The sequence below is a fragment of the Schistocerca serialis genome, chromosome 7, assembly GCF_023864345.2.
Source record: "Schistocerca serialis cubense isolate TAMUIC-IGC-003099 chromosome 7, iqSchSeri2.2, whole genome shotgun sequence".
In the NCBI taxonomy this organism is placed as follows: domain Eukaryota; kingdom Metazoa; phylum Arthropoda; class Insecta; order Orthoptera; family Acrididae; genus Schistocerca; species Schistocerca serialis.
This window is the reverse complement of record NC_064644.1, coordinates 278,461,701-278,605,879: the sequence shown is the minus strand read 5'-3', so window position 1 is coordinate 278,605,879 and position 144,179 is coordinate 278,461,701. Positions and strand designations below refer to the sequence as shown.

At 42.3% G+C, this 144,179-nt stretch overlaps 1 protein-coding gene across 1 annotated transcript; it reads right to left on the bottom strand.

Annotated features, from left to right (window-relative positions):
• Window positions 1–57,878: 57,878 nt before the first annotated feature.
• On the bottom strand, window positions 57,879–135,889 carry LOC126413017 (uncharacterized). Its single transcript, XM_050082910.1, has 3 exons — window positions 135,811–135,889; window positions 99,458–99,896; window positions 57,879–58,224 (listed from the first exon to the last, which is right to left on the bottom strand). The coding sequence occupies exons 1-3, from the start codon at window positions 135,887–135,889 to the stop codon at window positions 57,879–57,881; spliced, it is 864 nt and encodes a 287-aa protein (XP_049938867.1).
• Window positions 135,890–144,179: the final 8,290 nt, after the last annotated feature.

The following is a 144,179-nucleotide window of genomic DNA, read 5'->3' as shown; positions in this document are numbered from 1 at the left end:
TGGCCCACAGCATCCAAACTGAAAATTGTACAGCCCATAACTGGCAATCTTTTCTTTTGGGAAAGACATCAAATTTGTTAACGACGCTTTATTTTGCGATTTACACTTTTCGAAAGGTTTAGCAAATATGATACAAGATTTATTGCTTTCTGCTGCGTTTTAAGGCATTCCTTTGCATGTTAGTGAGACATATGAATAGAGGAGAAGTAAAATGACTTGGAATACATTATATCATCACTATGTCAATGTCGGCATTACAAATGATACAACAGAATAAACATGATTTTTGACTTATGTTAAAACAGTCCATCTTGTTACTGTTCAGTAATCTTTGACATGCGATATAATAGGCTCATGTGAGAACAGAAATGGAAAGCATTTTCTCTTTCATTCTAGTGTCACTTTAGGGCCACCAAATTGTAGCTGGTCAAGATACAGAAGTGAGGCCCAGTTTAGAAACACGTATTTGTTGTAGGTACTGAAGACATTTGTTGGATAGATACTTGCTTTCTTATTACCTTTTCGTAATGTTATTGCTCCTCTCTTCTCTGTCATTATCTGGTGCTTGTGACAGATTGCACTGCTGCGACAACAGACGTCTTGGATGGCTAGGAAGAAGTTATTAGCGATGGTGTCCTTACATACTAAGTTCTTTACTTACCGCGTCAAATCAAGATAAAATTCCAAACTTTCGACGATTACCTCCATCATAGTTCCGGGGGCTAGGTCTGACTGTCATGAAACTGGAGAGGCTTCCACTTTTCTACCCAGAGGAACGCGTCACATTGGTTGTACACCGTCACGACGACAACAAGGAAATAGCGCGTACAGAGGCGGCACCCTCTACGTACATAGATTTCGTTGGCGCTCTCTAGGTAGCGTTTCTTGCAGTACCATACCTCTCATCAAGCTGTAAACTGCGAGAAGCCTTCGTATGTGCCCTTTCTTCATTAAGGGCAAACTTCCATGCATTTCTGAGTGCACAGCCGGTATCTCTATTGAAGTCGTTTTCACGTACTCTACCTCCATTTGCTTACTTGGTCAAAGACTCCCTATAGTTCGATGCGTCAGCAAGTACTCCCGTTTGTTAAAGAAAAACCTTACACTTGTATAACACGACGTGTTCGCCTAGTGCTGAAGTGAGCACAATAGTCCTCGCAGTTGCCTCGACTTTACAAACACGTTCACGTATCCATACAACATTTGCTCTCCCAGCTTCAACTTATTCACTCTCCAACACAATGAGATCCGTCCCGATGTTCATCTTTGCTACCAGCTCTAACTCTTCGCCAGCCCTTCCCTGTTCATCAGAGCTCTTCTTTCCCTTCCCCTCGCCATCCATCGCCATCTCTTTACTCTTGTTACCACAACCCTACCAACACAAGATATTCCTCGTCACCCTATGTCTTTCCCACCACCTGTCTTCCCATTATCCACCACAAACCTACCTCCATCTCTATAGCTTTCCTAACAGAATCATATCTTTTTCAGCCACACCCCTAAACCATACGGGACATATTTTCTCGTCCCGACATACTTCCCTCCCAGTGGATATCCTTCAGATTTTAAGTGGAAGTGTAGTGCCTCAGGGCTTTTTCTTCGAAGAATTGCACCATTGTATGGTAATTTTTAAAACGCATATATTTTCATATTTAGCTGTCCGTCTTTAGTTTGAAAAAGAAAACAATAATTTTGTGATTTGTTCTCATATTTGTTATACATGGTGTTACAAAAAGGTACGGCCAAACTTTCAGGAAACATTCCTCACACACAAATAAATAAAAGATGTTATTTGGGCATGTGTCCGGAAACGCTTAATTTCCATCTTAGAGCTCATTTTAGTTTCGTCAGTATGTACTGTACTTCCTCGATTCACCGCCAGTTGGCCCAATTGAAGGAAGGTAATGTTGACTTCGGTGCTTGTGTTGACATGCGACTCATTGCTCTACAGTACTAGCATTAAGCACATCAGTACGTAGCATCAACAGGTTAGTGTTCATCACGAACGTGGTTTTGCAGTCAGTGCAATGTTTACAAATGCGGAATTGGCAGATGCCCATTTGATGTATGGATTAGCACGGGGCAATAGCCGTGGCGCGGTACGTTTGTATCGAGACAGATTTCCAGAACGAAGGTGTCTCGACAGGAAGGCGTTCGAAGCAATTGATCGGCGTCTTAGGGAGCACGAATCATTCCAGCCTGTGACTCGCGACTGGAGAAGACCTAGAACGACGAGGACACCTGCAATGGACGAGGCAATTCTTCGTGCAGTAGACGATAGCCCTAATGTCAGCGTCAGAGAAGTTGCTGCTGTACAAGGTAACGTTGACCACGTCACTGTATGGAGAGTGCTACGGGAGAACCAGTTGTTTCCGTATCATGTACAGCGTGTGCAGAGCTGATTGGCCTCCACGGGTAACCTTTTTGGTTCATCCAACAATGTGTGCTGTGTGTTTCCATTCCATGATTAATGTGATTTGAAGAGAAGTAATAAAATGAGCTCTAACATAGAAAGTAAGCGTTTCCGGACACATGTTCACATAACATATTTTCTTTCTTTGTGTGTGAGGAATGTTTCCTGAAAGTTTGGCGGTACCTTTTTGTAACACCATATATATATATATATATATATATATATATATATATATATATATATATATATATATATATATGAAATCTAGCGCTGGTTTTTCCAGATACTTGTACTGATTGTGAGGCTGATGCTCAACGTAACGATCAGTAACAGTTACTATGGGCTGGTCCACATAAGTCTTTCCGTACTCCCAAGGAATCTAATAAATTACCGGCATTCTCAAGGAGAGAATATCTTTATCGGGTGGCAATATTTCTGCAGTTTTCCTGGATGGCCAGGAGACTGGTCTAATTCTTTTCCTTTTAAGGACGCTATCTAATTGTTGAACCACAGAATGGATACCTCTTGCGTAGTTTGAACGGCGTCATATCTTTGTTTCTTCGACAGCATTGATCTAATATCACGGACGGAATACGCCTTCCTTCTGAATACCGTTAGCAGATTGTTAACCTCGAAGCCATTATGGTTCTTGTCTGAAATAATCACTGCTCTGCTGAGTTCAGAATAGTTTTCTTCTGCGCTGGTTGGTGAAAGCTATGCCCTCTGAGATACAGACTTGTAGCGTCGTTTTTCTGTAGACAGAAAGGCCGAGTCCATCAGACTTCCGCTTCGCCAACACATCTAGGGAACGTAACTACCGCCTCTCTCCATCTCAACTATAACTCTTGTGTTAGGATGTGTACTACACAAACGGTGAACGAACTGGTGCGGCGCCTCACTGCCTTTCATCTCGGATACATCTGCTTAAGTGCCGGTACGGCGTTTGCTTGTTTCATGCTGCATCATCGTTATTTACCGAGTTTTGACATTTACATTTTCTTTTATTTATTTTTTTTTTTTGTTCATTCTACTGTAAGATTATTTCACCAAGAAAATTTAAAAATACTGTTCTAAATATGAATATGAAAGAATGAGAAAAGTATCTTAACTATGTGATCAAAAGAATCCGGACACCTGGCTGAAAATGACTTGCAAGCACGTGGCGCCCTACATCGGCCATGCTGCAATTTAATATTGTGTTGTCAAACCCTTAGCATTGATGACAGCTTCCACTTTCGCAGACATACGTTCAATCAGGTGCTGGAAGGCTTCTTGGCGAGTGACAGCCCATTCTTCACGGAGTGCTGCACTGAGGAGAGGTATCGATGTTGGTCGGTGAGGCCTGGCACGAAGTCGGCATTACAAAACATCCCAGAGGTGTTCTATAGGATTCAGGTGAGGACTCTGTGGAGGCCAGTCCATTACAGGGATGTTATTGTCGTGTAACCACTCCGCCATGGACCGTGCATTATGAACACAGGCTATATCGTCTTGAAAGATGCAATCGCCATCCCCGAATTGCTCTTCAACAGTGGGAAGCACGAAGGTGCTTAAAACATCAGTGTAGGCCTGTGCTGTGATATTGGCACACAGAACAACCAGTGGTGCAAGCCCCCTCCATGAAAAACACGACCACACCATAACACCACCGCCTCCCAATTTTACTGTTGCCACTACACACGCTGACAGATACCGTTCACCGGGCATTCGCCGTACCCACACCCTACCATCGCGTCGTCACATTGTGTACCGTAATTCCTCACTCCACACAAAATTTTTCCACTGTTCAATTATCCAATGTCTACGCTCCTTACACCTACCGCTGCGTCGTTTGACATTTACCTGCGTGATGCGTGGCTTATGAGCAGGGCTTATGAGCAGCCGCTCGACCATGATATCCAAGTTTTCTCATCTCTCGCCTAACTGTTATAGTACTTGCAGTGGAGTCTGATGCAGTTTTTAATTCCTGTGTGACGATCTGGATAGATGTCTTCCTATTACGCATTACAACCCTCTTCAACTGTCGACTGTCTCTGTCAGCCAACAGACGAGGTAGGCCTGTACGTTTTTGTGCTGTACGTGTCCCTTAACGCTTCCACTTCACTATGACGCCGGAAACAGTGGACGTGCGTATTTTTAGGAGTGTGTAAATCTCGCGTACAGACGTATGACACAAGTGACGCCTAATCACCTGAACACGTTCGAAGTCCGTGAGTTCCGCGGAGCGCCCCATTCTGCTCTCTCACGATGTCTAACGACTACTGAGATAGCTGTTATGGAGTACTTGGCCGTAGCTGCAGCACAATGTACGTAATATAAAAAATAAACATGTTTTTAGGGGTGTCCGAATACTTTTTATCACATAGTGTATGTTTACTGAGTACATATATACGGTGTTTCGGACAAGGGGTATTTCACTGTAAATTACAAAATAATAAATGAGGGGAATATTTATTTAGACAGGAAGATGTAAGAAATATGACTTTTCTGCAGAAATATAACTTTTCTGCAGAGCTATAAATATTGTTTATCTAATAATTTTCAAGAGAGTAATACCAACGATTTAAAATTTTTATCTTTTTATTATCTCCTTGTATAATGTGCCTGGCATAATGAAAATAACTGTGGACAGTTCTGTTTAAATCAAATGCTTGGGCGCCTTTGTTAGGAAGCTGGAAGGGTTCAGAGTTTCAGTGGTGGATGCAACACGCTGGACGTGGCTGGATGTGTTCAGATGGACTTTAAGGTGGCGGAGTGTTCACTGTCGAGAGATGTTTAGATAAGTGCCCATTATCCTGAATGCACAATTCTTAGCGCCTTCTAAACGCATTGCAAACAAAATGAAAAACTGATGTGTCACTGAGCCACAAGCTTCTGTGATGCACTGTTTAAAGTCATGATCGGTCTGAATGTACAATATATCGTCACACCAGCACACAAGGCACATCTGAATGCACAAACAAACGGGGTCTTATCTGACACGCGAGACCTACGAGAAAGACGGGCTGTGGCTCGTACGTCATAGCACGTGAAACGGCAGGTCTTACTCGAGTGCCAGAAGCCATCTCCAGCGGACAGCGAGCAGCTACTTCAGACGAGTTTAATAATTCTTCACTGTGCATTTAAATGCAAGCAAGCTCTCGACAGCACACGACAAAAGTAAGACCTTTAGTAGGTACCTACGCAGTTAAAAGTTAATTTCCCGTGGGCCCTGTACGGAGCCGAGCTTCGCGAAGTGTGGCGGGCAAGCTGACTTGTGACGTCACAAGTTCGTTGCGGGGCCCATATATATCGCTGGCCCCGCTAACACACTTCTGACGTGGTATATGTTGCTGATGCTCGGCAAATGGCGACACGACTCTAATGAAAGGAGATATACTGCTCGAAGAGCTCCATCGGCCATTATTACTGCTGAACAAAGACTCTGAGTAGGAAGTTTGAATTGGCGAGGCAGTATTAGATCGAGACCAGAAAGTAGTGTCTTCTTAGCTGCACCACACCACTATACTCACGCCAGCTTACGAGAAGTTGCTGCCGTCACTGGTATCAGCTTTACGTTTGTGTGGAGAATAGTGCACAGTCACAAGCTTCGCCTGCACCACTTGTCACTGACCGAGGAACTGCACGGAAACGATTTTAATTGGAGACCTAATGTGAGATTCAAAACTGTTCAGGCGTACATATTGTTCCACAAAATTTCGGGCGAACTGCCGGATGTTTGCAACTTCATGCCACAATATTTGGGTGCAGAGTCTTCTGGCCATCTTCAGATGATACTGGCGAAAACTCCCTGAGCTCTGGCATTTAAGGACTCTCCGGCACATGCGTGGTGGATTCACTTGGCGTTGCGCGTGCGCTACTTGAGCACGTTCGATTCTGCAGCGCCGCGCGCCCTCCGTGGTGAAAACTCGTCGCATCGATATCAATTCCATTGTCTTCCCGCGGTTCCATCACAGAACTACGCCGGCTACGGAGGACACGAAGTTTTTCGACGATTGGACTCCATGCCGAATTCAACTCCTTGACAGACAGCCGTATTTCTACGGATTTGTTAATAATAGAACTCCAGAAGTTAGACGTGTGGGCCACAATTTTTGTCTCATTGTAATTCATGACATGACCAGTGGAAATACAGTGTTCGGCGATGGCAGACTTGCAAGGTTGAAGAAGGCGAGTAAGCCGCTAATGTTCTACAATGCGATCCTGGGCAGTACGCGTCGTTTGCCCTATATAAGATTTTCCGCTTTCACACGGAATCCTGTAAACGATGGGTGTTTTGAAGACATTGATTCACCGAGCGCACGTCATCTCTGACATCGATAGTTTGCAAACGGAACTAGAGCACCTGCAGACTGTATTTCTGAATAATAGGTATTCGTCTCAGCAAGTGGAGAGAGTGCTGCAGACCTGTAAACGACGGAGTAAAGAAGAGGAAGAGACCTTTAAAACGACTGCTTATTTTACATATATTGGTAATATTTCAGAGCAAATAGGCAGAATACTAAGAAAACATAAAGTGAAAGCAATCTGTAGCCCTCCTGCCAAAATTTCGTCACTGTTAGGATCTTTCAAAGACGATCTAGAGCTGCCTACGTATATCTCGCGAAGAGACCTTGATGATAAAATCAGAGAGATTAGAGCCCACACAGAGGCATACCGACAATCCTTCTTTCCACGAACAATACGAGACTGGAATAGAAGAGAGAACCGATAGAGGTACTCAAGGTACCCTCCGCCACACACCGTCAGGTGGCTTGCGGAGTATGGATGTAGATGTAGATACACCTGAAGATGGTTAGAAGACTCTGCGCCGATATATTGTGGTGGGAAGTTGCAAACATCTGGCAGTGTGCCTGAAATTTTGTGGAATGGAGAGCTACTTTCCGCAAACGGGTCATTAATAATTTCACTCTCTACGTGTTACGACGTGGTATGTCCCCTGATGAGTCTATGTTCACAAATTATAGTGCAGTGAACCATTATAATATGCGTAACAGTGGAGCGGAAAATCGTGGATCGGCCCGTCAAGTCGATTGCGATATTACGGGGTCAGAAAAGTAATGTCGTTTCCGTTCTTATCGATATTCGTTTGTTGTTTGTTGTTTATCAGCTCATTGTGCGTTTGAACGTCGTGCCAAAGACATTTTATGGCTAGAACGACGTGGTTACAATTAAAATACTAAATCTTAAAAACATTTTTTGCAACTTATTGTGAAAGGGCCAGAAGTACTTACCGGCGTCGTATGCTTTTTGAGTTTCGCATGGGTAGAACGCAGTAGTTGCTACCAGAAAGATATGTGGCTCTTATCCAAGTGTACTGGACATTCGTAGATGCCTGAGGTGGTTTCCTAACCTTAGTTTCTATAATTTTTATCAGGTAAGTCAACAACTTTAGGCAGTGACGTGCTAACGGAAGCAAATTAGTGTCAGACAATCTAGGATCTGTCAAACACTCTTGACCAACCTTGGTCGACTATTCAAGAACATTTGCACCATACTAATGAAGACAAACAAAGCAAGACGCAGAAGCGGTTTTTGATCGCTTGATCACTGGGGATGAAAAATCGATGCCTTATGATAATCCAAAAGGCAAAACGTCGTAGCTCTCTCCGAAGGAATCGCCTCACAGTAAAGGTAAGGCAGATTTACACCCCAAAAGAGAGCTTTAGAACGTTTTATGGAGTATTCGCGGGGTTGTTCATTTTGAACTGCTGAAACCTGAACAAAGTGTGACCCCAGACGTTTATTGCAAACAGTGTGATCAAGTAAATCAATCTTCAATCGAAGAACGCCCGACGATTGTCAACAAAAATGGTTCAAATGGCTCTGAGCGCTATGGGACTTAACATCTGAGGTCATCAGTCCCCCTAGAACGTAGAACTACTTAAACCTAACTAGCCTAAGGACATCACACAGATCCATGCCCGAGGCAGGATTCGAACCTGTGACCTTAGCAGTCGCGTGGTTCCGGATTGAAGCGCCTTGTCAACAGGTGTTATTCTGCAAAACGATATTACAAGACAGCACTGCACAAGATGAACTCCGGAAAAAATTGATGAATTGAGGGTGGGAGAAATTGCCTCGCACTGTATTATCGCCCTATATTGCGGCATCGGATTATTCCGATCGCTATAATATTTTCTAACTGAAAAAATTGTGAAAATGTGGCTGATGTCCAAAATGGCATCTCCAGTTATTTTACTCAAAAAACCATGTGACTTTTATCGATCCGGCATTGAAAATTTTCACATTAAATGGCAGGAAATTGTTGATAACGACTGGGACTAAACAATTAATTGAAAATAAAAACTTGTTAACAGTTTATCTTTCTGAATTTAATGTAAGAATTCGACATTAATTTCGTTCCCTCTTATAGTCGTATAATGTCGTCGATTAACATGCGCTGTGGAATCTTTGGAGATAACATCGGGCCACGTAGCTTTGCATGTCTTCTGACAGGTGGGATGTAGCGAGCCTTCATCGTCGATAGTTTAGGTCCTCTGCTGGAAAATGTAAGTCGAAACTTTGGAGATCGAATGTTGATACATCACGATGGTATCCCAACCTATTCTGCGCATTTTCTGTGCAAGAACTGAACAACAGACTTCCAGAGAGATCGTATCTAACAACAGTGTCTCCGAATGGTCCTCACGATTGCCCGACTTGACACCAGCGGCTCCTTTTTGTGTCGATCTCTAAACACGCACAGACCCTAGATATGTACGAACTCCGCCGTCGAGGAAGCTTGTCGCTCTGTACTCTGGTAAATTTACAGGTGGTGCACAGGTCGTTTAGAACCCATTGAGTCGTTAATTGAGGAAATTGATCACTGATTCGAACACCATACTTAAGTGAACACCCCGCCACCAAAACATACAAATGAACTTACCCAATTATGAACAGAATTTTTGGGAGTAAAATCGTCTAGGTCCCTTAATATAATTTCCTATTTAGTACGCCTTTTAAGGAGCTGCTACCATCAGATCGAAACTTAGAATATCCAAAACAAGGTTCAGCGTCAGTATGAAAGGCTGTGCATAATCAGATCGTCAGTTGCCTTACCTCTCAGTTAAGGCTTCAACGAGGTGCAGCTTTTGACACCGAAACTGAATCTTGTTTTGCAAGTTCTAAGTTTCGATCTGATGATGGCAGCAGCCGGAACTGGGCAGTAAATAAAGAAATTTATTAAGCGATCTCAGCATTTTCGGTCACTACGTATTCACAGTGATCGTGGACTCATACAAGAGATTTGCTTCCTTTATTAATATGTACGTCCTGTTGCGCTCACCCATAAAACCTTGAGCATCTCTAACACCCTACATAAAATTGGTAGAAATTTGTTTGCAACTAATCTGAACACATCTTGTTTCAGTACATCAGATGAGTAGCCAAAAGAAACATGTTCTGTTTAAAAAATTATAATTCCTTGCTAGAACCCTGAGGAAAATAACACATTTACTATGCTTACAACTCCGCACAGGCTGCTATGCTTCTTATGTCCGTCTCTCTAAATAAGCATTCCTTTCACTTACTGTTTTGTAAGTTACAGAGAAATTCCCTTATTTGAAAAACCCTGCATGTATTTTTCTAAGCACCACTACATATAAGCAGCAATGGTTCATTTTCTGGAAGGACGGCACATCAGTTAACATATCCGTATAGTCATGCAAGTCAGCCGACGGAAATCGGAAATCACTTGTAATGATCACTTGTAATGACAGCGACTGTAGGAGGTTTACCTCTACGGAATGGAGCTCACCGCTTGGAAAAAGCTCACTGGTCGTGGAGGGAATATTTACTCGAAATTATAGAGTGCGAATGACAATGACTGACGTTTAAGCGTCAGGTGAACGCTTTCCATCCACACGACGCGCTGCTAGTGGCATTGACGATGGCGGCTGACCTCCGGCAGTGTACGTAGCTACCTAATCCATACTCCTCGTTGCTACTGCTGCTTGTGCCAATCATTGAGGTTCATTCAACCTGTTCGATATGCTCGGCACAGTGTCCGAGAGAGTTTTACAGAAGCGTCTCCACGCTGGGTTGCATTGAGATGCATATTTGTCGATGTGCATGCAGCGCCATACCATGAAGCCACTGGGAAATTCTCTGTATTCTTACCACTTGCTTATTTCTTGTGAGCCTGCGAATATCGAGACCTGAGTCATCGTGTCTCAGAGACAATGTTTCCGCAAACACTCCGGCTCATTCACAATAATCTGCAGTATTTATTCTCATTTCTACGGATTTCCATCGAGTTCAAGAATTTGATAACTGATGTTGCCAAGGGATGTTCTATTCGAAGTAAAGTGCCATTCACTTGTCAATAGTATACAGTAAAGATTAATAGCTAACATGAAACAGAACGATACACACAGGAAAATAATAAATGCATGCACAGCACTTTGGTCTAATATCTCACGACTCAAACACATTCAGTCCACTAATATTGGCATGAAAGCAGACGAAACTTGAGCAGTTATTGGGAAAAGATTATGCATCACATGAGCAGTTCTTATACTGTTGTTAGTTCTGAGAGAAAGCACAAAAAAAAAAGAAACAGAACCCTTCTAGCACTGATAGACACGGTAAAGCACTACATTACTGTAGGGTGGAATAACGTTGATGATGAAGTTCTCAGTCAGATGAGTGACATAAAATAGCGACATTAAGTAAGATAGAATAACGTAAATGGAAATTTAATGTTAAGAAGAATATGACTCAAGGTTGTTAATAAAATTATTGTGTTCAAATGGCTCTGAGCACTATGGGACTTAAGTTCTGAGGTCATCAGTCCCCTAGAACTTAGAACTACTTAAACCTAACTAACCTAAGGACAACACACACATCCATGCCCGAGGCAGGATTCGAACCTGCGACCGTAGCGGTGGCACGGTTCCAGACTGTAGCGCCTAGAACTGCTCGGCCACACAGTCCGGCTATAATTATTGTGTAAATAGATATTTCAGTTTACTGTAAATATTGTTGTGTCGGCTTCTGTGGGTGGCAGCACCGACAAGGACAAGGAAGCAGAGAAGTTGAGATTGCTGGCAGCAAGAATCTAAAATGATCTGTATGTTAAGCACTGATATTAATATAACACTTTTTTCTACAAAAAAGGGAACCATTACTTGTGCCTCCTACATGCAAATACATTGACAATCTATTTCCACTCACAGAACGCTGTTCACTCAGTAATGATGTTCTCGAGGTCCGCGACCGAACTGGACCGACCAGCAAAGGGCGACTAGTTAAATCAGCGTTGTCAGGAAAGCTGCTCTCTTATCTTCCTAGGGGTGTGGCGCTGCCCGCTGCTACCATTGCCGCCAGGGTCAGCGCCATCTTGATGCCGTTTCGCAGTGCTGCGCTGGTCGGTGTGCAGTCGATGCTTTAGGACTGTACAAATATGGCACAAGATCATTTTAAAGCATGAATCTAAGGAGAGAAATATTGGAGAACAAAGAATCTCTGGGCGGCTTTGAGAAAGAGTATGAACCGATAAATAGAGGGAACATTGAAATTAAAAGAAGATATGCACTAAAGACACGCAAATAAGTGAGGCACAAATTGAGAGCGGCAGAGAAAAGAAAAGATAGTGACGAATGGTCAAAGTTTTCGATTGTGGAATAAATAACAGCTGTGCTAACTGTAAAGTAAAATTACATAGCTTAGTAAAAGCAAGAACAATATTAGAAGCAAGGAAACAGAGGCAAAAAATATTTATTTACCAAACAGCTTAGAATTTGGCACCTACGCACAGTGAATCGATTGCTATATTCCTGTTAGTAAGAGTATGGAGTGGAGGATTATTTGGAAAAGGAAAATGCGTCTTGGATAAACCATAGAAGATTAATCTAGAAATGTAAACGTAGAAGGCTGGAAAGTTCTAAACAATTCTCGGAAGAGGTCAATGAAAGTTTGCTGTGGCGGCGTCAGTTAGTAAAATGGATAGTGTGTACAGCATGAGACTTGGTTAATTTAAAGGGACAGGAAAGTGTTAAAACGTGAAGGGCGTTCAGGGGGTAACGAAATGAGGTAAAGAATTTATCATTTAACGAAGTAACCGGTAACCGTTGTAAATGCTACCCAAAATCATAAAATTTTCTTTGTGTTTATTTTTTCTGTTATTACTGTTTATTGACCCTGTTAAAAACATACAACAGTCACACCTGTATTTATAAATAGGAGTACAGAGCCTGACATTAGAAGGGACAAAATAAAGAGAGAGTAAGTTTATTTATAAAAAAATGGCTCTGAGCACTATGGGACTTAACATCTGTGGTCATCAGTCCCCTAGAACTTAGAACTACTTAAACCTAACTAACCTAAGGACATCACACACATCCATGCCCGAGGCAGGATTCGAACCTGCGACCGTAGCAGTCGCGCGGTTCCGGACTGAGCACCTAGAACCGCTAGACCACCGCGGCCGGCGTTCATTTATAATTTGTACTGAAACAAGATGGCAGTTACAAGTGTAAGAGGACATGAAAGGAAGCCAGTATTTAAGAAGGGACTGAGACAGATTTATAGCCTGTCCCAGTGTAATTAAATATGTACAATAGACAAGCAGTACAGGCAACCAACAATAAAAATGGAAATGGAATTGCATTTTAGGAAGAAGAAATAAAAATTTGAAAGTCTGGCGGTTGCATTTAAATTTTGGTGTAGACAAAAAAGAAAGATTACACTAACTAATGGACAGGAAAGGCAACAGAGTCTGTAGTATGAACATTAACTAATAAAAGAACGGTAGTCATGTGCAGCCAAATGAAATCATGCGACTTTGAGGAACTAAACGGAAAATGACACACTCACCGGACTGGGCGAGTTTTATCGCTGGGCAGCAAGACAACTGGCGATGGCAGAATAAGAGCGGATATGAAATGACGACTGATGCCAGTAAGATAAGTTTTTCTGCAAAAATAGAAGTACAGCCATCAAAGAAAGTTAAGCATATAACTCGTCCTCGTATCTTGACTATATTTTTTGATAATACCGAATAATACCCAAAGTAACCTATTATGAAGTGACAAAGGCACGTTAATTTAAAAAAAAGTTTCAGTGTCCCACAACATAAAAAACGTAAAATGGTGTGTTCAGTGCAGTGTTCCAATAATTTGTTTTCTCCAGGAACACTCAGGTACTCTTGAATATGAAGGGGGCATGCTCCGTACAAACGTATTGCAAGCCGCTTGAGAAATATTGTCCCACTCCTCAACGACAGCATTCCTCTGATCTTCAATCGCTAATGGAGCATGTTGAAGACCAGGAATCGCTCTTTTGAGCAAGCTCCATGCGTGCTCTTTGCAATTCATATACGGTGAGCTTGTTGGCCAACCCATCTTTTGGATCCCACGGCCTGTAAGACACTGACAAACACTGAAAGCATGATGAGGTCTGACGTTAGCATCCTGAAGAGTGAACCCATCCCCTACAGTCTCTACAAAACCATTGGCTATGGGTTAGAGGATGTTGTTTTCATACACTGCCGCAATCATTGCCTTCGGTTGCAACGAGTGGTGTGTGGCGACCATACATGATATCTGCCCAGAATACGACTGAGCCACCCGATTGTTGGTGGCGCTCCACAGTCATTGTGGGATGACTGCATTCCCGTGTTCGTATCCAAATGCGAACAGAGTTGGCATGAGAGAACAAGCCCACTCGCACTTTGTATGTGAACAGCGTTTTGGTCCAGTGGTCTCATGTCTAATGTTCATGTGCTCTAGTCCATCGTACATGAACACTCCAGTGATGTGGGTGGAGTGGTGGAGTCTTGACAGGTCTTCACTGTAGAACCCCCCATCATGAAGTCTGTTGTGCACAGTCTGGGTATTTACGATAACCCCTGTAGCTTCTCGAAGCTCGTGGTGCAGAGTAGTGGCTGCCTTAGTAGGAGGACTCAGTGCAGATATTGTTACATATCAGTTTGATAGTTTTCATATCTCTGATTCACCCCTATCTGCAGTAATTGTTCAAACGTCCACACAACTTCCAGCCGGCCTGTGTGGCCGAGTGGTTCTAGGCGCTTCAGTCTGGAACCGCGTAGTTCTAAGTTCTAGGGGACTGATGACCTCAGATGTTAAGTCCCACACTCCTCAGAGCCATTAGAACACAACTTCCATCCCCGATTTGTTTTTACAGGTAAAACCCAGGAGAATTTGAAGTACATGTCAATGACCATTAAAAAAATAACTGAAACCATTACTTGCCTCTGAAAATTTTCTCACATCTAGCTGCCTCAAATCATCCAAATCTCGAATTATAATGTTCCTGCATGAGAATGTTTTCCGTGTCGGTGTGTGGAGTTATGAAACTACCTTCTCCATAATTAGTACTGAATATTTCTCGAAGCTCTGAAATAGCTGTTTTCATTTTTTTCATGTGAGCCATCTTCCCTTTGACAGTTGATGGCATGAGATCTCATCACCATTGCATTACTTTGTTTAAGTAGCCATAATACACATACTGCAGAGGCCAACTGTTCATTCTTATATGATGAAGGTTGATATTTCCAGCACGATGTCCGCCAGCTAACATTGCTTTACTTATATTTTGGTGTTTCCTGCTGTTTGGGCCTTTTATTCATAAATTGAGGATGTTGTCTTTTCTGTGTTTATTAGTCACATGTAATGTTTCAGCAAATGTTTCTATCCTTTCGCAAAATATGCGTCAGGTTTTGAAGTATTTGAGAAGGTTAGATCCACTAAACCATGTGTTCTCTCAAAGTTTTGGTTCACAACCAGTACTGAATGCTTGGTTCAACTTATTGGTTGCACACCCAGCATATACAGTTCTTCCATGTTGACTCCATATGTTCCACTAACTCACTAAGTCTGTGAAGGTTGCTGGATTTGAATAGGATATCGTTCTTCTCTTTTGCCTCCATCTATCTTAGTAGGTGTGTGCAAGAGCTGCTTAAGACTTCGAATTACAGTCTTCAGTGTCTCTGAAAGAATGATCTAGTTCCAACTATCCTAATTTCAGCAGTCTTAATTTCCGTTGAGTAGGCTTCCAAAACTGATAACTTTGCATTTTGTCAACATGCTCTTGTGTAATAAACAAGCTCAACTTACGTGCTCTTGTGAACTCATCCACCGACTTTTCTATCAAATTTCTAAATTTTTTTCATTGTCACCTATCTTAGCATTTAATATTCTGACTGTCATGAAAGTGTCTCTCACATTCCGAATATTTCCAGTATGCAACATCTGTTCAGTTTTGCAAACCTTTGCAGTTATGGTATGCATGCGGGACAAAATGGCTCAACTGCTGCTCTCTTCTCAAACATTTATATTCATGAGTCTATCCATAATCAGCACAAGCAAGCTAGAAATATTTTTAAGACTTTTTTGTTTGTTTTAAGTTCCATATTACGATATTGCCATTTTGGTCGAGAGTTTCATCATCTGAATAACTATATTACACCTTTCAGTACTATAACTTCACATAGCAACCCTCGCAGACTGGGATTTCTGAAGTGTGTTGAACATTTGCATTTCCTTAGTACAATTTTAAAGACTTTCATTCACAGGCTCTGTTTTGAATAAACATGCAAATGTATAATTGGCCTGTGCTTCACCCTCTCAGATTAAATGCACGAGAGTGAATGCATTACATGCATGACAATTCGTCCAAGGTTAACAATATTCTGGCAGAGTTCCATATTGTTACGCTGTTTTTTAAAAAGAAGCTCTTGGAAGTTTCGTCTGTATTCCAAGTAATTCAGTTTTCCTTTTTTCAGCAGTAGTCAATATTGTGTGTGATGGCAGCAATCTCTGCATGTGGCTATAAATTATCTGAAGGTCAGGTCTGTTCCTTTGCTTCCAATGAATCCCATCGGCATGTGTTAGCAATAAAAGAATAAAATTCTTCTTGATGCAGTTTGATAGACAAACAATTATTGATCGTAAATTATCGAGAATGAGTGTTCCATCCTTCATCTTCTTCGTCTGGTTTTCAGCAATATTGCGAGATCAGTCAGTTACAACGATTTCCTTATTATGGGCTTGTTTTGATCACTCAACCATTGTGATGTTTATTCATTTAGGCTAACACACAAAAAATTTTATAGATAAGAATGCACAATAACGTACTTCTTACGCTTTTTAATTATGAAATCTTACATATAGTTCCAGGCATGTACATGTTTAGATGTGTATACAGTGTTGTGCCTACATCTTGCATTGCTGGTCCATACAATCTCCCACGTAGTGATGCACAGTATCACAAAGTTGAGCATTGGGTTATTACTATGTATGTGCAGTTCAGTGTGCTGGCTCCACCAAATTAGTTTGAATTTTCTTGTAGAGTCTGTACACATGTGGCTGCCAGCTTAGCTGTTTATCTAAAGCATGCTGGATAGCGTAAGTGGCAAATTTTTAATTTTTACTTGCCTACTCCTACAGACAGATGCTACATCTCGTTTTGTTAAAAATCTTAGCCATTTGTAGAAAATCACCTGCAGAGAATGTATAATCATCTAATATTACAAACAGAGTTTGAGTATTTGTGCTGAAGTTGGCAGCAATTTTCAAAGAAATATCACACAGAAGACACCTCTCATCCAGAAATATTATGACTTTTGTGTCACTATACCGAGGATTTTCGAAAGTGAACAATGCATTAAACTCCAATGTAACATCATTTCTGCACTAATGTGTTTGTATAACTGTGGTTTAAACTGTATGTTGAGTAAAAATCCATTATTCTCACATCAGCTGGTTGTGATGGTTCTGCCTCACCTGCAGGATAACATACCAAATATGTGTTGTACATGTATTTACGTCCACATTTTCTACTGCCAGCATCATCGTCAGTATTTGCTGATACTGAACTCCACTGCGTGTTTGGGACTTATACAACTGGGAAAACGCATTTTTAGCTATTGTTTATATATAGCATTCACCAATGTATGTGCAATTTAAAAAACTCAGAAAGTATATAGCTATGACATCTCTGCTTTTGGGTGTAAAGTTAACATACATTCTTGAAAAAATGCGCAGTTATTGAAGTCATTTGGAGTTATGAGCATTATTGGGCTATTCTGTTTTGTATTACTTCTGCAATTACTTTATTGATAGAGATACAATGACTGAACATCATCATAAACTTTTAAATCTAATTTAAAAAAAAATGACAGGATATAATACGTGAAATAAAATAATTTTGTAAGAAACATAATTATTTTCTTATGTATATTTTTAAACAATTATCTGAAAATAGTTATTATCCACAGCGATATTTCGCATATAATTCTCTTTTTATATGTCATAAATTTATACTCTACGGTGTTTTGCTGTATAGAAACGACCATAAACTTTAGTATTCCATCTGTAAATTCAGCTTATACGTAGTTAATAGCTCTGAGTGTAATATAGCTCAATTTGGTACTTCATGAATTCATGATTTATACACTTATCTAGTTGATCCACATATAGACTATAATCACATAAATAGCTCACAAAATCGTTCAATATTGCTTTGACATACAGTTGCCATTTGCTCAGATGAACTGTCACAAACTCACTGTATGCAGCATCTAAATTCACACCACTCAAGTGTTGTAAAAAATTGCAGTGCAAAGAGTTTCCAGATGTTACCATCAGTGGTGGAGCTCTGTACATGTTGATGATGGAGGCCTTGTTGGTAAGGATGTATATGTGTGGAGGGGAAAGAAATGGGTCAGAATCTGACACAGTCTTTCTCTTAATGTAATCTGTCATGTTAAACAGACGGTTCCACTGTGTCCATGTACAAATACACCACCCTTTAGGAACACATTGAACATTATTGCGCTAAATTATTAAGTTTTGCTGTCACTACTCAGTGCTAAGCCTACATTAACACATTTACATCATGTAACAGTCACCTGACGGATAGTGATGATCAGTATCCTGAATACACTTAACTGTGGATCAGAGGGTGGTAGTGCAGACGATGGGAACTCAAACCATTGTGTGTTCTGATAACTTAGTTGCAGTTTAACTAGCAGTGGTACAGATAACAGAATCTATGATAGTTTTGGCCTTGCTCTCTTATAACAGCTACTGCTGATTTGTCCTCCATAGCATTAGTGTGGTTTTGCACTGACAGAAATAACAACAAATGAAAAACACATATACATATGGAATAGTAATTCTAACAATAATAATAATAATAATAATAATAATGAGCTATGACAGAGAGAGGAATGGATTAATACATGCATTCAATTGTGCAAGTTAGTTTTTCCTGTATGCAGGTAATGGTAGGTCTCTGCTAATGCTTCATCATGATCAGTCTTTCACTACGGGATACAGACCACAAGTGAGGAATTTCTTTGATGACCTACATGTTATGGGTTAGTGGTGGGGTAGGTGACGCGTGTGTCACAGAAATTAGAGCAAATATTTTTTGTAGGGATGAAGGAAAAATCTTGGTCATTATTATATGACAATTCATGGAGGTAAAGACCTTGAATGACTGCGCTTTATTGTATCGTCAGGGAGACGATCTTATGTGGACTCATACAACATTTTATGTACCTCTCAGTTTGTTACCCTTTTGACCTTCCACCATCTTGCATCAATTATGACTGGTTATTCTGCGATAATGTTGACCTCATTATGTCCATCATCTAGGAAACAAAATCTGACAATCTTGTGACCTGAACCAGTACCCCCAAACAATAGGATAATGTCCCATCTCTCATTGCTGAATTGCTCCCACGTATACATTACCCAATTTGCCCCGAAGGGAGAGGGAAAAGGAGGGAAATTCGGTAACAATGGAGGATGCACCATTTCCTTATTAATTCCAATACTTATGTGGCCTTCTATCTTAAATGTCTAGTGAATATAAACATGCTGAAGTGCTTGTCAGAATGGTTAATAATCACTGAACTATACTTACTACCTTATTTGTCTAAGAAAAAGTTTCTTGCAGCTGCACCTATTATGGCAAACTGATTAAACTAGGTACATATATTTGAAAAGATTTTTGACTCGAGAGATATGCCAAAAGTATGAAGATTAATTTGAATTTTTTGGTATTTTACTGAGATGCATTTCCAAAACATTATTTTGGAGGTTCATATATCGGAATGAGCTATCAGCTACATGTGGATGAAGAATACACATTTTCACTACCTGGTAGTAAGCATAGGGGATATGAATATTGGAAATATTTTACTTCAAGTATAACTCTTAGCACAGGAAGCAATGTTTCACCAATTTTGGTTGAGTTCGTACATAAATATCGTCTATGATTGTGTGGACAGTGAGCAAAATCAATCGATGAATATAGCTTCTGATAGTAGTTATAGAAATGAATTTTCGTTTTCTAAAATATTCTATCTTAAATGAGGTGAACAGGTAAACATTCATATCATTAACGAAATATAGTCAAAAAGTATTGAATATCATAAGTGTATTGGAACAGAACAACACAATTTTAATACATATGTGTGTGACAATTTTGATGTAATGACCTCAGAATCTTTGAACACAGCACACTCACTGGTAAACGTTATTGTGACACTGTACTCGTTCCCTCGTACGTCTCTTCAGTGGTGCATTCAGCAATGGCTCCATTCTTAAGGACGACAATGCGCCACTGTATCGAACACTACAAGTAGGGCAGCTCTTGGTATGATGATGATGTTTGGTTTGTGGGGCACTCAACTGCGGGGTCATCAGCGTCAGTACAAAGTCCCAATTTTTACACAGTCCCATTATTTTCACAGTCCAGTCGAGCCACTGTCACGAATGATGATGAAATTATGAGGACAACCCAAACACCCAGTCCCCAGGCTGAGAAAATTCCCAACACGGCCGGAAATCGAACCGGGGACCCAGTGATCCAAAGCAAGCCTCTTGACGACAAGCTGCGGACAGCTCTTAGTATGAAAGGCTATTCAGTGAATGGGTTGGCCTGCTTTCCTCCCCAATTTAAATCGCATCGACCACATGTGGGATGCACTGGGGATATATACGAGCGCAGTTCAATAAGTAATGCAACACATTTTTTTTTCTCGGCCAATTTTGGTTGAAAAAACCGGAAATTTCTTGTGGAATATTTTCAAACATTTCCGCTTCGTCTCGTATAGTTTCATTGACTTCCGACATGTGGCAGCGCTGTACGCAGCTGTTAAAATGGCGTCTGTAACGGATGTGCGTTGCAAACAACGGGCAGTGATCGAGTTTCTTTTGGCGGAAAACCAGGGCATCTCAGATATTCATAGGCGCTTGCAGAATGTCTACGGTGATCTGGCAGTGGGCAAAAGCACGGTGAGTCGTTGGGCAAAGCGTGTGTCATCATCGCCGCAAGTTCAAGCAAGACTGTCTGATCTCCCGCGTGCGGGCCGGCCGTGCACAGCTGTGACTCCTGCAATGGCGGAGCGTGCGAACACACTCGTTCGAGATGATCGACGGATCACCATCAAACAACTCAGTGCTCAACTTGACATCTCTGTTGCTAGTGCTGTCACAATTGTTCACTAGTTGGGATATTCAAAGGTTTGTTCCCGCTGGGTCCCTCGTTGTCTAACCGAACACCATAAAGAGCAAAGGAGAACCATCTGTGCGGAGTTGCTTGCTCGTCATGTGGCTGAGGGTGACAATTTCTTGTCAAAGATTGTTACAGGCGATGAAACATGGGTTCATCACTTCGAACCTGAAACAAAACGGCAATCAATGGAGTGGCGCCACACCCACTCCCCTACCAAGAAAAAGTTTAAAGCCATACCCTCAGCCGGTAAAGTCATGGTTACAGTCTTCTGGGACGCTGAAGGGGTTATTCTGTTCGATGTCCTTCCCCATGGTCAAACGATCAACTCTGAAGTGTATTGTGCTACTCTTCAGAAATTGAAGAAACGACTTCAGCTTGTTCGTAGGCACAGAAATCTGAACGAACTTCTCCTTCTTCATGACAACGCAAGACCTCACACAAGTCTTCGCACCCGAGAGGAGCTCACAAAACTTGAGTGGACTGTTCTTCCTCATGCACCCTACAGCCCCGATCTCGCACCATCGGATTTCCATATGTTTGGCCCAATGAAGGACGCAATCCGTGGGAGGCACTACGCGGATGATAAAGAAGTTATTGATGCAGTACGACCTTGGCTCCGACATCGACCAGTGGAATGGTACCGTGCAGGCATACAGGCCCTCATTTCAAGGTGGCATAAGGCCGTAGCTTTGAATGGAGATTACGTTGAAAAATAGTGTTGTGTAGCTAAAAGATTGGGGAATAACCTGGTGTATTTCAATGCTGAATAAAACAACCCCTGTTTCAGAAAAAAATGTGTTGCATTACTTATTGAACTGCCCTCGTACTACACAACGAGCGTCTAGCAGTTGTCGACAGTGCTGGAGCTATAGGAACCCCTGTCACAAGAACTTATCAGCCTCGTGGACGGCCTGGGAGCACTTTGCATAGCATGTCCTACAGTCCGTGTTGATCAAACATCCTGCTAAGAACCTCTTGTAATGTCCAGGGGCCGCCCGGGATATCCGTACAGTCTGAGGCGCCTTGCCTCGGTTCGCTCGGCTTCCCCTGTCGCAGGTTCGACTCCTTCCTCGGGCATGGGTGTGTGTGTTGTCCTTAGCGTAAATTAATTTAAAGTTAGACTAAGTAGTGCGTAAGCCTAGGGAACGATGACCTCAGCAGTTTGGTCCCATAACAGCTTACAATGAAAAAAAGGTCCAGGCGACAACTATGAGTTGCGGTGACTTCAGCGTAATTATTGTCTTCAGATAGAAGTGTCATTTCTAGTAGTCTCTTGTGTATTTCTTCCAGTTATCTTTAATTTATATATGGTTGATGTTTCAACGAGCTATATTACTTGGCACTTACACATCATGCAAGAATCACTCTCGTTCATAAGGTTTTCACACCAGTGTATAAAAAGAACCACTGAAAAACTCTGGATTGATATGAGAAACGCCCTGGAGGACTTAAATGCATCATATGAAATAAATAAAATACATTTAAGAGTCTCGGAAAACGAAACAACTGTAGCAGATTTCACTACCCATAAGCGAAAGCACTTGATAAGTTGGCCTCCAAGTGAAGGAACTGATTTAAACGGACTCTGGGACAGAAATAGGCCAATAATTTAGCCATAAACATAATTTTTATGAACTCTACAACTTCCTGTTCTGTGCAAACTATTCCTTGATGTCTTAACACACGTAACGTCATGTTCCTTCTTCTTGTCAATGTTCTCCACATCTTCCAGTCCTCACCGATTCTGCAGTGAACCGCCCCATTCCTTATCAGCCCACCCGATTTCAACACTCTTCTATAGCACTATATCTCATCATAAGTTTTTCTTTCTCTGTTTTGAAACATTCTGTAATTCTCTTCCATATAATATTGTAGTCAGATATATCCTCCTCGAATGAAGTTTGATACTAGGTCTTTTGACCAAGACTGTCCTCTTCATTTGTGAAAGTGTACTTTTTGTAAGTTCCTTGCTTCGTCCGTCATGAACTTCTTTCACTTCGTGTACGGTTCGTGGTCCTCAATCATGACGTTAAATTCATTCAGAGTCTCATTCTCCGTAACCCCTTTACATTCGTCATAATTAGGTTTACTCTCGATTGGCAGTGTGAGTTCATTACACTGTTCAATCCATGTAAGAGATCCTGCAATTTGGCCTCACTTTCACTGAGCATGCCTAAATCATCCGTGGATCTTATCATAGGTACTTTTCCCCTCGAATTTGAATTCCGATTCTGAATTTTTCTTTCACTTCCATCATTATGTCTTCGAAGTACAGATTTAACGGTAGGATTGAAAGCTGCAACCGTGTCTTACACACTTCTTATCCGAGCATTACGTTCCTGGTCTTCTATTCTTAATTTTTTGCCCTTTCATTCTTGTAAACATTATACAGTTTCCGAATCAACGCAAAGCTAACCCATGTTTTCCTCAAAATTTCCTGCTTCTTCTAACTTTTTACATTCTCGAAAGTGTTTTCTAGGTCGTCCTGTCATATGAATGTTTCTTTATTTTACTTAAGGCTTGTTTCAGTTACCAAGTGAAGCGTCTAATCTGCTCCTCTCTTGCATTTACCATCGCTGAAGCGAATTTATTCGTATCTAATAGGTTTTGCATTTTAACAATGTTAAGAAAAAAGAGATTGCTACTTATCGTAAAGACGACACGTTAAGTTGCAGACAGGCGCAACTAAAAGACACTTACACATTAGCTTTCGGCCGCAGCCTCCATCACAAAAAGAAACACACAAGCACAGACGCGTTTATTCACAGAGGCAAGCACATCTCACCCATACACGAGAGCCATCTCTGGCATTACGGTCCGGACTGTCGGAGATTGTGGTAATGTGTGTGTGAGGTATGCTTGTCTGTGTAAATGAAAACACTGTGTGGTCAAGAGTATCCGGACAACCCCCCAAAAAAAACGTTTTTCGTATTAGGTGCACTGTACTGCCACCTACTGCCATTTACTCCATATCAGCGACCTCAGTAGTCACTAGAGATTGTGAGAGACGAGAATAGGGCACTCCACGGAACTCACGAACTGCGAACGTGATCAGGTTATTGGGTGACTCTTGTGTCATACTTACGCAACCGAGATTTCCACGCTCCTCAACATCCCTAGATCCATTGTTTCCGATGTGATAGTGAAGTGGAAACGTAAAGGGACACGTACAGGACAAACGCGTACACGCCGACCTCGTATGTTAACCGACAGAGACCGCCGACAGTTGAAGATGGTCGTAATGTGTAATAGGCAGACATCTACCCAGACCATGACACAGGAATTCCAAACTGCTTCAGGATCCATTGCAAGGACTATGACAGTTAGGCCAAAGGTGAGAAAACTTGGATTACATGGTCATAAGCCACACATCAAGCCGGCAGATGCAATCGACGCCTGGCTTGGTGTAAGGAGCGTAAAATAGTTCAAATGGCTCTGAGCACTATGGGACTTAACTTCTAAGGTCATCAGTCCCCTAGAACTTATACATACTTAAACCTAACTAACTGAAGGACATCGCACACATCCATGCCCGAGGCAGGATTCGAACCTGTGACCGTAGTAATCGCGCGGTTCCAGACTGAAGCGCCTAGAAGTGCTCGGCCACCCCGGCCGGCAAGGAGGGTAAACATTGAACGATTGAACAGTGGAAAAACGTTGTGAGGAGTGAAGAATCACTGTACATATTGTAGCGATCCGATGGCAGAGTGTGAATATGGCGAATGCCTGGTGAACGTCATCTGCCAGCGTGTGTAGTGCCAACTCTAAAATTCGGCGGCGGTGATGTTATGATGTGGTGGTGTTTTTCATGGAGGTGGCTTTCACCCATTGTTGTTTTGCGTGTCACTGTCACAGCACAACCCTACATTGATGTCTTAAGCACCTTCTTGCTTCAAACTTTTGATGAACTATTCACGTATGGATTGTCCTGCGCAGAATCCTGACCTGAATCCTATAGCACACCTCTGGAATGTTTTGGAACTCCGACTTCATGCCAGTCTTCACCGAGCGACATCCATACCTCTCCGCAGTGCAGCACCCCGTGAAGAATGGGCTGCCATTGCCCAAGAAAGCTTCCAACTCCTGATTGTACGTATTCCTGCGAGATTGGAAGCGGTCATCAAGGCTAAGGATGGGCCAACACCACACTGAATTGAAGCATTACCGATGGAGGGTGCCACGAACATTTAAGTCATTTTCAGCCAGGTGTCCGGATACCTCTGATCACGAAGTGTATGTGCTCAAACAAGTGAAAGTCTACACGTTTCTTCTTCTAACTAAGGCTGTGGCCGGAAGCTAATTTTTAAGTGTCTTTTGATTGTGTCTATCTGCAACTTAACATGTCATTCTTACGGTAAGTAGCAGTGTATCTTTTCCTTATATTGCTGACTTTTCGACCTGGAGTCTCCACGGTTAGATTTTGCATTTTATTCTCCAGTCTTCTCTACCTTATTCCTTCGGTTTCAGTAAAAATAATTCTAGGTGGCCACATCAGTTTCTAGATGACACTTCATCCATGTCTTACCAAAACGAGGGCCCTGGTGATGTGTCAGCCAGTCCTCTTTCATCAAATCCCTCAGAGAGTGGTAGGCGCTTCCGGTCGGGAAGTCTGTGAGTACAGTAGAGGTTCGCAAGAGATGGCAAATCCTTCCAGAAAGCAGCAGTATTTTGGGTTCCGACAATTCACCCCGTGATTCTTAACCGCCCACATTGCTGGGCGGCTTGGTGTTTCTCCATGTCAAAAGCATCTATGCCGAGGAAAGCGGAGGATATCCGCAAAAACTTTACACCGTCCGATTTTGGTGTGTATGTGTGTGTGTGTGTGGGGGGGGGGGGGGCGAATATGTATCTGTTGAATGTCGATTCTGCAAGTTGACGCCAAATATAGTTACAAACCCATGAATCCGTATGAAATGCAACGCTAATTAGCATTTTCCTCCAGATAGCTACGTGACGTTCTGCTGTGGTAACTTCACAGTGGACTAACGACCCATGAATCACATTCACTATATCTCACAGAGACGTAGAACATTAAAATACTGGTGCATGATCTCAGCGAAAATGTTGATTATGCCGATCAATCACGTCAGTGGTTTTAAATTTTACTTGGAGTTTCCTCCATTTATATTCAATTTATATTCAAGCTGGTAAACGAACACATACACACACATTAAGCACTGAAAGATTACCCTCTGAAGTAAAATAGATTTGCACTGTTACGGGCTCCTTTCTGAAATACTATCTTTTCATGGTATGATAATGTCAAAAATCTGTCTGTGGATTGGCTCTGGCTCAGTTGGGCAATGCTGCAAATTAAACACGAACCTAAATCCTATGTCTTTATTTTATCGCTATTCAGCAGTTATAATAATGAATAATAATGAGGAGTCGCCTTAGGTACAGAATCTGCCATTATCCTCGTTTCATTAAAATATATTACTAATTCATTTCGTTCTGACTGAAAAGGATATAAAAAAGTCCGTATGAAAATTAAAACCCTTGCTTTATTCACGGAAGTTTTTCTGACGCGAGTAGATAAAATTCAGAATTGTTCACCGGAATGTCTTTCTACCATTAATCCGCTAAGCATCGAATCTTTCCCATCCCACGTTCGCAAGATTCCAGACGCTTCCCACGCACTAGCTACGTAGAGAGAATGCCGATACATCCTGGTGGTTAACTTGTTACCTCCAGTGACCATTGCAAAGGCTGTAGCAATTCTACAACAGTGAATCTCTAGCTACAGTAGCTACAGAAGTACTTAATAGCTTCAGTTACAATTTGACAGCGTCTCAATACAACAGCCTCTCACTCGTCACTGGACAAACAAATGGTATATTCACGCCAATGCTAACACAAAGTAATATTTTAATTACGATAGTAATAACGTAGATAAAAAAATAATAACACTCAACGACTACAAAATCCTCCTACATTAACTCTCTTGTGATTGCAAACTTGCACTTCGCACGTTTAAATAACCGCAAGCTCCACGTACTGTCTGTGATTAATTCATGAAGGACTTCAATCGGCCGCAATCTTATCCGAGAAAGAAACGACAAATAAATGTTTATGCTTTACAATATTCATTAAAAGTAAAACACTCATTTTGTTCTTTCGTCATTCCTGGGTGTTGCTAAAGCTAAAGGAATAAAAGTGTTGTTGCCCAAATTTTACGAAATTAGAAATCATCAACCAAAATCATATAAAATGATCGCTAACACTGCCGTTATTACACTTCCTGGGGGATTAAAACTGCTTCTCCAACCGAGACTCGAACTCAGGACCTTTTTCTTTGGGGGTCAAGTCATCTACAGACTCCGCTACTCAAGAAAGACTCAGAATCAGTCATCACAGCCTAAATTCGGCGAGTTTCTCATTTCTTACCTTCCAAACTTCACACAAGTTCTCCCCGTTAACTTGAGGACCAGCACTCCTGGAAGAAAGGGTACTCGGAGACATGGCATAGCCACAGCCCGGGGCGATGTTTCCAGAAGGAATTTTTCACTTCTCAGCGGAGTGTGCGTTTATATGAAGTTGTCTAGTTCATTAAAACTGTAAGCTGGACGGGAACCATCCACCAGGATGTGGCTAAGCCGTGACTGCGCAGTACCCTCTCTCCCAGGAGTGTTCGTCCTACAAGTTTCGCACGAGGACTTGTTGAAGTTTTAAAGTTATATGAGAAGAGATACTGGCGGAAGTAAGGCTTCTGATTGGTATAGCACTTGCCAGCAAAAGGCAAAGGTCCGCGGTTCGAATCTGGATCTGCCACCCAATTGTACTCTGCCAGGAAATTTCATGGCAGTGAAAACTTCATTCTGCTGTTCATATTGTCGGTCAATATCTGTAACTTACTAGGAAGGCGGTTAAATACATTTAATGTGCTCCAGAACCGAAGTGATCTATTTTCACTTAGCGACATTTCATGCTTTGGACTTAGGTTCCATGTAGTGAAATTCATTGGACATTTTACTTTACTACGGCCGTTCATTTTGTTTTATTTATTTCGCCTCACAAAGTCAAAGCCTTAGGGACATTTGTTACAACTGAAACAGCGGTCTTATCCTCTTTCTGTTAACATAGCAATTTACATTTAAAAATGTAATAATTATCACTTTTCTATAGATATCATAGGGAGCATGACCTGGAGGAAATGGAGCTAAATATATGATGTCGCGAGTTTCTGAAAGAGTGAGACAATATACACTATGTGACCAAAAGTATCTGGACACCTGGTTGAAAATGACTTAAAATTTCGTGGCGCCATCCATCGGTAAAACTGCAATTCATTATGGTGCTGCCTCATCCTTAGCCTTGATGACAGCTTCCACTTTAGCGGGCATTAGCTCAATCAAGTGCTGGAAGGTTTCTTCAGGAATGGCAGCCCATTCTTGACGGAGTGCTGCACTGAGGAGAGGTATCGATGTCGGTCGGTGAGGTCTGGCACGAGGTCAGCGTTCCAAAGCATTCCAGAGGTGTGCTATAGGATTCAGGTCAGGATTCTGTGCAGGCCAATCCAGTACAGGGATGTTATAGTCGTGTACCACTTCGCCATAGGCCATGCGTTATGAGCAGGTGCCATATTGTCTTGAAAGATAGAATCACCATACCTGAAATGCTCTTCAACAGTGGGAAGCAAGAAGCTGCTAAGACATCAATGTAGGCTTGTGCTGTGACAGTGACACGCAAAACAACAAGGGGTGAAAGCCACCTCCATGAAAAACACGACCACATGATAACACCACCGCCACCGAATTTTAGAGTTGGCACTACACACTCTGGCAGATAACGTTCACCGGGTATTCGCCATATCCAGACGTTGCCATCGGATCGCCAGATGGCGTACTGTGATTCGTCACTCCAGAGAACGGTTTTCCACTGTTCAATTGTGCAATGTTTACGCTCCTTACTCCAAGCGAGGCATCGTTTGGCGTTTAACGGCTTGATGTGTTGCGTATGAGCAGCCTCTCGATCATGGAATCCGACATTTCTCACCTCCCGCCTAACTGTCATAGTATCTGCAGTGGATACTGATGCAGTTTGGAATTCCTGTGTGATAGTCTGGATAGATGTCCGCCTATTACACATTACGACCCTCTTCAACAGTCGATGGTCTCTGACCGTCAAGAGACGAGGTCGGCCTGTACGCATTTGTGCTGCACGTGTCCGTTCACGTTTCCACTTCACTATGACATCGGAAACAATGGATCTAGGGATGGTTAGGAGTGTGGAAATCTCGCGTACAGACGTATGACACAAGTTACAGTCAATCACCTGACGACGTTCGAAGTCCATGAGTTACGCGGAGCGCCCCATTCTGATCTGTCAAGATGTCTAGTGACTACTGAGGTCGCTGATATGGATTACATTGCAGTAGGTGGCAGAACAATGCATCTCGTATGAAAAACATATGTTTCTTGTGGCGTCCGGATACTTTTGATCACATAGTATACCTGATTGTGGCAGAAAATGTCTTTTACTGCAGTCAGTCTGTCAGCCTGTCAAGAAGAAATGCTGGCGTGTGTTCTTAGGCTTATGAGTGCTATGATTAGTTCAGTGTTGTCATCTTGTAAAAATTTTGAGAGCTCTGTACTGACAGAATAGCTTCCTTATACAGAGTGTTACAAAAAGGTACGGCCAAACTTTCAGGAAACATTCCTCACACACAAATAAAGAAAAGATATTATGTGGACATGTGTCCTGAAACGCTTAATTTCCATGTTAGAGATCATTTTAGTTCTTCCACCTACGCTCATTGTAGGACGTTATCATGATTTCATACGGGATACTCTACCTGTGCTGCTAGAACATGTGCCTTTACAAGTACGACACAACATGTGGTTCATGCACGATGGCGCTCCTGTACATTTCAGTAGAAGTGTTCGTACGCTTCTCAACAACAAATTCCGTGACCGATAGACTGGTAGAGGCGGACCAATTCCGTGGCCTCCACGCTCTCCTGACCTCAACCGTCTTGACTTTCATTTATGGGGGCATTTGAAAGCTCTTGTCTACACAACCCCGGTACCAAATGTAGAGACTCTTCGTGCTCGTATTGTGGACGGCTGTGATACAATACGCCATTCTCCAGGGCTGCATCAGCGCATCAGGGATTCCATGCGACGGAGGGTGGATGCATGTATCCTCGCTAACGGAGGACACTTTGAACATTTCCTGTAACAAAGTGTTTGAAGTCACGCTGGTACGTTCTGTTGCTGTGTGTTTCCATTCCATGATTAATGTGATTTGAAGAGAAGTAATAAAATGAGCTCTAACATGGAAAGTAAGCGTTTCCGGACACATGTCCACATAACGTATTTTCTTTCTTTGTGTGTAAGGAATGTTTCCTGAAAGTTTGGCCGTACCTTTTTGTAACACCCTGTATAAGAAGAGATGCGTTTCTAGCGGAATCACTTCTTTTGGATAGTGTTTTATATTTGAAGTAGGTCTGATTTTAATAATCACTTTTCCGCATTACTTTACTCTCCAAGATGCACCATCGCCTGCTTGGTAAAATTTCTCCATAGCTTGTAAGTGACCACAAGTCTTGTAGCAGTATCGAATGGAACTACAAAATGAAAGCACCATAGTTTCAGCGCAAATCAAGAATGACATTATTCACCGATAAGTGGGTTCCTGTTAATTGAAGTGGTAAGTGATTTCATAATATCAAGTGTGCTGCCAAAAGGAATTAATACAGAGTCCACGTTGTTCGAAGGATCTGATGTTACTCCTCTATCTACCATCCGTTTTTGATGTCAAAGAAAGAGCATCTCAGAGGGACACGTCACACTGAAGAGAACGTGAGGAACGCGAAGAATGGCTACAGTGGCCCCAAAAAGTTGCATCTGAGCTCTCGGGAAGCACCGCGGAGGAACAATTCATCACCGTGCGACGGCGACGGCGGCGGCGGCGGCGGCGGCAGCGGCGGAAGCACTCCGCCCTGGGCCGTGCAGTTTCCGCTCTGCCCGCCGGGTCGCCCCGCGCTCCGCTGTTTCGTTTTCAATAAGAGCAGCTGTTGCAGTACGGGGGCACACTTCCGCGCCGGGAGTTCGGCCATAAATCACCGGCATTTGGAAAATTACTGTGGCCTGGCTACTCCGCCCTCCAATGGAGCTCGCTCAGAGAATAGCCCTTGGCAAGCGGCCCGCTATTGGTAGTTATTGTAACGTCTCTCTCGCCGGAACAGTTTCACGATGGGGCTGCAGCGGTGTAACAGTGGTGGAAGTCTGATTAACATCAAACTTATTTTAATTCCTAGTGTTATACCAACTAAAGTAGTCCCACACCCAGCTATGTCCAGTTTAAAATACAGATTGCCGGGACATCATCGCTGCGGTAGCCGAGCAGCATACCATTCTGGGATGTGTAGAGAACTGAGAACTGAGTTTATACTGGACTCATTAAGTAAACAATAGTAATTATTTAAACAGAAAGAAATTATAAAACACCACAGCCTTAGATTGGACTATAAAGTATAAAAGAAGTTTCCGTAGCCCGTACAGCTTCCTTACACTGTACGGATATTCATGAAAATTTGTAACTGCGAAAATAACCGTGAAAACACTTGTAAGGCTTAAAACAAAAAGCAAGGGACACAAAATGGTTCAAATGGCTCTGAGCACTACGGGACTTAACATCTGTGGTCATCAGTCCCCTAGAACTTAGAACTACTTAAACCCAGCTAACCTAAGGACATCACACGCATCCATGCCCGAGGCAGGCTTCGAGCATGCGACCGTAACGATCGCGCGGATCCAGACTGAAGCGCCTAAAACCGCTCGGCCACACTGCAAGGGACACACGCTATAGATAATTATACGGAGGTGAACTTTTCCAGCGTCATTTAGTAAGTAGTCTAAAAGTGAGCTATTTCTGCATCAAATATATATCTCACGCACCCAACATATTTAATTTCAGATCTTAGAAGTATTTTCGAAGCTGTTAAATTTCAGGACACTATGGTATAGGATTGTATATGAGGTTAGGAGGAATTATTTTATACTTTTCAGTGCGATTAAAAATGGTTTGGTAAAATTCTCCTATATTTACATAACTATGTTCTGACTTTTTAGTTTTGTGTCTGTGAATTTTGCGATGCATTTTTAACATATTGATGAGGTATTAAGAGAGACGTTTTAAATTTCAGATTGCTTCAGCGTCCTTTCACCATCTAATATCTGAAATAGGACTATGTTTTACCTACCTAGTAACAGCATATCCATCTGTTTCATTTTTATTTTCCTAAAAAATAATTAAAGTGACAGGCAAAACTGATTTGATGTTCTTTCTTTAAGATTATTATTTCCAAACCCCTGGCTTTGCCCTTGTATGGGAATGTCAAACATATTCTACGCCTTTCTTCCTGCCACCTCCCTCTCTGTCCATACCCTTCTCTCACCTCTCTCTGTTAATTTCCTCGTCCCCCAGTTACTATCCACTTTACCCCCCCCCCCCCCCCCTTTTCAATCTCCATCTCTTCTGAACTCTTCTCTCTGCTCTTAGGTGTGCCCATCCATACGTATACCCCCAGAAACGGATTCCAAAGTTACATTTACATGCTCAAGAAGTCAGTCTCTACAGGGCAGTCTAGATGTCAGGCACCAATACTTTCAGACTTCTACCCTTACTAAACGGCCTAACAAGAAAGTGGCTGTGTTGCCACATAGTTATGTGCATGTTTAAAATTTCAAGCATCTAACTCATAGGGAAGTTAGTTAAAAATCAATGGCCAAACTTGTACTAGGCGGCCAGAGAAGAAAAACATGATAAAACTGCAATACTTTTTTCATGCAAAGAGAAAATAAACACAGTTTACCTTCATTCTTAAAAAGTACAGCACCAGCAATAAATTACAGGGACAAATATTTAAAATATGAGTTCCGCGATAAATGGACACAAGGGAAGTGGAAGTGAAAGAGGGGTCTAACACAATTTGTGAAGACAGGGAAGGGAAAGTGAGGTAGCTGACTGGGAAATAAAATGAGAGTCATTCGGTGAAAGTGAGGGTATTTCTTTTCCTCTTTAAGAGGAGAACAGACGGAGAGAATCGTCTTCAATTGGACAAGGAAGTGAAAATAACCATAAAAACGATTTTATCTTTCATATTCAGCAATAATAAACAATTTCTTCTTATTTCGAAACTGTTCGCTTTACTAACGTTTGCAATGCTCGTTTGCTATTGAAGGCCGGCCAGAGTGACCGTGCGGTTCTAGGCGCTAGAGTCTGGAACCGCGAGACCGCTACGGTCGCAGGTTCGAATCCTGCCTCGGGCATGGATGTGTGTGATGTCCTTAGGTTAGTTAGGTTTAAGTAGTTCTAAGTTCTAGGGGACTGATGACCTCAGAAGTTGAGTCCCATAGTGCTCAGAGCCATTTGAACCATTTTTTGCTATTGAAGGCGCTTTGAACAAAAGATTGTATGTGGTCCACATACACTTTTATCACGGCGACAATAAGACAACGCGGAAAGAAATATTTCCCCTGGGGTTCTGGCACTCACATTGCCAGAATGCTTCCATACACATGTTACAGAGTGTTGTGACACGCCATTTTATTCTTGTTGTCAGTAGTTATGTTTCGCTTGCGTCCTTCTACCGAATTAAATTTTGATTTTACGCTTTTTATCTCTCGTTGTGATGGTTAAAACGCCAACACTGAAGAAAGTAAATACTGAAACTGAGATATATAGCAACAAATTAAAATCTGCAGCATTTACGACGGAGGCAATAGAAAATTTATTTATTCAACGTCATAAATCACCAGACAGTGCTTCAAAATTAAAACGTCTCTATACCTGACGAATTTAAACGCCATTCACGAGACGTTAACACCAGTTCATAGGAAAATGTTGACATACAAGAGCTCGAGAATTTACGAGTCAGGCTCAGGAAGATATGGGAAGACTACAATGGGAAGAAACAGTCAGGAAATGTTAGGAAGCCGTCGTCGTAGAACAAAGAATGAAATACACGATTTGTCCGAGTATTATGCGACAGAATAAGAAGATACGTGGATTATTTGCAGAAAACCAGCCAAGTTTTCCGCACAAAATTCTATCCTAAAATTTCTATAGATGAGGACACAGAGAATGGACGGTACTCAAAATAGGAGGCCTTATGGTACTGGTGCTACCGCAAAATCGACATTCGCTTAGGAAGCGCAATAGATGCGTAGAGCCTCGACCCAAACTAGCCGTAAGAACTGTATAAATGAAAATTATCTTTCCTAATGTCATGTTTATTCCTTTCACTTGTTAATGGCAGAATAAACCTCAGTCAATTTTAGGGAATGGGAAGAGACATTCACGCTATCTGTTGCTATTTTCTAGTATAGATTAGACCGAGCTGCCCTCTGAAACATGTGTGTGTGAGTGTGTGTGTGTGTGTGTGTGTGTGTGTGTGTGTGTGTGTGTGTGTGTGTGTAGATCCTCTTAAAGAGTAGTACGTAACAACACATTATTGCCAATACCAGGGAAGCCTATCAAATATCAAGAGGTAAGCCGCTACAACAAGTTCGAGAGGGTTCTACATCGACAGAGACAATCTCATATAGAGACAATCTCGTGCGACTTAAGCTTCAAATAGGATAACGTCAAACCACGCTCAACTCAAGCAGTAAATAGTTGCATTGTTATAGTGCACTCGATTACTAATTGGTTGTTCATTTTGCAAGCAGCGAAGTATCTTGTAAATTTTTACTTGCGTATTCATGCAAGTTTGAAGAAATTATCTGTACCCTGACATATACCACCAAATAGGAGACACAATTTTAAAGAATAGCGCGATCTCAGCTGAATAGTTACTGGGAGAGCAAGCTTTCGCAAAAGCGCAACAACGGGGGGAGAGCCATTTAGTAGTGACGCCTTTCTAACATTAAACGTGGACTGCGACCTGTGAGTTCCTAGTTTCACTATCTCAAAGCGTAACCATCTTAATGGATTCCGCCAATTCCAAAAAGGCCCTTAATATCAGTTGCTCATTATTACTGAACATATGGAAAATCTCTCCTACTTGACCGGTATTGATAAGAGTAAGTTGTCCATCTCTGCCGCCTGATGATCTCTGAGAAACTGTATCAGTGTCAGATGTACTTTATGACAGAAAATGACTTACGAAAGATAGATTCGAAGGGGATGCAATGCGTCCATCATACACAAACATCTATGGATTATATGAACTCGTCAAGAGTCCATCTAAAATTCTCGTATGGCTCACGGCCACATGTCAAGTTTGTGACTCCCGGTAAAAGCGAATAAATTAATAACTGAGTTCTCGAAAATTAAATTCCCATAATCTGTAAATGAAAAAGGAATCAAATCAACAATTCAGGCCTGGTTGCTGCGTTCGTCGGGCTGTATAGAACCACTGCTAATTCGAACAAATAGCCACATGTAGAATATGAAATTACGACTTGGAAAGCAGTTCCATACTAACGATTTTATTAAAACCATATAATCTAGCAAAGCTAATTTGAAACGAAACTATACACAATGCACGCAGCGATGTGCATCTCACCGTACAACACCGGAGCTGCTGCTCAACAGCTTGCTTTTTGACACTAGACAAAAGTCTGAGTAACTACCTGATATAGCGCGCACAAACACCGATGAGTCAAATGTTAGCACGCCTGCCGTAAAACCAGCCAAGAAGATTGTCTCGCGTGGTGTTAGCCGCTTGGCTGGAACAAGCGAACTACCGCCTAGCGTTCCTATTGGCTGACTCGGGTTCAAATACCTTGCGTCTCAGAAGAGATCACCAGACTCCCGCGTTAGCAAAGATGCAATGGTGGTGCGTTTTGTAGTCGACGCGTTGATCGGCAACTTGACCAAACAGGTGACACACTCAATGCATTGTACAGATTCAGGAGGAATCAACAGGCGATCATTATTATGTGGTTACCTTTCAGCATGATATTACTCGTTGCATGCAAAATGGTGGCCAATTGATAATTATTCCACATAGGTCAGAACGAGGATCTCTGTCGTAAATGGATAAAAGGACGTCTTTCGGTGCTGAGACAGTACCACGAGGTGAAAGAACATCCAACTAGAGGAACCCAGAATTGAAGATGTTCTATTTCAGGAGGGCATCGAAACCCGATATTTGTAGGAGAGAGAGCTGTCGTGGATGTGGTGCGTCATGACACAGAAAAAAAAAGACGCATCATTCTCAGGCCTGCCAGTGGATCGAAGACCTGTAGATCGGTTCAGTTGGTCGTCTCCCTTGAGATACGTGTTGGGGAACGAGAAGACAAAAGCCACCTGTTGCCATTATATAGTGAAGCTTACATTGCGCTACCCTCTGCAACACGAGTGTGTGTAATGAAACAGTTATGAGTGCGGCGAAATAAAGCAGTGTGAGCAGGGGTTTACGGTGTTTCTGACATATGAGAGAGTTAGTAGGTAGCACCAATTAGATTGCGTTACCTCCGCATATTATGTGCGCTCGATGTCTATCATACAGTAATATTTCCCTCAAGCCAGTAACATAAGTACTATGATATTCCGTCTGCTCGTACCGATTTGCGAACAGAATGCAGAATGGACGAACGTATTTCGTGGAAACAACAGTACGTAATAAGTGACCATAATTAGTGATAAATCGGACGTGAAGATAGCAGCCTTCTCTTTAGATGAGTAACCTTCGAAAATCCGAGATGATTGTTGGAGTCTGGCCGTTTGGTCTGTAGGTACATCACTATATCGAGATCAGAATTAGCTTAATAATTCTATGACAGATAGATGTTAATGATATTGATGTGCGCTTCTGTTGATCTGCTCTCTGAATCCAGTAAACAGCACTAATAAATCTTCTTTTTGTTATTACAGAGTATTCTACGCGATGTGAAAATTTCTCTATGAATATAACGTGGAATTCAGTTGAGCAGATACGCTTCATTTTATCAAATGCAGCTCCTTGTTACTACTACGTCAAGCCTGGCCTTAGAGCCAGCTCCGCCCTGTGTGTGGCGATGTATCGATAGATGTAAAACTGAAACTGTAAGAAGCATTGCAGAACGAAAAATATTCATATTCCGAGAGCTATCAGATATACATTGTTATAAAGTGTATGTCTGTTCAAAAATCGTGAAAAGAATTTTCGAAATTCTGTCGATACGTTCGCAAGGAACTGCTAAAAACGATTTTCGTCCTCACGAACGGAAAGTCCTTTGGGTTCGCTGCGACCCGAATCTAACAAATAGTCTCTTTCTCCCGAGTATTCTAGCGTCAAGCACGCAAACTAGTAAGTTACGAGAAAGATTATTTGTTATGAATAGTTGTGCTATTGTGATGTTAATAGTGAACGATCCTGTAAATGCCCAAAGAAACGGTACTCTCGAATTTCTCTCTCGGAGACACCGTGGCCCATTTCAATATACTTTTTTGTTTTATAAAAAATCGCTTCCTCGGACCCTGGGTAGCAACTGCTCCTGTCTCGTAAATATGGCCGCAGCCAGCCATTCCTCTGCGAAGGTCTCAGCCCGAACACTTTTATTCGAAGCTCTACTTGCGCCTATTCTAACTGCAAAGGGAAAAGCCTAGTTGCTCCTTCTACAGTTGTGCTCATCTACAGTGATACACATACAATCCTTAGCGTTAATAATATTTCAAAAGGGGAGTAGCCACAACTAAGGTAATTATACATAATTGATTGACAATTCAATCAGTACAAAATGTGTTTAATGACAGGCGCTGAAAGTATTAAAATATAAAGCAATGAAAAGTTCAATAGTCCGCTGTAGCTGCATTTATTTTGGCTGATCAGCGATCCACACAACTGGTTTCGTAACTTTTAAGTTTGCTTCTTCTGGTGTACATCCGCACAGAATCTTTTTAAAAATTAATGTTTCGATGATAGGGAAATATAGTTACTTCAATGAATAGACATAAACAAGGAAAAAATTATTACGTATCTAGTTACGAAGCTAGGCTTACATCACATACGCCTCACAAAGAACGGGTCTATACGTATTCAATAACCAAGTTTTGCAATTTCATACGAAAAGAAGTTTACTTACAAATGCTACGTCATGTGTTATAGGGAGTTACAAAGTGTTGCAGAGTAACAGCTGGTGTTGTTAGACAAAATTCTTAGCCCTCCACAATTGAAAATAACCATCATCAATGACGACTGTCCAGTCTAAGAAACGAAGGAATACATTTAGAAATCATAAACTGATCGCTGATTAAAAAACAATGAAACAGTGACTAAAATGAAGTAGACACAGGGACAGTCCTCATGCAACGTGGAACAGCTGGCAAAACCTGGACAGACCTATGTTAAAATAACGAAATGTCATCAGTTTGCCGATTAAAATATGTGCATGTTGGCCTATGTCAAGCGATAAACAATATCACTCGTAAATGTTATCCAGGAAAGTACTGAGTTCTGGAGTAATTGAAAAATAAAATAAAACTTAGTGATGAAAGCTAATAAAATACATCGAAAAACTATTTTATCATGTTTTGGGGCCACCAGTGATCGAAAGGAACAAGATTATTTCACGGTCAGTCTTACCGAAAGCCGACACGCTTACATGTGGTTATCACCAACATAATAACAATCATCGCTGCAGGTAGAAACATAAGCTGTAGTACAAGGCGTTCCGTTTGTTGTCGGAGTGTGTGCGGTGGTTGCCGTCCGGGTACTGACATGGTTAAGGAAATCAACTAGTGTGGGCAACGCGGGAGATAAGAGAAGCGCATTGCTGGTACTTTGCTGAGGAACCGCGGTCACCACACGAACTGTTAGACTCCGGTTGCCGTATTACATAAAAATTAAGCCTGGCTGATATTAATGTAATAACGTTACAACGCTGAAAATTTAAAAACTGATGCTTATTTCTGTATCATTCAGAGAGTATATACATTAAATGGATGTGATGACCTACCTGGGGACCGGAAGTGGGAATAAACTTGGATATTAACGTAAAAATCTGTAATAAGATAACCAACTGGTTAGCTGCTGAGACATCTTACTTTAAAAACTCAAATAACCAAAATTGGCCGATAAAGCTTGGTGCCTTAATTCCGTTTGATTGTTGAGAGTATTATCAGGGGACTGTCTTATGGAGGATATTATATATATAGCTCCTCAAGCACGTTGAAACCACCTACCCTTCTCTGTATATGTAAAATCTCCAAGTTATTGTGTAGACTTGAAATAGAATGTTAATTAACGCGTGAGTGAGATGTTACATTTCGAGCTTCCCACACTGAGATGTTCTTTTAGCGAATTTAGAAACTTCCACCAGTGTGCCCAATGTCCTTTTAAGTAGCTGAATAAGCTCCTCTTGGTACCAGAAAGACGCTCGTGAAGGGAAGCCCAGTAGACAAAAAATTTTTCGAGCCCACCCTCCACCAAGTGCAGTTCAGTTGAGGCGAGTGGCGTAAGCAAAGTCGCAAGATGTGGTTGACAAACGTAGTATAACTTCCGTTCAAAACCGTTTCCAGAATATTCTGAAACTGGGGATAGTTTTCTACAAAATATAATGAAAATATAGTGGTAATTTATCTCGTTGGCTTGACCATAGACAGAAAGATCGCATTAAGTTGGACCAACTATTATGCGAATCACTGCAATAAAAACTTTTGAAAATGTGGAAGTGGGTTGCTCAATGGTGATTCCACATAGTAGAAGCAGCATGAAAGAGAGCTCCTGAAGTTGTGATACATCTTCAATTCTGTGATGTCGTTATTGACAAAATGAATGCAGACATACTACAGGCTAAATGTTACAAGCTTCTAATGGATGAAAAGAAGTAGTAGGAATGACAAATGTGTCACAGTAGATGCCAAAAATGTAGTACATGAAGACAAAAACGTTGCCACATGCTTGACGCCAAAAATATAATAAAAAATTGGTTAAAGAATGAATTCATGGAAACACTATTCGGGCCTGCTGGTCTAGTGGCAGAGCGCATACCTGAAAACTGCCCGGCCAAAGGATGGAATTCCGGTCGGGCCACAAGGATTTTCAGTCTGCCCTTAATCTTTCAACACTCAACGAGGTGAGGAGTCATCAGAAACGACATGTGGTTCGGATTCCATGTTAAATTGTGGGTCCTCTTTCCTGGTTGTGTAAGTAGGGTAGAAAGAGAGCTCCTGAAGTTGTGAAACATCTTCAGTTCTGTGATGTCGTTATTGACAAAATGAATGCAGACATACTACAGGCTAAATGTTACAAGCTTTTAATGGATGAAAAGAAGTAGTAGGAATGACAAATGTGTCACAGTAGATGCCAAAAATGTAGCACATGAAGACAAAAACGTCGCCCCATGCTTGACGCCAAAAATATAATAAAAAATTGGTTAAAGAATGAATACATGGAAACACTATCCGGGCCTGCTGGCAACTTCCTCCATGATATCTGAACTTCGTTCGCTCGTTGTCTCGCGCAACACAGCCGAGTGACGACCAAACGCCTACAGTGCTACGAATCGCCAGCCTCTGTGGCCGAGAGGTTCTAGGCGCTTCAGTCCGGAACCGCGCGACCGCTAAGGTCGCACGTTCGAATCCTGCATCGGGCATGGATGTGTGTGATGTCCTTCGGTTAGTTAGGTTTAAGTAGTTCTAAGTTCAAGGGACTGATGACCTCAGAGGTTAAGTCCCACAGTGCTGAGAGCCATTTGAACTATTTTTTGCTATGAATCGTCCAGTGAGCGACCTTTGTTTTCTAGCTCTCTCCACCTGTACACCGAATGGACGAAACTGAAAGTGTTTTAAACAACGTATGCAATGCAGCTGGAAAAATGATTCTTGCAGTGATTCGCAAAACGTTTTCGACTTTTCTCTTGTGTCTGTCTCTGCTACAAAAAATATGGCTCAAATGGCTCTGAGCACTATGGGAGTTAACAGCTGAGGTCATCAGTCCCCTAGAACTTATAACTACTTAAACCTAACTAACCTAAGGACAACACACACATTCATGCCCGAGGCAGGATTCGAACCTGCGACCTTAGAGGTCGCGCTGTTCCCGACTGAAGCGCCTAGAACCGCTCGGCCACTACGGCCGGCCTCTGTCTACAGGCGACAATAATTTCTCGTAGTGTTTTTGCATCGTCTGAAACGCTTTTTCTCGTAATATTATCCTATTGTCTCCTACGATATGTCTTAGAGACGAGGAAACTGTAATGATATATGTTGCAGAATTATTAATACTCGAAGGCTGACGCCAAAAAATTGGAAGATGTTGGCGTCGTTTGTGGACAAAAACTGTAAGTAGGGTGTTTAGGTTTTTATGTTGGTAACGCCATGTAGCGCTCTATATGAAAATCACTGACTGTGCTGTGTGCTGTGGCTGGGTGGCATTGTTGGAATAGTCGCTATTGTAGTGTTGGGCAGACTGCACACGTTTCTGTTGGTCATGGTATATGCACAATATGTGAGAAATTGGGACTGTTAGTGTTTGTACGTGTGTTAATAACTCAGCAAGGGACTGGTTAACAGCATTGCTGGTTCTAAGGACACTTGATTTTTTTTTTTTTTTTTTTTATTTTTGTGAGTGCACAAGTGGTGGTTCATGGACTTGCTATATTGTCCGCAAGACTCTTCGATGGTGATTGTGCACCTGCACAGTCGCAACAGATAGCTGCTGGCCGTCTCTACAATGACTACAGTGGGTCTGCATCTTTGATGGACCACCAATACCATTATTTCTACAAGGACTGCAGTGGGTCTGCACCTCTGGTGGCCCACCAATACCATACTCTCTACCAGGACTACAGTGGGTCTGCTCTGTGATGACCTACTTATCTACATTCTTCAAAACTCCGACTGACTCTGCTGTGGGTCTGCACTGTTGTGACCCATTACCTGTCTGCATGTCAAGAGTCAGCATTGTCTTTCCGTTGGAAGGACAAAACTACTTCTTCAAGACAGAATGGAAATCCACTACTTCCATGTGCATTTTCTTTTACTGCTCAGACTTTGAGGGAAAAAAACCAGTGCAATTTTACTGTGACCAATGATGAGGACTGTCTTTATGGACTGTTGAGAAAATTTTAGCTTTTGACCAACATTGTATCAATAAGTGTGTGCTTTGATTTCTTTGTTATTTTAATTATGAAAAATTTCTTCAAGTCTGTAATGGCCACTGCCCACAACAATTTGTAAAATTTTTTGTGGGGAGCATGGGGGCTATGTAAGTAGGCTGTTTAGGTTTTTATGTTGGTAACGCCATGTAGCGCTCCATATGAAAATCACTGGCTGTGCTGTGTGCAGTCTGTGGCTGGGTGGCATTGTTGGAATAGTCGCTATTGTAGTGATCAGCAGCTGGATGTTAACAGCGCATAGCGTTGCGCAGTTGGAGGTGAGCCGCCAGCAGTGGTGGATGTGGGGAGAGAGATGGCGGAGTTTTGAGAGAGGATGATCTGGACGTGTGTCCATCAGAGAGAGTAAATCTGTAAGACTGGATGTCATGAACTGATAAACACTATTAAGGTAAATACATTGTTTGTCCTCTATCAAAATCTTTCATTTGCTAACTATGCCTATCAGTAGTTAGTGCCTTCAGTAGTTAGAATCTTTTATTTAGCTGGCAGTAGTGGCGCTCTCTGTATTGCAGTAGTTCGAGAAACGAAGATTTTTGTGAGGTAAGTGATTCATGAAAGTTAGGGGTTAATGTTAGTCAGGGCCATTCTTTTGTAGGGATTTTTGGAAGTCTGATTGCGTTGCGCTAAAAATATTGTGCCCAGTTTAAGCACAGTCATTTATACTTTTTCTGAGGGGACGTTTCTAAACATACAGTGTCTCGTATGGCTGTTAACTGGCTCGTTAATTGCGACACGCTACTTTTTTAAAAAAGAAAAACAAAGACATACAGATTTCGGAAAAATAATTACAGTCACCCAAACACTTGCTGTTCCCCTTCGTTTTTCAGCAATGGGGATTAATTTCAACCCATTCCTTGTTTCGAACTTACTGACAAACCCGACATTGCCCGGATATTAATTTTGCTAGTTTTCTGTTAAGAAAGAAAACAAAAAATGAACTGCGTTTGAAGTATAGAAAAAATTTCATTTCCGTGTGATACATCTGGCTGGAAGTATCGACATTCAGCGCTGTTGGAGGGTTGCGCTCATGATAGTGAGTCCTATTTTAGCAGTGCGAAGTGGAATTGAGGTGGTTCGCCCGCGGGAATGGTGCACGCTAGAAGGAAGTAGGGGCGGAGTGACGTGGCCTGGGGTCGACAGCGTGGCCGGGAGCTTCACGGGGGGAGCCGAAATGTCTGCTGGTCCGCGACAGCACGATGGACGATGCCGCACGCAGCAGTTAGTTGTGGCTCACGGAACTAGTCGACGACTGCGCTGGAAGATATTGTGCCGATGACTTTGTATTACTCTGTGAAATTATCCCTGTGCTAAAATCCTATGCTCGATCATTATTAACAGAGGGCCGCAGAGTAACTGACAGTTCAGTTCTTCAAGCTATGTTCGGAAAGGCAAACACTGTTGGACAGGTGTTATTATTCTCGGACTTCCAGTTGTTCCAACATTCCCCATTTTGATTGAGACGTGCACTGTTCTAGTTCGACACTTCTGTTAGCTGTGCCGAGCACCACCAAGTGATGAACCGGTTTTCGGTTTTATTTAAAATCATTATTCATTATGCAGGCTTTGTGCTCCCACTTTTCCTTGAAATGTGTAATCTCATATACACTCATGCTCATAAATTAAGGATAATGCTGATAAATGGTAAAACAACGCTCTGGTGTGCGATTTGCGGGTTTAAATCACCTCGGGGTATGGCCATGCGGAGCATTTGACCTGCCGTCGTCGCACGGTGGCGCTGGCAGCAGTCCATTTACGCAGAGGTGTGGCGGTGGATGTCGGAGTACGGTGCAGTGAGTAAGTGTGCAGACGTTTTCACACGTGCTAATGGTCACTGTGTGTTGGAAATGGCTCAAGGAACACATATTGATAACATGAGGGGTGGAATTCTAGAGTGACTGGAGGCCGGTCAAACACATCAGGTCGTAGCACGGGCCCTCCGTGAGCCACAAAGTGTGATCTCAAGATTATGGCAACGATTCCAGCAGACAGAAAACGTGTCCAGGCGCTACAGTACGGGACGTCCACAGCGTACAACACTATAAGAAGGCCGATATCTCACCATCAGTGGCCGCAAACGGCCATTGAATACTGCAGGTAGCCTTGCTCGGCACCTTACCGCAGACACTGCAACAGTTGTCTCCAGACACACAGTCTACAGACCACTGAACAGATATGGTTTATTCGCCCGGAGACGTGCAAGCTGCATTCCAGTGACCCATGGCCACAGGAAAGCCCGTAAAGCCTGAAGTCAAGAACACAGTACATGGTCAGTGGATCAGTGGCCACAGGTTATGTTCAGGGACGAGTCGAGGTATAGTCTGAACAGTGATTCTCGCCGGTTTTTCATCTAGTGTGAACCAAGAACCAGATACTAACCCCTTAATGTCCTAGAAAGGGACCTCTATGAAGGTCGTGGTTTGATGATGTGGGATGGGATTATGATTGGTGCACGTACACCCCTGCATGTCTTTGACAGAGGAACTGTAACAGCTCAGGTGTATCGGGACGTCATTTTGCACCAGTATGTTCCGCCTTTTCAGGGGTGCAGTGGGTCCCACCTTTCTCCTGATGGATGATAACGCACGGCCCCAACGAGCTGCCATCGTGAAGGAGTACCTTGAAACAGAAGGTATGAGGCGAATGGAGTTGCTTGCCTGTTCTCCAAACCTAAACCCCATCGAGCACGCCTGGGATGCTCTCTGTCGACGTATCGCTGCACGTCTTCAAACCCCTGCGACATTTCAGGAGCTCCGACAGGCACTGGTGCAAGAATGGGAGGCTATACCCCAGCAGCTGCTCGACCACCTGATCCAGAGTATGCTAACCCGTCGTGAGGCCTGTGTACGTGTGCATGGTCATCCCATATTGATGTCGGGGTGCCGGCCGGAGGGGCCGTGCGGTTCTAGGCTCTACAGTCTGGAGCCGAGCGACCGCTACGGTCGCAGGTTCGAATCCTGCCTCGGGCATGGATGTGTGTGATGTCCTTAGGACAGTTAGGTTTAATTAGTTCTAAGTTCTACGTGACTGATGACCTCAGAAGTTAAGTCGCATAGTGCTCAGAGCCATTGATGTCGGGGTACATGCGAAGGAAACAGTGGCGTTTTGCAGCACATGTGTTTCAGGACAGTTTTCTCAACTTATCGCCAATATCGTGGACTTACAGATCTGTGTCGTGTATGTTCCCTTTGTGCCTATGCCATTAGCACCAGTTTTGTGTAATGCCACGTTGTGTGGCACCACATTCTGCAATTATCCTTAATTTATGAGCATGAGTGTAGTTCTCTGTTTTAGAACTCAAACTGGTTGCGTATGTAATTCTTGCTGGCCATTAATTTCATTGATAGTGGCATTTGTATGGTATTTCGCTACGGCCAGTAGCGACCATTCCAACAGCAGGCACTACCCCAGTGTTTTGGATGAATGGTAACTGAATCGTTAAGTCCGGCACTGCACTTGTGGCAGTTACAAACTGCTTAAAGGTTTTGTTGAGTATAATCCACCAAGCACTGTGTTCGTAAGGTGAAACCGATGGAAGTTTCTGGTTGTCTTCTGACCGTTTTATGGCGAGTGATGGTCTACAGGCCAGTTCATTGTTGTAAAATCACATCAGATTAAATAAGGGCTAGCGTTCACCTTATTCTTTCTATATCGTGATTTTACTAGTCCCGACATCAGTTTGCTGATATTCTGCATTAGTTCTTTGTTTCGTATCTTTTCTTTTAATTATTCAAAAGGCTAGGGCCCACTTTACCTTTCACATAATGAAACTTCTTCAATATTAAAGAAGGCTAGTGCCTGGCATCTATTTGCTGATTTTTCTGTATTAATTGTTTCTGGTCACCAATCCCATTTGCCGATAACAGTGTTGGTGCGAGGCAAGGCCGCAGTACAGAGGGGGAAGTTCAAGACAGTATAGTCAACCACGTTTGGATAACCGAGGCTCTGAGGTGTCGGGTGATACACGGGACGTTTAACGCCCTGTTGTGAGGTAGAGAGAGGAGTTTCTATGAACATATTTGGTTCACATAGCTCTGTTTCGGCCATAGTTGTGCTGAATCCCTCGTAGATCTCCAAAGCGGAGAAAACGAGACGATTCGTTCTAGTAAACGTCGCTGTGAGAACTTCGAGGCCAATATTGTGCACGTTACCAAACTCTGACGAGTATATACAGCAATTTTGTCTTAGCTAGGGATACATACAGTCTTCCGCTTCACGGAAGCTTACGAAAGTTTTCGACTGGTTAAATTCAGCCAGAGGCCAGCATATCGTTACTAGGTTCACAGGTACAAGACACATCGCACGCAGCGGCCGGCCACCGCCTCCATGCTTTGGAAGGTAAGTGACGCATTGCTGAGGCTCTAAATGTTGAACTCACTAGCGTGCTTTCACTTCAAAACTACATAAATTTGGAGTAATAGCTAGAATTCCCTTGTATTCATGATAGCCACGTCATCCCGAGGTTTAAATTCGGATAAGTCATACAGGTCATAAGAAACATTGCTCACTTACAGTAGCTTAGTTTATGTTGTCAGAGTGAATATCTCTGACGGAAATTTCAGTTGCATTTTTCTCATATATTTTCGCATTGAGTTGTGTTAAATTTGATCAATATACTGATTTTGCGTTATATTTTTGATAGGGGATCTTCCTAGATTGCAATTTTTGCATCCTGAACCCGAATGTGTATCGTAATTTATGTAATAAAAAATTTATACATACATTGAATAACTGCTTGTTTGTCCTAAAACAGAAGTCCTTCTTCCTTATTGAAAAATTTGATGTTCGCCGACAACAGCTGTCCCTCTGGTGTCTAACAGTGGGTGCGTCTGTGATATCCCTGCTTGGTAGGGCTTGGGTTCACAGGCTTAATACTTTCCTTTTCAGGGCATTTCTTGCGCGCTGTGTGGCAGGGTACATACACAAAAACCAGAGCACTTCACACGTTAGAGGATATGTGGATAGTTGACCAAGTTTCGAAGTTTGCTCCCAAAATACAGGCCTTGCTGGACGATTTGTTGACTGTACAACAACGTCTTTCTGTTTTGCAATATGCAGAGGGCAGTGAAGCTAGATGTAGAGCGTGCAGGATAGCATGCGCACGGACGCCAGTTGTCCCTTTAGTAAGCTTTAGTAAGCTCATCATTAGAGATATCCGACTTCTGTCAGCCGATGAAGTGAAGACGACAGTGGAAGTCTGTTGCTTGTGCACCTGGAACATCAGCCAGCGCCTTCCGCATTGCACATAGTGAACCGCTGGCCTCTCAGCTACTGGCAGTTTTTGATCAATTCCGAGAGATTCTGAGCGAAAGATGAGAGGTAACTGTTAAAATTCAGTACGAGATTACGTTGATCAATATGGAACCATTGGGGCAAGACCTCTACTGCCTGTCGCCGCTCAAGTGCAGAGATTTAAGGAAAATTATAGATCAGTTACCTAAGCGGGGCTAATCGGGCCTTCATCATCTCCACACGCCTTTCCCATGTTGTAGTACCTAAACCTAAAGGCACGTGATTTAGGCTGGTAAATCAGAAAGTGGTCCTTGAGTTTACTCCGCTGCCAGATCTGAGTACCTCTTTTCCTTGGTTCGCTGGTGTCCGTATCTTTATGGTGCTCGAAATAAATCAATGGTACTACTAAACTCCACTCATTGAAAACTCTAAATCTTACACCGCCTTTTTCATAGACTACGATCTATTAGAGTTCAACAGAGTCCAACGGGATTGCCACTCTGTCTCGGATTTGGGATTCGGTTTTGGGCGATTTGAAGTTCAAGTGCGTACATAATTAAATGAAAGAAGTGACCGTCTATAGTCCTAGTCACAGCGAGCACCACAGGCATATAATGCAGGTTTTCGAATGGTTGCGAGGGGTGGGCTTGACTGTCAAGCCAAGTAAGGTAATCACCGACCGAGGCCATTTACAAACTTCCGCAGCTGCTGAATAAGAAGAAAATCGCTAGATTGTTAGTCATGCTTTGTTTTTTTTTTTTTTTTAATTCATCGCCAACTTCGCCCAGCTTGCCGCCCACTAGATCAGCTAAGGAAAAAACCCATGAAATTTAATTCGGGGGAACCTCAGCTAGCGGCCTTCGAGGCCTTGAAACAAACACTTTGTAATACCGTGGTTCCAGGTATACTGGATTTCAACCACCAGTTTGTAGTGCAGACGGATGCACCCATCTACAGGATCGCAGCCGTCTGGCAACAAGAACAGGGATGGGGAGACGGCCGTTAGCATATACTACGAAGGCACTGCCTGGGCCCGAACATAATTGTTCTGTGTACAAGTTGGGAGCTCTGGAGGTTTTGTTCTCTTTATAACTACTTTAACACCAGCCTTTTGCTGGATTCTGGCTAGGCCGCGTAATACCAGCCTGATAGCACCCTCAGCTGTATGGATTTCAGCCTTTCAGTTTGAGGTAGCGCACATTTGTGATATTCAGAACCTAGCTGCCGACACCCACAGTCTCATATTCGAGGAGGAAGGCGAGCTTGGGGCGGAAGGAAATCAAGAGGCATCGAATTCTGCGAAACGGGCAGAGATGCAGGGCTCCCAAGTTGCTGCAGCTGGGCCAGCATACTTAAGAACCTCGAGGAAGAACAACTCGAAGATGACACATTGAGGAGCATCCAGGAGAAATTAGAACAGGGATGCATCGGTGTCGGGCTACTCTCTAGGGAAGGGAGTGTTGTGCTTCCGCTCGAGGTATAACAGAAGGGCAATGATCTCCCTACCTAATGAGTTGATACCAGCCGTATTTAAATATTTCCATCAGTCCTTGTGCGGGGGTACCAACGGCACCTGAAAACGAAGGCTAAGATTCAGGAACACGTCACGTGGAAAGGAATGGGTGCCAAGATTATGTGGATGGTCGATATGTGCCAAGAGTGTAAGGCAGCCAAGCCCGAGACCGGACCCAAGAAGGCTTACCTTCATTCGAAACGAAAAATGCATCTTTACGTACTTACTATGAGCTCAGAACTGAACAGAGCGACGTGACGTGATCGACAGGCGTGCTAATGATTCTGCCCAACAAATCTGTACCAAGCTTCATCGGATTTTCACTGTCGTTTCCTTTTCACGACCTACCTTCACTTTCCGAGCAGCCGTCCTGTAACAGCCTTCAGCGGCAACTCTCGACACGTCGTTTAGGGAAGTTTCTGAACAGCATGCGGACTCACAGTGACAATTGTTAGCAGGTGCTAGCGCCTGGGGGACGCTGGCACCCCGCTGCCCGCGGCCGCCGCTGGAAAACCGCGCGGGGAATCCTACCCCCCACCCCCCACTCCCCACTCTTCCCCTCCTGACGCCCGCCGTATATCAGGCCTGCCGTAATTATCGCGCGCCGTAAACAATTTGCGACGGCCGCCGGCGCAGCCTTCTTGCGCGCCCCGCCGGCAACCGCAAGAAGGCGCGTAAATCGCGGGCGCGTTCGCTACAGCCGTCGTTAAAGCCGGCGCGGCGCTGCGGCATTGCGGCGCAGGCGTCACTTTTTACTGCCGCCGCTAAATATGTATCAGCCGGCAGGATACGACTCGCGGCTCGTCCTCGGACGGCGAGCAACTTGGACGCACAACTGTCTCACTGCCGCCGTATCTCAAGTGCCCTGCCCCGAGTAGATTATTGTTTTAACCCAGCGCACGCCTCCGAGGCAGGCACACGTATTTCACTCTGTGGGGTTTTATTGCGGGCGCTGAGAAAGACTTTCTTTAGAGAGCAATCACCTTCGCTGCTGAAGTTTACACGGATTTCATGATCACCGATAATTTTAAGCGTAAGTTGGTGTGTTTGTCCACGAGAACCAGAAGACGAGTGATGTGTTGCTATCATAGATTCAGGGTGCCTCCTTGCTCGCTGTTATTCGTTTTACTCGACTCCATTCTGACACTTTGAGGGTCCAATAAGTCAGATGTCACTTATAGGATTAACTGAGGTGTTTACGCTGTCGATGGTCATGTTTGTAGTGGACAGGGAGTGCAACGCCGTGCAATGCACAGACTTCTATTAAACATCATTGATAGCAAGCTTAATGCCCTCATCTGACGAATCTTGATCTTGAACTAAAATGTTATATTCTTTTATATTTATTTATATTTACTGATTTCCCATCAATTGACTAATTTAATGGTCCATGTTTTACAATACTTGTTGTGTACTTTACAAAACCCCACGTGTCTTTCAAATGGTTAGCCTGATCCAGAAAGTTAATTAAAAACTTTACACACAGTTAAGACCCTAGCTCGATTCTTGTGCATAAAGGGCTTCATTAACATAAAATTTTAATGACCTAGGCTATGGATCCTAAAGTGGAGAATTGCATGATATGAAAAATGAGGTTAATTGAAGGTGTCAACAGAAACAAGGTTTAAAGAAACACTTTCATTTAGTCTAATGAAAACAAAACATGAAATGCGTCTGACTACCTAACAGAATCAGTTAATGTTACGAAAGAGCACGGCATAGATTACACCAAGTGAATCTGCTCGATTTCAGAATTACTCAGTCTTGAGAATGTGCCCTTTAGGTGCACCTGACATTCAGAAGTGCCCCAAGTGACACAGTGACTGCTGGCCTGATGGACTGAGTAATGTATGCATCTACCCAAAACAGTGGTGGACTTGATACAGATAACTGCTGTGGTCTGACTAAATTCCGACCAAGGGTTGTCCTGAGGCCCCGGGAAAGCTAATAACGCTCACTAAAAATTATCACCATGAAGTATGGAGAGCACTGTCAGCACAACTTTCTCTCTGAAGTATGGGGCAACGGACATGGTTCCACCAATACAAACTGTTGACCTCTGACAAACTGTTAGACCCGCCCTTTTTGTCATCTCTGGACAAACTCGTCCATGCACACTCGTCTCCATTCCCAAACAAACTGACTTCTCTGGCAGATTGTACAGCATAATACGCAGCACTTCTGGAAAAATTACACATCATGTTAAAACTCCAGTAACTTTTCAGTTCGTTCCTATTTTCCAAAAAACGTTTTCCTGTTGTCAAAGCATTTTTTACAATCACGTGTTTTCACGCCCGCCAGCTAGCCTCGCATCAGACCCTCTCAGATGTAGAAAACTGCATTCGAGGCTGGGCTCTTAATTTGCCACCTTCAGGAAATCTTCTGCTGAAGACATGCAGACCCACAAAGGACACAGCCCGCAGCATACAGCTAGTTAAACGGTTGCTTCACGTCTTCTCTCGGCAAGAAAGTACTCGCTCTCTGGTCACAACTGCTCCTCAGCGCCATCGTGTTTAACCTTTTGATATTAGTAGCGCCAGACTTTCTGGACTAATCAGAGCTTCGATTTAGCACGACATATCGATCCACGATAACCTTTTAAGCAAGGTCGGCCGCGCCAAGGCTCAGACTTCATTGCCGAAAAAAGTTACTCGCACATTATCGTATGTGCAAACTTACGAAGTTAGGAGGGGTGCAGCAATGCGCCAACTCTATGGTCAAAGAGAAAAGTGTCTGGACGGGAATAGGCCACTGCTAGTGACTGTACGAAACGGGCACAAAAACGTGGTCGTATTGGGCACATCGTCAATCATAGCCCGAATCCGAGTCATCCAGGATGATGAGTGGAACGGGGTGTTGGTGCCAGCGCCGTGGAACTGTAGTGCCGAAGATTTGGAGTCCAGCGATTGTCTCAAGGAGGACGTCCACTTTTCTGTACAGTTTGCAAGCCTTACGACGAATTGTAGTCTTGAGAAGGGCTGTCTCCTCATGCAGAGTGACAATCCTAGGGGCGCGAAGACTCGACCTGAGAACTTTGTTCTGTAGGCGCTGGAGCGTCAGCATCCGGGACTTACTAATCATGGCCTATGCAGAGGATCCATACGTTAGTGAGGGTAGGGGCAACGGAAAAGTTTGGACGTCTTCTACCCCACATATTGACGTCTGACAGCCACAGCTTACCGCGAGCGCTCACTACTCAGGTGGCGAGCGAGAGTGACCGCTCGTGCCCACCGAACTGCGTCCGGATGAAAGCCGCTTTAGAACAGTGTACATTACTGAAGTTCCAGTTTCAAAGCGCTATTTACAATGAAGTCAAATTTGTACAGCTTGTTATTGACGCAAAGGGAAACGTCATGGGAAAAATATTAACGAAAAATTCATCAGCAGATGTCGCTGTAAGCGTCTGAATATGCGCATCAACAGACGCGTGGCAGACAGCTGTCCCTCAGTTGGCATCCTAGATGCCCAACGTGAAGGATCACGTGCTGCTGGTAAAGCTCTTTTACAGGTACGGTGACTATGGGCCAGTAGCCCTGCAGAACTTCCGGACGGACAAAGGGTATGAAAAAAGGCATTGGTCCAATGTCTGCTAAGGGTCTGGAGAAAATGATTATAAAATTCGAAAAGACAGATTCTTTTGAAGTGCGATGTGGCAGACGGAGGAAAACAACTGATCCAATGTCTGTCAAAGATGTAGCCAAAGCACTGCAGGAAGGGTCGAGCGGTGGAGTGCAATCATGCAGTGCACGGGCGTTGCTCCAACTTTGGACATACATGCGAGCACGGTCCATAAAATCCGGCGAAACAACCTGCACTGCTATCCGTAATAAATCACCGATGTTCAGGAGTTGCTTTCTGCTGACCGGCCAGCAAGACAAATATCCGCTCTGGAATTACTTGCTCTTAAGGAAGTGGGCAATGAATGGCCATGAAACATTCTGTGGACAGACTGAGCCGTGGTAAAAATTGCTGTTTTGAAGAGCGCACCGCAGCATGTAGCGTGAAACAGTCCCCCTTCGTTTCTGGCGGTGGCGCCGCTGTGGCGGTCGCAGCTTTGGTGTCTCCCTTTGGTGGGAAAGGGGAAAGGTTGCCTGTTCACGTGCATTTAAGGGGCGCTATGAGCTCGCCAGTCAGTCAGTCTGGGTCAGTCTCTGGTCCCCAGCTTGCTAGCCTGTATCTCGTCTGCATTTGTGAGGCAGTTGGTGTCTGTCTGTCGTCCGGAGTGCTAGTATGTCTTTCGTTCGGATCAACCTTTAAAGCCGGCAAAACGAGAGTGTTTCCATACCGCCAGTAAGAGTACTCAGCGATGGTCGCCCGCTCGGGGCTTAGTTCCTGCATTTGACTGTGGGTGTTAGGCCGCCAGTCTGCTCGAGTTTGCTCAGGCAATGGTCATTGGCGGTTGGATCGATCGGTTGGTCGGTGGCGCACTGATAGACAAGATGACTTGTCCATCTTGAGCGTCGGCGCATGTGAGGTCACGACGTGAGTCCAGTGGGCCGCGGTGTATAGCGAGGGGTAGTGGCTTCGCGGTCGACACGAGAGCAACAGGAGTCAACCCACGACGTAAGTCTGGCCGGTGCGAGCTGCGACGCCGTGAGACGGGAGACCGGCGCGCCTTCCTGCGTCCGTTGAAGCGGCTGGCAGCGGACGGTTCGGGAGAGTGATTTGGGGGTGCTGCGCCAGGTCTTCTCGAGAAATAGCAGTTTATTAGAAGTTAAGTGATTGTGTGATTCACTCTTGTTAAATTCTACTTGTTTTCTTGGTCAGTCCCTCGTCCCCAGCTTGCTCGTCTCTCTCTCGTCCGCATTTGTTGGGCAGTTAGTGTCTGTCTGTCGTTCGGAGCTGCCTTTGTCATGTTTGTCGGATTTGGCGTGTTAACGAATTTATTGCTTGGAGTGTAGCGGCCCAATATCTGAAATATGTTTTGATCTTGCCTAAGATCTTTAGAGACGGTATCTATGTACTGTAGAGCATCTTAACTTGTTTGGCCAACCATGTAGTATTTTATATAAGATTGCGTTTCATAGGATTTTTATTTAAATGATCATTTTAGTATATAAGACTTTTCTTAGAAGTTAAAATCAAGTTGCACCTTCGGTGGCAAAGTCAATATTTTAATTCTTGGTGTTTTGTACCATTTCCATCCCTCCTACAGGGGTGCATAGTTGGTGTGCTTATGTAAATTGTTAAAACTTTTTGTTTAAAGTAATCTGGTTTGTTGCAGATTTGTACCTGTTACGAGTGGTCGTAACTACGGCCGTGTCAAAATGGAGCGGCAAGGTTCTCTGCCCGAAAGCTCATACAGTTAAAACTTGTTTCCTTCTGCCTCTGAATAAATTGTAAGTTGATATTTAGAGGGTGCTTTCTGATTATAATTTTAAATCTGTTTCTTTTAAAAAAATGCTTTTAGGCACTATTAAAGTTAATAAAATTCCCATTTGTTAAAAGAAATTTGATTATAATTTCATCAGCTACTCCCTGGCAACTACACCCACGCTTACATAGTGTGATTAAATGTGTTAATGTTCTTGATGAATCGATAGTAAATAAAATTAATTCTTAAGAATATTCTCTGAAACTGAATCACGGTTCACAGACGAAGCCCATTTCCATCTCCAGGAACATGGCAAAACGCAGAACTACAGAATGTGGGCAACAGAAAATCAGCCGGTGACGCTTCATTCTGCAAAGGTGACGTATGGTGCTGGTTGACACCATCGTTTATCGTAGGGCCGCATTTTATTGAGGACCTGAGTTCTGCGGGTCCTGTTAGATGTACCGTCGGTAGCATGGATGTGTAGGTAGGATCTCTTTTATGCAAGGGAGCGCTCCTCTGCACGTTGTACAGCCAGCGAAGCAGCTTCCGCATTTCGGAAACGCTAGAGCTATCAGCAGTCATTTCCCTACAGCATGGCCGCCGAGGTTCTCCGATCTTCATCCCTGTGACCACCACCTGTGGGGTTATCTGGAAGACGTTGTGTTCAGTGCTCTAGTTACGAATGAAGCTCAATTGAAAGCAAGGCATTATAAACGTGATCCCCGAGACATTCTGATCTGTTGCGGAACATACTATTTCTCGATTACATCTTGTGGCAGAAAACGGTGGACATGATATTGAACATTTCCTGCGCCAGTCCCTCGACATTTAGAAACCGATGTCATTTTCCTTTTCATGTGGTTATTGCTCTCAGGACAGTTAAAAACCGATGTTTCCCACCTGATGTGGTATGACACTGCTGTGGTGGATGGACATACCTAACTAGTACTGCAACAATTGTTGAGCGCCGAACTTGTGCAGTCAAGCACATCGAAAAGAATGGATGTTGTAACGTGGAACTCAAAGCATAGGAAAGGTATTGCGATTCATATCTGCTTTTTAACAGACTCCATTTACATTAAAATAAAAGGCACACCGCGCTATTTGTTCTTAAACTTTTTGTTAATTTTTTTTTTTTTTTTTTTTTGTTCTATGACGTTTCCCCTGCGACAATAATACGCTCTTCAAATCTGACGTCATTCTGTGTGAGGCTTCTCTTTTTACAGCGTTTTGAAACTGGAACTTTGATTATGGAAAACCTGTATTTGTTCGAACCGACGTAAACGGCTGTGGACATATACTCATAGGTACTTGACGACTGCCACTTGTTCTCCCAACTCGCTGTTACACAACCGAATCTCATGTTTCTATGTCTCTTTGCCTTTTGTAACACGCCCAGGAGTACTAACGGGTGGGGAGTACTTTTAAACTCTTTGTTGTTTCGACCGTTACTTGACAGTGCGCCCTGTCCACACCACGTACCTGATAATCCCGCGGCGGTCGTACTGTTCTGCTCCACACTGCTGCTGGCTTGCCTGACACTATCTATCGAAATATGCAAGCGGGTTTAAGGGAGCCACTCAACGTCAAGCACAACACTGCCCTACGTCTGGTAAGAACATCTATATTCTGAGGCGATCAGGAATCACAGGTTGCACTGTTTACATTCTGGGCCGTAAATGTTTATCCCAATTAACAATCTTGATGATTAACAGTCCAAAATATTATTCGAGTGAGCGTACGCTTAACCGACACGACGCGGGTGATTGTTGATGATGCGGAAGCCGAATGATCGAACGAAAGTTCTTACGCTCGTCACACATACAGATACCTGGTAATAGTCCTCCTTGTCACTAGTAATGATATAACACTGTTCGTAAAGTTAATTTTTCAGTTTCTGTTCTCACCTCTACGAGCGTGCGCGTAACCGTCGCGGCGCGGCTGATTGTTGATAAGTGCGGAACGCGATGACCGAACGCACGTCCTCACGCTCGCTACAAGACACTGGCACTTGACAGCACTCTTTTATGGTAGCTAATTTCTACTGATTCACATTAGTTCATTCCGGGAGACCGAGCATGGCGCGGATGATCGATGCTGTGCGACACGCAACGAGAGGATACATAAATACGTTATTGACGGCACTGCTCATTTTTAATTACTTCTTGACGCACTTTCCTCTGAACCATTTCTGTATCATCACTTTACTATAACAGCACTTGTAGCAACACTTCAACTTCCATACTACCAATGCCTCTCACATGCAGAGGTACACACTACATAACATATCAGTTCCGTGTCCCGCGCTCGACTGACTAGAGCAAGCCCCTACCACGCCATAGAGGAGAAGCGAGGCGACTGTCCCCCAATTGAAGCAGCAAGCAGCTGAATGCCGCCATTTGCAGGGATGAATCCTAGTACTGGGGTTGTGATTTGAAGTATATGAGACGCAACAAGAGCAAATTGAAGCACAAATTAAACACACGTTTGTTTAAAAAATACTGAGTATACGAGTCTATTTTAAAAGTGTCTGCATAGAGACGCGAAATTTAAGAATGTAAGGCTCTTTCCTGGCAAGGTGCAGGGAGCTTACATCGAGTTATTTGTACTAGATAATTACATGAAACCTTTAAAGTAGCAGACAGTACGATTATATTTGCCCCTAACTCCTTTGCCACTGCAATATTAGTGGAAAGTCCATCACAAGTAACAGTTAACTCACTGACATTTACATCATACAACATTGTAATGGCCATCTCCAAAAACATCTCACTGTGAGTAGCGTTAATAAGCGAGATTACCTTATCGTTTACTAAAATTTTAGCATTTAGTTCTTCTAAAATATTTGCTAATTTGCAAATCTTCTGCGTCTGTCTTTTGCACTTTTTGTTCACTGTATTTAACTTATATTGCCCAATTTTTGCTTCCTTCCTTTCTTCAATTTTTTCGAACTTTTACTTCGGCTTACTTGGACTTGATGGAAATGAATAATTGTGGTCTACAGTGTAACCAGAAACGTGCACATCCACACACACGTTTTCTGCTGTCTCAACATTTCTTGGCTTTGGCTTTGGAGGTTTCCTTGCCTTGGTAACCTGGAAAAGGAACGTTCAAAATTATACACACAGACAGTATTTCCACACTATTTAATATACGCCTATATTGCACGATTTCCAGGACACTGTACCTTTTTCAAATGAGTTGCAAATCCAAATACTGACGGTATAGCATCGTCCTTCAGTTGAAGTCTATTTACATAATTTTCCATGTAACAATTCTCTTCAAAATGAAGAGAGCACAGCAAATGATTTCCTGTCGGTTGGAAGTCCTCTCTCTGAGTAGCAGCTATCCATTTCCGATTTATAAAATCATTTGTAAGGGGGAAACCTAAACAAAAACAAACGCTCATGATATATTATTTCTCCATGAAAATACTATATACAAGTAGTACAAAGTAACAAACAACCAGACCTGTGAAATGCAATATTGTTTTCGTCTTCGCCTTTGCTTCCGTTCTTACTGTTACAATTAAAAGCAGCACACGAACGAACCATGTTTACGCACTGTTTCCCTGCAAATGGGGCTTGTATCACGTTCAATGTGGGGACGCGACACTAGCGCTAATGCGCTGTCTAGTTTTTATTTAGTAAGTGTATGGACTAGACGCGGCTGCCCTCAAAGATACTCCATAACTAAACCAGCGATATGACAGTACACTTACACTTTCAGCGGCCAAAGATTAGTATTTGAAACTAGCACTTCTGCAACTGCTTTTGGCAAGACACTTGCTTCCCCCCCCCCCCCCCCTTTTTTTGCCGGTTTTTGTTTCACCCTTAGAGCCAGGCTGTCTCACGATAATAATTAGACGCTGTGTGTAGGGCCGGCAGTAACAGTGAGCTGTGCGGGACAGGCGGTCGCCCTGCCGCCCTGGTGTGGCCGGCCAGCCAGCCAGCCAGCGTCCCCCCACTCATCAGCCAGCAGCGCGGCGGGCGCGCCGCAGTAATTGCTGCCGTCTCGTAAACACGGCGGCGCGCCCGTTTGTCGGCTCGCTCTACCGCAAGAAGTCCGCCCGCCGCCTGCGCGCCACTTGCCAACTTGTAGCAGAACCCCGCTGGGCCGTGGCGCGCCCAAATGCGTTGCCGCTACATCGGCCAGCCTACCTGAATGCTCCACACAGGCAGCAACAGGCGTTATTACGGCGGTGTCTCTGAGGAAGCAATATCAGTACTTGCTTACCTACATACACATCTCTATACAGGCTCTGCATAGCATTACCAACTGTGTGGGAGGAGATAATTACTGTTACTAAATGTAATAAAATTTTTTTGGAATTCTGGAATTTTTTTGGAAATCTGGAATTTTTTGGAATTCTGTTGAGGACTGCCTCAACAGGATAGGAAATTCGGAAGTGGAAATCCGTCGTAATGACTTTTTTTTGTTATTATGTTAAATTACACCTTAGTCTTTCTTGATAGGAATATCTATAGTTTTTGTATCTTTAGTGCTTACTTACAGCAGAGACAGAAAGAGAGCATCTTCTAAACAACGACACACTCGCTTTTGTCCAGTCTATATTTGTCATAGAATGTGTACAGGGTGGTCCATTGCTCGTGACCGGGCCAAATATCTCATGAAATAAGCGTCAAACGAAAAAACTACAAATAACGAAACTTGTCTAGCTTGAAGGGGGAAACCAGATGGCGCTATGGTTGGCCCGCTAGAGGGCGCTGCCATAGGTCAAACGGATATCAACTGCGTTTTTTTTTTTTAAATAGTAACCACCCTTTTGATGACATATTCGTGTAGTACGTAAATAAATACGAATGTTTTAGTTGGACCACATTTTTTTGTGATAGATGGCGCTGTAATAGTCACAAACATACGGCTCACAGTTTTAGACGAACAGTTGGTAACAGATAAGTTTTTTAAATTAAAATACAGAACGTAGGTACGTTTGAACATTTTATTTCGGTTGTTCCAATGTGATACATGTTCTTTTGTGAACTTATCATTTCTGAGAACGCATGCTGTTACAGCGTGATTACCTGTAAATACCACATTAATGCAATAAATGCTCAAAATGATGCCCGTCAACCTCAATGCATTTGGCAATACGTGAAACGACATCCCTCTCAACAGCGAGTAGTTCGCCATCCGTAATGTTCGCACATGCATTGACAATGCGCTGACGCATCTTGTTATGTTGTAATAAAAAATGGGGGTTCCTATTAAAAAAAACGCAGTTGATATCCGTTTTACCTATGGCAGCGCCATCTAGCGGGCCAACCACAGCGCCATCTGGTTTCCCCCTTCAAGCTAGACATTTTTCGTTCTTTGTAGTTTTTTCGTTTCACGCTTATTTCGTGAGACATTTGGCCTGGTCACGATCAATGGACCATCCTGTACACCTAAGGAGTGAGCATAGCCTACTGCGCATGTTCTCGACTTCAAATCGGGCTAGTCACGTGGTTTTGAGACTATGATGTTTTGTTGCCGGCCGCTGTGGCCGAGCGGTTCTAGGCGCTTCAGTCCAGATCCACGCAGCTTCTACGGTCGCAGGTTCGAATCCTGCCTCGGGCAGGTTCTAAGTCTAGGGGACAGATAACCACAGGTATTCAGTCCCATAGTGATTATACCTATCTTTTGCTGTTTGTCCGCAATAGCGATTCCCAACCTGGGGATAATTACACCCTAAGGGGCAAAATGTAAATTTGTGAGGGGTGGAAACATGTAACTATACTAAATCATTTTTAAAAGTTCATTACTGTCATCATCATTTCGTAAGAATGTAATATTGATTACATAAGTCACCATTAATAACATTTTTTCAAATACAGTGGAGTCTCGATGTTTCGATTTTCGGGCTAACGAGTGCCCCATAAATCCGAGCCATTTACAAAAACAGAAAAAAATTACTGTTCGGCGTATTGACCCTCGATCCGTGTCCCATAACCGTTGAAGACACAGCACCTGTTCAATGCCACCACACATACCGTTCTCCCTGTTTTTGTTTACATAAGCACACCTTTTGTTGAAAGTCGTGTTTTAGGTTTGTCATTATCGGTAACGTACAATGTTAGGCTTTTTTTGTTTGCTGACTGTTTTGCTTGTGCACCTAAAAATGACTGCTGCAACAAAAAAAGCAAATTTGAGCCTTTGAATAATAAGTTAGAAACACTGAAACGACTTAACAGAGGAGCAACAATAAAAAATTACTCTCGAATATGGAGTCGACGGAGTTACCGTTGGTGTCTAGCCAAGGAACCGCCTTAAATTCGAACAGTTTTCTTCAAAGAAATCCTCTGAAGAATCCCTCAACCGAAAGTACATAAAAAAGTGGGAGTTTGAGAAAAAAGCCAGTCAGGCGTCGTTCATGTAGTTCATTCTTACGAACATCGTTTTATTTCTTTTGCCACATAAATCTCGATTGTCTGATATTCTTCGACAGTTCGAGATTGTCCCGGTCCCGTTCGCCTCGAATTATGGACACTGTGCCGTGCTAGCGTTAACGCATGCCTAATTTGTGGAGATTACAGTCGGAAGCATACTTTGTATCATTTATCTATGAGCGTGGTGCATCACATATGCTTAACTATCTCACAAAAATGTCTTCTCCGTGTTGTAAGTACACGGAACTCTGTGAAGGGTGTATAAGGGCTTCCCGGCGAAACTTCTGCAGCATAGTCGAAACAACTTCGGCACAACGTGGGCGGGCTTTATCCTACAACAAAATTATGCTGTCCGTCAACATTGCTGGGCGTTTGCACTTGATGGGCAGCTTCAATAGTTGCGTAGTTCCCACGTACCGTGTTAATTGTGCTGCCTTGGACCAGAAAGCACATGAGCAGCGGCAGCACTTGCAGTCAAAGAAAAAGGTCCTCAGGCCTCCCCGGAACAGGCTTGCCTGTTGTTTCGACTGCGCTGCTGAAGTTCCGCTGGGAAGCTCTTACACATTCTCCGTACAGCCCAGCTGGTTTCCATATTTCTGGTGCCTAGAACAAACACATTAGCGGCCGTCAATTTGCTTCGGGTGAAGAAGTGCCCGCCTGGTTGGGACCATGATTCCTTGAAGGCATTGACCGTCTTGTGTCACCGTGGGATATGAGTGTCAACAGTGCAGTAAGTGTGCTATAGTGACTACTTTTGAAATAATTAACAGTTACTTACATTTTTGATCTGTCTCGTTTTCATTTGACTGTCCGCTATGATTCCCGCAATGGACCATAGTTGCTTCATTATTCACTTACCAACAATAAACGAAATAATTTACAGCACGACACAGTAGTAACTACGTAGCGGCTACTACCTTGCTGTAGGGTCGACATCACATTCTTCTTCTTCTTCTTCTTATTGTTGTTGTAGTTATTAGTAGTAGCAATGATCAGACAAAAACCATTGGCAGCCTCAAGTTTGCCTACTTCTGCCGTTTCAGAAGTAAGGCGTCCAGCAACCAAGTGATTCACATAAAGTAGGCCTTATGCAGCACACATTTTAATTTGGTTGATTTTAAGTGGGAGTGCAGGATCCGGATGAAACAAGCATCGCTATGGAGAGAAGTGATGTAGATGAAGCATTTTTCGTAAGACGTTGTAATGGGACATCCTGCTCTACCGTTACTTTTCCTCAACAGTAGTTGTCGATTCCACTATTATTTTTCGAATTTTGGACAGGTCAATATTATCTCACTTGCTTTTCTGAAAACTTTCATATAATTTTTTACACTTTTATGAAAAGGAATTACTTTATAAAATATATTTTAGTTTCATTGTTATAATCGATAAGTACTAGTTCTGAATGTACAGCTGAAAATATTTTTTGAAACATTTGAAATTATGAATTAATTGCACACTTAAAATTTCCATTATTAATTACGCAATCGAGTACTGTTTACTATGTTTATTTCCGGAGACATTTATGAAATAATAACAGAAATTAATAACGCAACGAAAACTAATAGGAATTCATTTGTTAAGAAAAATGGAAAATCCTTTGGAATCTTATTATTTCCGCAAAATTCAGTAGTCGTAAGCTTGCCTCTGCTGTGATAGGACGTATTTTTATGTAATAGATGCGAACGATGCATTTCGACTTTTTTAATGCGAAAAATCAGAATATTGTAATATACATTAAAATGTGAGAAAATCAGTCGAAAATATATTTACGTACAAAAGTCTACGCCAACAATCTTCAAATTTATTTATTCAGCCCAACCGCCAGGACCTGATGTTAGATTTTCAGCTTCAGGAATCAGACCCCTAGATAAGAAAAACTGGAGCCATCTTAGCATGACAAGCTTATGAACTTGAAAGTCAATCTTCATAAAAGACTGTGCTTATTAATTACGTTGACATTATTTAATGTGTACAATAGATGGAACAAGGAAGGAGGGGGAAGATTACAAAGTGTCTACTCTCAATGTAGATCGCCAAGTTCCTTTTCTGAAATGGAGTCGTAGGTAACACTCACAAAGCGCTGAGAATCTCATTCTAAAATGAAGCTTGTTAGAAGTAAGATGAACTCATTATCTTATTCTCTATTAGTTTGTAGTTTAATGAAACCCCTACATAATCTAAATATCATTCATCTTTCTTCATTTTAAAAATAAATTTATTCAAATATATTCTCTATAATTCTAAGGTTTAGTTATGCGGTAATGTTGATAACGGCGGGGAGAGCAGGAATAAAGGGCGGGAGGGAGGGGGTGGGTGGGGTGCTGGCTAATAACTGACTATACTCGAAGGTAACTGTCTCAGAAGAGTTTGGAGCCACTGGTCTACAATTCGTGATAAAAGCAAAATTTGAGTACTGCCACATTAGCATTGTTTTATAAGCGTTTCTGCATGTAGAACTCAAGTAACAACTATGGTCCAGTGTTGTCGTTGCTATGGATGTAAACAGAAGTATGTGAAAAGAAGACCAGTTACTTTTCATAGCCATGTACACTGAAGCGCCAAAGAAACTACTATAGACATGCGTATTCAAATACAGAAATATATAAACAGGCAGAAAACGGCGCTGAGCTCGGCAACACCTATAAAAGACAACAAGTGTACGTAGCAATGGTTAGGATACCATGGCAGCTTATCAAGATTTAAGTGAGTTTGAACGTGGTGTTACAGTAGTGCTGAAGGGCAATGACACCACGAATACCGCGGGGATTGTCCATTGGCGTGGGCACGTGCGACGGGACACAGCATCTCCGAGGTAGCGATAAAATGCGGATTTTCCCGTACGACCATTTCACGAGTGTACCGTGAATATCAGGAATCCGGTAAAACATCTAATCTCCGACATTGCTGCTGCCGGAAAAAGATCCTGCGAGAACAGGTCCAACGACGACTGAAGAGAATCGTTCAACGTGACGGAAGTGCAACCTTTCCGAAAATTGTTCAGATTTCAATTCTGGGCCATCGACAAGTGTCAGCGTGCGAAACATTCAACGAAACATCATCGATACGGGCTTACGGATCCGAAGGTTTTACGCCTCACCTGGGCCCTTCAACGCCGACATTGGACTGTTGATGACTGGAAACATATTGCCTCCTCGGACGAGTATGGTTTCACATTATATCGAGCGGATGGACATGTACGGGCACAGAGACAACCTCATGAATCCATGGACACTGCTTGTCAGCAGGGAATTGTTCAAGTTGGTGGAGTTTCTGTAATAGTGTGGGGCGTGTGCAGTTGGAGAGATATGGGACTCCTAATACGTCTAGATGCGATTCTGACAGCTCACACGTACGTACTCATCATGTCTGATCACCTACATCCATTCATGTCCATTGTGCCCTGAATCGCTACAGAGTGGCTCCAGGAACACTCTTCTGAGTTTAAATTCCCCAGATATTAATGAACATTATTGAGCATATCTGGGATGCCTTGCAACGTGCTGTTCAGAAGAGGTCTCCATCCCCTCGTACTCTTACGGATTTATGGACAATCCCCGCTGTATTCGTGGTGTCAGTTCACTTAGCACTACTTCAGACAATAGTCGAGTCCCGTATTGCAGCACTTCTGCGTGCTCGCGGGAGCCCTGCATGACATTAGGCAAGTGTACCAGTTTCCTTGACCAGTGTATAAGAAACACAAGCGTTATGATCTCAGTTTATCGATGTGGGCACACAACTAATGAGTGGAAGAACTGAATCAAAGTCATGGTATTTACTACACATTAAATAGAGCTCTAACTCTTACGAAGAGTATCAACGTAAAATACACAAAGCCACTAATGATCACCTAGGCGTAAAGTACTGAAGACTCAAACAACTAACTGACGTTCGGCCATGCGGTCCTCTAAATAAACGACGTGCGGAAGAGTTCTGTCACACTATACTTATATGCATGTGTCTGTCGCTGTAAACAGTGTGGCCACTTATTTGCCGCTTGGCATATTTAGTGACATCAGTCGACCAGACGGGATTTACAGTTTGACGTGATTACGCCGTTTCCGCGTGTCGAGCTGGCAGAAACGGCTGTACAACGGGATGCAACAGTGCCCCTTGGATAAAACAACTCCGATTTTGCCTGGTCTGAGACTGAACTTCAAGGGATATTTTTTTATATCGACCGTGGCCATACAGTCCAGAAGTTTTACGTGCAGAAACCACTGGTTGTTAGTCTACATTGCATGAATGGTTTAATCTAAACTGAAATACTATCATAAATCTTGCATACATACTTCCGTTTGTCTCTTGCCCCGAACTTGCTAACGTCTCATGTAAGGACTTGGTTTTGTTGTAATGCGCACAGCGTTTTACCGAAGAATTACTGAAAACGTGACTCGCTCGGAAGTGCACCAATGCACATTATTACCTCTTGAAATGAAAGGTTATTTAGTTTTATTGGCACTCAAAATCTGAAACAAGCACCATAAAGAAATTTAGTCCATCACTGCTACAGGTTTACCAGTATATCAGCTGCAATTTAAACGACATTCCCCTACTTAAATTTGAGCACGAAAGCTGGGCGAATAGATTGAAGTTAAAAAGCTTTGAAAAGAAGAATTTATGAGGTTGCTTTGGATATAAACATCGTGGCGTTTGGCTATTGGTTAACATGCGCTGCAAGGGTCAAGAGCAAAGTACGATTCCACCCGTCTCCTTTGATCCATGACGTCCTGTACGACGTCATTAGTTTACGTAGTGAAGAACTTAAGCGACGTGTTATCAAATGTTACCTGTGCTTTTCTTGGTTTCTCGTGTACTGTATGATGTACGTTAACAGTACGCATAGCTTATATTATCGATAAAGAGAACAGCACGCAAACACACATACACTCAAGTTGTTCTAATGGCTCTGAGCACTATAGGACTTAACTTCTGAGGTCATCAGTCCCCTAGAACTTAGAACTACTTAAACCTAACTAACCTAAGGACGTCACACAAATCCATGCCCAAGGCAGGATTCGAACCTACTCGCGGTTCCAGACTGTAGCGCCTAGAACCGATCGGCCACTCCGGCCGGACACACACACACACACACACACACACACACACACACACACACACACACACACACACACACATAGGCTGGTTGTGAAACGATTAGTAATCATAAATATAATATTGTTTCTTATAATTATTTGGTTATTTTGTAATGTGGCAAGTTTTTTCAAGGTAATATAGCAAAAACATATTTACAAGAAAGTACGGCTTTATTGTGCGCAGAGCTCAGTGCACAATAATTCAGTCGTTTATTAAGCGTATGTGAGCATGAGCACCCCTTAGGGGGACCCGTGATCCAGTACAGTTTTATGTTTATACACATGCGAAATCTACAAAATGAAAATCGTTCGTGACCTTGTCGACTGCATTTCCTCATAAAAGTACCACAAATCACATAGCTTTTTGCCCATAAATTAAACTGAAATGAGTTTCAATTTTCTGACATAGTCATGAGTGAAAAAATTTGTAATGATATTCAATATTCTGTTTTTTTTTTCAATAATTTGATATCTTTCTCCGACGTGACGTAGTTGACAGGTTGCGTAATGTATGAAATCGTCCTGTTACATGTCGTGTTATTCTTAGTGGTTGATCATCCTCGTAATGAACGCGTTTTTTTCCCTTGTGATGTGGTCTGCAGTAACGATTCAGTTAAGTGACACTGAGTGTTTGATAACTATTGGTTACTTTTTTCTTTTTGATTAATGACTTGTTAATTTTCGTTTGTTTTAGCATTTCAGCTTTTTTATATTACTTCCTTCTTCTTTATCATCTTTTTTGATTAATTCGTTGTTTTATAAAGGTGTATACGATATCTCTGTTCTCGTGTGAGCTATACAAGTCAAGAGAAGAATGCAATTGCAATTGTGTTATTTTTTCGTTTTATTTTAGGCATTCGTTTTCCCAATTTCGTTTATGTGTTTGGCATGGGAGGAGGTACGTGTTATTGCTATCTTAGATTGACATACATAAATTTAGCGTAGTTTATGATTATCCTTGTACGATTTTTTAGTATTTTAGTTTGCTTTGGTTTAGAAGAATGTGTATGTGTTATTACTCAATTTATTCCGTTGCTTTGCGGAGATGTGTTTGGTGTCCTTGTCTTCGTCTGAGCTATATCCGTCTGGCAAATTAATCGATTCCCGTTTTGTATTTTTAAAATCTATCCGTTCCGTGTATTCTGTAGATAAATTTGTGTGTCCTACTTTTCGGTAGTTTACTTGCTTTGATATGATCTTATCTTTATTAACCTTATTTTTAAGTTTGTCCTCACCTAAACAGATTCATTCCCGCGGTTGTCTCCTTAATTTCATTTACTTTGCTGACTGACAGATTCTGCGCATATCTTACGTTCGTGAACAGAATCTTGTCGACATCATCTTGAATAATGAAATCACCCCGTTATTAAATGTTATATGTCGTTGCCTGTACACCTGAAAGCGGCTACACACGTAAGCGCATGCTTGACAAGCACGTTTGCGCAAGAATCTACAAAATCTGGGCGCCTCCACACGACACAAGCATGTTAGTACAAGCAGCAGTTTGATTACATTGGAAAACGTGGAGCTCAGACGACAATGCGTTGGCTCTGACAACCTTTTTGCTTGAGTTAAAAAAGAAAAAAAAGAGGATTCCTCGCAACATCAAGGAATTATGAAGACCTCAAACACGAGTACACTACTATAATTTCGCGACAGGCACTAAGTGTCATAGTGCTTCAAAGCTGCCATCCTATCTATGAAATGCTATAAAAAAAGTGTACATAACTGCATTTTGGTAACAAAAAAGGTAACAGTTGTATAACTTCAGTGGTTTCTCTTACGTATTTCAATTGTCTTTCTACTTTCCTACTAGCTTTTAAGCTTTTGATTATTATTTGATTACATAGGGCATTAGGCAACGGCCTTGCTGTAGTGGATGCACCGGTTCCCGTCAGATCACCGAAGTTAAGTGCTGTCGGTCGTGGCCGGCACTTGGACGGGTGACGATTCGGGCCACCATGCGCTGTTGCCATTTTTTGGGGTGCACTCAGCCTCATGAAGCCTATTGAGGATCCACTCGACCTAATGGTAGGGGTGGCTCTGGTCAAAGAAAACCATCATAACGACCGGGAGAGCGGTGTGCTGACCACACGCCCCTCCTATCCGTATCCTCACTGAGGATGACACGGCAGTCGGATGGTCCTGATGGGCCACTTGTGGCCTGAAGACGGAGCGTGCGCACATAGGCCATTTATAATATCAATACAACATTTAACTCAAGGAAAGAGTAAATTTACCAATATTTTATGATGAAATTTCCTAGTTCTTGTAGCCCAAATTTCACACGAATTACTTGTTTCTCCTATGTATTTTTTCAATCCACCGCAGTTTGAAAGTAATTATATATTGCAATAAATACTAGAACAAATCTCTCCATTACGCTTTGCTTTACTTGTCAGCTGTGAATTAAAATTTTAGAGCTTCAGGCACACTCACTGATGGAATGATTCTCTGCATAAATACTGCAACTTAACATGTTATTGAATCTGTTTATTATAATTCAGCATTGATATTCCACTACAGTTTTTACCCTTTGTACTTACCTGTTTACACAGTTGACTATTCCTTGATGGTTCAGGATGAGTCCTGTTAACCAATCTCTTTTGTTAGACAAGTTTTGCCATGAATTCCTTTTCTCTTCAGTGTGATTCAGTGCTTCTTCGTTATTTATTGAATCCATACATCTTACCTTCACCACTTTACTGAAACACCTAATTTGAAATGCTTCTGTGCCCTTCTTGTCTGTTCCGTTTATCAAACGCATTCCACATCTGTACAAGGTGACACTCCAGACAAATATTATTAGTTCTTCTAAAAGGCTTCCTAACACCTAAATTTACACCTGCACATCACATATATCTATTTATCAGAAATGCTCTCTCGCTATTTTAAGCCTGTTTTCTATATCCTCTTTACTCCTTCGATTGTCAGTTATTTTGCTCTTCTGTTTTCGGCGTTTCATTCATAACTGCCTCAGCATTACTTCACTTAGTACAAGAATTCTGATACTTTAAAGTAAATATGCAATACTGTATCTGACACAGGAATAATACAGTGCTTTTTAATACACGTATAAAGTTTACCTGAATGACAGTTAGTACACGGATTATGGTTTCTATTCCGCTGGTAGCCACGTGGAGACCAGCACTAGAGTTACTGCAGTCATATCATATGGGAACACACATCGAAATCAGTCACGCTAATGGCTGGGTTCGAAGGCGGCCACGGAAACAAGCAATACTAAGGTTTTAGGACTCATTTGTTAGAAATTTCTAGCCTCATTATTTATATTGTACAATCACAATTCCAACATATCGTATAAAATTTTACGAAGACATTGCCCATGCCATTTAGTTGCTCATTTAAGTCCTTAAAGACAGCTAAGCTAGTAAAACTAGAGACTACAATGTACAACTTGATGCTCGATAGTCGGTGCAATTTTTGTTTGAAAATGCGCATCCACATATATTTTATAAGGATTTGAATTTTTAATTACCATTTTTTACAACGTACCTTTTCTCGTAAATTAGTCAAACAATAAAACTGGAATTTCACAGTTTACACGACATAGATGCTTTGAAATTAATTTTTCAGTTATGTGTTATTCAGGACTGCTTTATTTTTCTCGTATTTTAAAGCAGAACTTTCCTCAGAGAGAAGATAATGGAAATGTGCATCACAGGGTTATTCAGTAAATAATACTTAACAACTATGCCAAACTTCAGGATATTAGCTTTTCTAGTGCATGAGAAAAAATACTTTACGACTCAAAAAAGGAAGTTTATGGCAATTCGCATTTAAAGTTTTACCGAATTTTCGACAATATTACTGTACCTCTACTGGCTAATGCTGTCCATATCCATATTCTTTGTTCTCTTTCTCGTCTTCCTGGGGTAATCTCTCCCTCAGACTCCTTTGCCTACCCACCTTTTGCAGTTTTTGTTCTGCTGCCTAAGCTTTGCCCAGTCGCGCTTCATCGATGCTTCTGAGTATCTTGCATCTGTATAGGGTATTTGTAGCTCTCATTTGTATTGTGTTTCCCATGTGCAGATTTTTTCAGCAGTTGAGGACTGCCTAGGTATCTGAAAGCTGGTTTTATAACATCTAAAACAGCTAGTGTCAAACCATGTGGCAAAACATGATTCTGCCTGAAGATATTTGCACCACGATATATTACAAAGGGAATGTTGAGGACTATCAGCTCTGAATTTGTGAAAGAATATTATCGACATGGCTTGCTGCATTGTTTTCACACTATGCAAGTTGCCCCTGATACTTTCCCATAATATATTTGTAAAGTGTGAATTTTCTTCGCTGTCAGCCTGTTAACACCTCCCAATAAGTTTCGATTTTCTAAAAACCACGTTGTAAACAAAGGAACAAGCAAAGATAATCTTTCTCACAGCCTCCTAGATTTCTAGATTTATCTACAATTGGTTTCGATAGTGTAAACGAAAAATTTACGGACAAAAAATTTCTAATGTAGTGAAGGTGTAGATGACAGCCTTGAAAGAGGGTCTGTGGCAGGCGCAGACGCCCAAATAACTTTTAAAACATACATCTAGCCAGAATTCAGTTATGAAATCTTATGATGTTTTTCTTAAAGAATCAATCTAATAAATTACGCAACAAAAGAAATTCGAAGTTTTTTTGCATTTGTGCCCTGCATCTGTAGTCAACTATATATGACACAATCAAAATGTTATCAACAAAGCACCAAATTTTTAATTCTTCTGACTTAATTCCTTGTCCAAATTTCTATTTACTTTCCCTTACAGTTTATTACTGCGTGTTCAATGCAGAGATTGAATAACAGTGGGGAGAGGTTACGCAGATATCTCATTGCTTTCTCAGCTACCACTTTCCACTCATGTTATTAAACTCTTTTAACTATAGGCTTGTTTCTGTTGTAGTCATAGAAACATTCCAGTTGCCTGAACTACTGTAGATGCCTTCCGAATTTAAATGAGTAGTCCAATCAACAATGTCAAAAGCAGATCTATTACAAATGCTGCAAAGATAGGTTTGCTTGTCTATGATTTATCATGTAAGATAAGTCTTAGGCTCAGTCCTGGTTTGCGTGATCCTAAGGAATCAGTCAGGTTCACTTCCGCCTTTCAAACCCTTTATCAAATTGTATACTGTGGTCCACTTGTCCCGTGTCGTTTTATTTGTGCTTTTCATCAGTATAGATTCTCCTGAACTTTTCGTTTTGTTTTTTGTAAAGACTTCGCATGCATGACCATAAGAGGGTGTCATCCAGTTTTAGTGGCAACACGTGAATCTCATTGTCGGTTGCATACCAATTATTGTGAGAGACCTTTGACTGCAGTAAAAGTTTCCATTATGAATATCAGCTTTGTTAATACTTACAGTAATAAAAGAAAGAGAATAGATTTAGTGTGTTCAGAGTTGTGGCAAGTCTTAGGCAGCCAAGTTTATTTTCCTGCAACTGTCCATATAAGTATTTCTTACCTGGGTTTGTATAAGACAGAATGGGGCCCACAATATAGCTCAATTGTGGGACCCTAAGTTTAGGAAAAAGTATTCATATTTTAACTTCCCTATGGTATATGAAAGTGACCTCTATTAACATAAGCACTAACACTACCAGTTTGATTACTGAACCATCACTGGAAGGATATGATCACCATGAAAGGAGACTAAAATTGTGCTTCATAGCTGACTCTTATTAATTTCATTCACATATAAGGGAAAGACAACTGCCTAGAATATAACTTTTATGTAAACCTGCTAGGTATTTCAGTTATGTATCTGCAATAAATATTGAGTGGATAGCTATCATTCACTTGTTCTGTAATAATATTCGCGTATCTCTTGTATAATTTAACTGGCACATCTTTAATCTCATTAACTAACATGTGTAGAAAACGGAAATTTTAAAATTTTGTGACGTCTGTGCAAACTTTGGTCAAATTTCTGTGGATTTCTATGCACACAGTACGGTGAAGCACATTAAGCACATTTTTAGTGAATCACAGAAGACTTTTGTGGAGCATAAAATATAAATCAAAGTGCTGTACTAATTTCTGCACATATAATTTGATATAGTAAGGTGGAATAATGAATTTTATCATTCTAAAATAGATGCAATAATGTCATAAATCCATTACTTAAGTGCTTTAAAAATACTACACATTCATTTGTACCTAATCCTAAATGTTCTTATTATTATTTCTCTTCAAATGCATTAACACTAAATTTATATATTTATCGCATTAGAATGGTGTATATATATATATATATATATATATATATATATATATATATATGTGTGTGTGTGTGTGTGTGTGTGTGTGTGTGTGTGTGTGGGTGGGTGGGTGTGGGTGTGTGTGTGTATGTGCGTGTCTGGATCGTATGAGCGCTAAACGGTAAGAGGCGAGGTCATCAACGCCCCATAAGAATTGTACATTGCTTTTTTTGCAGGACTCAAGACACCTGGGGCCCTGTAGCATGTGCTGTATGAGTGAACTGATGCTATATCTTACTGTTCTAAGGACTAATCTCACAGATGTGATGCTGTTCAGAAGCTTTAGGAGGCTTCGCCTACCAAAAATTTGAAGAAAACTTACAGTTGGATTTAGAATACAACAATCTGTGGAAAACAGTGTACATATGTTTTGTATGTTATTACAGATTCATTCGACCCATCCATGAGCTAAGAGTTCACTGTGTTACGCACTCTTTCTAGATTAACAGTTCACTGGAGACTTCTAGAAATAGTCTCTTATTTCCACGAGGCAGTCAGTAGGGCGGCAGGCACTCAGGTTTGTCATAGGAGCATTGCAGTGAGACTGTATGTTATCTAGCAAGCTATACAGTCCCAGTTTTATAAAACTTGTTTTGTTAGTGTAATTTGTGAGCACATCTGATTATCTGATTGTACTGTAGCTTGCGCAGAGGAAACCCTTGTGTTCTTATTTCACGAATTGGATGAGAAACTATTTTCCAGTTGGACTTATGAAACAAAGTGCGCTTATGAAGATAAGCGGTCCACACCACACTTCGACACTGAAAAGTTGGTGGGGAATAGAACAAAAAACTCCAATTGTCTCGGTATAAAGAGTATCCTTGGATTGTGGTTGCTTTTTACAAATAAATTGTATTGTTACACATAAATTTTGTTTGATGGGTTTCGGATCGAACAAAAACGGATGTGTGACGTAATTTTTTGGCAGAACACGTGAGAAACACCAAAATTCAAGAAATCACCGTCAGAATCAAGAGAGTTTTCATTTTTGGTCAGGCATGACTTGAACATTTAGTTTCTAAAGGAGACGAACTTCTAGCTAGAAAACATAATACGGCTGCAAAACAAAACAGATTCGTAATCAATGGACTTACTGAAGTTATTTGTTTCTTTGGCAGGTAAAAGCTTGCTTCAGAGAACACTGTTAAGATTAAAGTTCCGACAACAAAGGGTATTACGTTGCATTATTGGAAATTTGGTATGGACCTGAACAGGTTATTTGTGATCACATGTAGAATGTTTCTGGCGTCAAAGGGACATCAAGCACAGCTGAAAACGAATTCACTGGATCGGTTACGGATACGATCGCATTAAAGAAGAGTCACAGTCATGTGAGTTCGTTGGCGTACAAGCAGATGAAACTGTAAATGTTTTTTATAAGTCAGAAACGAGTATTTTTCTCAGGTTTTGTGTCCGAGACGGTAACATAGAAAGATTTATCGGTTTTCGTGATGCTTCTAGCGACGAAACTGCTCAGGGATTATCAGAAAACGTACTCATTACACTTGACATTTCTGAAGTTACTGGTATTGTAATGAGCTAAAGATATGATGGGGCCTCAATAATGGCAAGTAAACATGAAGCTGTCGAAAGTTTTGTTAAAACAAAATGTTCATGTCCTATTTTTTTGCACAGATGCTCACAAACTTAATATTGGGGTGATAATTTGTTCTAAATATATAAAAGCACTTAGGTTTTCCATCTGCAGTCTTATAGCATTCTATTCATTTTTATCAAGTCCTCAAAGAGAGCAGGAATTACAGAAAATAAAGGATTCAAATTGTCTCACACATGTACTAAATGCTGGAATTTTGATACAGGAGCTTTTCAGACTATGAATCATAAGCACCATATGTTGAAAGATATTTTCCAAAAATAAGTAAATAAATAAATCTCCACAGATAATGCAAACTGGGATGCAGAGTCATTAGACAATGCTTCTGGCTTGCTTAGCGTAACTGATACAAGTCTTTTCCTTTTCCTGCTTTGCCTTTATAAAGAAATAGCTCTATATGTCGACTAATTCTACGCATTCTGACAAAAAATTGCATGTGGTACTAGTGTGTGCAATGTTAACTTATCTTCAGTTTGTTAAAGGAAATGAGTTCAGAAAAAACTGTAACATGTCAGTGCAAACGGAACTGAGTTTGGAAATCTTCAGGATTATCAGTTTACAGAGTTGCTTCGTAAGATCGAGTTTGGAAATTATGCATCAAATTTTCAAACAATGAAACTGAATGACCTTCTTACAACTTAACCATCATTCAATGAAGAATGACTGGAAAATGAGATAGGAATTATTTGTAATGCCATACTTTAATATCCACGGTCTGCAGACCTTGTTAAATTTATAATGGACAATGATACTCAAAATCTCTATAGTAATAAAGAGTATCAAATTAATTCTTACAGTCACTGTCACTGTGAAAAAACTATGAGCACCCTCAAGACAATTAAAATTGCCTACACAATTCAGTGTAAAATGAGAGGTTAAGTTTTCTTTGTTCAACTTGCCAAAGAAGGAAGCCAGGTAAAAAGACACTTAGACGTGATCAGAAATTTAAACATAGCGTTCCTGATGGCTTTGCTACAAGAAGAATCGATGCATGGATCTCCTGCATAAAAAGATATGAAGTAAGACCACCCAAAATTAATCCATTGGCTTTGTCACTGATATTTAAGCTAACATTAACATTATCCAGGGGAAGACCTCATATTTTATTACAAAGAGAGAGAGACGTACAACAATATCTCATTACAAAAGCAAAAATTTTTCAGACTTCCTGGATTTTTTTTTCCTAAGGGACCAAACTTTTGAGGTCATCGGTCCCTATACTCACACGAAACTTAAACTAACGTATATTAAGAAGAACACACACACCCATGCCCGAGGAAGGACTCGAACCCTTGGGGGGGGGGGGGGGGAGGGGCCGCGCAGTCCGTGACATGACGACTCAACCGCGCAGCCACTCTGCACGGCTCGCTGGATTACATGCTGTAGCAGATGTATGTCAAAATATAACCAAAAGGCGTGAGTCAGATATAAAATTTCACCCCCATGATGATAAAAATATGCACAACATAGTTGTTGTCATTCGGTATTTCGTCACCGTTATGGAGGCTAGTACACTAGCATCATTTACACAACACTAGAGCTAAGGAAAGTTTCTGACACTAGTGGCATGTGTAAGGAGGGTGGGCCACAGTGAAAGAAACTTTATTATGGTGAAGCTGCTCAAAAAGTTAAAATTAAAATTATGACATTCTAACCAGATTATATGTAGCTGTGAAGTTGTTTAACTTAATAAAATGGCTGTACATTGGAGAGGAAGTACCAAACAACAACCATGTTGTGTATGTTCTAATTATTAAGGAGGTGAAATTTTATATTTGACTGACACCTTTAGACTATACTTTAATGTAGCTCTGCCGTAACAGATAATGCAGTAAGTCTGAATAATTTTTGTATTTGTAACAAGTTGTTATTGTACTTCTGTGTATATGTATACAAAACATGAAAACCGTGGTAAAGTGGTTTTAATAAACTTTCCATTTTGCAACTGATTGGCTCTTTACATTTCTAGAAGATGGTTCAATCCTTAAGTTGTTGTCCAGCTGTGTACAATATTTTAATAGTTTATATTTCATAAAATTTAAAGAAATGTATATATTCGACAACATATTTACTCATTTAGAATATACAGGGTGACAATTATCGAACTGTATGAAACAAAATCGTCGTAATTTCTGAACGGTTTGCGTTAGGATGTTCAAAGTGCACGTTTGGCCACGAGCCATGATGGGAATTAGTATGCGCATGCGCACACGCCTTCTTGACATTGGCCATTTGCACGTGAAAATGTCATGGCACAGCGTGCCTGAGCGTATAGCGCTTGCCTACTATGCGACCAATAACAGCCCAACTGCGGCTCAGAGTAAATCTGCCACCGAGTTGAAGCTGAAGACTACTGGTCCATGTGTGCTTACAATCAAGAGTTTGATTCGCTAGTTTGAGAGAACGAGTAGTGTTCGTGATGACAGTGTTGGCAATATCGGCCGTCCGAAAAGGGCGAAAACGCCAGTAAAACATCGAGAAGACAGACGCTGTGTCTGGAACCATTGCCAGCAAATCGATCACACGAGCTGCACTACAGGTGGTCAGGGAGACACTGCAACGAGTTGTTGTCGAAGACCTGCATCTCTTCCCATACAAAATTCATACCCATCAGCAATTAATCCACCAGGGCCATCAAACAGAGGTTCTGTTTCGTCAGCACTGTTGTCTACAGAATTGATGAACAGGAGTTTGTTGTGAATATGGTTTGGTTTAGCGACGGAGCCAACTTTCATTTGGACAGGTTCGTCAGTGAACAAAATTGGCGCATTTGGCGACTGAGAGTGCGCATTTCTCTTCCCCGTTCCCCACCCCAAAGGGTGACCATGTGGTGTGCAATGTCCAGTCATGGTATAATCAGTGCGATATTCCTTGATGGCATGGTGACTACCGAACGGCAGGTGACAGTTTTGGAAGATGATTTCTTCCCCATTGTCCAAATTGACCTCGCATTTGACAAGACGCGGTTCATGCAAGACAGAATACGACCCCATCGAAGCAGGAGAATGTCTGATGTTCTGGAGGAGCACTCTGGGGACGGCACTCTGGCTGTGAGCTACCCAGAGGCCATTGGCATGGACCACGATTGGCCGCCATGCTCTCCAGATGTGAAAACATGCGACTCCTTTTTTTTGGGGCTATATTAAAGACACGGTGTGCAGCAATAACCCCAAAACCATTTCGGAACTCAAAATACCATTCAGGATATAATTGACACCTCAGCGGGTCATGCAGAAATTTCACAATTCGTCTGCGCACATAATCGCCAAGGATGGCAGGCTTATCGAACATGTGAAACCTAAATCCAAATATTTGTAGTGATGATTACATATTGAACAAAGTGTGTGCACACTGTAATCTGAAAGTAATTAATTTTCATTCCTATAGTTCAATAACTTTTTTTTTCTTTCGCTTGTGCCTTTTCTCTCAGTTCGGCAGGGTCAGCATGGTTAATCGGATTTGGCAATGTTAGTGGAAGGGGTGGCCGGATGCCCTTCCTGCCGCCACCCCGTACCCCCCTGGGTTGGAATTAGTGTACCCTAACTGTCTGCGACTAGTGTTATCCATGGAATAGTACAAAAGTGTTCAAATGTCTGCGAGCCGTGTAACTGAGGCGGCATATGGGGACCAGCCCAGTATTCACCTAGGGGGATGCGGAAAACCGCCTAAAAACAAAATCCAGGCTAACCGGCACAGCGACTGTCGTCGTTAATCCGCCGGATGGATTCGATCCGGGGCCGAGGAAGCCGCACATTAGCGCTCTCGGCTAACCTGGTGGGTCCTATAGTTCAATAACTGTCAACCTTATATTTACGTCAGAAAGACATATTAAAGATCCCAACATCATAACTGGCACTATATGCAGCATGCATACAGCAACATAGCAATACTTCCAATTTCTGAGAAATGTATCTTTGGACATACCTCATCATATACAATTGTATTTAGTATTAATGATGCTATATGCTTTTTTATTAGTGAGATGCCGAAATGAAAGACTATATTTTGTGGAGGGGATTTAGAAAAATGTTACTTTCTGGACAAATCTGGGTGCACCATTGTAGCGCACATTAAAAACTATAGGACTTTCGTTTAAAGTATTTTTAATCACTGTTTCGAGGGTATTCAGAAATATTAAAATAAATTTCTTTGAAGGGGTGTTTCGCCCCGTTAACGGCTGTATAGGCATGTATAAAAATGTATCTGTCTCTTATTTTCTCTACATTACAACATATTCAAAGTCAATCAAAATCGAAGTGTATCACTTGGGTAGGTTTACTTGTAAGTAGTCTAGGTTCCCATCCGTCTCACCTTCGTCCTAAAATCACCTTGCGGTAGACAACAAGAAGATCCACTTACACACTCGGTGAACTTTTCCAGCGCTTTGGGCTGAATGGTGTCGGAAGTTGTGGCCGACGACTGGGGCGCTAATTCCTCGCTCCCGGCAGCCGGCGCAGCGCCGCGGCGAATGAAGCGACCACACATCTCGGGCCAGCTGACGTCTCCCCGGCGCTAAGGCAACAGTGGCTGCGGCAAGAAGCGAATGTATGCAGTCGTAAATCGCGCAGGTGCTGCGCGCAGAGCGCCGCCGCAAGAAGCGACGCGAGGCGAGGCGGCGCAGTGTTGCCACTCCACTTTTACTGCCCCGCGCCGCGCGGAGGAACCGCAATCGCAGAGGAGGCAAAAAGTGGCGCCGTTAGGCGGCGGCGGCGGCGGCGGCGGCGGCGACAACGCCGCACCCCTCCGTCACACCTGTCGCGGCCACCTCTCTCTCTACTGCGCACTAACTCCCCTCGTGGCCGCGAGCTCTGCTTCGCTGCACCGTTAAAATTCGTCAGGTACTTTCCCGTCTGTACAGCTGAGGCCAGGTGGCACAGATTAGGAAATCAATCGGGTAGTAAAAAATATTGACGATGAGAATTTCGTTAAGAGCCGATGAATCTACAGGTAATCCAGTCGAACTCTGTTCTTATCAGGAAAGCTGTGCCCTACTTTTCATTGCCTCAATTCTATGTGATTTTTGGGGGTTCAGAATTCGAATCTGCGGATATCCAAAATATTTCATGGTTCAAGATTGAAAAAAATATGTAAATGGTAAAAAAAAACACATTTTTGGTGGTTTTCAGACATGTGCATTAACTGGTGAAATAGGAACCCTTATAGGATCATTTTGATGTCTATCTGTCTGTACGTCTGTTAGAATGGGAAGGGGAGATGTATCGCGATGAAATTTAGATCTTTCCAAGGTCTGTGGTCCGTCGCTAAAAAATTGAAGCTTCTGAGTATATGGACTGAAAATAAACGGCCATTTATGCCACCTTTTTTAATACTCTGAAACTCATTCAATAAAACCTATATTATGCTTCCCATTGGCCTATAATCGTGAGATTTGGTAAATAGAAATGGTAGAGCATGTTTGGTGACAACTTCGGTATGTTGGCAAACACCCTATGTAATGCTGTTAGTGAATGGCAGCACAGCAGGTCGAATCACCAGACTGACGTAAGAATGTGCAGTAAGGGTGCCTGAAATAACCACGGGAGTACGCCTGCTCGCATACTAAACCGAACCCTAGACTATAACCCCATGTGTAGGCACAGTATGTTAGGCACAGTATGTCTAGCACTTAGATAGGTTGGTTGCAGGCCCTCACCTGACCTCCTCCTAACCAACACACAGCCATCACTGGCATCATGGTAGAAACATATTTCATCAGAAAACACAACAGACATCCATCTTGCCCTCAAATGAAGTCTCCCTTGACATCACTGAAGTCTTAAATGGAGGTGGTTAGGGGTCAGTGGAGTGGACGCTACAGGGCATCAGGCTCGGAGCTGTCCTTTAATTACCCCATTTGTAACAGTTCGTTGAGTTACTGCGGTGCCAATTGCCGCTCACGTTGCTGCTGAAGATGCAGTACGATACTCCACAGCCGTACGACGAATACGATCGCCTTCCTTCTCGGTAGTGCAATTTGGCCGTGCGGAGTAGTCTTCTTGCGACCATACATTCTCGTGACCACCGCTGCCTGCAAGCATGTACAGTGGCTACATTCCTGCCAAGCCTACCTGCAATATTGCGGAAGGAACATCAAGTTTCTCGTAGCCCTATTACACGATCTTGTTCAAATTCATTAGGGTCTTGATAGTAGCGTCTTTCTCATCGTAATGGCGTCCGCCCCCGGTAGCTGAGTGGTCAGCGTGACAAACTGTGAAGTGTAAGGGCCCGGGTTCGATTCCCGGCTGGGTCTGAGATTTTCCCCGCTCAGGGACTGGGTGTTGTTTTGTCCTAATCATCATCATTTCATCCCCATCCATCGACGCGTAGGTCGCCGAAGTGGCGTCAAATCGGAAGACCTGCACCAGGGGCACGGTCTACCCGACGGGAGGCCCTACCCACACGGCATTATTTTACCGTAATGGCATTCTTGACTAAAATCAACTCACCACGACCAATCTCGAAGGCAACTAAGGCTCATGACCATTGCACCGCTTATTTAAAGCAAACCTGATTTGCATTTTGATAGTGATGGTACAGGAACCACTCTTATGTGACGCGTGAAATCTGGACAGACATCATCTTTCCGATGTAGAAACACGCCTACAAGCTCCCGTTTATGTCAGACAACTCCTTCTTGGTATTGCGATTCTTCTTCTCCCATAACGGTATGCAATTATACACGCACAGTTTCGTTGCAAACTTCAAGAGAACGAACACCTCTACCGTGGTAACGTAGTGACTGCAACGACCACTGAGGTCATTGGCTTCCCTTTACTGATTGAACATGTCTTATCTTACCCCCATGTGCCAAAGAATCTTTCTTTTTTTCCTAAGACACAACTTCTGTTGTCTCCATCCATTCCTGTTCCTTACACAAAGAACACATGGAAAGAATGTCTGTTGGTAACCTCCATGGTAGACTCAATTCCTAGTTGAAAACATTTCGCGAAACTCACGTGGTAGGAAGTATATCGTCAATATCACTTAGAAGACGTGAAAGAAAGGTCAACTACACTACCCCTCCCAGCTCTTTCTTAGAGTGTTGCATCATGTTACCGCTTTTCCCGATCTTCTTGCCATTAACAAATTTTTCATTAAAACTACAGTTTTCGGTATATAACAATTGCATCTCCAACAGACATCGTCTAGATTTTGAAATGAAATTTGGTTATCGTCGTTGGCACTTCAGTCTTTCTGTAACTCTTCCATTACAATCGGGCAATATTCCAACATCGTATTCATTCATCATTACCCGTTCACCACTATCTTTTGTTTACTAGGTTCGTAAACTCCTCCATATCTACAAAATTAGTGGACTCCTGTATGATCGCTAAATCAGATATATATCTTAAACGGCGAGAATATAGGGGAATCGTTCTTCACAGCTAAGATCAAAGAAGCCTTGCTGCTGCATCTTTAGTTATACCGTGTTTACAATTGTATCTGCATGATATCAGACTGTGATAACGCTAGAGTATATCCCAACCTCACATGGACACTGCGTGATCTTATTCCCATTTAATTGCTTGATACTACACTGCGTGATACACATTTTGCATACGGTATGTGATGAGAATACAGGAATTTCAACTTAATTCTATGGAAGCAATACAACAGCTTTCCCAGACGATCCTAATGTCTATATTGAGACTGTAACAAGGAATCAGATTTACAACAGCCGCATGCCACCTTACAATGTATGGCAGAGAGCACACGCATCCATTTGTGTCTGAACAACAGCTGTCGGTAAACAACCATAGTTCCTCACTGTAGTCGTTTCACGAGAGGCGTGTGCGAAGGGGGAGTTACATACCATCCACAAAATACTCTTCTGGATTTTCTCTCAACAACAAAAACCTCTCCGTGTTGCATAATGCCTCTCTTACAACATCTCTCGCATAAATTCGTTGCCCTACAATATTCTCACGCATAAGAAATGCGCAGCTGTTCTACTAGTCCAACCTGGTAAGGGTCTAAGAGCAAGGAATAGGTATTTGGTAACCCTCTTTTTTCGTGGATGACGAAATACATTACCTTAAGTTCATGCAACGAAACAAATACGTCTGAACAAATACAGGGCAAGCCGTTCTACAGTGGTGAAGGGTACATCATAGCAATATTAGTCCTAACCGTACATTCCACTCTCACACACTGATCGAGTAAAACATTTATCGTCTATATACTTCTGTACATTCACCAGAACTCCCATATGTTTCATGACAAAAATTTAGTACTTTCCCCAAGTTTTTCGTGTTACAGAGTCAAATGGGCCGACGGCCTTGCCACAGTCATAACACCAGTTCTCTTTAGATAAATAAAGTTTTTAGCGCTGTCGGGGTTGGATCTACAATTGGATGAGTGAGCGACCGAGTCTCTAGAGCGCTGTTTGCAAGCAGGTGCACTCAGCCCTTGTGAGGCCAGATCAGGAGGTATTGACTGAGAAGTAGCGACGCCAGTCACAAAAACTTAATACGGTCAGGAGAGTAGTCACCTGACCATACATGCTCCTCCATATCCACATCCAGTGACGCCCATTGGCTGTGGATGGCACTGTGGCTGGTCGGTACCGTTGGGCCTAGTCCTATTCAGATGGAGTTTAGCTTCTTTTTATTGAAATGGACCATACCCACCTAATACGATCCAAGGAACCACATGAAACGAAGGCTTCCCGTGTCAGCTACAACTTCACATAACACGATTCTATCTGTGCCACTGTTAGGAGAACAACATCTTTCATGGATGATTAACAGTTATTTCAGTCGGATATTTGATTTCACCTTCGGCTGGATATGCCCAGGCATTTTATGGTGGTTACCGTTTCTAGCGATGGTGTAATAGAACAGTACTGGATCTCTTTCCATACATAGCCACAATATGTTACATCCATTGTCAACTTCAAGTCTCTCTCTCTATGCCAGTCCTCAAACCTCTGAAATTCGCTGCAGTCTATTGGCACTCCATTTCCTTGTTCTTATGACCAACAGCATTATCTGTGTATTCCATTAAGAAAGAATACTGACTAAAAAGTAAACCTCAGCCACTTCATTATTTACGTAGCACTGCCACCCTACTACTCTCTATCTTACTTATAAAAGTTGTCCGTGACCCAGTTTTAGCCTATAAACTGCATCTCTCCAGTGATAGGACCCACATCCATGATATTCAAAATAATACCCATCCTCACCATTATATACAGCTTTCCCACCATGGACTGATAGATTGGTGCCTTTCCGACCACTCCAGACAGATGTTTACTGCCATGATTGGTTGACAGCAACTGGTTGGGCGGGGGGGGGGGGGGGGGGGTTATATAACTTCACCAGTCACACCAATTTATTTATCTGTTGAAGTGATTTGACACTTAGCCAATACATATAACCACCAACACGGCTAAGCATGATAATGTCAGAACAGATTCTGGCATTGAGACTGAATATGTAGTTGAAATAGGTAATGCTTAGCGAGCTACAAAAGTGAGAATCGTTCAAAAAGAGTGGGAACAACTTTGCAGCAAAGAACCACATATTGAGATTCAGGTAACAACCAGGCATAGCTCATTCCATCTCAACACTTATGACTTGGCAGCAGGAGCAGTGTCAGTGCGTTAATAGTTATGTTTGTTAGTGCTACCTTATAATTAGCGCTTGAAAATACATCGCCGACTGTACTTTCAAATAATCAAAGTGTTGCAGACAAAAGTGGTTAGCAGAATACATAGGTACTGCAACTGACAGAGTAAATACAAGATGAATCCATGTTAAAACGCTTCATCACGATAATGTAAAGTGTGTATTGGAACATGAAATTCACGATTATTATGTCCAGTAAGGTAACTATCTAAGTGCATATATCGGAAATTTAATACAGCATAGAATAACTATAGAAATAGTTTTGAATACAATACATGCAGAATTATAGGCATACCGAAGAGCAATCATTTTCAAAATATTTCAACATAATGGTAGGGGGTTTATTCGAAATGAAGAATAATGTCATTGTTTAAAATTTCAGGATGTGGACAGTGTTCAGTGTTGTCGATATATCACAACATTGTCTGTGCATGAGGAGAAACAAAGAAATGTAATTATTCGATTTTATAAAATTTATGTATGTATTTACATCAGTCATATTATTATGTTGCCTGGGAATAGAAGTGACTTAACTGGGCTTAATACCATACCGTTTAGTCAGGAAGATGTGCATCAAGTTACTTTTCATAAGACGACTACCAAATCATATATCTCTAAGGAAGTGTCACCCATGTCTGAAGTATCATATAAAGTAGTATATGTTGCCATGTCACACATAATCACCAAAAAAGTTCGATGGTGTGAGAAATCCAATAAAGAGAGACTGCATACACTACGCTTACTAGCTGTATGTATACTAACACCCGCTACCCCAGTGGTGTCAATAAGTGAGCCCTGCATATTTCTCTACTGGTATAGAAAACCTGAACCTTAATATTAGTGCTAAACGTATGTTTTATACTAGAAATCATTTTTATTAACTGTTCCTCACCTCTGGTCCTGTCATTTGACACACAAATTTATAACATATCTCTACAATTGGAGCCCACCCAGACCTGAATATCTTAACAAAAGAACTCTGTAGGTTGTCACATTGCATTTTTTAACCCTCTGGAAGAGTGACATGCACCAAGAAAGAATGGATTTTATGGAAATTCTACGTTTTGACACTAAAAAATCGTGATTCTTTAATGATGTCAGGTTTCTCTTTTCTTTTAAGGATGCTTTAAGATCATGCTGTTGTCATAGCCATTAATATTAAACGTTGACATAATTGAGGTTGATGTAAAAAGACATAGATTAACTGTAATTTAACGGTAGTTAATTGTTTTTCTACAATCTAAATTAATTATGTGTAACAAAATTACAATATTTCTTCAAAACTTTTTTCATTTAAAATGCTCTTACTATTGCTGAAACAGGTTTCCAACGCACAGCACATAAGGAAAAGAAAGGTGTACATTTCACAAGCAGCAGTTTGTCTGCGTGGATGGAACATCACTCTTCAAGAAAGCAAATTATATTCGGACTAACATTGTCAAAAGCTCTCACAGTCGTATGCTGTTCTGATACTGCTTTCAGAAGATTTGATGTTGTTGTTGTTGTGGTCTTCAGTCCTGAGACTGGTTTGATGCAGCTCTCCATGCTACTCTATCCTGTGCAAGCTTCTTCATCTCCCAGTACCTACTGCAACCTACATCCTTCTGAATCTGCTTAGTGTATTCATCTCTTGGTCTCCCTCTACGATTTTTACCCTCCACGGTGCCCTCCAATGCTAAATTTGTGATCCCTCGATGCCTCAAAACATGTGCTACCAACCGACCCCTTCTTCTAGTCAAGTTGTGCCCCGAACTTCTCTTCTCCCCAGTCCTATTCAATACATCCTCATTAGTTACGTGATCTACCCACCTTATCTTCAGCATTCTTCTGTAGCACCACATTTCGAAAGCTTCTATTCTCTTCTTGTTCAAACTAGTTATTGTCCATGTTTCACTTCCATACATGGCTATACTCCATACAAATACTTTCAGAAACGACTTCCTGACACTTAACTCTATACTCGATGTTAACCAATTTCTCTTCTTGAGAAACGCTTTCCTTGCCATTTCCAGTCTACATTTTATATCCTCTCTACTTCGACCATCATCGGTTATTTTACTCCCTAAATAGCAAAACTCCTTTACTAGTTTAAGAGTCTCATTTCCTAATCTAATTCCCTCAGCAACACCCGACTTAATTAGACTACATTCCAATATACTCGTTTAGCTTTTGTTGATGTTCATCTTATATCCTCCTTTCAAGACACTGTCCATTCCGTTCAACTGCTCTTCCAAGTCCTTTGCTGTCTCTGACAGAATTACAATGTCGTCGGCGAACCTCAAAGTTTTTACTTCTTCTCCATGAATTTTAATATCTACTCCGAATTTTTCTTTTGTTTCCTTTACTGCTTGCTCAATATACAGATCGAATAACATCGGGGAAACGCTACAACTCTGTCTCACTCCTTTCCCAACCACTGCTTCCCTTTCATGCTCCTCGACTCTTATAACTGCCATCTGGTTTCTGTACAAATTGTAAATAGCCTTTCGCTCCCTGTATTTTACCCCTGCCACCTTCAGAATTTGAAAGAGAGTATTCCAGTTAACATTGTCAAAACTTTCTCTAAGTCTACAAACGCTAGAAACGTAGGTTTGCCTTTTCTTAATCTTTCTTCTAAGATAAGTCGTAAGGTCAGTATTGCCTCACGTGTTCCAACATTTCTATGGAATCCAAGCTGATCTTCCCCGAGGTCGGCTTCTACCAGTTTTTCCATTCGTCTGTAAAGAATTCGCGTTAGTATTTTGCAGCTGTGACTTATTAAACTGATAGTTCGGTAATTTTCACATCTGTCAACACCTGCTTTCTTTGGGATTGGAATTATTATATTCTTCTTGAAGTTTGAGGGTATTTCGCCTGTCTCATACATCGTGCTCACCAGATGGTAGAGTTTTGTCATGACTGGCTCTCCCGAGGCCATCAGTAGTTTTAATGGAATGTTGTCTACTCCCAGGGCCTTGTTTCGACTCAGGTCTTTCAGTGGTCTGTCAAACTCTTCACGCAGTGTCTTATCTCCCATTTCGTCTTCATCTACATCCTCTTCCATTTCCATAATATTGTCCTCAAGTACATCGCCCTTGTATAAACCCTCTATATACTCTTTCCACCTTTCTGCCTTCCCTTCTTTGCTTAGAACTGGGTTGCCATCTGAGCTCTTGATATTCATACAAGTGGTTCTCTTCTCTCCAAAGGTCTCTTTAATTTTCCTGTAGGCAGTATCTACCTTACCCCTAGTGAGACAAGCCTCTACATCCTTACATTTGTCCTCTAGCCATCCCTGTTTAGCCATTTTGCACTTCCTGTCGATATCATTTTTGAGACGTTTGTATTCCTTTTTGCCTGCTTCATTTACTGCATTTTTATATTTTCTCCTTTCATCAATTAAATTCAACATTTCTTCTGTTACCCAAGGATTTCTATGAGCCCTCGTCTTTTTACCTACTTGATCGTCTGCTGCCTCCACTACTTCATCCCTCAGAGCTACCCATTCTTCTTCTACTGTATTTATTTCCCCCATTCCTGTCAATTGTTCCCTTATGCTCTCCCTGAAACTCTTTACAACCTCTGGTTCTTTCAGTTTATCCAGGTCCCATCTCCTTAAATTTCCACCTTTTTGCAGTTTCTTCAGTTTCAATCTGCAGTTCATAATCAATAGATTGTGATCAGAATCCACATCTGCCCCAGGAAATGTCTTACAATTTAAAACCTGGTTCCTAAATCTCTGTCTTACCATTATATAATCTCTCTGATACCTTTTAGTATCTCCAGGATTCTTCCAGGTATACAACCTTCTTTTATGATTCTTGAACCAAGTGTTAGCTATGATTAAGTTATGCTCTATGCAAAATTCTACAAGGCGGCTTCCTCTCTCATTCCTTCCCCCCAATCCATATTCACCTACTATGTTTCCTTCTCTCCCTTTTCCTACTGACGAATTCCAGCCACCCATGACTATTAAATTTTCGTCTCCCTTCACTACCTGAATAATTTCTTTTACCTCGTCATACATTTCATCTATTTCTTCATCATCTGCGGAGCTAGTTGGCTTATAAACTTGAAATTTAGTATTAGATGCCACCTCTGTAGTATTTATTGCCTCTTGTATACGACAATTATATCATCCTGTGCAAGGATTACAAGCAAACACTAGGAAAACAACACATCATGTTCATGTGGCGGACGTAGATCTCATAATTCTCACGACAAAGTAAGGGCAATTGGGGTATGTAAGAAGGTATACAGACAATCTTATTTTTGCTCCATCAGAGTGTAAGAGTGGAATGTTGGGGATAGTGATAATACTGCTGTGATATTCTCTCCACCATGCAGTGCAAAGCGGCTTTCATGTATGCATGATTAGACGTTGGATTATTCACATGATGTATTTGTCTGTAATAAGACATAGTGAATTACGGGAATACTTATAGGGGAACTGTAATAACCGAGCAGTTGACCTCAAGGTAAATAAAGGTAAGTACTGCACCGAAATAGACTTAGAAATACTCTATGGCACAATTACACCATCCCTGGAAACATTAGCTATCGTGATGCTCCTAGGAATAAGCGTGAGGAATGAGCTAAAAGAAAATAATATGTCAGATTAATTGTATCAATTTTAAGGGATAATATTTCATCATCCACAAAGAAAGTGGGAACACTTTTTAGACAGATCTTTCTTTGTAGTGGTTGCTAACTGGGCGAAGATCCTTACCACGTTCAGTAAATAAAATAGCTGAGCACTTACTCAGCATGCGAATATTATGGAACATTCAGCAATGAGCTTCTGTGGTAGATACTATAAAAGAGGTGTTAGGAATGAGGGGGGAGGAGGCTTTTACTGTTGAGGAAGAGTCCAGGAGAATATTTTGCGAATGTTATATAGTTTTATTGTACACACATCTCTCGAAATAAGTACAATGTGGAATTACAGATATTTATCAACAGCTATACTTTCCGCTTGAACATGGAGTAGGATGACTGTTAATGCACTGTCTGCAACACACAATGAAGTTACATGCAAGTATTACGAATCTGATTTTCCGGTACAGACCACGGGTAGTTACTAAGATCACCTTGGAAAGCTGTTGTATTTCATCCATGGAATTCTGTTTGAGCTCCTAAGTAACATACATAGGTTTCTAGGCACTTTTATGGAACAGTGCTGTGCTGGGCCGGCTCCACGTGGAAAGTAGGGGAGACATCCAGAATATTAGATATAATGTATTTTTAAATAAAGGCATAAATATCTGCATGCAATCCTAGTGGCCGTGATATAAGTATGGGATATTAGTTTAATTTCTGATGCATGTTCTTTTCTCTAGAAGTGATCCTCCTATTACTTATGTCTACTATAATTTTTTGGTATCAGAGCACAGCAGCCTGATAGTGATGTCATTGTTTTTTGAGGACTAATGTGCATCACATGCATACATTCATGCAAACCAGTGTGCACAAAATAATTAAGACTGACAAGTAATATCTTATGTGGTGGTTATTAATAGTATAATGAACTTTAAATTGGGTTTTCAAAATTCTTCTTTGAATTTAGATATTATTATGAAATACAAATTTTAATATACTTGTAATTATTAATCTCTCTTTTCATCATAACCTGTGAAACCAGTCATTGCGAAGGCAAAGTATGTCATATGTAAGCCGTTTTGAATGTCTTTGATAATAAAGAGTTTATAACATTGTACATAACACTGGAACTACTGACGGCCTTGGGAGAGCCAGTCCTGACAAAACTCTACCATGTGGAGATCAAGATGTATGAGACAGGCGAAATACCCTCAGACTTCAAGAAGAATATAATAATTCCAACCCCAAAGAAAGCAGGTGTAATACTGACCTTACGACTTATCTTAGAAGAAAGATTAAGGAAAGGCAAACCTATGTTTCTAGCATTTGAAGACTTAGAGAAAGCTTTTGACAATATTGACTGGAGTACGCTCTTTCAAATACTAAATGTGGCAGGGGTAAAATACAGGGAGCGAAAGGCAATTTACAATTTGTACAGGAACCAGATGGCAGTTATAAGAGTTGAGGGGCATGAAAGGGAAGCAGCGGTTGGGAAGGGAGTGAGACAGGGTTGTAGCCTGTCCCCGATGACATTATAATTCTGTCACAGACAGCAAAGGACTTGGAAGAGCAGTTGAATGGGATGGACAGTGTCTTGAAAGGAGGATATAAGATGAACATCCACAAAAGCAAAACGAGTATTATGGAATGTAGTCTAATTAAGTTGGGTGATGCTGAAGGAATTAGATTAGGAAATGAGACACTTGAAGTAGTGAAGGAGTTTGGCTATTTGGGGAGCAAAATAACTGATGATGGTCGAAGTAGAGAGGATATAAAATGTAGACTGGCAATGGCAAGGAAAGCGTTTCTGAAGAAGAGAAATTTGTTAACATCCAGTATATATTCAAGTGTCAGGGAGTCGTTTCTGAAAGTATTTGCATGGAGTGTAGCCATGTATGGAAGTGAAACATGGATGATGAATAGTTAGGACAAGAAGAGAATAGAAGCTTTCGAAATGTGGTGCTACAGAAGAATGCTGAAGATTAGATGGGTAGATCACATAACTAATGAGGAGGTATAGAATAGAATTGGGGAGAAGAGGAGTTTGTGGCACAACTTGACAAGAAGAAGGGACAGGTTGGTAGGACATGTTCTGAGGCATCAAGGGATCACAAAGTTAGCATTGGAGGGCAGTGTGAAGGGTAAACATTGTAGAGGGAGACCAAGAGATGAATACACTAAGCAGATTCAGAAGGATGTGGGTTGCAGTAAGTACTGGGAGATGAAGAAGCTTGCACAGGATAGAGTAGCATGGAGAGCTGTATCAAACCAGTCTCAGGACTGAAGACAACAACAACAACAACAACAACAACAACAACATTGTACATATTACATATATGTAATGGTATATGTACTTCAGAGCCTTTATCTATATATCTCATGCTAATCAAAAATTTCGATATTTAGCTCTGTGTGTCTGATGCATTGTGGGAAGTTTATGAGTCAGATGCTGAGCTATCATATCATACATGTGATTAGAAAAAGATAAATAAGTGTCATAATATTTAGTAACAGGGAAAATTAAGTTAATGTTTCAACAGGATTTCTTCCACATCGTGGTGGGATGATACAGCAACTACTGAAAAAAGTCTTGGAGGGATAAACAGTCTTGGGTGCAAAACTGGCTTCATTATTTTGTATTCTGTCAACAAAGCTTTTCACCTCGTTTAAGGGGGGACGTGGATGAAGTTTCGATTTATTTTTTATTTGTTAGTACAGCTCATGGACAATAAGTTCCCAAAGTTTCAATGTTGAAACCGCATCCGAAGTGCCTTAAAAATAATTTAAAGGTGACGCGGCCTCTCTGCCACGCCTACGTTTTGAAGCAACACTTCAGTACCAGCTCAGTGAACAACGATTCTGTGTTTTACTTTCAACCAAACGTATGCAGGATACATATAGAAGGCCGTGACACATACTCTTTGGTTTTATATATCATCTCTGACTGTATTCCGTATCTTTAAAGAATAAAAAACTAATGAATTCTTCTCGGGTTATCAGCCGAGTGGTGGCGTCGTCTTGTCGCAACGTTTCACTGAGTTTCGTACTCATTATTTTCTGGCGAAGTGTCGGGATGCTGTGATATGCATATCTATATAGCTTCTTGGGCGTCGTCCGCTACTGTAGGCCGCCCCCCCCTCCACACACACACACACATACACACACACACACACTACCGACACGGTACCCTCTTCCTGGCCGGCCTATAGTAGCGGTCGACGGCCAAGCAGCTATATAGATATGCAGATCACAGCATCCCGACACTCCGCCAGAAGATAAAGGGTACGAAACTCATTGAAACGTTGCGACAAAACGACGCCGCCACTCGGCTGACAACCCGAGAAGAATTCATCAATGGAATACACCGAGAAAGACGGCAATCGAAGGTAACAGACTAGCTGCATCGTTTATGACGAAGCAATACTTTTCTTGCCTTGTGATACTGACGGAGATTTATGCAAGTTTTCGAATCTTTCTTCATTCAGTTATGTCACGATCACAAAGAGTGTATAAAAAACTAGATGAAGTGCTTGTGAATAAGTTAGTGACTGGAAGACGTGAGAAACAGCGACAAACCAGCGATGAGGCTACGTCCGAAGTAAGAACATTTGCTAGAAATGTGTACTCGTCTCCTAGCAGCCCCAAGCAAAAAATTGGTGAGGTGAGTGGTGCATACTAAAGTGATGAATCTCGGAACACTGGATTTAGGTTAATTGACCTAGAATTATTGACTGCAGCAGTGAAATTTTCTTGTGTTTGTAAGACTTGTGGAAGAGATAACATTCAGATTTTAGATGATGGTAAGGGAGCAGGCTTGGCATCTGATCTGCAAATTGTGTGCAAAAGATGCGATGCTGATAGCTGATTCAAAACTTCTAATGTAAAAATTGGTACTATGAAGCTAATATGAGGTTTACCTATGGATTGAAATGCTTTGGAGTTGGGAGAAGAGGGGGAAATTTATTGTGTGCAGTAATGAATATGCCAGCGCCATGTCTGAGATTTACACAAATAAACTGTGTACTGGAAAACATAATTTCTGCCGTGTGTGAAGACTATGATAGCAGCTACAGTAGAAGCTACTGCAGACAATGACCCATTAGATGAGAACGATTCTGGTCATATGAGAACAGATCTTGTTGTGTGATCTGATGGTACATTCACGAAAATGGTTCAAATGGCTCTGAGCACTGTGGGACTTAACATCTGAGGTCATCAGTCCCCTAGAACTTAAAACTACTTAAACATAAGTAACCTAAGGACATGACATACATCCATGCCCACGACAGGATTCTAACCAGCGACCGTAGCGGTCGCGAGGTTCCAGACTGTAACGCCTAGAACCACTCGGCCACTCTGGCCGGCCATTCATGAAAAGAGGGCATATGTCTTTATATGGTGCGTCAAGTGTTAGTTAGTTAGGTGTTCCATTGATCAATAGCACGGAAAACCGCTATGACGTGGAACATATCGAATGGACAAGGAATGGGTACAGGAAACCAGGTTTTTTTTTCATTATATTGTAATTACTAAATATTTCTATTATCTATCCCATTCCCTTAAATGGCACAAAATGCATGTATAATACCTCCAGATTTATTCACTCATATTCAAGAATTCATCTATGGTATAGAAGTAGTTGTCAAGGAGGTATGATTTCAGTTTGATGTTGAAACTATTACTGCTGACTGGCAGATATTTTATTTCATCTGGTAATTGATCAAAAAGTTTTATAGCAGCATATTTTACTCCTTTCTGTGCCAAAGATAGGTTAAGTACAGGATAGTGTAGGTCTTTCTTTTTTCTTGTATTGTAATCATGAATGTCGTTGTTGATTTTAAATTGGCCTTTACTGAGTAAATGTACTGTGAAGCAGTTGTTAGAATTCCTAACCTTTTAAACAGAAGCCTACAAGATGTGCGACTATGAACCCCACACATTAGTCTAACTACTTTCTTTTGAGCAGTGAATACCTTCTGCCTAAGTGTTGAGTTGCTCCAAAATATTATTCTGTATGACATCAGAGAGTGGCAGTATGCAAAGTATATTAGCTTACTAATTTCGACATCCTCAAAATTGGCAATTATTCTGATTACAAAAGTTGCTGAACCAAGTCGTTTTAGGAGATCCAAAATATGACTTTTCCAATTAAGGTTCTCATCTATATGTACACCCAAAAACTTAGTATGCTCTACCCTGGCTACTGACTTCTTTTGATGTGTTATATTTATTGAAGGAATTATACTTTTTGCAGCAGAAAATTGGGTATAATGTGTTTTTTCAAAGTTCAGAGGAAGCCCATTAGTAGAAAACCGATTAATAACTTTTCTAAGGACCTTATTTGTATCATTTTCTATCGGACGTTTTTTAGTGGATTAAGAATTATGCTTGTATCATCAGCAAACAGTGTCAGTTCAACATCTTGCTTCACATAAGAAGGGAGGTCATTCACATAAGAACCGGAGGGGACCCATAAGTATTGTCACAAGGAAAATACTAGATGTTCAAGTTATGGGCAAATTCTGCCATAACTGTGCACTTAGTGGAGAATGTGAAGAAGATGTAAAAGGACATAACTGCAGCAAAACATTTTCTGGTTCTAGTGGTGGAATGGAAGGATCTGGTATGCAAATTACTTTTTAAGATATCTGTGAAGGAATGTGGTGTCAGATATGTGAAATATCTTGGGGATGGTGACTCCAGTGAATTTAAGTCTGTGAATGAGAGCAAACTTTATGGAGAACTTTCAGTTGAGAAACTTGAATGTGTAGGTCACATCCAGGAGGGAATGGGCTCGAGATTGAGGAAACTTGTCAGTGACATGAAGGGCAGAAACTTGGAAGATGGAAAGGGCATTGGTAGACACAACAGACTCACAAAGAAGATGATAGACTCTCCTCAAGTGTATTATGGCAAAGCTATCAGACAGAACCTACCCAGTGTAAATGACATGAAAAGTGCAGTATGGGCTACATATTTCCACATGTTGTCAACAGATGAACACCCTACTCATAATCTGTACCACATTATCTGGTGTAAATATCTACAAGCTCAGAGGGATAACAACACCTCCATTCACAAGGAGAGGTTTCCAAATTGTATTCTGGGTCTGGCCAAGTCAACTTAAAGGTTTCTGGCCGAGACTGCACTTCTCAAAAAGTGTGTTCATGGGAAAAGCCAAAATCCAAATTAGACTCTAAATTCACTCATATGGAAACGATGCCTAAAAACACATTTGCATCTGTTACAGTTGTCAGAATTGCAACTTATGACGCAATTATTGTATTCAATGATGGGAGCGTCGGAAGGATGAAATTATTAGAAAGAATGGGCTTAAAGATAGGAAATTTTACTCGAGACATAACAAACGTTGTCTCAGGAGCAAATTCTGAAATTCTGATTGCAAGCTGAGATATGGGGCCAAGTGTTTGGAATTTTGTATGAATTTAAAATTGTACTTGTGAAATTATAATTTAAAAATTATGAAAATTCTCCTAAGGCTATTCCAAAAACCTCATGAGAGAAGCTTACAACATATACAGAGAAATGTTTGTAGAAATCTCTTGAATACTTTCTGAGAAAAAGGAACATACATTATTTTTTTGAAAATAAAACAAATTTCATTAAAAAAATTGAATATATATAATCAAAGGATTTTTTATGTAAATGTGTTACTTTCATGTAAAGCCTGGTACAAAATTTCATTGGCATATCTCCAAAACTGTGGTGTTTTCCATCAATATTCCCCATTAAGGCATCTTCAGAAATGTGTTATTGGCAAAATGTGAAATAGTGAAGCCTGTTTTGGGCCATGTCTGTTTATCTTATAAGTTTCAACTTATATTATCTTCAATTATACTTTCTCATAATGTTCCATAACAGTACTCCAGATATGCTTTGTCCGCAGTACTTGTCTTTTAACTTCTTTTCTGTTGCCTTGTTTTCTTTGCTAAGTGCTCAACAGACGTGTCAGATCTAAGCACATGATACCAATTTTCTCATGAATTGTTAGGGTGAATTCAGCAGACCTGAATACAAAACTTTATAACAGTTTCCCTCCCCCCTGATTCCACAATGAAAACCATTAGAGCATCATATGTGGCAAGTTTTACAACTGCAGATGATTAAAACTCCATATTGGGTCAATATTTCTGGATATGGGCACTCAGAGATTTATTTGGGTTTTGATTTTCGCCCTGAACACACTTCATTAGTGGGTCAGGATTTGCCATGGCTTGAATGTGCGCTCGATAGAATTAATTACGTAGTCAGGAAGGCATTTCCTGTTAGTGTTGAATTTGTTGTTCCATAGACAGTTGCAAAAAACTGCCCTGCATTTACACTGATGCTGAAAAGAAACTGGTATAGGCATGCATATTCAAATACAGAGCTATATTTACAGGCAAAAGACGGTGCTGCGGTCGGCATCGTCTATATAAGACTACAAGTGTCTGTTGCAATTGTTAGATCGGCTACTGCTGCTACAGTGGCAGGTTTCACGTCTTAAGTGAGCTTGAACAAGGTGTTATAGTCAGCGCATGAGAGATGGGTCACAGCATCTCCGAGGTAGCGATGAAGGCATTTTCCGATACCACCATTTCACGTGTCTACCGTGAACATCAGGAATCCGGCAAAACATCAATTTTCGACATCGCTGAAACCGGAAAAAGACCCAACAAGAACGGAACAACGACAACTGAAGAGATTTGTTCAACGTCAAAGAAGTGCCTCTCTTCCGCAAATTGCTGCAGATTTCAGTGCCGGACCATCAACAAGTGTCGCCGTGCGAAACGTTCAAGGAAACATGATCGATATGGGCTTTGGGAGCTGAAGGGCCACCTCGTGTTCCCTTGATGACTGTACAACACAAAGCCTTACGCCGGTCAACATCGATATTGGACTATTGATGACTGGAAACATGTTGCCTGATCGGACGAGTCGCGATTAAATTGTATCGAGCAGGTGGATCTGTTCGGGTATGGAGACAACCTCATGAATCAATGGACCCTGCTTGTCAGCAGGAGACTGTTCAAGCTGGTGTAGACTCTGTAATGATATATATATATATATATATATATATATATATATATATATAAAGGAAATTATCCGAACGGGTCGGAAATCGGTAGATGTATATGTGCAAACAAATTTCAAGAGAAAGCGCTTGACAAACTGAACAAATCAGGAATGTTCTGGTCCCCCTCTGCCCTTTATGGAAGTCAAGGTAGGGTTTGACAAGTACAAAGATAGGCAGTGGAAACTCTCGCCGTGAACGGGCGGGCTTTATCTTGCTGTAACGTACACCTAGGATGACAAAATGGGGCGTAGAATATTGTCGACGTACCGCGGGTGTCAAATATATATTCGACCTTCCGAACATGCGTCACTTCCGATCCAAATCCAAATTCGTTTCCTTTTACACGCTACTGACGTTGCGACACATACCCGGCAACCCCTAACCCGCAGTCACTGATTCCCGTAAGAGGGCGGGCAAGGTTTGCATATGCACTGAAAGAAAGGATCGTGGTCGTCGTCATCTTATAGGTATACAAAGGGGTCCTGCAATGAAAAGACCATCACTCTTGGTTTGCAGGCCATATGGCAAGCGACAGTCATGTTGGTACTCCACCATTGTCTAAGGCGTTCCCAGACACGTCTTCGGCCTGGTATCTCATTCACATTCGGTCTGGTATCTCATTGACATTAGTAGAACTGTCTTCAACGTTGAGTCACTCATTGTAAGCCCTGGTGACCAAGTATTGTGTATGTCTCTCTTGCCGGTTTGACTTAGTTGCCTCGACCATCACCTGCTGCCCGCCATATACCTGCTGCAGACACACTTCCCTAAGTGACCTAATGTCATAAACAATAATAATGTGGCTAAACTGATCTAGGAATAGTGGATAAACCTAGGGAACGTCTGTAATAAAGAATCTTTGGCCTTAAAATTAAAGGCCAAAGTGTGACACACATACTCACACTTAGTCTCACTGTCAACCTACCTCCTCATCTAAGGTTGCACAACCATGTCCGCTCAAACCTCATACTTAATAATAAAATAAATTAACTGCACTACGCAACATTAATGTTATTAAGTCATTGAAAAACCATTACCCTGTTCTTCAAATTATATAACATGGAACTACAGAAACATCAGTGTTTCTCTACCAAGTAAATTAGACACGCAACGGTTAACGTTCTTCTGGTTTATTTTGTGTGCCCAATATTATTAATGAATGTTTAGATAGACGAAGATTATTTATTAGCAAGGGTATAATTATTTTAATACCTATAATGGCTTTATAGTAATCTCTTCTAAGATCATGTGCTGCTGTTTCCAGCACAACTGAACGCAGTGGACAGTCGACGCGTGAGTGTTGGCTTGTCGATGACTGCAAAAGTCCCTCTAGCGACGAATCTGAGACATCTCACTCTTGTACGGACCGCACCTCTTTCCGCAGATAATGACATTACGAGATCGTCGATGGTTTTCATTTGACAGCCTCCCACTAGCTGCTTTTGGATGCTCCTTATATCGAGAACTATTTATACAGATCAAGTGAAAGCGGAACGACTACATACAACTACTGGTAGGTAAAGCAGATGTCAGAAACATACAACGAAAGGATGATCAGGAAATTTGGTCCGCTTAAAAAACGGAAGCAGCTCAAAAACAATATATTAATACTCTAGGTGGGACTGACAGAGGAAATACAGTAGATCCAAACAAGAGTAGCTCGTATCGCCCAGGTTCACTTACTAAGCGCGAAAACATCACGGAGACGCTCTGCTAGCTTCAGTGGCTACGTACTATACTGCAGTGTTCTGTTTTATTCTGAAATACGATGCAAAATTCCTTTGGGCATCCTTGTCCAAAGGAACTTTGCATCCTAATCATAATTCATAATAACACAGCCATTGCAATATCATGTTTATCCTACTAAACCAGGCAAGCGACTTTTAAGTAACATGCCACACTAGTACGGGAATATCCAGGGTGTAAATTTTAAGTTGACAAATCAGAATAACTTGAAAAATAAGCTTCACACGAAAAAATGTGTAGAATCTGCTGATACTAAAATTAGCCAGCCACCCCAGCCCCCTGGGAGTGGGGCGGAAGGCAACTTTAAAATTTTGAATGGGAACCCCCATTTTATATTGCAGAATCAGATTCTACATAAAAAACTACGTACAATTTGCCTTAAACATTTGTTTTCATTCTTGGTAGTTGGCCCTGTAATTCAAGAAAACCCATGTTCTCACTTTTTCGTTGAAACTGGTTATGGATAAATAAAAACTACTTATTTACTTCGTAAATTTTGATTCAGTAAAACTAAATCTCTCCCTCTCTCCCCATATGGGGATTATTTGTTTGAAAATTAAAAGTTGTGTGGCCTCATGACCTCGAAACAAACAAAACTTATTGGAATCCAGGGAAGAAATTAATATTTGGGTCAAAATTTGTAAAACTCTAATTCCTATCCCTAAAACCCTACCCTATGGGGAGAGAGGGAGAGTTTTAGTTTTAGGAAATCAAAATTTACGAAGTAAATAAGTAGTTTTTAGTTACCCGTAACCATTTTCCAGGCAAAATGAGGGCATGGATTGTCTTGAATTGCAGTGCCAACTACCAAGAATCAAAACAAATGTTTAAGACTAAATGTACGTAGTTTTTTTATGTAGAAACTGATTCTGCAATAAAAATGGGGTTTCCTATTTGAAATTTTAAAGTTGCCTTCCGACCCACCCCCAGGAGGCTGGGGTGACGGGCTAATTTTAGCACCAGCAGATGCCCCCCTCGAAAATAGTTTTGGATTCTACACATTTTTTCGTGTGAATCTTATTTTTCGAATTATTCTGGTTTGTCAACTTAAAATTTACATCCTGTATATAATGGATATACGAGTACAGGTTATAGACCAACTCTTGACGACATATGGAGGTTTGGGATTGGACATGACTCGTGCACCGATAGTCAAATGGTAAGGCGACCGCTCACGAAAGCGGTAAATCCGGGTTCGAATTGTCGTCCGGCACGAATTTCCGTTGTCGTCATTCCGTTCTACAGCTGATGGTTATCCATTTTCGTAATAGCGAATACACTGTACGTACGTCAGTGGCTGTAGCTGCGCGAAAGACGTTCTGCATAATCTTTGCTTTACTGTTTTTTGTGGCGGCGTTCGTAGCGACAAACAATTCGCTGTAGAAACGGCTTACGAAGTCACCGCCACACTTTTAATAGCGGGCCGACCGGTCCGCTGGAACAGTGAACAGAACGATGAAAACCCAAACACTCTGATTAAATAAAAGTCGGTACTTATCTTTATTAACGAAGATACAGAAACACAGTAGTGAACTCCGTGTCTACAGAAATCTGTCTAGTTCGAGTCGGAGCGGCTAGGTCAACGTCGGCTGAGGACAAACAACAACTCTGCTGCGATGAACACACAACTGACTAGCAAGTACACAATTCGGTGGCGAGTATACAACTGAGCGGCGAATACAGAACTGTCCTAGCGCTCGCGACTCCAGCGCTTAAGAAACCAGAAGCCAGCGGTGGCGCGCGCAGACTTGCGGCGATTTCCTGTCTCGCTGGCGCTGCTTATGCGGACGGCGTCCGGACTTTGATGCTGCCAACCTTTTGGCAGCGGGCTCGGGTGGCATTACTGGCTAGGATATAACACTCCTCCCCCCCCAAATCGCCGCACCGTCGTTGAATAATGACGTGGCGAGCGTCGACGGCGGGGAAGGGGTCTGGCCGCAGGCGTAGCAGAAGAGACCGGGGCGGAGACTGTTGTCGGTGGCAGTCCCCGGTCCGCACCCCAGCATTGGCTGCGCGGGGCCTCGGGAAACACCGACTGAAAACCGAGGTCAGGGTGCACGCCTGTGACCTTGGGCGCAGCTTCTGGTACAGGACGCGACGGGGCGTCGGGACCCACGAAGAGAGGCAGCGTCTCCTGACGCTGCGTCGACGGCTGCTGAGTGGGCGCCGGACAAGGCGCTGCGGTGTCAGACTCCTTGGGGGTGCCCAAGGAAAGCGGCTGCAGGACAGGCTGCACAGCCACCGCTTGGGAAGGCGGCCCGGCTGAGGGGTCGACGTCCATCAGCTCCGAAGGCGGTGGCGACTGAAGAGGGACCGCAGGCGCCGGAGCGACCACCTGGGGCGCTCCCGGATGAAGCTGCGCGGGAGGCATCAACGGGACGGGCTGTCGGCGTGGTAGCGGCGACGGCTGCTGCTGCTGCCCTGGGGGCGGCAGCGAAGTCGGAAGGCGCGGCTGGAACCCGCCGCGGACCAAATCTGTGGACAAAGAACGAGCGGCAGAATCCGGGCGGCCAGCGCGGCGCAACTGGTTCTGATGCCTCCTGTGCACCCCAGTAGCACCTTGAACAGTATAAAAACCGCGAACCTGGACACTTATCACGGTACCACGTTCCCAACGACGGCGACCGTGATAAACTCTGAAAAAAACGGCGTCGTTGCGCTGAAAACGCGTGCGATGCTCAGAAGCGGCGGGTCGATCCGGGGGGTGCAACAACCGTAGTAGGGTGCGATGACGACGGCCGTGGAGAAGCTCCGCAGGCGAAGGACCGTCGCGTGGCGTGGTCCGGTACGACGACAGGAACGTGATGAGGGCCTGCTGACGAGAGTGCGTAGCACGAAGGCGGTCCATATGATCCTTGAATGTGCGTACAAAACGTTCCGCTGCACCATTCGATTGAGGGTGGAACGGCGGAGTAAGAACATGGCGAATGCCATTGGCAGAACAAAAACTTTCAAATTCAGCAGAGGTAAATTGTGGACCATTGTCAGACACTAAAACTTCTGGAAGACCCTCAATACAAAAAATTGAAGTCAACGCCTGTATAGTTTGTGCAGACGTTGTAGACTGCATGGGCACAACAAACGGAAAATTACTAAAAGCATCTATCACGATGAGCCAACGAGAATGCCAATATGGACCAGCGAAATCAATATGTACTCGCTGCCAGGGACCGGCAGGGCGTGCCCACTCAAAATAGCGTTGAGGCGGAGCAGCTTGGTGTTCGGCACACGTCGAACAATCTGTAGACAACTGCATAATCTGCTTATCAATGCCGATCCATGTACAATGACAGCGGGCAAGCTGCTTGGTGCGGACCACTCCCCAAAGACCTTGATGCAACAAGTCGAGGACCTTGGATTGGAGCACTTGGGGAACCACTACACGAAGCTGGTCATTCTCGGTGCGTAACAGCAAAACTCCGTGCGACACAGACAACAGATGACGTTGCGGATAATAGCGACGAACCACAGGATCCGATATGTCCTTTGCCTTGGGCGGCCAACCACGTTGAACAAAACGTAATAGTAAACTCAGATGAGGATCCGTAGCTGTCTCACGTGCCACCTGACGATAATCAATCGGAAAATCCCGGAGGGATTGATGCTCATCGGCGTCAATCTGATGGCAAGAGTCGTCAGAGGAATCGAAGACATCATCCGCAGCAATCGGCAATCTAGAAAGTGCGTCAGCGTTTGCATGCTGAGCTGTAGGGCGATACAGTATCTCATACTGGTATTGTGATAACAAAAGAGCCCAACGTTGTAGTCTCTGAGCTGTCCGCTGAGGAACTGGTTTAGACGGATGAAACAGTGACGTCAGGGGCTTGTGATCTGTTACTAAATAGAATGGTCTACCATAGAGGTAGTGATGGAATTTTGTGACACCGAACACAATAGCCAACGCTTCCTTGTCCAATTGGCTATAATTACACTGAGCTTTGTTTAGCAATTTAGATGCGAACGCAATAGGACGTTCGGTGTTACCGACTCGGTGAGACAACACAGCACCGAGGCCGAAAGAAGAGGCATCACAAGCTAACACCAGAGGCTTGTTAGGGTCGTAATGGACCAGACAACGATCATTCAATAAAGCCTCTTTAAGCTGCTGAAAGGCTGATTGGCAATCAGCTGACCACACAGACGGAACATTCTTACGGCGGAGACGATGCAACGGTGCAGCAATCTGTGATGCATTAGGTATAAACCTAATATAATATGTCAATTTGCCAAGAACTGCTTGCAATTCCTGCAGATTGCGAGGGGCGGGCAAATTACGAATAGCTGCTAAATGTGACTGGGAGGGATGAATGCCTTGAGCATTAATAACATGTCCCAGATACTCCATCTCCGTAAGGAAAAATGAACATTTATCGATGTTGCAACGTAGGCCTGCCTGAGACAACACTGTAAACAAACACTCCAAATTACGGAAATATTCAGCAGGCGTCCGACCGGACACAACAATATCGTCTAAATAGTTGCAACACGATGGCACATTAGCCAGAAGTTGTGACAAAAAACGCTGAAAAACAGCTGGAGCTGACGCACAACCGAAAGGCAAACGCAGAAAACGGAACAACCCCAACGACGTGTTTATGACAAAATACTGTTGTTATTGCTCGTGGAGGGGCAATTGCAAATATGCTTCACGGAGATCAATTTTGGAAAAGAAACGAGCTTCCCCTAACTTATCCATCAGCTCGTCCGGTCTAGGCAAAGGAAAAGAATCAATGACAGTCTGAGGATTAACTGTCGACTTAAAATCAGCACACAAACGTAACTTGCCAGACGGTTTCTTTATAATAACTAAGGGAGAAGCCCACTGGCTCGCTGAAACGGGTTGAATAACACCGTTGTTTTGCCAACGACGAAGTTCATCTGCTACAGGTCCCCGGAGGGCGTGAGGCACTGGACGAGCACGAAAAAATCGAGGCTGAGCATTATCTTTTAACGTAATATGAGCGGCAAAGTTCGCAGCACAACCTAGTTCGTCTTTAAATATGTCACTGTATCGTTTACACAAATCGGTTATGCTGTCTTGAGGAACAACAACAGAATTAATTTCCAACACGTTGTCTTGGATAGACAGGCCAAACAAGTCAAAACAGTCTAATCCGAAAATGTTTACACTGTCTGTAGCGCGGAGCACTGTGAATGAAACTGTTTTGTATTGCCACGGAATGTGGCTGGCACGCTACATACACCTAACACAGGAATTTGTTCTCCATTATAAGTAGCCAAAGAATGTTTTGCCGCTGAAAGTTTATGGCGGCCGATAGCCGCTTACGTAGCACTAGTTATGAGAGTCACAGACGCACCAGTGTCTAATTGAAAATTGAAGGTCTTATCCTGGATGCGTAGCTTCACAAATAGTTTATTACACTGTCTCTGGATCGGTGCAGTGGAGGCGGAAGACACAAAATCAGCGCGTTTAGCGCGTGTTCGCTGCTTACGACAACTCGTGGGTTGGGCGGGTGGAACAACAACTCCCGCTTCACTTGCAGTCTGTACATTACGTTTTACAGCTTTTGAATTACGCTTGGGTCGCATAGCAGAGGGCTGGGTGGGTGGCTTATTGCGAACAAGTTTATTACCCACACGAACCGTGGAAAAGTCTTTAAACGCGACCTTCTGGGCGGGCTGGCTTTGAAGAACATGAATATCCATGGGCTGGGCAGCACTAGAATTGTTCTTGCGTTTACGCAAACAAACAGTCTGGATGTGTCCTTTCCTTTGACAAAAGTGACAAACCGCGTTTCTTAACGGGCAACGTTCACGAGGATGAGCAAGAACACACTTAGGGCAAGACGTAACTCTATCATTTTGCACACGCGGCTGACGAATGTGTTTAACATGACGCGGCGGGCTAGTGTTTACAGTCTGACTCTGCCGGTGGGGCCGCGGGCGTGACATAACTTGCTTAGCACAGGCAATTTGAGAAATACATGGCTGATCTAACTCACACTCAGCATAGTCAAAAGTATCTAGGGCTTCAATGATGTTCATCACAGTCTCTAATGACGGGTCAGGCAACTTTAAGACAGCAGCACGAGTACGAGAATATGCAATTTTTTGAGTAATAGCGTCTCGTAACATGACATCACTGTAGGAATCTCCACACACACAATTAAATCGGCACTGACGGGTGAGGCCCCGTAAATCTGTTAACCACTGTTTATTAGATTGATGTGGCAGTTTCTTTAATCTGAAGAACTTGAATCTGGCTGCTGCCACATGAACTCGCGACTCGAAATACTCAGCAAGCTTGTTAACAACAACGTCATAGTCTAAAGCTTCTGGCTTGGATTCCGGGAACAACTTACAAAGTAGTCGATAGACTTCCACGCCTGCAGTGGAAATTAAATAAAGCTGCCGCTCAGTACCCGTAATTTTGTAGACTGTCATGTGCGCCTGCAACTGCGCGAAATATTCTCGCCATTCTTCTCTTGATGCATCAAAAGCACGGAAAGGTGGTGCTGCCTGTGCTTGTTCCTTTTGTGTTGGAGGATTAGCCGCTTGTTTGGCGATCGCTTCCACCAGACTTTGTATTTGCTGACTCTGTAACAAGATCAACTGTTGTAATTCGGCAGATATAGTGAACACAAATTAAACCAGCCCCCAAAATTTTATCGCTATAATTAGTATAACCAGAAACAAGTTGAACCAGCCCTGCACACGAGTTCGGAAGCCCTCGTCGCCAGTTTTGTGGCGGCGTTCGTAGCGACAAACAATTCGCTGTAGAAACGGCTTACGAAGTCACCGCCACACTTTTAATAGCGGGCCGACCGGTCCGCTGGAACAGTGAACAGAACGATGAAAACCCAAACACTCTGATTAAATAAAAGTCGGTACTTATCTTTATTAACGAAGATACAGAAACACAGTAGTGAACTCCGTGTCTACAGAAATCTGTCTAGTTCGAGTCGGAGCGGCTAGGTCAACGTCGGCTGACGACAAACAACAACTCTGCTGCGATGAACACACAACTGACTAGCAAGTACACAATTCGGTGGCGAGTATACAACTGAGCGGCGAATACAGAACTGTCCTAGCGCTCGCGACTCCAGCGCTTAAGAAACCAGAAGCCAGCGGTGGCGCGCGCAGACTTGCGGCGATTTCCTGTCTCGCTGGCGCTGCTTATGCGGACGGCGTCCGGACTTTGATGCTGCCAACCTTTTGGCAGCGGGCTCGGGTGGCATTACTGGCTAGGATATAACACTGTTGAAGTTCCGAGACCGTCCGTTCCTCGAAGAGTCAACTAATATAGTGCTTCCTCTGGATATCTCCCGAAAAGTCTATGTAGGTAATATTAGTGAGATTCGAGCTCACAGAAAAGCTTACCAGCTGTTTTTCTTCCCTTGGAACATCTACGATTGGAACATGGATAGGAGGAAGAGATAGTGATACACAAACTACCTTCCGCCACGCAGTGTAAGGTGACTTAAAGAGAACTAGATGGAAAAGAAAAAACCAGAACTCGGAATAGGTGCGTTCCCTCAGAAATGGCTTTCGCCTATACAGTTCTATGAACCTGCTCGTTAAGAAGCGCAGTCACTATAGCCAGTGTTAATCGTCACTGTTCTCGATTTATGAAGTTTCGCTACGTACGGGGCGCTCTGTAGAACAGTTATGCAAGGTAGGGCAAATGAAAGTATCCGGCACTAGTGGATACAACTGAGCTTGAATGTATGCATTAATGGAGGGAGAAACGACCTACAGTTACTCCCAACGGGATGAAGCAATTGCCCATGCAGCCGGCCGAACTTTGTAACACATTACATAATCTACGGAGCGCCCCGTACGTAGCGAAACTTCATAAATCGAGAACAGTGACGATTAACACTGGCTGTAGTGACTGCGCTTCTTAACGAGCAGGTTCATAGAACTGTATAGGCGGACTACATTTCCTGATCATCCTTCCGTTGTATATTTCTGACATCTGCCTTACCTATCAGTAGTTGTATGTAGTCGTTCCGCTTTCACTTGATCTGTATAAATAGTTCTCGATATAAGGAGCATCCAAAAGCAGCTAGTGGGAGGCTGTCAAATGAAAACCATCGACGATCTCGTAATGTCATTATCTGCGGAAAGAGGTGCGGTCCGTACAAGTGTGAGATGTCTCAGATTCGTCGCTAGAGGGACTCTTGCAGTCATCCACAAGCCTAACAGAATTGTTAGCAGATGTCAGTCTGGCCACGACCCTTGGCCACCGAGGTCATCTGATCTGCCAGTGTGCGATCACCTTGAAGGTGGATTGTTAGTAGAGGTCAGTCTGGTTGCGGCCCTAGCTAACCACCAGGTTATCTGTTCTGTCAGTGTGTGATTACTTTGTACGGTGGGCCCTCAAGTGTAAGGTGTAGCGTAACAACCTTCATAGTCTTCAAGAACTGCAGCAGAACAGGTTGCAGCAATTCCAGCAAATCCAGCTTCGATTCGCCTTCAGCAGCCTCCGCACATTGATTGCGCACCTGATCTGGAGGCAATTATTCATTAAGGTAAAAGACACAGTGGCTTCTGCTTTACACCCGCGAACTGGTTCTGGCCACGGCGCGCCACTACCTCTGTCAAGCGCTATCGCAGCGACGACAACTTGTCATGGGGGGTAGGTGGGAGTTATCCCGAAGGTGGCTTAGTACCAACTAACTTTAACTCTTGCGGTTGATCTGGCAATTAGAATATTAAATTAAATGTAAGACAAGTATAAGCTAGCCGGTACGTCTTTACTGAAAGTTTTCTTTATAGCTGCATAATCAATATAGTAAGTAATCGGGTGTCGTGAATCAGTGTCAATAGATCTACCTGTACCCAAAGAAAAATTAAACCTTTGGTTGCAGGATGCAGTGGTCCTTATTTTTATTAATTGCGGGTCTAGATTGCTTACGTAATGGGGAAACAATACTTTTAATATCGGAACTGGGAGACACAAACTTACACCAGGTATTCTTATACAGGATGAACCAGAACCGAAAAATTTTCGGAAGTTAGGTTATAGGCTCAATACAAAAATCGTGTGCTAGACATCGGCTTTGAAATGTTTGCCGTAAGAGCTGTGAGCACTTATTCATCTTAGCTAACGTGAAACACGTCTTCTACTGCAAGCTCTCTGTTTTCCATGTTTTGAGAGGACGTAGCGTGGACAAAATCAAGAAAAATATGACCAGTAAACAAGGGCTGCATGGAGAGCTGCATCAAACCAACAACAACAAGGGCTGTGAAATACCAACTTTAACAGAGGTGAACATTTGTGCAGTAGCAGGCAAGATTCTCGTAACGGCGAAGATAACAAGAACGTGTAGCTCCTACAGTATGCTCTTTAGAGCCCACGCCTGCTGGACGTTTCTTCTTGTTTTAATCTCTTCTACCTCCTCTCGAAATATGGAAGGCACGGAGATTTCAATAAAAGAGATCTGTCTGATAATAGCGAAGATGAACACGTGCTCACAGCTCTTAAGGCAAACATTTCGAAGCCGATGTCCATTTCAGAGCCCTTTATTTACTAGACATTGTTTCTCGGTTTAGTACCATTCCGTAGTCTCCTACGTAAATTATTGATCATTATGAACACTTGCGAGCTAGGAGATATGTTGGTAGATTTAGATTTATCAAAATTATTGTTATTTTAGCCAGTATACTAACCTCAGATTCTGGTCAGTACTTTGATCCACCTGTAATTGTGTTGCTTACTTGTGTACAAATCCTAGGAACGTTCCTCCTGTGGATTCTTGTTGGTCAATGTCAATCTTCGACATTACGAATGTTAGAACTTATTAAATTCGAAAGTACACCCACGAATCACCTCATCCGGATGATCCCTTGCTGATAACAGTATTTATTGGAAAATCCGGCCCACATTAAGGAATCATATCGAGTCATTTCTTCTGTTTTTGGTGAAACAGGAAAAAGTTAAGAAAGGAGAACTTAAGAACTAATAAATGTTTAGATCATGAAATATAATTCGATTTTCGTTTTCCACCAAAGTGCACTCGGTCATCTTCCGACACCCACATGAGAACAGGTCTGCCTAGTATGGGTTTAATTTAATTCACTTTCATTTTTTTTAAAAAAAAAGAAAGAAAAAGAAGACGATAAGTGTACTGCTTCTCTCTGGCAATGACTGCCAAGACATTGGACATCACACAAATTTTGATTCGTCATTAGATTAACTAAAGAGTCAATTTTCTCTTTTCTCTTGAAGTAGTCACCTTGAAACATGGCATTACACTACAGTTTTCATTGGTGTACGATAAAACTTCCTAATTTTATGTGAATATGGTGTAACGTGGCGAAGATGTTCTGTTGTGAATAAATTATTTAAGTAAGTCAATAGAATTTTCCTTTGTTCATTTTTGGTTTTGATATCCATGGATCTAACTGCTGGCAAACTAAAATTTTGGGTGTCATAAACTGTTTGTAGGAGGAGAGCGCAGAACGAATCGCCAATGAGGGCGAGGAAGAGTGAGTTTTCTCAGAATCATATAGTTTTGTCGAACTGGCTGGGGGACCTATTTCCAAGGTTTTGGACCCCAAACTTACGTGAGCGAATGGACTATCAGCCTTTGATCCCAGATTATAGGGACGCCCTTCTCCAAGGCAAAGCAGGTACGAAATCAAGTTTGTGACCTGCGCCCTCAGATATGATGCAGAATGAAGTCACACCTGCCACATCTGCTTTCGACCTCAGCGCTTTTCAGAACAGGATCCTGCACATTCCTAGAGGGAAAATGACAGATGCTCACTGTATACAAATAAGGAAAAGAATAGATGACAAAATACCGGATCAGAAGCTTGTATCCTAATAGAGCAGAGTAACCGCAGAAGATATTCGTAACTTAGAAACGGTAAATATTTGACGAAAGACATTAATAAAAATGTTTCAGAGGTGGTGGAAAACCACTCCAAAATGATGAAGAGCATTGAAAACCAGATGATAATTCTGGAAGGCGAATTAACATTGCTGTACGATGAATGATTCTTGAGGTTAGTAAGGAAAAGCAATGCTGCAGAACGTGGTGCAACGCGTTTCGCATCACGATGAGATATTAAAACAATGACATAACGAAGTAGGAATACCATCAGACAGATTTGAGGCAGTTACTACCACGTTTGAGCAGTTTTGTTCCGCAATGACGTGGGCTCTGATTGCACATGGCCTGCTTAGCTATACCACAGACGTTCAGTCACTGTTACGGTTCAAGCAGAATCAGATTGAAACAAATAAGGGGAACAGAGAAGTGTTGTCTGAACTTCAGTAGCATACAAACCGTGACAAAACTTGTCCGTGAAATGAAATGGATTATGAGACGGCTCAGGAAACAAGCGTATGCATGCTGAATGGGATGAATTGTGCAAACTGCAGGAAAGGTGTCAAATGAATGAAATAGCGCCATATATTAAACGGAACTGCTGATAAAATAGCTCCATATTTAACAATTGTATACAACCACTCGCTCACAGAAAGATCCGTACCCAAAGACTGGAAAATTGCCCATGTCACACCAATACCCGACAAGGGAAGTAGGAGTAATACGCTGAATTACAGGCCTATATCAGTATCGTCGATTTGCGGTAGGGTTTTAGAACATATACTGTATTCGAACATTATGAAGTACCTCGAAGAAAACGATTTATTGACACATAGTTAGCACGGCTTCAGAAAATATCGTTCTTGTGAAACACAACTAGCTCTTTATACTCATGAAGTAATGCTATCGACAAAGGATGTAAAATTGATTCCATATTTTTAGATTTCCAGAGTACTTTCGACACCGTTCCTCACAATCGACATCTAACCAAACTGCGTGCCTACGGAGTATCGCCTCAGTTGTGCGACTGGATTCGTGATTTCCTGTCAGAAAGGTCACAGTGCGTAGCAATAGATGTAAAGTCATCGAGTAAAAGAGAGGTAATTTCCGGCGTTCCACAAGGAAATGTTACAGGCCCTATATTCTTCCTGATCTATATTAACGACATAGGAGACAATCTGAGTAGCCGTCTTAGACTGTTTGCAGACCATGCTGTCATTTACCGTCTTGTAAAGTCATCAGATGATCAGAACGACTTAAAAAATGATATAGATAAGCTATCTGTAAGGTGCGAAAAGTGGGAATTGACCCTGAATAAGGAAAAGTGTGAAGTTATTTACATGAGTACTAAAAGGAATCAGCTAAATTTCGATTACGTGGTAAGTCACGCAAATCTGAAGGCTGTAAATTCAACTAAATACTTAGAGATTACAATTACATAAAACCTAAATTGGAACGATCACATAGGTAATATTGTGCGTAGAGCAAACCAAAGACTGCGATTCATTGGCAGAACACTTAGAAGGTGCAGCAGGTCTACTAAAGAGACTGACTAAAGAGACTGCTTACACCACGCTTGTCCGCCCTATTCTGGAGTATTGCTGTGCCGTGTGGGATCCGCATAAGGTGGAACTGACGGATGACATCGAAAAAGTACAAAGAAGGGCAGCTCGTTTTGTATTATCGTGAAATAGAGGAGATAGTGACACAGACATGATACGTGAATTGGAGTGGCAATCATTAAAACAAAGGCGTTTTTCGTTGCGACGGGATCTTCTCATGAAATTTCAATCATCAATATTCTCCCCCGACAGCGAAAACATTCTGTTGGCACCCACCTACACAGAGAGAAATGATCATCACGATAAAATAAGAGATATCAGAACTCGCACAGAAAAATTTAAGTGCGCGTTTCTCCCGCGTGCTCTTCGAGAGTGGAACGGTAGATAGACAGCTTGAAGGTGGTTCATTGAACTCTCTGCCAGGCACTTTATTGTGAATAACAGATTAATCATGTAGATGTAGATGTAGATGAAATGTAAACCGATTTTGATGTAGATGAGAACAGATAACACTTGTCTCAATCCATAAATATATGCTTTTCCCCGATCCGACGAGAAAGCAACTCCTCATACGTGGATCGATCAATTTGATAGAGATTATCCATATCGTGGGATTCAATATTGGAGATAAATTTGATTTGCAGACATTTCAGGAAAGAAGCAGTCACAAGGACACCTTTATTAATGCGTGACTGCAATATTTATAAAGATTTCAAACATGTGTTCGTAACTCAGTTCTGGGCTAAGTGTATCCAGGATAAGACTAAACTAAGTATTTTGATGATGGATTCTTATAATGACTCTTTGTTCTTAAATGACATGACAAAACCAAATGACTAGCCGGCCGTGGAGGCCGAGAGGTTCTAGGTGCTACAGTCTGGAACCGCGAGACCGCTACGCTCGCAGGTTCGAATCCTGCCTCGGGCATGGATGTCGGTGATGTCCTTAGGTTAGTTAGGTTTAAGTAGTTCTAAGTTCTAGGGGACTGATGACCACAGCAGTTAAGTCCCATAGTGTTCAGAGCCATTTGAACCAATTGAACCAAATGACTATTTTATTGAAATCTATGAGATGACAGAGTTGGTGAGAATATGCGTGACGAAGCTGCCACATCGAGAGAGATAGCATAGCTGGGAGGAACACTAATGATGTAAGGGCCTTTCACTGTTTCTTACAAGAGTTGGGCTATGACAACAATAACGTTGCATGAGCGACAAGGGACAAATAAACCTATTTCCAAGCATCGATCAGAAGAATTAATAGGGTGGCAACTCTGGTATCAATCGCACACCGGTGAAACGCACCCGTGAGAGGATGCTGTTTCCCAAGAAGTCATTATAAAGATACACCTGACTTTGGTAAATCTGGGAACTCTAGGGATTGACTGAGATGCTGGGTAATGATATACGTGGTGAAAGGGTACCTGTGTCTTTGTAGATAAGCTTTGAATAGATAATAGAGATTCTGTTTGCGGAGGAAGAACATTTAGAGGACGCTGATCATATATTGTTTTGAATAGTGGATAGTAGGAAAGTAAGGATAGTTATTGTATCCTTGACAAAGGAAGCCAGATTTAAGATGTGAATAGTAGGATTTATGTGACCTATATCTGCGGGAGAAAGCATGGCCCGAGTTACCAATGCACATGAATAAAGTGAGGGGTGCAGTCATCAAGAAGGCAGTAGAAGCAAAAAAAGAGGGTAGGACTGATTTTATTTGTCAATCCAATCTGATGTGCACAAATTTTCTAATTGTTCCATCAGTTACCACTGAGATAATTCTACTGCTGGACTTCATAAATAAATTACTCGATGATCGTAAATTTTGACAAGAAGTGAGCCTGAGAAAATACTGATGGTGGGACAAAAGATTTAGGTTTTGATGATAACATGGATAAAGATGTGTTGGAATAGAATTGTTCAGTCGAATTTATTAAAAAATCTCGAGGGAAAGAAAGGCTTATAAGAATCTGGAAGTTAATATGTGATGTAGCTGAATAATCTTCTGTTGTTTGTTGAGCTGTCCGAAGTGTGTCCATTCAGTAGTTGTTAAGTTTCTTTTCGACCTTGAAAATGACTGTGTACTTGGTGCTCTTGACGCCTGAAATGCATTGGGGGGTAATGGGAGCGTCATAGAAACCTCCGATGCCGAGTCTGTGGGCTAAATTAGCGCTACCACTGCAAGACAAGATCTTCTAGCTTCACTATCATCAGATCTCACTAAGGAACAACAGAAGAAGCTATTTGCCATTCTTCAAGAGTTCTCTGAATGCTTAAATCCACAGGTGAAGGGCAAATTAGACAAATCGACGGTGAAGCACCGGATTAGCACTGGAGGCCATCAGCCAATAAGCCAGAGAGCATACCAGGTGTCAGCAACGGAATTTCGAATAATTCGCGACGAGGCAGAGAAAATGATGAAGAATGACTTCATTCAGCCTTCGCAGAGCCCATGGTCGTCACCAGTGGTCCTCTTAAGGAATAATAATGGCAGTTGGAGCTTTTGTGTTGATTACAGGAAGCTTAATAAGATAACTAGCAAGGACGTTTACCCTCTCCCACGAATCGACGATACACTAGATTGTCTGAAGGGGGCTAAGTTTTTCTCAACCATGGACATGTACTCGATATACTGGCAAATCGATGTAGATAAGGCTAATCGTGAGAAAACTGCATTCATCACCCCTGAGGGCCTGTATGAGTTGAAGGTAATGTCGTTTGGTTTGTGTAATGCTTCAGCACCTTTTGAATGGATGATGGATAATCTTCTAAGGCACCTGAAGTGGACGATGTGTCTTTGTTATTTAGATGACATTATAGTGTTCTCAGAGACACTTAATGAACATATAAAAAGATTGAGGGCCGTTCTTAGGTGTCTCCAACAAGGCGAACTGAAACGTAATCCAAGAAAGTGTCTCTTTGGAGCAAAAGAAATCAAAATACTAGCAAGCCTTCTGTCAAACGAAGGTGTGCGGCCCGACCTAGAAAAGGTGAGATCTATAACGGAATTTCCTTTTCCTAAAAGTATTAGAGATGTGAGAAGCTTCCTCGGATTATGTTCTTATTATCGTCGCTTTTTTCAAAGACTTTTGTATAAAAGCCGGGCCACTCCAAGAGTTGTTAAAGCTGATGCTAAATTTATATGGGGTGGTGCTCAACAAGATTCTTTCGATGTGCTGCGAAAAGCTCTGACGACTTACCATGTACTTGGTCTGTATGATGAGAGAGCACCTACAGAACTACACGCAGATGCCAGTGGATATGGGATGGGTGCTGTTCTGTCGCAAATTTAGGATGGAAAAGAGATGGTTATAGCCTATGCTTCTAGGACACTTACACAAGCCGAGAGAAACTACTGAACTACAGGAAGAGAATGCCTTGCTGTGATCTGGGCCATGTACAAATTTCGACAGTATCTCTACGGAAGGCCATTCACAGTTGTTACAGACCATCGTTCACTTTATTGGCTGACACGTCTTTAAGATCCAGCAGGACAACTCACCAGGTGGGCACTACGTCTTCAAGAGAATGACATTATCATAGTGTACAAAGGTGGAAGAAAACACCAAGATGCCGACTGTCTCTCAAGAAACCCTGTGCAAGACCATCAAGGCTTTGATGAAGATAGTGACTGCCTCGCTGCACTCGCAGAATCTCTCTGCTGAGAAGGGCACCAAGATATCTCAAATTATGCTTGCCTTAAATCAGTCAGAGGAAGTGAAAGGACAATTTTAGGTAGTTAATGGATTACTTTGGTAGAAAAACTTTGATCTGTTTGGAAAGAGGTTGCTACCAGTGATTCCTAAACACGTGCGCTTTGAGGTTCTACAGAAATTCCATGACAAACCTGAGGTCGGACGTTTAGGATTTATTAAGATATACGTTAGCATCCGCAAGAGATTTTTCTGGCCAGGTTTATTTAGGAGTGTCCGTCACTATGTGTCGCACTGTCGAGAGTGCCAGAGGTGAGAGTCAGTTTCTCAGAAACAATCTGGCCGACTCATACCAATTCCACCAGCCAAAACGCCTTTCCAGCATGTCGGGATTGACCTCCTCGGATGATTTCCAACGTCTGCTAGTGGCAAAAGATGGATTATTGTTTGCACTGACTATGTGACGCGATATGCCATTAAAAAAGCCGTGAAAACAACCGAAGCATCCGAGGTAGTCAAATTCATCGTGGAAGACATTGTATTAAAACACGGTGCCCCAAGGTCGTTAATTACGGATCGTGGGAAAGACAGAGATGTACCTTTGGTGCAACATTACTCATCACATGACGACTGCCTACCATCCGCAAAACTAACGGGCTTACTGAACGCCTTAATAAGTCCTTGGCCGACATGCTGTCAGTGTTCGTCACTGTTGAGCAGAGTAACTGGGATGAGGTGCTACCTTTCGTGACGTTTGCCTACAACACAGCCGAACAAGACCCACAGGATTTACGCCATTTTCCCTGGTGTATAGGCGTGAGGCGAGTACGACGATGGACACTGTGTTTCCGTTACATCTTGATGATGTGGACGACGACTACATCGGCCAGGAGATATCCAGAGCTGAAGAAGCTCGGCAGTTAGCTCGACTCTGCACGCTGATGACCCACGAAAACGATCGCCGAAGGGATGACGCGAGCCACCGCCCTGTTGTCTACAAGCCTGGTGACCTCGTCTGGATCTGCGCTCCTGTAAGCTTGGCATCTCTGAGAAGCTCCTCAGGCGCTGCTTTGGACCTTATAAGGTTGTAAGACAGTTGTCTGATGTTACTTACGAAGTTGAAGATTTCGACCCCGACAGAAGACGACGAAAGATGAGAGATATGGTCCGCGTCCTTCGAATGAAGCCCTGTAAGTATCCTGCAACTAAGGGTAAATTCGAAGCTTCAGTGACACGCAACAAACGGAAAGGTGACGAAGACCGTAACGGCAAAAGAAGTTCTAAGAAGATCACCGCCAGGGCGAAAATCAGTCATCAGGAGTCGGAGTATACAGGACCAATGACTCGTTCCCGGACTAGTACGACGTAACACCGAGACGCTGTTCCGTAAAGAAGGGAGCAATGTCGCAGAAGGGGACGAGTAACTCGGTGGCGTGGTGGTTATGATGCTAAATTGTGGCGTTGAGGGTCTTGAGTTCAAAATTCACATTGACTGTACAATTTTAATTTTTATATTCGGTTCGAGTACATTCTAGAAGTTTTCACAAATCTCAAGGATCATTGCTCTGGAATGTTCTATAGCTGTGTATGTACTATATGTGTTCTGGCCGGAGGCAGTTCGCTCCGCGCTCTTGTATGTGCAAGTGCCGAATAAACGTTCGTTAAGTGAAATTCTTCTACCGAATAGAAGGAGTTGTCAATGAGAAACTTTTTCAATTGATTTTGAAACTTTACCTTGCTGTCTGGTAGACATTTTATATCACTGGGTAAGTGGTCAAATTTTTTTGTTGCAGCGTTGTGCACCCCTTTCTGAGCTAAAGACAACCTTAATGTTGAGCAATGAATGTCGTATTTTCTTCTAGTATTGTAATTATCTACCTCATTGTTTCTTTTGAACTGTATTGGGTTATTTACAACAAACTTCATGAGGGAATAAATATACTGTGAAGCAGTAGTCAGAATGCCAAACTCCTTAAACAGATCTCTACAAGATGATCACGCGTCAGCACCACATATTATTCTTACAGCACGTATTACTGCAATGAAGACCTTCTTTCTTAAAGTTGTGTTACCCAAAACATTATTCCATACGACATTACTGAATGAAAATAAGCAAAATATGTCAATTTACTGATTTCTCTCTCCCCAAAATCTGCTGTGATTTAAGTGCAAATGTTGCTGAACTAAGTTGTTTTAAGAATTTCAAAACGTGTTTTTTTTCCAATTTCAATTCTCATCAATATGGACACTTAAGAATTTTGAAGCTCCCACCCTATATATTATTTCATCACAATGTATTACAATTATCATTGGTGCAGTACCCCTAGACGTGCAGAACTGAATGTGATGTGTCTGTGAAATTCAGGGTGAGACCATTCGCAGAAAACCAGTCAATGATATTTTTGAGAACTCTGTTCACTATTTCTTCTATTTCCGTATTCGTACTGGGAGTGATTACAATACTGGTGTCATCTGCAAAAAGGCCTAGATCTGCTTGCTAAAACATTAGACAGTAGGTCATTTACATATTTGGGAAACAGTAATGGGCCTAAGACAGCCTTAGGGAATCCCATACGTGATTTCTCCACAGTCAGAATTATGTCCCTGGATTCTGTTGGTTGATTTACTACCAAGTACTACTCTCTGCATTCTTTTGGTTGGATATGACATGATCCATTGTTTGGCTATACCATCAGTCCCATAAAACTTCAATTTATCTAGGAGTATACTATGATTCACACAATCAAATGCCTTGGATATGTCACAGAAAAACCTACCGGTCCTACTTTGCTATGTAATGCTTGTAGTATCTGGTGTGTGAACATGTAAATGGCATTCTCAGTAGAGCAACTCTTTTGAAATCGAAACTGTGTTTTGCTGAGGAAATTATTGTTGCCAATGTCAGATACTATTCTAGAATACGTCATCTTCTAAAACGTTTTGTAAATTCATGTCAGCAGTGAAGTAGGTCGTTAGTTACTGACGTCTCTCTTATCACATTTCTTAAAGAGGGGTCTAACAATGGTATATTTTAGGGGGTGGAGGTTGTTTTTGGGGAGGAGACTAGATAGCAAAGTCATCTGTCTCATCAGATAAGGGAGGATGTCGGCCGTGCCCTTTGAAAGGAACTATCCCGGCATTTGCCTGGAGCGATTTAGGGAAATCACAGAAAACATAAATCATTATGGCCGGACGTGGGATTGAACAGTAGTCCTCCCGAAAGCGAATCCAGTGTGCTAACAACTGCGCCACCTCACTCGGAGACATATTTTAGCCTCTCTGGAAAAATTCCTTGTTAATTTAGTTGTGAAGAGAAACTTTTGGTGATGTCACAGATGGGAGACCTGAAATGAGAATATGAAGAATGGACACAAAGCAAGGCTTTTGTTGACTTTTTTTTAAATTCCCACTTTCAGAGGAAGCAGAGTGCTACTGTAGAGGAGCAGAGGTAAGTGCCTGCCAACAGTGCCAACCGACGCAGGGGTGAGTGCCTGCTAGAGTGGAGAAGCAGAGGAAACTGCCTGACAGAGGAGACGTAAATTGTTCTACCGAAACTGTTTGCAGACTTTCAGAGGGGATTAAATATAGTGATCGTGGGTGCAGAGTCCATATAAAGCTTCCCTGACTGCGGCGTATGAATATCACGGAACTGTAATAATGAAGGAGGTAGACCCATTCAGTGAAATGTTGAAAATAACTGACCTGAGCCCATACAGAATATATATAAACATGCCAACGGCCTTGCCGCAGTGGTAACACTGGTTCTCGTCAGATCACGCAAGTTAAGGAATGTCGGGCCTGGCTAGCACTTGGATGAGTGGGTGTTCGGTCTGCCGAGCGCTGCTGGTAAGTGGGGTCCACTCTGTTCTTGTAGGCCAATTGAGAAGCTACTTGAAGGGAAAGTAGCGGCTTCGGCCACGAAAACCGACAACGGCCTGGATGGCAGTGTGCTGATCACATGCCCCTACATATCCGCATCCAATGACGTCTGTGAGGTGAGGATAACATGACGGCTCGTCCTTGGTTTTGGGCCTTCACGGCCTGTTTGAGGGGAGTATAGTTGGATTCTTTCGTGGAGTAATTACAAAAAAAATAATAAAAAGTCAAAAAAAGTCTTAGGTCTACTGAAAAATTAAAGTTCCATTCCTTCTATGTAGTTCTTACAAATCCGATTTGTCATTTGTTGCGGTGACTGTTAAACAGCTTTCTTTTGTTTAGTTCACGAACTGAAAACTTTTCAAGCTAATTAAGACCATAGAAGCCTTGTCTTTCCTGACCGATTCTGGTAGGTGGAAATGGACGTTTTTGTTGAACCTGCCTTTTGAGTTCTTGTAATGTTGTTTTCGCACAATATTTCACAGACGAATATATATTTCTTCATTTATAACCGAGAAATCAGATACCAATTTTCATACATCTGGCTCTAAAGACGTTTTAATATAAATAAATATTTTCATAAAAGCCTCCACCCTCTATTTCATCCCTTTGTGGGTTGAATTTCCAAAAAAAGCACTCAAACAAATTTGAACTTCTAACAGAGAAGGTTAAAATAAATTCTCATAGATCTAGTTTCAAAAATGCTTTCTTAGCATAATATTTCTACAAGACTTTGCTCCCCTGGGGTTCAATTTCCAAAAACACTGGAACATGTATTTTCTTAATTTGTAACTGAGAAGTCAAATACCATTGTCATAGATGTAGCTTTGAAACTGCTTTAGTAATTTTTTAATAATGATTCTGTTGTGGCGTAACAAGCTAGCTACGCCACACTGAGAAGGGAGCCGAAAGGCACGCGTACACACACGCCGACTGGTGTCAAGTCTGGAACAGGATAAGTAGTGAATTCTAATAAGAAAAGTATGCAGCTCCTCAAATACTTATCTTTATTCCATGTTGTGGTACATCGCGGTTGATAATACAAATAAGACTCTCTTCAGATACGGTTAATGGCGCCTTGCTAGGTCGTAGCCATGGACTTAGCTGAAGGCTATTCTAACAGTCTCTCGGCAAATGAGAGAAAGGCTTCGTCAGTGTAGTCGCTAGCAAAGTCGTCGTACAACTGGGGGCGAGTGCTAGCCCGTATCTCGAGACCTGCCATGTGGTGGCGCTCGGTCTGCGATCACACAGTGGCGACACGAGGGTCCGACATGTACTAAATGGACCGCGGCCGATTTAAGCTACCACCTAGCAAGTGTGGTGTCTGGCGGTGACACCACATTCCTCCCCCGCAAATCGGCGAACGGTCGTGTGATAAGGCTTCCGCCCGCCGTGGGGAGGACCCCATGTTGACGTATGCGATGAGGTGGGGAGCCTAACAACAGGCGAGGCCGTGCCACCCGCACCCGGACATTCGGTCCGAGGGGAGCTAGGAAACGCCTGAAAACCTACTCCAGGGTGCACGTCAACATGCGGTGTATGCGCTTGTAAAGAGACAGGAGGGGCCGAAGGGTCGACCTCCATTGCGTCGGGGTAGCCGACGCGCGAAGACGCCATGTGGTCCGGAGCGGGCAAGAGTTCCATGGTGGAGGACAGCTGGTCACTGGAAGCGATCGGCGGCGCGTGACCTAGGGTGGCGCTTGGCGGCTGCAGCGAAGCGTCGAATGCGGGCGGCGCCGGCGGGAGAACAGGCGGCGGCGGCGGCGGCTGCGGCGGCGCGTCGCCATGGGGCAAAATGGAAGGCATCGTCGGTAACACCTGGGGATCAGGCGAGCCAGTAGATGGGTCCCCAGGGCGATGACCGGACGGCACCGTCGCTGGAAGCAGACGAGGAGCGGCAGAACACGTGCGACGACAGAGGCGCAGCTGATTGAGATGCCGACGCACCTCACCAGAGGTTCCCAAAACCACATACATCGCGCGGCCGAGGCAGCGAAGAATGCGCCCTGCGAGCCAACGCCGTGAACCTCGAGAGTTGCGATAGAATACAACGTTGCGTGGAGCAGAAGCAGGAGTCTGCCGCTGCACAGGAACCTGATGCGGCAGATGCAGCAAAGACATCAAGGTTCGATGAGGACGACCGTGGAGCAACTCAGCCGGCGAGCGACCATCTCGGGGCTGAGAGCGAGACGAAGACAAAAAGAGCAACAACGCGTCCTCCCGAGAATGCGACTCTTTCAACTTCAACATCTGTGACTTGAAAGTCCGGACCAATCGTTCAGCGGCACCGTTAGACTGAGGCGAAAACGGCGCGGATGTCAGATATTGAATACCATTGGCCTGGCAGAATGACTGAAATTCTGCGGACATGAATTGTGGGCCATTGTCGGAAACAATAGTCTGCGGAAGACCTTCAATGCAAAAGATAGCAGACAACGCTTGGATGGTGGCAGAGGACGTCGTGGAAGACATCCGGACAACAAAAGGAAAATTACTGAAGGCATCTACCAGTACCAACCATCGAGCATTCCAGAATGGACCAGCAAAATCGATGTGCAAGCGTTGCCAAGGGGAAGTGGCTTTTGGCCATGCAAAGACTTTCCACGGCGGTGCCGATTGTTGTTCGGCACACGCCATGCAAGAAGAACACATATTCGTAATCGCAGCATCGATTCCGACGATTGCTGACGAGCAAGTTGTTTCGTTCGCACTATACCCCAATGTCCTTGGTGAAGAAGCCGGAAAACAGAGGACTGTAACGAACGTGGGACCACGACTCTGGACTGATCATTATCAGAACGCAACAACAAAACACCACGTCGAACAAAAAGTCTCTCCTTGTGAGCAAAAAATCGGCGAACCAACGGATCCTCGATCCGAGACGTTGACAAAGGCCATTGCGTAGCAACAAAACACAAAACGGTAGCAAGGACCGGGTCAGCAGCTGTGGCTGTAGCTACACGCCGAAAATCAATCGGAAACAATTCGACCACTTCATCGGTTTCCGAATCAATGAACATGCAAGCAAGTTCGGAAGAATCGAATGCTTTATCCTCAGCAACAGGCAAACGGGACAACGCATCAGCGTTTCCGTGCTTAGCAGTGGACCGATACAAGATATAGTAGCGGTACTGCGAGAGGTAAATCGACCAACGAATGAATTTCTGCGCTGTACGCGGAGGTACAGGCTTGTTCGGAAGAAAAAGCGATGTCAAAGGTTTGTGGTCTGTGATGATGGTAAAGTGACGACCATACAAGAAATCATGGAACTTTGTAACACCAAAGACGAGAGCCAAAGCTTCTTTCTCTATCTGTGAGTAATTTCTTTGTGCAGACGAGAGCAATTTTGACGCAAAGGCAATAGGGCGATCATGCGAGCCAACTTTGTGCGCAAGCACAGCACCGATCCCGAAATCCGATGCATCTACCATCAACAAAAGGGGTTTCTGGGGATCGAATGGCGTAAGGCAAGTATTAGAAAGCAACGCCGATTTCAACTGGCGAACAGCGCGTTCGCATTCCGTCGTCCAGAGAAACGGAACACCCTTACGGCGTAAGCGATGAAGCGGAGCTGAAATGGAAGAGGCATTGTACACATTCACTCACACCTTGTGATGCTAAATCGTGTACTGTTCTTGCGACCTCATCACGCAATGCGTGGGGAACATTGCGCGCTCGGAAAAATTTCGGTTGCGCGTGTACTTTCAGTTCCAAATGTGCTTCATAGTTTTTAGCGCAACCTAAGCCCGGTGCAAAAATGTCTGCAAATTCTTCACACAGACGAGAAACACTGTCTGAAGGCACAGTCTGATTCACTGATAGGACCTGATTTACAATAGACATGTTAAACAATTGAAATAAATCTAAATCAAACAAGTTCACTGCAGTAGAAGAACGAAGAACGTAAAATGACACAAGTTTTGTTTGTCCCTTGTATGTTGCAAGAAGGCTGCACTGTCCTAACACAAGAATTTTCTGTCCTGAATATGTACTGAGCTGAACATTTGCGGCACGCAACGGAGGTTTGCCCAGTTGTTTGTACGTGTCGTGATTGAGCAATGAAACAGCAGCTCCGGAATCGAGCTGGAATGGAATGACCTTGCCATTAAAGTCCAAATCTACAAAAAGTTTATTGTCCTGCTGACGACAAGAGCGACTGTTTTGTGCAATTTGAACTGATACAGGTACAGCATCACTTGCTAATTGACGTGATTTCCAGCGACGTCGACGCACACGTTTTGTGGGACGAACACAGTCACTGTTAGAGAAAGTGGCACTGGACGAAGTGGAATTAACTACATGAATGTCCATGGGCGAACGTCCTCGAGCCTGAGTATTCTTGGTTTGATTCCGGCGCGTAGCAAAGGGCCTGGAATGATTGTGAGTGTCCGATCTGAGCTTTTTCTGGCAAACACGTTGAACATGTCCTTTCTTATTACAGAAAAAGCAAATAGCTTGGCGTGACGGGCAAGTGTCACGCGAATGTCTAGTAGCACACCGCGGGCATGATTTCACTGCATTTGTGTGCTGGCGCAGCACACCTGGTTTAGAGCGTGGCGGCAGCTGCGTTGGTGTGCGCGAGGGCAATTGACCGGGCCGCGCAGCGCGCCCGGCAGGCCAGTTAATGCGACACACAGCTGCCGAAGTTTCAAATGGTTCCTGAGCAAAGTCAAGTGTGTCTTGTCTATCCAATATGTCTATCACTTGTTGAAGGGAGAGATTGACTAGTTCCAATATCTGTTCCCGTATGCGAACATCAGAAACGTTCTGTGCTATTGCATCACGCACCATAGTATCTGAATAAGGAAGGCCACAGTCACATTCAAATGCACAATCCCTAGTAAGGCCTTGCAAAGTTGCAACCCACTCCCGATTAGTTTGACCAGCCGTACGTTTTGTACGAAAGAACGTATACCTTATTGCAACGACATTTACTGTTTCTTTGAAATAGGCATCTAAAGCAGACAAAATTTCTTCGTAGGACAGAGTTGCTATGTCGCGGCGGGGAAACAATTTCACTATCTGACGGTAGGCGGACACACCGACACAAGAAAGCAAAAATGGCTGCCGCTCATTACCTTGAATTCTGTAGGCGGCGAGATGAAATCTAAATTGTCGGGACCATTCTGGCCACGTTTCTTGGGTTGAATCAAAATTACAGAAGGATGGTGCAACGGCGTGTTGTGGCTGCGGTAGCGATGAAGCGGCGGCGGCCGCATCGGTTTGCAGTGCACGTTGACCCTGGACGAGCTGTCCCAGGGCATCCAATAACGCCTGCGTCTGCTGATTCTGCAAGCGATAAAATTCGGACAGTACATCTGGAGATTGTGGCGAAGCCATGACACAAATAAATCAGAGCAAAGCAAGTAGAAAGAACACGATCCCATCCTCGTCGCCAATCTGTTGTGGTGTAACAAGCTAGCTATGCCACACTGAGAAGGGAGCCGAAAGGCACGCGTACACACACGCCGACTGGCGTCAAGTCTGGAACAGGATAAGTAGTGAATTCTAATAAGAAAAGTATGCAGCTCCTCAAATACTTAACTTTATTCCATGTTGTGGTACATCGCTGTTGATAAAACAAATAAGACTCTTTTCAGATACGGTTAATGGCGCCTTGCTAAGTCGTAGCCATGGACTTAGCGGAAGGCTATTCTAACAGTCTCTCGGCAAATGAGAGAAAGGCTTCGTCAGTGTAGTCGCTAGCAAAGTCGTCGTACAACTGGGGGCGAGTGCTAGCCCGTATCTCGAGACCTGCCATGTGGTGGCGCTCGGTCTGCGATCACACAGTGGCGACACGCGGGTCCGACATGTACTAAATGGACCGCGGCCGATTTAAGCTACCACCTAGCAAGTATGGTGTCTGGCGGTGACACCACAGATTCATTTTCGAAAAAATAAATAAACCCTCTTCGGTGTTTAATGCCCAGAAATGTTGAAACATACAACTTTTTATTTCTGACCGACAAACCAAATACTAGTTTGCATAAGTCTAGCTTCAAAATTGCTTTTATAGTGACATATTTTCAAAAAAAGTTTCATCTCCTTATTCGAAGGATCCCTTCATAAACTATGCCTGTGGTATAAGATCAACACCCACTCCAAATTCAGGTATGGAAATGTTTTAATACAATGAAATATTTTCATGAAAATTTAATTCCCTATTTCACCGCATCAAGTTCGAATTACAAAAATGGTGTAACAGACATTTTTTTAAAAAATTTCTAACTGAGAAGCAAAATACATATGTTCATAAATTGAAGTTGCAGAAATATTTTCCTAATGAAATATTTACATAAAAATGTGGCGAACGACTATACATCCATCTCAGTCTATTTCTGTATTGTTAAGTACCAACTCAAACAGACAAATAATGAATCAGATAATACGTCAGCGCCGGGCGAGGTGGCCGAGCGGTTCTAGGCGCTACAGTCTGGAACCGCGCGACCACTACGGTCGCAGGTTCGAATCCTGCCTCGGGCATGGATGTGTGTGATGTCCTCAGGTTAGTTAGGTTTAAGTAGTTCTAAGTTCTAGGGGACTGATGACTTCAGAAGTCCCAGAGTGCTCAGAGCCATTTGAACCATAATACGTCTGCCAAAAAACGAAGACTACTGGATGTAGCCGAAAAAACTGCACTCTATCATTTCAGAACATTTTCTTTGTTGTGTTTGAACATCTGGTAATGGTGTAAGAAATTACCCATCCTTGACTATTTTGACATGAAACATGCAGTAACTTCCTTAACTTTGGAAACCCACATGAAGCTTTTGATGATGGTATACCTTTCTCATCTGAAGTACGTTTCTCCCAGTTTCAAAAATGATTTCATAAAGAAATATTTTCATACAGTTTGTCACTTCCTATTTCATCCCCTTTCATTAATAATTACATATTTTCAAAAGCTCTCCACTCCCTATTTCACCTCCTTGGATGTGAATTTCGAAAACTCCATTTTTGAACTACGAGTAAGCATAGGATTTTCGAGTACCTTCACGGTTTGGGCTGAGTGATGAGTAACAGATGTTACTTTCCTATGGATGTTACCTGAAACGAGCGTTGGAAAAATTTCAAAATATGAGCAGGCTGAGAAAGAAGAACATTATATTGTTTCGATATAATGTTACCTTCCATATAGAGTGCAATTTTTCTGTTATATCTAATAGTCTACTTTTTTGGGTTTACCTATTATCTAACTGATTATGAGTCATCACTTGTCTATTTCAGTAGATAAATTACGTACTTAACTGTAAACCAATATACTGGAAAGGAGGGATAGTCCTTGTTCACAATCAACTAGTGTTTTCTAAAAGTGGTAGTGAAGTTTTATCAAGGTGGCCCGTTTTACGATGTATGAAAAAACCAGGAAATGCTACTGTATTGGCAGAGACAGTTACTAATGAAATGGTAGATACCTTCTGTAGATCAAAGCTCCACGGCTGCTTGGTTCAGTGACCGTTTATAAAATAAAATTTATAAAGATTTAAAGAAGAAACTACTAAGTACAAGGACGGCCATCCGGTTTAATAATAAATATGAAAAAAGGGGACTAGTCTGTAATTATGTGAAAGCCTATATTAATTTTGCTATTTGTAAGAAAGATCGCAAGTCCTTCAGGCCTATCATTAAAAATCTCATTTCTGAGAATGTTAAAAAACTATATGCTGAAAAAGATCTACTTAATGAAGAGGCATATTACCTGTATTTAGAACCTACAAATATTTTTCGTATTAATTATAATGGAATGTAGTCGAATTAAGTCGGGTGATGCTGAGGGAATTAGATTAGGAAATGAGACACTTAAAGTAGTAAAGGAGTTTTGCTATTTGGGGAGCAAAGTAACTGATGATGGTCGAAGTAGAGAGGATATAAAATGTAGACTGGCAATGGCAAGGAAAGCGTTTCTGAAGAAGAGAAATCTGTTAACATCTAGTATATATTTAAGTGTCAGGAAGTCGTTTCTGAAAGTATTTGTATGGAGTGTAGCCATGTATGGAAGTGAAACGTGGACGATAAACAGTTTACACAAGAAGAGAATAGAAGCTTTCGAAATGTGTTGTCACAGAAGAATGCTGAAGATTAGATGTGTCGATCACACAACTAATGAGGAGGTATTGAATAGAATTGGGAGAAGGGAAATTCGTTGCACAACTTAACTAGAAGAAGGGACAGGTTGGTAGGGCACGTTCTGAGGCATCAAGGGATCATCAATTTAGTATTTGAGGGAAGCGTGGAGGGTAAAAATCGCAGAGAGGCACCAAGTGATGAATACACTAAGCAGATTCAGAAGGATGTAGGTTGCAGTAGTTACTCATTGATGAAGATCCTTGTACAGGATAGAGTAGCATGGAGAGCTGCATCAAACCAGTCTCTGGACTGAAGACCATAACAACAACGACGTACGTCTGAGGTACAGCAGTGTATGGTAGTGAATCATGGATTGTGAGAAGATGGGAAATGGAGAGAACACTGGCGTCCGAGATGAGAGCTTCAGAAGAAAGTTGAAAATAACATAAAGTGATAATACGAGAAATGTGGAAATCCTCAGCAGAATCGTTTAGGAGAGGAACATGTGGCAGAAACTGATACGAAGAAGGGGCAAGAAAATAGGGAGATATATTGGGTGCCTTCCGAATGACAAAGACCACAGTATCAAACTGGGTGGTATCATATGGGGATCTGAACATCATAGACGGAGATGGTGGTTTGAGATTCACAAGTGGAATCCATGTTGATTCATTTAGAGGATATACTTAATCTTATAAATCGGTTAACATGCGGGAATAAGAGATGTTCAACAACTACGTTATTTACTAACAATCTCTGACAACTCATACTGAAGCCAGGAATTATGCGTGCCATTTTCGAATCGATGACGCCAATAACACTATAAGGTGAACATTCCGTACCTTGTAAAATACTAAAATACTGAATTACGAGAGAGTTGCTTCAATCATTTTAAAAGACTGACCAATTCAGATGATCGATTTTAACACAAACGCCAGGAGAGCAGACTCGACGCAAAAATTTCCTTACGGCCTAAATAGTAAAATGCTTACTAAGAGGCAGTTAGTCATCTTCAAGACGTAGGTCAGTAGAGAGGGTTACGGCACGTCTCTCTCTGCCAGTGTCAGTATTCTCATATCTGCCGAGAGAAAGCAAGCATCAATTATTTCAAACTGAAATAGGTTTTCCCCTCGAGGTATTTTCGGTCGAGTTGGCTGGCTTCTCCGAAAAATGGTAGAGAACCAATTCAGGGGTGCTGTGAACTGCTTCTTGCTTCCATTGTATGACTTCAAGGTACGGAACTCTGTAGGATGCTATCATTTTATATATTCCCAATGCAAAGGTAAGGGCTATTTAAATTTCTTGTAATGAGTATACTGGAAAGTATTATGTAATGGGGTTTATCATTTTCAAATTATTCCGTGTTGTTGAATTGTATCAGTCGACAATACTTTGATATTGCAAGTAAATTAAAATTAACTACGTGAAAAATTTGCTTTGCTACGAAATGGTACACCTATGGTTGCCGTATCTAGCTGAGACCTAGTCGGGTCACTCTGAGATTGGGGGGTGTTAGAAATTGCGCTTAAAAGTTTTATATTATAATTACTTTTTATTTAAAACTCAACTGCTTGGAACTTATTGCGGCTGAAGTAGTTGGTACAGCGTATTTTTCGGAAGACATCACCCTTTTCAGCAATTCTTTTTTCTCTTTTACGTATTTATAAAATTCCATGAAAGTCACCTTGTAGCTAAAGTGGCACTGCAATATTGTTCCACCGTCCCTGGCAGCAATACACGTCTTTCATTAGTTCACAGGGCCAACATCAGCGAAAATACTCGTTCCACAGTGGCGTTGAGTGTAGGATTAAAGAAAACCAAATACCCGCATAATTTTGGCAATTGGCACCTGCGTTCAGTATTTTTGATTTTGTTAAGAAAGTAAATCCAACTCTCTTTCATAGAGTGTTTAGAATTCCATTCCTCCGAATCACGCTTAACTTCTAAATGCCTCTCCAGATACATATATTTCTTAAAACAACCGTCGCCTGAAATCTTCAAACCATATTTAGTCAGGTATAGAATATCGATTTCAATCATCATCCAATCTGTGGTTTCAGATAACGTCGTCCAATGAAATACTTGATATTTATTAAAAGAAGTAGTCCACTTCTTAAAGTGTTGAAATACTGTGGTATAGAAAGCCATTATCTCTACCTCATATTTCGAAATCAGATTAAATATTTCTTGGGTTGGGTTCTCATTCTTTAATTTATTCAAATTCATCTTGGTTTGCATGCCAATAAAATTGGCATTCATTTACAAATCTTTTAGTGTCGATCAATATATTTCTTACTTTAATTACGAGACTTTACTCTCCTCCACGCTTTTTATATATTTTTTCAAACAGAGCCAAGTTCGACTGCAGAAACATGAAGTAAGTTTCACTGATCGGATTACTGAAAAAATCTGAAATTTTTTTATGTGGCCTGTCTTCAGGGTTAAAAATTTGTTTTAATGGAACCCAAAGGTTAAGGATTCTCTCAAATGCTAGCATTAACAACAGCCCTCTTGTTTCTGAGTGAGATAGAGGAGTCTGATGACTGACTTCAACGTATGAGCAGAACTCTTTCAACCTCTGTCCTTACCGTGTATTTTAAAAGCAATTATTTTCAACATGATTATTTCAATGTCGACTGTTAAAACTCCATCAGCGTTTGATATATTGTTGTGGAGAATATGGGAAGCGCATTAAATTCCTTCTACATTTCTTCCTAGTTCTTCTTCAATTAGGAGAAACACATTCCGCTGGCCGCGTCGATGAAGCCCTCATAAGTTGGTGTGAGTATTGTCTACACAAAAAGCGGCTAAATTATGTAATGGAATTTGCAGTTGTCTTAAAGTGTCTAGACAAATCTTTGCAATTGCAGACTTGTGGTTCGATGCGTCGGTGCCCTAAAATGAAACTTCTTGCAATCGGTCACGGAATGTGGTGCGAGAATATTTTCAACAACCGCTGTAGCTTTGTTCCTGGCTGTAGACTGCTTTGCGGCTACTTCGGAGACAGAACACATAGCGCCACTTAGTTTTACAGTACAGTCAACAGAAATGATGGACTCATGATTCCTGACAATTTTATACACTATTTTAGTTCAGCAGTAGCATAAAGTAATTCTTCATGGCTATTTTCTTTAACCTTCACGCGCTCGCGCAGGCGGTGAAATGACCACCTTTTTGCAGTTTCGCGCCATACTTACTCCACAAAGTAATGAGGCGGCGGGAGGGACATGTATTCTCTAGTTGCACCTTTTTCCGACAGATGCTGCTCATTGTTCGTCCAAGTCGCACCTCTCTGCCTCTCAGGACAAGTTCAAATAGGTCCGAACACGTTCGAAGTTCAGTTTACCGCCTTGCAAGCGCTTACGGCACTTACAAAAACGGTCAGTTAACCGCCTTGCGAGCGCTTACGAGACTTTGTTCTACTCGTCTACTTCGAAATTTAAGTATTTCTTTTTGGCACTCCCCTATAATTCCTCAATTTTATAGACTCTTCCAATTCTCTAGTGAATGTGAATTTGCTCCAGAATTTCAACATCAAGAAGAACACAAAGGTGGCCTGCATGTATATTTTTCCGCTCACTTGACTTGGCAGGAATAAATTCGTTAAGCATTTTTCAATTCAACACAGGTAATATGAAAGAAAAAACGAGAAGACAATTCTTACATACGTTATCTTTGGAACTGATGAGCGAAAACCTGAAATAAAGAGCTAAACTGAACCATTTACCAAAAGATTTGTTAGTATTTTTGAAAAATTACAGAGAGAGTGACGTAGTTTGTCCAGCTGTATCAACCCGTACAAGGAGAGCAATATGCTATTTGTGTGGCTCAAAAAGAATATAAGAACAAAGCGAGAATGCGGTGAATGTGGAAGAAACGTCTGTCTACGACATTCAACCACGCCAGTTACATGCAGTAATTGTTGTCAGCCTCAAAACGAAAATGAAATGCATACAGACTGATCAGCATTTTTCATCTGACAGAAATGTTTGTGACGTTTTCAATCAAAAATTCTTTTTCCAAAGGAAAATTAGCTTTCCTTGTGACGAGTTAAGACAGTGAATAATTCTAGTTATAAGTATTACAATATATAGTCCCAAAATATTACAATTAAAAAAATGTTCTTATATTTCATTTGGGTATTTGACTTCCATTTTGTATTCCATTGTATATTTTATTGTTAAATAAATTATTTTGATTACAAAAATGGTTGCAACATTGTGTGAGATATCCTATGTCGATATTTTATGGAAATATGACCTTTAAAATCGGAAAACTTCAAGATATTGATGATAACTCTCAGGCGGTCGGCCGACCGCCCCCGCGACCGCTCGCGTCACTATTTCTAGCGCCAGTGCATGAAGGTTAATCTTAAATGCAAAAATTGCCTTTGATGTCAATGCTAATCTGTTTGAATGATTTTTTGTAGAAGTGTGAAGCCTCACATCTGCCTTATCTCCATGAGTTTCTGATATGAAACAGCTACACATTTCACACAACGCTTTCTTATCCGTACTTCCTTTCTTGATAAAAGCAAGTCTTCTGTGTAATCATCCGAAAATTGGCACTTCGTCTTTCCTCCCTTAGGCATTTTCTTAGGTTATGATTATTAGACGGTAAAGGGCCGGCCGGTGTGGCCGTGCGATTCTAGGCACTTTGGCCTGGAACCGCGTGACCGCTACGGTCGCAGGTTCGAATCCTGCCTCGGGCATGGATGTGTATGATGTCCTTAGGTTAGTTAGGTTGAAGTAGTTCTAAGTTGTAGGGGACTGATGACCTCAGATGTTAAGTCCCATAGTGCTCAGAGCCATTTGAACCATTTTTTTAGACGGTAAACAATCGACATAACACTTTAGTAATCAAAGTAGACATCACTGTACACATCATCACCTATACACCCGCAGTAGCCGGCCGGAGTGGCCGAGCGGTTCCAGGCGCTTCAGTCTGGAACCCCGCGACCGCTTCGGTCGCAGGTTCGAATCCTGCCTCGGGCACGGATGTGTGTGATGTCCTTAGGTTATCACTTATACACCCGCAGTAGCCGGCCGGATTGGCCGAGCGGTTCCAGGCGCTTCAGTCTGGAACCCCGCGACCGCTACGGTCGCAGGTTCGAATCCTGCCTCGGGCACGGATGTGTGTGATGTCCTTAGATTAGCTAGGTTTAAGTAGTTCTAAGTTGTAGGGGACTGACGACCACAGCAGTTAAGTCCCATAGTGCTCAGAGCCATTTGAACCACCCGCAGTAAACACCTCAAACATTAGTAACTTGCACTCGTGGTTCGTCTTATGTTTAGAAAGAATCGTCTTATCATATCGCTCATCAAATGGGAATTGTCCGATTCTTCCGTGTGGCACTGCTTAAGTAATTCCAGCCCCGTACCACGGGAGAAGTCTGGTATTTTCTCGAATGATGGCGCTAAATCTAGAAAGTACTTGCATCGTCGATACAGGATACACAACATGCACCGTCATCTGTGAGACGGCCTTGAAAACATAAATTTGTTGACACAAGTAAAACTAACTGAAGCTTCGTTTATATGTTGCGCTAACAGATATCGTTACTTGAGTACTTGAGCCAAGCTCGTAACAGTATTTGGCAAAATTGGGTTTTGCCGGGAAGTCGAGGTAAGAAGGTCCCTAATGGTGACAGTCCCAGTGTATCAAGGGGGATGGCAACCCAAGTTGCACCAACTCGAAGACAGAAGTAAATTGTGGACAACTGCGATACGAAAGGATATTCGTTAGACATATCTGAAATTAACGGTACAAAGAAAAGAAAAAAACTCTGAAACATGAATTCAAGATACGATGTGCTTCTTTCAAGGATAATTCGATAACGTAGATGAAGTTGTGTGAAAAAATAAGTAATCTGGGCACGTAATGTGACTGTCGGAAATCGTTATTCTTGTAATGGATTTATGCGTTCAAGTAACCGCAACACGAAAATATTTTGAACGATTGGTAGCACACGTGCTATTGAAATCAGTAATGACCGCTGTCGAGCAAGGATACAAAAAATTCATTCACAAAAACAACACATTGTTCTGAACAAAAACCCAGTTCAGAGAATCGTCACCAGCACACAAAACAGTTAATTCGTAAGCTTATTAACATGAGCGTTATATTTGTACTGTAAAGTACGCATTTTTGAGTTTTCTTCTGCAGAAATAATCATAGATTTCGAAGTACGATTGTACAAGACTCATGAGGCTGTTGAGATAATATCCAGGATGAAGTTCATGATATTCTCTGCATAATGTCAGTAAAACGGCCGACACTGCAGTGTACCGGCAATCCTTAGTTCCAAATGTAGTAAATGTGAAAGTGATATAACCCCTAGACACCTCATGTCCTGGACAGCGGAATGCCGTTAAACAGAGCACGAGCATATTACTTTTATTGAAAAACGACGACCGTTAAAAACAGTGTATGTGCCATACAAATATTTTCCCTCTCTGCATAGCGTAACACGTTGAACAACTTACGTAATATTGCGGGTCTACGTTCAAAAGGAAAGAGATGGAAGTTTACAAGCGATGTAGGCAGATATTCAGAAACTGAAATACCACCTAAAAGTGTGAGCCATTCTAATGTTTACCGAGGTATAGTTACTTGAAACGTTTAACAAAATCAGCTGATCGTATGAAAGGAAATTAATAGTGTGCCATAAGCTCTAAATATGTACTTGGAGAATCACTGTAAATTTTGTGAAAAAGGGATAATTTTATTTAACTTTGAGAGGATTCTTCTTCGTTCCACTCCAGGTTGGAGTATGGGAAGAATAACAGCGTCTACGCCTCTGTGAGAGCCGTTATTTACCCCGTTTCATCTGTGCGACCTCTACCGGATTGAATAGGGACTGAATTATTCATATTTTCTGCACCGAAAGGCGGTGCTTTAAATTTTCTAATCTTGTTCTCGCAAGATGTTCGACGTACGTGACATACATGCTGCTATAACTTCGTAAAACGCTGCTTACGGTATGGATCTTTGCCTGTGGTGTTCTTTTCAGGATGTGTGTGTTGCAGTTTATTTGCAATTGATGTATTTCGATTGGCGACAATTGTTGACTATAGTTTAACAGGGGAAAGAGTGTTTGTAAAGCGCAAGTGGCGCGATGTGCTAAGAAAAACCGTCTCTAAAGATAACTAAGCACAGTTTTTTCAGAAGCTGTGGAGCAAAATTATTCTGATAACTTTTCATATTGTGGATTTGCGTTGCTGAATGTGATTAATAAAGAAATCATATAAAATAGCGAAATCTAAACGTGTGATCTTGTATTCAATATAGCAATATTTTCAAAGTCACTGTCGAATGAATGCGTGGCAGAAGTGTTAAAAGCACATTAAAATTTAAAAAATTACCCTTACTGAGCAGAAATATTGTTTATAGGCCCTTCTGAACAAATAAACGAAAAAAGTCAGACAAGTATTCAGTTGATAACAGTGGTGAAAAGAGATAATTATAAAGGATGGTAAGTTAGCTTTAGCAATAACTGATTAAAATTTATCAAGAGTGCTGGCACGTTGTCTTGCAAGTGATAGAAGCCTGTAACCATTCGCACACTCGATTTCAAATATTAGCCTCCCCTGTTACAGATTGACGTACATGAGAATATTCATGTATGCGCTGTACGATTTCTTTCAGTAGCTTACGATCTACTTAGTAGACGAACTGCAGCTTCCTAGTATACTACCCATGAGTCTTACACTGTCATTTACTGTACCTACAACTTCGCATCTCAGCAAATTAGGACTTCGAGATATTTATGGGAAATGGATGACTCTAGTTGTGACTTTTAAACCGACTGTAGTATAATTTACGTTTCGCAAATTGTATTCCCTTTCTACATGCTCTGTTGTTTGAAGTGGGATGTAAATGGCTTTAGAACAGTTGAGACTGTAACAGCCCTGTTAAACTGTTAGAAGCTTGGTCCGCCAGTGTCGCAAAATTGAAATGAGAGTTATTATGAATGTCGCATAATAAGTATTTCGCATGAAGCGCCATTGTAACACAGGCAAAGGTCAATTGTGGAAACTAAGCCACTGCATACCATAAGTAGCTTTATTAAAGAAAACACCCGACTGACTACACAAGATAAGAGGGCACGTAAATACGCGAGTGAGTGGTTCGAAATAAGATTTAATATTATGAGGGAAATGGGTTATAAGTATAGTTACGTTGGTACACACTCAAATGTATGCGAATGCACGATCGGGATAGAGGCACGTACGTTCTAAATACTATCATCCCCCTGTAGTCAAAACAAATTTATTCATATAGGAAAGAAAATAATTGGCCTTCGTAATTAAATGAAAAGAAAGATTACAGGTTCTTAATGTCGCGCAGTAAGTACTGGAATTGACATTGGCGGCCATGAAGGGAAAGAGATGAACACATTCACGTACCTCTGTTGTCAAGCAGCACCGTCGTGAAGATCGTCGCCTCCATCTAAATTCTCCACATAAAATTAAAATAATTATAATCTTCCAGAGCTACAGGAACTGGGATCCATGCTATCGTAAGTGAGATAGTCCTTCTGTTTCATAAATTGCTTTCACTATATAACACCATTTCACTTTAAAATTACAGAAGACGTCTTATCATCAGGACATGAAAACAACGGAAGATAACTAATACTAAAACTAATAAACGAAGAGCGTAAATCTTCTTTTGTCCAACAGTGTTAAATATTTTTCACATTAATCTTTGGTACGAGAGTCGAAAAATTATCTATACATTTATGAGTAAGAAAAGAAAGTTTACTACGTTCCTTTATAAGACCCATCACAATTCCTCGGATTTACTTACCGTTCGAGACAGCACTTCATGCTTGTTCATAGGGGAGATGGATTCTGTGCTCTGAGCTCTCCCCTTACATGTAACACTTAGCCTGCATGCAGTATCTAGTCCTACCACTGACAGACTACTCAGTCATGTGGGTCATGTTGCAGATCTATGGCAATAGTTTGTCAGCCTCCCAAATTTGCAAGAGCTTCCAGGTTGAAGTAATTCGACCAATGTCAATACAGATTTAAACTGTCTACGAATCTCGAGTCTGGGAATAGCTTTGCCGATGGGATTCCCTTGAAATAAATATTAATGGATGCAAAGCAATAATAAATAAGAAGAATGACGTGCAGGAACTGGCTGGTCGAATAGAAGTTTTTGATAACAGTGAATGAGAATAAGAATTTGAGATATAAGGTATGATAAAATGCACCAGGTTAAAAAAGGCTATGAAGAAATATAGCAAACTGACTACGCCAACTCGAAATGCACAGGACATCAAGACTGCGAATCTGGTTGTTTAAAATTATCACTTCTCAGTACTATGACCCAACATCGACTATTAAAAGACTACATGAATATATAGAGCTATTAAAGTAAATAAACGCTGGTATTAAGCGTGGTGATTTGCCGAAACAATATGGTGCTGCAAGTGTACTGGCTAAGCGTCAATTTGTCCGATATATTTGAATAGATACGTTTGTGATCTACTGAAATTTATTAAATAAATCTCTAATCACACAGCACTTGCGAAGAAATGAATACCTGGGACAATACAATAATGACCACATGTGTAGGATACTCAAATGCTGGACGCAACTGACGATTTCAAGAAGCGACGCTTATAACGTAAAATTTGTAAATAAATACTGAATATATCACAATATTCACCAGACGTACGGGTAGTTAACTGCTGATATAGTTGTCAAGTCGCCGAAAACGCTGCTAGTTTGCGCGTACAACGTTTGAATGCATACTTCGTGGGTGGAAATCTCTGGACTACATAGCCTCACAGAAACACAATGGAAAGAATCGCGAATCGGCTAAAGTAATTTGTAATTATTTTCGAACCCAGGTGTAGACACCATAAACCATAGCAGGCTAACTTAAGCTCGGCAGCTTTTGCTCATTCCGCTCCAAAGATGGAAAAACCAAGAGTACACCTGCATCACATCATTCCACGTAAGGCACACAATCTTCTATGTATTAATGTAACATTGTAATCATAGCACTTGGTCGAAAATGCTGCTGTCCACGTTCATAAACTTTAGAACTCTGTCTACACATATCTGCATCTCCGATTTCATATCACGATTCATGAATCGTGGTCTAGTAAAACTGTAAGAACATAAAGAGTATCAAAAAGCGTAATATTACTTACTGTATGTATGCAGTATAATAGTAAACTGGTAAGTTGTTTTGCGGCGTATATGGTGCGCAATTTAGTAAAACCGTTATGTGAGTGTTTTTGTCAAAACTGCCGCAAACTACAAACCCTTATTAGATTGATAAATTCATCTGATCTAAACTGATCACTATTTAGAAATGAGAGTATTAGTATGCTGAAATGTAACATTAGTGATTGCTTGTGATATCAAACTACTAAAAGTCCATATTACGTTTTCTAAGGGATTGCTTACATTTGTAATTGGAAATCCTACTGAATACTTGTCCAGCAGAAGCCAGCAGCACGGGGGTGAGCAGGCCAATGTTGGGCATCGAGGTTATGGCACCGCCAATACGAGGGGAGGAGCAGGAGCAGGTTGAAGTGGCCAAAGTATATTGCGTGGGCGCTCTAAGCTCTGCTGGAGAAGAGCCATCCGTGTTTGTATTCTAAATGACGGTACACTGTTGTGTACTGCTTTAATATGGCGTGTCCATCAAGGCCAAGGAGGCTCACTGTATAAGCTAACCGCAATGCGGCGTGCAGTATCGCCATGCTCTGACCCAGCAGGAAGTCAGTTTTTGGTGAACAGCTACGTCCAGGATAGCCAAAAGACAAAATCCGTAAAGTGGAGTGAGAGTAGAGACCATTCGGAACTTTTATGCTTAAGAGCACGACACCTGCCGCGGTCACGCTAGCGCCAAGCTAATTAAATTTTTGATGTTCATGCTCAGAAACAGTAGGAGCAGCTACCACTGGGTAACAGAAATAAATTTTGCCGTGAGTGTACGGAATTCGCTTTCGTGTACGTGGAGAAGACGTGAGTAAGTGAAAGATGAGATAGATCATATAGAGTCAGTCATAGGTGCCTGTTTTGGAGCTCCAGGACTAAAAAATTGCAGAATTGTCCAATTATATTAAAGATTAGTATGGAAGGGAGACTGTGTTGTCTTAATCATCATCATAATTCGTCCCCATTACGGACGGAGGAAGGCAACGGCAAACCACCGCCACTAGGACCACGCCTAGTACGGCGGTGCGGGTCTCCCGCATCGTTCCCCTACCCTCTGTCAAGAAGCATCGGACTTCATTTCCAATGGTTACCTAATGAGTGTGATATGTGAAAGCTATGTCACTCGTAAGATGATAACGGGGCTTGGGCTTTCCATCGTAGTTTACTACCACTTGATGACGGATCTGGAACTAGACGTAAGGAAACCCTGTGAGATTCTCATTATTGAGTGATGGTATATCTAAAACTGTGTATGGTTGGTAATTATGGCCCTGCTGCTTCCTGTCGTGTTATTGGACGCAATAACACGTCTCAGTGTCGTTTCACCAACATACCGAATTGAAGGCAAACGACGTGGCATCTAAGGATAATTAACAAGTTAACTATGGCAATAATTCTTGTCTTATAGTTACCAGAGAGAATTGGTATGTTTTACAACTACGATAGCAGAACAGTTGTATTTACAAAAAAGCGAGGCTGGCCGGATATCACGGTAACATAAACTGCAGAATACAATTAAAGGGTGCCCAGTCTCCACCTGCGATGCACAGGTATGAAAATTGGCCCAATGGTTCCAACAACTTTCCTCTGGAATAGTACGAAAGCGCGGCTACCTGCGACGTCACAATGGTTCTCAACCACGCCGCAAACAGCTAGGTATCGACGCATGGGAAAGGAAGGCCAAAACTCAGAAGTTCATGTGAGGTGTAAAGTGGATTTCACATTGGCACCAACTTTCATCAGAATTCTACCCAATGCTACCTTGGATGTGATTTTGTTCCCTGGCACAGGGGCGTCTGTGAGGCAGTGAGTGGCTGTCTCTGTAGAGGGACATCCTTAAGCTGCAAAGGCGAGCACGTGGCACCAAGAGCGTTGCTAATGTCACGCCATTAGAGGGCGCAAAACAGGAGAACTGAAAAAGCGTAGCACCCTTTAGTGCTTCGGATCGCGTTAAGACTTCGTCGAGCGTTTCCACACTGTACAACAAAGCTAAAACTGTGTTCAGACTACAGTCCAGAGGGGCATGATCGCGTTTAAAGAGGTTGCATGCCCACGATGTCATTATGGAGGTGTTGAATCGTACAGCAGTTTCAAGAGCGTCAGAGGTTGTCAAAAACGTCATGCTGTTGCTCGTCGCACTGAAAAGTGTGGTTTTGGACCGCGAAATTTGTGGGAATCAAAGCCACAAGAGAAGGGGTTGTTTCATTGGCACTCCGAAGTCTCTTCTTGTCGATAATTAGCAGTGGTGTGACTGACAGGTTTTCCACAGCTGCCCGTAAGAACGCCCCGTAAGATCAACGCTTCTCTTCCCACTTGTGATCTCCATAGTAGAGGCGTCAAAAGAAGGGCTGAAAGGTGGGTAAGAATGCATGTGAGGAACTTCCAATTTTGAGACACATCCACGGCGGAACTGGATAGGATAGTGGTGAAGTTTTGTGCCAATGTGACATCATTGGTCCACCTTACACCTGACACGAACTTATCAGCTCTGGCATTTTTTTCTCAAGTGTCAACACGTTGCTGTTTGAAGCATCGCCTAGTCCGAGGGTGCTGTCGCAGAGCGCCTCACTCTTGCACCATTACAGATGAAAGCTGTAGGCATCTTTGAGCCAAATTTCAGACTTACGCGTCGCAGCGGAAGACAATTACGGGTTTTCGAAAAGTGACCTTTTAGTTGTGTTTCGCGTTGAGGAATAAAGGAAACTACATATCGTTTAGGGAGAATTATCGAACAATTCGTCTGCATAGAAACAGACGATGGTATGTTACACGGCGCCGAAAATAGATTACAAGCTGATATAAATCTTCTTTTAGGTATGTAGGAAAGAGGAACGTGTTAACCATTTCGCTTGTGATACTGTGAATTGAGGAACTGCGGAGATAGAGATGTATCCACATGCATCAGGTCACATACATGGTGTTTATAAACTAATTGTACAAAAGTTACCTTTAACTGTGGAAGGGTTAAATAACTTACAGAAATGTTTGGTACACCATTTAATGCAGAGTATCTTCAAGTCCCACCTGGGACTGTTAGTTACAGACGTCCCTGCTAGGTGGCATGTGCGAATGAGTTACTCCGTCATCATGGAGTCGTATAATGGTGTAGAACGTGAGCAGTGTTATTTATGGTTTCATGAATCAAAATCAGCTACTACATTTCAGAGACAATTCAGAACTTCACATCGCAAGCCACGTTGCACTGAAACTGGCTTTGATACAGCTTGGGTTTGGGCTGCAAATTGTCATAATATTTACGGTCGTTTCTTTTTCGTTCGAGTCGTAGCTCGACATGATTTGAACATTATCTAATGCCTCAATTACAACAGGATAAGGGCAGAGAATGTACTTACCACAAAGTGGCGTGCCAGCACATTATCATCATGAAGGCGTTCCGTATCTCCGGAGGAGTGTGTGGACTTGGATTGGATGAGTTGGAAAAATATCCTAACCACCACAATCACCTGATTTAACCCCAATGGTCTTCTGTGTATGAGTTACGTTAAAGACAATAGTGTTCGTTTCGTCGGTTCCGGAAAACGTCGACGAACTACGACAGCGAATATCACAAGCATTTGCCACCATTCATCAAGACTTGGTTCATAGGATTACAGATGGGACCTTTGTCGGTTTACAGAACGCAGCCTCATTTACCATGTGTAAATAGAATAGAAGTTATATTGCATTCAGTGCCGTATCAAATATTTCAGTAAGTTATTTACCTCAGTCACAATTAAAGCTCACTTTTGTATAACTACTTTATAAACACGCTGTAAACAGCATGGCACTAAGCTTCGATTTAAACACTGGCTGTTTGTTTAATGACTGGCCGTTGTAGAGTGCTGTTAGTGAGCCACTAAATTCCAGACAAGTGAGCTCTTGTAACCCCCGACGAGCTGTGGAGCAGAAAGTCCCTGCTTAAGCTCACCTGCAGCCAATCTGAAGGACGGCGGCAAAAGTAGCTATCCTCGCCACGCCACGCCACGCTCAGCGCCGGGGCGCGCGCAACCCTAAGAGGATTGCCGGCACTCGAGAGCGCCGAGTCCCACCATTAAGTTCCACGCCGAGCCGAAACGATGGCTGCCTAATCCACGACAGCGACAGCCGAGCAATGGCCGTGCACAGTGGCGGGCTGGATCAAACCCTCGAGTGGAGACTGGAGAAGAGCAGTAACTCCAGCCGTGCCGGAATGTACGGCTGCGCTCATGCGAGTACCACTTGCTCGTCGTAAGCATTTCAGCAGTCTATTCCTCTACACGCATCAACAACAATAATGTGGCCCCTACAACGCCAAATCTCATGCTACCGTTCGTATTAGTTGGTTTCAAGAGTGATGAAATTATTTCAAATGTGTAATCTGTGCCAGCCAGTACAGGGTGTTCGAAAATTATCGTTACAAACTTCTAGCACTTGTAGAGGAGAAAGAGTAGATAATATTTTGGATTGGAACCCATATCCGGAAGCGTACCGTTTCAGTGCTACAACCGTTTGTTGGTAACGCGACCATCTTTACAAGTAATTTATTAGGTTGATACATTGCATCACATTACGGTTCCACTCATTAATAGCCAGATACATTGCTCGCGTACTCGTTGACGTGTTCTCTTCAGATGTTGGAAGGCCTCTTCCAGTAAGCGTTTCCTAGGAGCACCAAAGTCAGGCCTGCTGACGGTGAAGGTACTCTTTCTCGAAGCCGTTGCGTAATTGTGGCGAAAAGGGTTTGCGATGGTGTTGGACATTGCGGAGAACGAGCTAGATAAAGACGACGAGCAGCTATTCGATCACCGTGAGATTGCCGTTCATAAGGATCACGTTGGTGTACTCTGTAAGCGTGTATTTATTGCTCTAACACTCATAGACACTATACGACGCTCGAGCCTGCTCAGAGAGGTAGAACAAACGTTAAATGACATCAACCCCCCCCCCCCTCCCTTGATTACCCTGTTTCAAATCGAACAAACTTGTTAACTTGTTTTCAGACGGCTGTAGCAGGGAAAGGACACAACTACACGTTTTCGGACATAAGTTTCGGTTCAAAATATTATGTACTAACCCTCCTCTATGAGTCCAGGAAGTTTGTAACGGGAATTTTCGAAAACCATGTATAATATAATTAAGGAGTGGTGTAAGCTGATCATTATTATACAGGTAGAGTTAGAATAAGAGTAAGATTTAGGGATCATATTTAATGCTGCAGTCCTCTCCTAACTATTTGTGTAGACTAGTGTATTACTAACAAACTCTTCGTATAAATTTCAGTGTATCATAATCCATTGGCATATGTTACGAGAAGGGCAGCCATTAGCAGCACAAGACAATCCAGTTTCATACGTGATCATGTATATACGTTGAATATCGGAAGAAGTATTCATGAAGTTCAAATGCAGTAATAAAATAAGTCAGCATTAGTACTGTGAACTATTTGAGAAACAAAAACTGTATCATGTGTCTAAGCAAAGTAAGAGATATAGGATTGAAACAGACTGATCAGGGACCATGCAGTGTGGTATAAACCTGCCACTCTATTATTTACTGTTTTAAATAACAGAAGTGTTCATTCAAGTCTTACGGCAGTCTTATTTTTATGTTCGCTGGCGGCCATTAAATTGATTCGTGTGACAACCTGCAAGCTGCATTCTACACATACACGGACTTACATGAAACTACTGTTCTCACTTGATAAAATTTCTATCAAGCACAATTTTTCCATTCACTTGTAGCCAATTTACAGTCTCTCGTAAATCTCTCCCAATCCATTATCACACATCTCACTTAGCAACATAGTTTCAAATGTTTCACAATACGATTAATTCATGTATTTTGTTACTTCATCCTAAATTATCAAGACTGCTTCTGATATACATGTCCTATACGTGATCGCCTAAGAAATTAGTTTGCCCTGAGCTGCTAATGCCCTTCCTTTTTTGTAACACACTGCAAACTCCTCATAACTCACGATTCTATACAATTTTATTTCACAAAATCGTTTTCCTAGAATTTACAAAGACAAGCATGACTCAAATACGTCACGTCTGACTTTCAGACTCATTATGCTTCTTACCATACTTTTCTCATCGTAACCCGACCGTCGCCCTTGGCCACTAGCCTAATGACTGACTCACTCCATTGTCAGCAAACAACGGCCTGACCGATGCTGCTTTATCACAGGACACTCTGTAGTGCTGATACGAAAGGTCGTAGAGTCCGAGATGTTCAACTCTGGCACGCAGTCCACAATGCTACAAAATCTCCTGGGCTGAGTGTTGTAGTGGCCTGTGCAACTACCGAGCGATGTGGCGCAGTGGTTAGCACACTAGACTAGCACTCTGGAGGACGATGGTTCAAACGCCCGTCTGACCGCCCTGATTTAGGTTTTTCCTGAATTCCCTAAATCATTCCAGGCAAATAACGGAATGGTTCCTTTCAAAGCGCACGGCCGATTTCCCTCCCCAATCTTCTCTAATCCGAGCCCGTGCTCCGTCTCTAACGCTAATGACCTTGTTGTCTACGGGACGTTAAATAATAATATCCTCCACCGCTACTCAGTCCTCACCAGTGCAATTTTCCAGCCTTTTCTTACTTTACAGAGCGGGCAAGCCTCCTACAACAACATTCTCTGATGGATGTTCAACACTTTGTCATCTTCTCGTTGTTTCACCGTCCGTCAAATGTTTTCCATAGATGCTCTCAGCAGTACCACAGGAACTGCAGACATGCTTCCAACATGATCGTTCACGTGCACCGGGTCATAACGATCTGTCCCTTCTCAAAGTAGCATATGTTATTTGATTTCGCCATCTTGTAGCTCTTGCCGTCGCCAATATATACCCCTTTCATTCTGCTCCTTTCATCTACTTTACTTACAGCGTCACGCGTCGCCAACACGTTCAGTCCCGCCTGGGTAGTGGTTTCAATGTTATGACTCATTCGGATCTTGGACAATATACAGGATGTTTCAAAACGAATGATTTGTTTTCAAAACTCCATACTTATTTGATAAAAACATACTACGAACATGGGATCGGCTGCAAAATATCTACAAAATACCTGAAATCGTCATAAACTTTACACAATGTATCTGCTTTCAGAAAAGTTATGGTGATTATTATTATGTTCTTCACCTATTCTATGTCACAGGGTAAAGGGCGCCGTAACACACTTTCCTCCACATGTATCCACGAGAAAAACATCTTATGTGGTCATGTCTGGCGATCTTGTAGGCCAAGAATGCAGAGCATTGTCTCAGGGTCCGATGCGGCCTATTCAGCGTTGACGTAGAGTATCACACAGAAACTGAAGTACGTTGCTGAGCCAGTGTGGTGGAGCCCCATCCTGTTGGAAAAATGAAGCCATCGGGGTCCTCTTAAAGCTGTGGAAGAAGCCATTTCTGCAACATTTGAAGACAGCTCAGCGTTAGATAGGACGCACTAGACCCCGAGACACTACCCTGCATTCTTGGCGTCCAAGATCGCCAAACATGAACAACATAGAAGAAATGAAGAACAGAATAACAGCCGCCATAACGTCTGTAGAAAGCAGAGACATTGTGTAAAGCTTATGACGAATTTAGCTGTTGTTTACATGATGTTCGTGCTGGTGCTAGTAGACAACACATACAGCATCAGACATCATGTACTTCACCTCTTCTATGTTACAGGGTAAAAGAGACCAAGACGCACTTTCCTCCACATGTACCCACAAGAAAAAAATCGTATGGGATCAAGTCTGTTGGAAAAATGAAGTCATCGGAGTGCTCCTAAAGCTGTGGTTCAAATGGTTCAAATGGCTCTGAGCACTATGGGACTTAACTTCTGAGGTCATCATCCCCTAGAACTTAGAACTACTTAGACCTAACTAACCTAAGGACATCACACACATCCGTGCCTGAGGCAGGATTAGACCCTGCGACCGTAGCTGTCGCGCGGTCCCGGACTGTAGCGCCTAGAACCGCTCGGCCACTCTGGCCGGCTTAAAGCTGTGGAAGAAGCTATTTCTGCAACATTTGAAGACAGCTCAGCGTTAGATAGAACGCACTGGACGTCGACACACTACCCTGCATCCTTGGCGTCCAAGATCGCCAAACATGACCAAATACGATTTTTTCTTGTGGGCATAGCTTAGAAGTTTATGATTTTTTGGTTATTTTCCAGTTCATCCTATGTCTATAGTATGTTTTTTATAAATAAATATGGGATTTTGAAATCAGATAATTCTGTCTGAAACATCTTGTTCTTTCGGGAGGTGGTGCCCCACAGTTCGTATGTAGATGGAAAACGTCATATTACCGCTAAAAATAGGCTTTATATAACTGTTTGTACAATAATTTCATTGCTAATGGTAAAATTCCTTACTTACACAACCAGTATCGTTCGACTGACCATCGTGAGGTTCATTAAGTATCCAAGAATCATGTTAGGCGAAATATAATATCAGTATCGTCGAAAGGTAAAACCACCAACTAGACGCTGTCGTATCTAAATATAAATTACGTGATGTGGTATGAATCTGTCCACAGCACGAACGTGTGCACTACCTAGCACAGTTTCTATCGCAGGGGCGACGTAATTTACATTACGATATATAAGATTTTATCATTTCACGATAATGAATTT

Coding starts and splice junctions, on each gene's coding strand:
- LOC126413017 (XM_050082910.1), bottom strand. CDS start 135,889: ATGCCCAACATTGGCCTGCTCACCCCCGTGCTGCTGGCTTCTGCTGGA. Junction 99,897..135,810: donor TAGGATTTCCAATTACAAAT/GTAAGCAATCCC, acceptor CTTTGTCCACAG/ATTTGGTCCGCGGCGGGTTC. Junction 58,225..99,457: donor CACCCTGACCTCGGTTTTCA/GTCGGTGTTTCC, acceptor TTGCTTCCTCAG/AGACACCGCCGTAATAACGC.